General features: G+C 45.5%; 1 protein-coding gene across 1 annotated transcript; it reads right to left on the reverse strand.

Moving 5' to 3' along the window:
* Positions 1-8,020: 8,020 nt before the first annotated feature.
* On the reverse strand, positions 8,021-69,724 carry SERINC2 (serine incorporator 2). The gene is made up of 10 exons (XM_068265492.1): positions 69,591-69,724; positions 41,762-41,923; positions 38,899-39,077; positions 34,669-34,748; positions 32,453-32,590; positions 29,588-29,757; positions 20,733-20,823; positions 18,695-18,830; positions 15,186-15,392; positions 8,021-9,636 (listed from the first exon to the last, which is right to left on the reverse strand). The coding sequence occupies exons 1-10, from the start codon at positions 69,627-69,629 to the stop codon at positions 9,498-9,500; spliced, it is 1,341 nt and encodes a 446-aa protein (XP_068121593.1). The 5' UTR covers positions 69,630-69,724; the 3' UTR covers positions 8,021-9,497.
* Between the last annotated feature and the right edge of the window lie 63,936 nt (positions 69,725-133,660).

Raw genomic sequence — 133,660 nt, forward strand, 5'->3', positions numbered from 1 at the left:
CAGCACATGTAGCAGGACAGACACATGATACACACACACATGTAAATATAGAGTAATGCAGGAGAAATGCAATGAAATGGCTGGCTGTAGTCACACATGACATGCAGCTGCAGGCAGCATTGTGTATTATGGAGAGAAGGCTGCACATGACACACACTATGGAGAGGGCATCTTACCTGGAGAGCAGCAATCAGCACAGAAGCTGGCTGGCCAGGCAGTCACACGCAGCAGCAGCTAGCCGGACACACACCCTGCTGCCACTTATTACTGACAATAGAGCATCCTTCCAGCCTGCATCTCTCCTCTGTGGAGCAGAAAGAGATCATACCAAAACTAACAAGATATGGGGGGTGCACAGGAATCCACCTGACCACCCCGGACCCCTCAGACCTGCCACATGTGCCCTACGTCTGCTTACCTATTTAACACCATGTTCTCGCTGACCGACACGCCGCTGAGCAGTAATATTACTGCCAAATCTAGTTTCGCCTCCCCTCCATTCCCCCACAGGTTGGTTGCATCCGGTCTGCCCTTTTTTTCAAGTCGGCCTTCCAACCTATTCCAGGTTTGCTCAGTTCCCGGGCTGTACCAAGTGCAGTGCGCGGATGGCAGCGGCAGCAGTATATGACGGGGGGGCGGGAGCTGAGCGAAGTAGCGAACAGGTAGCTAGCTGCTGGCTGCACGCTGTAGGTGCTGGATGGCACCATGTCAGTCAGCAGCGCTGCAAGTACAAAGCGGGCACAGCTCAGCCATTCCTCCCATAACCACTGTGTGCAATCTGCTGCTCATTTATCACATCAGTGCAAAGCAGCAGCTCTGCATAGCAACATGTTATAAACCTGGGTTTCATGCATTCATTTATAGACCGTGTGTAAAAAATGGTCCCTTTTATTGCCCATTCGTGAAAAAAATAATTTCCCACTACAAAGATCAGTACTAGGGAGTAAAGTGAAAGCATAATTGAGACACTGTAATCGAAGCATAATGAGGAAGGGGGAAACTTCACCATTGCTCCTTTAAAGCCGCCATCAGAAATTTTGGGGCCCCTCACACATCATCAGGCCTGGGCCACACCTCCCTGGGCCCACCCACTGGTTGCTATGCCCACCCACTAGCCACCCCACCCCTGTGTCCGTGCGCAACTGCAAAAAATGAGCATGGCTCCGACACAGGTGGTGCCCCGGTATAGGTAGCCTGGTATAGTTGCCCCAGTATAGGTAGCCTGGTATGGGTGGTGCACCAGTATAGGTTGGCCAGGTACAGGTGCCCCCAGTATAGGTAGAAAGCTATAGGCGCCCCTGTATAAGTAGCCAAGTATAGGTGGTGCCCCAGTATAGGTAGCCAGGTACAGGTGGTGCCCTCAGAAAAGGTAGCCAAGTATAGGTGGTGCCCCAGTATAAGTATCCAGATATAGGTGGTGGCCCAGTATAGGTAGCTAGGTATAGGTGGTTCCAGCCCCAGTATAGGTAGCCAGGTAAAGGTGGTGCCCCAGTATAGGTATCTAGGTATAGGTGGTTCCAGCCCCAGCATAGGTAGCCAGGTATAGGTGGTGGCACAGTATAGGTAGCCTGTAGCCAGATATAGGTGGTGCACCAGCATAGAAAGTCTCCTGTAGCGGGATCACTTATCTACTCCCCACATTCAAGCGCTGATGTCACTTTTCTCTCAGTGCTGGAACGTGGTGTGCTGGTTAGTGAGCCACAGGCCCACAGCCAGCACATACTGCATCACTGCAGTGCCCCCCCCCCCCCGATGGCTGCCCTGCACCCCTTTACCTATGGAGTCAAAATGTTATGTGGCAAAACATTTTTTTACCCTTTTATCCATAAAAAAAAAAAAAAAAAGCTTGGCAACATTGCACCAGTCTGGAAGTGAACCTGTGTCCATCTTCATAGGGTAAAACATAAAACCTGGGGGGGGGGGGGGGGGGGAAGGCCTTATACTTATCTAATGACTGTGATATGGGTTTATCCACTGCTTTTAGGGTGGCACAGACCAAGCTCAGGTGCTGGGATGGCCTGTTCCTGGCCTCACTTCATTGCAGTTCGCACCTGCTGCTGCTCACAATCCTCTGATTTTTGCTAAGGTTGTGGTTATCCCTAATGCTGGGCATACACGGATGGATTCCTTCTTATCAATCAAGCCGCTGATGACTCGATTGATAATTTCCAATGTGTCCGATACCCCGCCGGATCGATTCTGCGCTCGATCCCCGCGGGCGGACAATAGGACAAAACCGAGCGGAAGATGAGAAGCGCCCGCGGAGACAAGCGGGAATCGATCCGGGCACACGCGAGGATGCTACATTCAAACACCGAGTGCAGATTATAAACATGCCAAGTGCAATGTGGAGGTGTCTACACAGGGTGCTGGACACAGAATAGCCTGACGGCCGCTTTCCACAAGGGCACCCCAGCTACACAGAATAGCCTGACAGCAACTTTCCACAAGGGCACCCCAGCTACACAGAATAGCCTGACGGCCGCTTTCCACAAGGGCACCCCAGCTACACAGAATAGCCTGACAGCAGCTTTCCACAAGGGCACCCCAGCTACACAGAATAGCCTGACAGCAACTTTCCACAAGGGCACCCCAGCTACACAGAATAGCCTGACGGCCGCTTTCCACAAGGGCACCCCAGCTACACAGAATAGCCTGACGGCCGCTTTCCACAAGGGCACCCCAGCTACACAGAATAGCCTGACGGCCGCTTTCCACAAGGGCACCCCAGCTACACAGAATAGCCTGACAGCAGCTTTCCACAAGGGCACCCCAGCTACACAGAATAGCCTGACGGCCGCTTTCCACAAGGGCACCCCAGCTACACAGAATAGCCTGACGGCCGCTTTCCACAAGGGCACCCCAGCTACACAGAATAGCCTGACGGCCGCTTTCCACAAGGGCACCCCAGCTACACAGAATAGCCTGACAGCAGCTTTCCACAAGGGCACCCCAGCTACACAGAATAGCCTGACGGCCGCTTTCCACAAGGGCACCCCAGCTACACAGAATAGCCTGACAGCAACTTTCCACAAGGGCACCCCAGCTACACAGAATAGCCTGACGGCCGCTTTCCACAAGGGCACCCCAGCTACACAGAATAGCCTGACGGCCGCTTTCCACAAGGGCACCCCAGCTACACAGAATAGCCTGACGGCCGCTTTCCACAAGGGCACCCCAGCTACACAGAATAGCCTGACAGCAGCTTTCCACAAGGGCACCCCAGCTACACAGAATAGCCTGACGGCCGCTTTCCACAAGGGCACCCCAGCTACACAGAATAGCCTGACAGCAACTTTCCACAAGGGCACCCCAGCTACACAGAATAGCCTGACGGCCGCTTTCCACAAGGGCACCCCAGCTACACAGAATAGCCTGACGGCCGCTTTCCACAAGGGCACCCCAGCTACACAGAATAGCCTGACGGCCGCTTTCCACAAGGGCACCCCAGCTACACAGAATAGCCTGACAGCAGCTTTCCACAAGGGCACCCCAGCTACACAGAATAGCCTGACGGCCGCTTTCCACAAGGGCACCCCAGCTACACAGAATAGCCTGACAGCAACTTTCCACAAGGGCACCCCAGCTACACAGAATAGCCTGACGGCCGCTTTCCACAAGGGCACCCCAGCTACACAGAATAGCCTGACAGCAACTTTCCACAAGGGCACCCCAGCTACACAGAATAGCCTGACGGCCGCTTTCCACAAGGGCACCCCAGCTACACAGAATAGCCTGACAGCAGCTTTCCACAAGGGCACCCCAGCTACACAGAATAGCCTGACGGCCGCTTTCCACAAGGGCACCCCAGCTACACAGAATAGCCTGACAGCAACTTTCCACAAGGGCACCCCAGCTACACAGAATAGCCTGACGGCCGCTTTCCACAAGGGCACCCCAGCTACACAGAATAGCCTGACAGCAACTTTCCACAAGGGCACCCCAGCTACACAGAATAGCCTGACGGCCGCTTTCCACAAGGGCACCCCAGCTACACAGAATAGCCTGACGGCCGCTTTCCACAAGGGCACCCCAGCTACACAGAATAGCCTGACAGCAGCTTTCCACAAGGGCACCCCAGCTACACAGAATAGCCTGACGGCCGCTTTCCACAAGGGCACCCCAGCTACACAGAATAGCCTGACGGCCGCTTTCCACAAGGGCACCCCAGCTTGAAACTTCCATCAGGCTATTCTGTGCCCAGCACCCACTGCCGACACATACATAGCAACGTGCACTTTAGCCTCATAACACCCACGCTTACTAGTAAATGGCAAAAAAAAGCTCCCCTGATGTAACAGTAAAATTGCCATGCGTTCCCTGCTCATGGCAATTTTACCACAGTATAGTGCATCAGGCCCCATATTCTGATGTGACAAAACTTTAAGCACCTTAAACTGTTTAAAATAAAGTCCACGGTAGCTGAATCATTGTTTCCACCATTCTCATATCCATGTAAATCTTCTTTGTGCATGGTATGCAATTTGTGTGGTTCACACAAGTGCATAGTACTGTGCATTCAATGTCACAGCCTTCCGTAAAGAACTATTGACACAGCACCACCAATGGATGAGAAGAAGTCATAGTTTGTGCATTTAATAAATACAGGGTGATCATCTTTATAATATTAATTTGCTGACAACATTCAAAAGCTGCTGCTAAATTGGTTATTCATACAGCCAAAAATGATATAGGAAAACTTGCATTGATGAGGTCTCAGAGTGTGTGTCCACAAATATACATATCTCACACACTCACACAGGGAGTCACTCACCAATGCATCAGCTCACTATCCTTGACGACTTGTACTTGTATCCCCAGTTCACCAGTCAGCTCCCCATTCAACATCTTTCTGTTAGCTCCTAGTCAAAATTTTCCAGTGACATATGGGTAGGTGGCAAGGCTACCAGTAGTTCTTTCTTCTCCTACACGGCCACCTGTATTTTCTGTAGTGGTTACTTACGTCCGATATTGTCCTTGCCTCTTATTCACGTTAACCTTGGTAGGTGGACTGGGGATAAAGGTAGCCATGCATGTAACAATTCTTATTCAATATACAAAACAATCAACTTTATTGGGGAAATCAACTTCAGTATGGTTGATCAAAAATTGATCAACTAGTGACCCACACACTACAAGCGATTCCTATGCGATTCACCTTCACGAATCGATCTCACTGATGTGTCTCCATGCTCTGAATGCAAAAATCGATTCACAGTCGATCGAATTATGTGTAAACAGTAGCAGATTCCTGTGCAATCAACCAATATCTTGCATCCTATTCGTTCAACTAAGCTGGTCCAATCGACATGAAATCAACCACTTTTCATCGTTAGGGAATTCGGGAACACACTCGATTCCCTCTCAGTTGTAGGGATGGCCAGGTCTTGGAGAACACATGGAAAAGCACATGATCAGTATGATCAGCTGATAGATTTGTAAGCCTCTAATTTGCTGTGATGACTTCCTGGTTTAACACATGATCATGACCAGCAAATCAGAGCCTTACAAATCTATCAGCTGATCATACTGATCATGTGCTTCTCCATGAGTTCTCCAAGACTGGGCCATCCCTACTCCATTCTCTTTTGATTCAATAAAATTATTGAATCGAATGGTTGATCGTACAGCAAAATTGGTAGATGTATGAGCACCTTTATAGAGTTCATCTACACAATCTGTTCAAAGTATTCAAAATCTCATACTACAATAAAGTGGTAAAATTGGCCAAACAACATTGGATATGTGTATGCACCTTAAGGCATATTAAAACGAGGTCAACTCCAAACTTGTACAGCTGCCACCGGAGCAGAAGCTGCAGATAAATCTCCCAGTGGAGACAATTACTAAAGTTGCCCCAGTGGAAGATTTGATCACAGGAATATGACTAAATTTAATTTATGTAGGATGATAATAAGGAAGGATTGTTAAAAGTGATAAATCACTTAAAAAACGAAGTAAAAACACATCAGCAAGGCTTTAAACAGCCTAATTGCAAAAGCAAGTTTCTTTGGCCTGCAGAATTGGATCACTAAACATCTCTATCATTTATAAATGACATAGCGCTTCAAAATACATGAAATCACAGAAGCTGCGGCTGTATAAAGACAAATTATTCTGGGTAAAAAAAAACAAAACAAAACAAAAAAAAAAAAAACTTTCCCTGATCATATTTTTATTAGATTTGAGTTTTGGTATACCGTAATTTGGTATTTTTAAAAAGGTCTGTAATGAATTTCACTGTAGAAACCAATTTTTCTTCACATTGGAAAGGACTGACCTTTCATCCTTTGGATAGCAAGGATTTCAGAAACGTGTCAATGCAGCCACCTGTTTCTCCTTCACTACTTAGAAAGCCCATCCGAGGAATGTGGCAATAGTATTTCTGTGCACTGAGTCGCCCCCTAGTGACATTAAGTAGTAATGCTTTCAATGACAACCCTAGTTGTAAAGTTGTTGTAAAGACGATTTGTCTGTATTATGATTATTATTATTGGTACTTATCCGTTAGCCGGGCGCATCCGGCAGGTGGCGACAAAACTCCACCAGAGTTACATCTTTCCCTACTATCCATGTCGGCCTGGAGGGGGAATAGTAATTAGCGCCACCTGCCGGATGTGCCCGGCTAACGGATAAGTACCTTATTATTATTATTATTATTATTATTATTATGTATCCCATCTTCGTTTCTTACTTTGTACAGCGCCACTGAATATGTTGACACTATAAATCAATAATAACACTGTAGTACAACAAAACCATACAACTATATGCTGGGATTCTAGATTTTTTTTTTATAGTGAACATTTATAAACATATGTGCCAATATACAGCCGTGCATTAGTCATACAAAACATAATTTGCAACTGTGCAGTCTGTCTTTTTTATTTATTTATTCTATAACTGACATTAAAAATACATGATATAAAAATATATTGTACAAAAGTTAGAAAGCAGGAGCTTGTCTCCCATTGCTAATAACAAATACAGCATTTAGAGAACTGTTGTAGGCAAGATAAAATGAGAAAGAAGTTAGAAACAGGCTGAATTCCATACCTACAGACAAAAACATATGGATGTGGAGCTTCACTTCAGATGCTAGATAAGTCATTTATGTGAATGTCCACTGGAAAGCAAGACTCATATTGCATTGCTTGAAGTAGTGGTGAAATGGGATAAAGCTTTAAAATAGTTGATAGCTAATATTTAGAAGTTTAGCACTCTTCAGTTACATACATACACATATTGATTTTTCCACTGATTCGATCACTTTGATCAAATCTGCAAATATCTATTGCCACTAACAAATCCAACCGATGTATTTTCATTGATTTAGGGCAGTAGGATTGGTTATATTGGGAATTTTCAGTACAAGTGGGTGGAGATGGATGGCTCCATACCGTTTCTCTGCATTGAGCGGTTCAATGCTTGCAGTTCAATCAATGCTTGATAGATTTCTGCTGAAATCTATGGAGACTTAGCGCTCAGTGTAGTGTAGAAATGAATCACGATCTGAATGGAGAAGGATTGATTGGCTTGGTACATCTGGCCATAATCAACCTGTGTATGCCTAGCTTAAAGAGACACTCATGCCAAAAAAAAAAAATGGAGTTTTACTCACCTGGGGCTTCTACCAGCCCCCTGCAGCAGTCCTGTGCTCTCACAGCCCCTCACTAATCCTCTGGTCCCCCTCTGCCAGCTAGTTTCGTTTTTGCCAACAGGCCCGTCAGGACTGGCCACGCGTAGCTTTTTCCGCATTCCCGACTGTAATTAGCGCTATTGCGGGCCGCAACGCGTACGAAAATACGCGTTGCCGCATTACGCACGCATATATATGCGGCAACGCGTATTTTTGTACGCATTGCGGCCCGCAATAGCGCTAATTGCAGTCGGAAATGCGGAAAAAGCTACGCGTGGCCAGTCCTGACGGGCCTGTCAGCAAAACGTAACTAGCTGGCAGAGGGGGACCAGAGGATTAGTGAGGGGCTGCGAGGGCACAGGACTGCTGCAGGGGGCTGGTAGAAGCCCCAGGTGAGTAAAACTTTTTTTTCCTGACATAAGGTTCACTTTAAGGACAATTAAATAGTAAAAAAAAAAATGAACAACTTCCTGCCTGCTTCTAAATCCTTATTTCACATTTTGTGTTCTCTATTCTCCTTTTACAAAGATAAGCACGACTCAAATAATTCTATAAGGCGTTTCCAGTAAGTGCTCTATTTCTTGTTTTAGTACATATCACTGCATGGGGATGGAAGTTGAAGACAAGTAGGGGGGGGAAGATGGGGGGGGGGTATGTCATGATTCCTATTACATAGGATTCTAGTAAAATTCCTGCATTACTTTACAAACATTACACAGATTTGGTTGCAAAAGTGTCCAAAAAATTTTGATTTGTACAGCCAGATTCTTCATTTCAGATTTCCACTTCATAAATGAGAAAAGCTGTCCGTTTGCCGTCAGAAATACAAGCAGTACTTGCTTCAGACTATTTTGTTCTTAGGACCAAGTGTGTATGTCTGAGACAGACACTGTTGTATGGAAACTTATGCACAAGGCATGTTTCTCAGCCCTGGGGATATATCAGATACTTCTGCCTCATGAAAGTAGACTGAATAACCTAGTGAAGGATCAGCACATGGGCTACAAAACTTAAACTAGTTACACATGTAACACTTTTGACCAACACAGTAATGAGCGATCGCTTTTACCATGTAAAAGCTAGGCTGCATAGAAATACCAAGGTTGTTTGTAAGTTGGTCATTCTTGATCCGTCATGATTCATCACCAGTGACTGACCTCTTACTTTTGTAGCTCCCACAGAGGGCACCTCCTGCTCGACTCCTCTCAATAGAACAGGACAAGCTGCTCAGCACAGAGTCAAACAGCAATCATTCTTAAATGATCACTTGAAACCATCACGAATGATAATTTCAGGCAGCAGAAATGTAGTGTGTATGTAGCTGTATTGAGCAACAGGAAGAACATGATGCTCAGAAGCCACCTTGTTCTCATGCAGGGCAAAGTGTATTTTAAACTCTGGATAAGACAGCTGAGTTCATAGGCAGGAGATGACAGGCACATATGAAACTGGGTAGTTACAGTATCTAGAGACTATAGGCAATGTCACATACCTCTTCCTAAGACTGACACGTAATGTTACTGTTGGAGCGATCAGTCTTGTTTTGTATAATCATTGATAAGCCTGCCAGTGGTTCTCTTTCCTCTGGGTATAGATAGTTTAGTCAAGGACACCATGCACATATGAGGTTGACTGGAAATTCTAAGAGCTGTCTGACCATGCCTGCATGCCGGACAACCCTGCCATGATTATGGCAGATCTGAGAACTAATCCACTGTAAGTGCATGGAGATGATGATGCATCTGTAGCCAGCAGCTTTGTGGTAATAAGCAACGTAGAAAACCGGGAGAAAAAAATAATACAGAGGACAAAACATACATGTAAAGGTAGGATGTGAAGCTTCAGATGCCTTTCCAAATTAGTTGAAGTCCCTATCTTTGAGAATCAAAGGGGCCACTAATGTCCACAAGTAGAGGAGAAGTCCAACCCAGCTGGAAGAAATCTTCACCCACACTGCAGACCAGGGGCTGGCCAGTGACAGATCTGAAGACCCTGGCCTGGGAAAGAAATTACAACAATCAAAACACATTACGCAGGATGTAATATTAAAATATATATATATATATATATAATGTGTCATAGTAGTGATTGCACTTCCTGCTGACCATGGTCTGTATCCTTCATGTGGAATGCATTATCACCAGGCCTGAATTTACATAACTGGAGCTTGTAGTAACAGATGTCCTGGCACCCTAGACTTCACCCACCATGAAACTACAACCCCCCACTGAACCGCACGCAAGTGTTCTGGCTAGCCCAGCTGTTACCTCCTCTACTTCCCTTGCATGTCATAAGTAGCTAGGTGCCCCTTAGTATTAGGTAGCCAGAGGTACCCTCAATAGTAAGTGGCTAGAGGTGCCCCCAAGTATTAGGTAGCTAGAGGAACCTCAGTATTAAGTAGCTAGTCGTGCACCCGACTGAAGGGAGATCTCAGTGGAATGCTGAGAGCAGGGTGAGGAACCTCTCATTTACGCTCTGCTCTGGACTCTGCATAGGGAAGGAGGAGGGAGGCAGTAGGGAGTGAGCCGCCTTTCCATCATCAGGTGCCTGTAGGCGGATGCCTACAGTGCCTTATGGTAAATCCGGCCCTGATCATCACTGCTAAGTTTCTCCGGTCTAGATCCTTTTTAGTTACTAAGGACCTTGTTCACAAAGCTCATTTAATAACTAACATGCCCTACACGTTTTAACTTCTCTCCCCTTCTTCTCATTTATATGGCAGTGACAAACAGAAGGTGTACAGTATTGTCGCCTTCTGTTTGGTTTTTCATTTTGTTCTCTTTTTGCGGAGTTTACACAATATCAATGCAGCTGCTTTTTGACAACAGTTGCAGCCATTTAAGTAGCGAGAAGTCTCTGGTTGCCATAACTGCTCTGCAATGATTACACCATCCTGAAGATTGAGAAGTCATCACCCAACAGTTTCTGCTGATTTTACTGCAGTGTAACTGCTTTGAGCGCTCTCATTTTATTTCCAGGACATCAGGGCTGTGGAGTTGGTAAAAACATCATCCGACTCCTCAGTTTATGAAACCACCATCTCAGACTCCAGGTTTCCAAAATTGCTCGGACTCCACAGCTCTGTAGGACATCACTGCACTTTTATTTTTGCGGTTTTATAAATCCTACAATATAGTCTATGTTGCAAAGGGGATTATCAAGCGCTTCGCCAAGATATAATAAATCAAGCTGCCAGAGGTAGATTCCAATCCAAAGTGGAACTTGCATAAACTGTATGTGTTGACCTCAGCGCTGTACTGTCACCCCAATCCTTCTCCTGAAGCCTGCAGACACCCAGTGCTCAACAAAGGTACACAGTGTCCACCACCTTCATGCTCTGCTAGTTTGCTGGGAGATGCTCATCGAGCGGCGATGAGAATCTCCCAGCAAACTAGCAGAGCATGAAGGTGGTGGACACTGTGTACCTTTGTTGAGCACTGGGTGTCTGCAGGCTTCAGGAGAAGGATTGGGGTGACAGTACAGCGCTGAGGTTTACACATACAATAAATCCTACAATAACTACTTTGAGCAGGGCACAATCCACAGTTTTTCCCCAAGTGATATTTTCCCACCTCATCAATAAAATGCCTTTTAAGCCATCAGCAAGCTAGAAAACAATTTTGACAGTACTCTTTCAATTGCAAAATGCTGAAAAGTTATTTTAAACAGAAGATGAACAATTATCTCTTAGGAGAAACAGTAAATATAATAAAGACCGTACACAAGACTGCCCCTTTGACAACATCGCTGGACCGAGGCTGTACAGAGGCATAGTGAGCCTGCAAGCTAACAACATTTTGTGTCGTAATAGGTGGGCGGAGCGTGCAGGTGTGATGTCACATGGCGGCCCAAGCGGGGAGAACAAAGCAGTCGGCAGTTGCTTGGCAGAATGATCCGCCTTGTGGATCACCGGACGGACAGCTGTTGGGTAACGGGGGCTGCTGTACACACGTCAGATTATCGCAGAGGTGGTCGTTATCGGCCACCTCAGCTGCCTTTAACCACTTAAGCCCTCAGGGTTGTTCATTTTTTGTATCTGAGCAACTTTCACCTCCCATTAATTCGCTAATAACTTTATCACTACTTATCAAAATGAAATTATCTATATCTTGTTTTTTCCGCCACCATTTAGACTTTCTTTGGAGGGTACATTTTGCTAAGAATTAATTTATTCTAAATCCATTTTAACAGTAAGATTAAGAAAGAAATGGAAAAAATTATTTCTCAGTTTTTGGCCATTATAGTTTTACATTAATACATGCTACTGTAATTAAAACCCATGTATTTTATTTGCCCATTTGTCCCGATTATTACACAGTTTAAATTATGTCCCTATAACAATTTATGGCGCCGATATTTTATTTGGAAATAAAGGTGCATTTTTTCAATTTGCGTCCATCACTATTTACAAGCCTACAATTTAAAAAATTATATTAACATACTCTCTTGACATGCATATTTAAAAAGTTCAGACCCTTAGGTAACTATTTATGTTTTGTTTTTTTTATTGTAAATTTTTTATTAAAAAATTTATTTGGGTGATTTTTGGTGTGGGAAGTTAACAGCTAATTTTTAATTTAAAAATTTAAAAAGTCCTGGAAGCGTAGGATCACGCTTCCAGGAACTAGATGGACGGGGAACTTTTTTTTTGCAGAAATAATGCGGGCTCTGTTAAGAGACCGTCGGTTTTTCTGCGGGGGACTTAGATCGGTGAATGGGAACTATAGTCCCATTCACTGATCCGCTAACGACGGAAGCGCGCACTGCACACTGACAGCAGCACAGCCTATCTGGACAAACATATTCATCCAGATAGGCTTAAGTGGTTAATCTAGTGCGTTTATGGGTCTTAAAGTGAACCTCCAGACTAAAAATCTACTCAGCAGCACTGAAAAGGCTTGGTGTTTCTTTAACAGTTTCACAGCATCAGAACTTTGTTTTTCTTAACTAAGCCTTATTTTTAGATGCACAAAAGCTAAGCTCCACCCCATCAAATAAAACTGCCCGGGCATTCTTCCCCTGATGCTGTGCAAAGCATGATGGGATTTCCTATGTTGTTATTCACATTGCCTAGCAACTGGGAGGAGTGATCAGGACACAGGACAGTTGGAACTGTGTTTCATGCTCCCTGTCACCTCCTTTCAACCAAAAAGATGTCTGCCCTCATAAAATCAAGCATTTGCCTGTTCAGGGTGGGTAAGAGATATTACCTACCTATTTTAATTAACATAACAAATGTAACTTTATGACAGTATGTTTGTTTAGGCTGAAGTTCCTCTTTAAAGGTGCGTACACACGCACTACTACAGGGAGTGCAGCATTATTAGGCAAGTTGTATTTTTGAGGAATAATTTTATTATTGAACAACAACCATGTTCTCAATGAACCCAAAAAACTCATTAATATCAAAGCTGAATATTTTTGAAAGTAGTTTTTAGTTTGTTTTTAGTTTTAGCTATTTTAGGGGGATACCTGTGTGTGCAGGTGACTATTACTGTGCATAATTATTAAGCAACTTAAAAAAACAAATATATACCCATTTCAATTACTTATTTTTACCAGTGAAACCAATATAACATCTCAACATTCACAAATATACATTTCTGACATTCAAAGACAAAACAAAAACAAATCAGTGACCGATATAGCCACCTTTCTTTGCAAGGACACTCAAAAGCCTGCCATCCATGGATTTGGTCAGTGTTTTGATCTGTTCACCATCAACATTGCGTGCAGCAGCAACCACAGCCTCCCAGACACTGTTCAGAGAGGTGTACTGTTTTCCCTCCTTGTAAATCTCACATTTTATGATGGACCACAGGTTCTCAATGGGGTTCAGATCTGGTGAACAAGGAGGCCATGTCATTAGTTTTTCTTCTTTTATACCCTTTCTTGCCAGCCACGTTGTGGAGTACTTGGACGTGTGTCCTGCATGAAAATCATGTTTTTCTTGAAGGATGCAGACTTCTTCCTGTACCACTGCTTGAAAAATGTGTCTTCCAGAAACTGGCAGTAGGACTGGGAGTTGAGCATGACTCCATCCTCAACCCGAAAAGGCCCCACAAGCTCATCTTTGAAGAAACCAGCCTAAACCAGTACTCCACCTCCACCTTGCTGGCGTCTGAGTCGGACTGGAGCTCTCTGCCCTTTACCAATCCAGCCACGGGACCATCCATCTGGCCCATCAAGACTCACTCTCATTTCATCAGTCCATAAAACCTTAGAAAAATCAGTCTTGAGATATTTTTTGGCCCAGTCTTGACGTTTCAGCTTGTGTGTCTTGTTCAGTGGTGGTCATCTTTCAGCCTTTCTTACGTTGGCCATGTCTCTGAGTATTGCACACCTTGTGCTTTTGGGCACTCCAGTGATGTTGCAACTCTGAAATATGGCCAAACTGGTGGCAAGTGGCATCTTGACAGCTGCACGCTTGACTTTTCTCAGTTCATGGGCAGTTATTTTGTGCCTTTGTTTTTCCACACGCTTCTTGCGACCCTGTTGACTATTTTGAATGAAACGCTTGATTGTTTGATGATCGCGCTTCAGAAGCTTTGCAATTTTAAGAGTGCTGCATCCCTCTGCAAGATATCTCACTATTTTTGACTTTTCTGAGCCTGTCAAGTCCTTCTTTTGACCCATTTTGCCAAAGGAAAGGAAGTTGCCTAATAATTATGCACACCTGATACAGGGTGTTGATGTCATTAGACCACACCCCTTCTCATCACAGAGATGCACATCACCTAATATGCTTAATTGGTAGTAGGCTTTCGAGCCTATACAGCTTGGAGTAAGACAACATGCATAAAAAGGATGATGTGGTCAAAATACTCATTTGCCTAATAATTCTGCACTCCCTGTATAGAGAACGTCAGACCCTCCCGCTGGACGGGCGTTCTCCCGACAGTAGTGCGTGTGGACAGTCTGTCTGCAGACTGATAAGGCGGTTTCTGAATGATCCGCTCAGCGGATCGTTCAAGGCTCATACACACGTCGCCAGGTGGATCCATCAAAACCAGCATTATCAGCTGAACGACCAACTGTACACACGCCGATTTTAAGACGGGTCATTTGGAAAAATCTGACATGTGTATGTACCTTCAGAAACAGCCTTATCAGTCTGTCTGACACGCACTTCTGTCGGCAGACCGCCCGCCCAGCGGGAGGGTCTGACGGACCCGTCGTTCTCTATAGTAGTGCGTGTGTACGCACCTTAAGGGCCATTGTTTCAGTGCCTGGAAAACAACAAAGATAAGGTTCTGTTTCTCCTTTTTCCACTTCATTTCTTCCCCTTCTCTTTTCAAAATGTTGTTTTGACTAAATTGCTCAGCGCTGTATATGACTATAAGTTAATTACAGGAGTTATTAGTATAATAGTGGACAAAATAAGTAACACATCTAACATGCTCATATCATTTACAAAGCAAAAAAAAACAAAAAACTTTAGGTCCTATACTGAAACGGTGTATTCTGTAGGATTTGTTAACTTTAAGTCTACAATAAAAATGTGAATGCCAAAAAATAAACCAAGTACATGGAAGGCAGTACTTACAGGTACCAGTTTGTAAGAGTCATCATGATGTAGAGGGAGGCCAGGAAAAGACAAAAATGGAAAAAGCTGTAGTTGTAGCAGACACCCTCCTCCTCATTATCATATGCTTTGTGCACCCCGTCCTCAGTACTGTGAACTCCCCCATCTCCAGCACTCTCTTCAGTTAGCATCATCCTGTTCACTTGCTGGTTACTGGAATTACGAACACTGCAAGTACAGCACAACAGCACAATCAAAGCACACTCATTGTACTATAACACAGGTACAAAACAATTGCTAGAAAGTAGACTTATTAAAATAAATAAAACAAGATTAATCCTAGGGCCTACACCAGTACAAAAAGCAACTACTGTGTTAAATGTCAGATCTCCTGGTGGGAAAAACAAAAACCATATTCAATCCCACTTTGGATAAAACATGTTTTATGTGACTTCAGACATGGCATGAGGGCAAAACAAGTGTAACAAAATACTGCTTCTTTCTTGTGCTGATCGGAGAACCTGTCAGATGACAAACCATACTGACTGAATGCAAGCCTCACAGGCTGTCTTGCAGGTCCCCTTAATATTTGGCTGCATCTTGGTACCCCTCAATCCCTGCTATACTGTTCTCCTAGGGCTCCATTCCGTTCCAACCTAGAGTCAGCCATACATCCATCATTCAACAATACATGTCTCAGTGGTATCTTTTCTGAGAGCATTAAAGGGAACCTGAAGTAAGAGGAATACAGAGGCTGCAATGTTTATTCCCTAACACAGTGCCTGTTGCCGGACTTCTATGCCGATCCTCTTCCCCTTTTTTAAGTCATGAGCATGCAGACTTCAACTCTGGTCTGACTCCACTGGCTGCATGCTTGTTGCAGGTGTATCACTCAAAAACAACTAAAGCCAAAAGCTCAGCATGACAGCCAGGCAACTAGTATTGATTATACGACAATGAAGACTCCACATTCCTCTCAGTTCAGGTTTCCTTTAAGGCTCTTGTATTGAACTGTGTAAAAGAAAAAAAAAAGTCATGCCAAGTCTCCAGAAGGGCATAATTATGGACAAAAAGTTGACTTCCATTTGCAAATTTCTAAAAATTCTCTGGATACATAACAGTATATTCATAGATAGAGATAGGTCATGGGATGCAAATAATTCTAGATTTGCATGCATATTTCATGCAAATCACATGCAGCTTGAAAATTGACTTCACTACCTGCTAAAACTGACTGGTCCAAAAGCAAGCTACATAGCCAGCATTAAATCTGCTTGCAAGCCAGAATTATTTCCCTGCCAGCCCACTAGAAGGTGAAAAGAAATGTATCTTGCGGAATTATGCCCGATAAAATCTTGGGGAATACACCCCTCCTCTCCCCCCCCCCCCCCCCCATTTGTGTCAGTTACTGGGTACTAAAAACAGATTTTAAACAATAAAATAATTTTTAAATTGGGGAAAAATATTAAGGATCATAGAAATTGGATATTTTACAGCTCTACCTGCTGGTTTGACTGGCAAGCTTTGTACAAGGAAGACCTGGTTTTCCTGCAGTTCTAGAACGCTCAATGGAGTACAATAAGACATGGCATTATTAAAGGGATACTGTAGGGGGGGGGGGGGGGGGGGGGTCGGGGGAAAATGAGTTGAAGTTACCCGGGGCTTCTAATGGTCCCCCGCAGGCATCCTGTGCCCGTGCAGCCACTGACCGATGCTCCAGCCCCGCCTCTAGTTCACTTCTGGAATTTCAGACTTTACAGTCTGAAAACCACTGCGCCTGCGTTGCCGTGTCCTCGCTTCCCCTGATGTCACCAGGAGCGCACGGTGCAGGCACAGACCATACTGGGTCTGCGCAGTACGCTCCTGGTGACATCAGCGGGAGAGGACACGGCAATGCAGGCGCAGTGGTTTTCAAACTTTAAAGTCTGAAATTCCAGAAGTGAACCAGAGGCGGGGCCAGAGCATTGGGGAGTGACTGCACGGGCACAGGACGTCTGTGGGGGACCATTAGAAGCCCCAGGTAACTTCAACTCATTTTCCCCCGACCCCCTACAGTATCCCTTTAAGTCTAGTGATTTTGCTCTTGTAATGTTATAGACCCAGTTACTGAAACAGTAAAAACCCTCACAAGGCATCACCAGGAGGAACACAAACAAAACCCCTGAAACAGTTCCTTTGTAATTCATGTGTTTCTAATTTAAATATAAATCATGCCTAGTTTTGTTATAAAAAATACACACAATAAGGTTACACTGTTGATATCCAAACATATAATTCTGTAGAGAAAATCCGATTATACTCTCCTACGCTTGCTTCAGCATGTAAACACAATGGCTTCACTACAAATACACGTACTGCACTTGCGCAAGAAGCTCCCGGTGACATGAGTGAGGATGCGTGGCCCGTGACGTTAAAGCCCCAAAACCGGAAGAGAGCTGCGGCGGGGGACCGGAGGATCGTTTTGTCCCGTCACAGGCACGTCTGCGGGGGAGGGGCGCTATAGAGTGTTTTGGGGGGGAGGGGTCGTTAGAAGCCATGGGTAAGTTACGGTAACTTTTTTTTTTTCTTTTTTGGCTGACCGTATTTCTTTAAAGGACAACTCTAACTTAGTAAATCAAAAAAGTTAAATACCTAAGAGGAGGGAAGGCTCTGGATCCCTTAGAGCCTTGCCATTGCAATTTCCCTTAGCATTCCCACATTCCACCACCAGGTCCCCGTTAAAATCTTTCGCCGGCTACATCTTTGGGTCTCCTCCATATTGCGAGTGCGGACTCGAACGTGGACAGTACGGAGCCGCTAGTCTTCAGAAGTAACCTTCTTTAACCGATAACCCCCAATGAATGCCTTTATGGTGCCTCTATGCACAGAGGGAGAGATTGCTTGCTTGGCAGTTGGAAAAGCCGTTATTTCCCACAATGCAACAAGGTTCACAGACAGAAAAACTGTCAGGACCAAGGTCATGACCTCACACTGTGGGAGGGGTTTTACCACAATATCAGCCATACAGACTGTCAGCTACTGAATGGATTGAAGTTCAATCCTTAAAGTTCCGCTTTATACTAATTAGCTACATTAAGGTTGATGAGCATCACATAAAGTAAATGTTTTTCAGTAACAATGTACTAGTGCTCTATGACTCTGCCAAGTGCTTAGGAGGTTATAGGTCAACTATATTGCAGAAAAATGTTCACTCAGGTGTTAAACACTGTGCTAAGATGCTGCCCCAGCATGTCTTTTAGAATTTAATCCGCCCACACACTACATTCACAGATAACACTGGCAACTGGTGAAATTAAACATAGCTTGCTTTTATGCCCCCTGGGTAAAACTGGAGTTAACACTCACTGACATCAGCCTACAATTAAAAGAATAGCCAGGTATTGACCTAATATAGCAAGCGGAGCTGGAGACAGCCAATGCTAATGTGTAGAATCTCATACAGTTTTCATTGAAAATTCGCCAAAAACTCTTCCAGAACAATACACTAGAAAAAACACACAATGGCAGCACTAAGCTTCTTGGTAAGTTACCTAATGAAGATGGTGCAGCATATGAAGATTACCAGTCCTACAATACTGGGTGCATCCCACCACTGTACTGGAGTTGAAGCCGAAACACTGGTTCCATTATTAACGATGGCAAGTAAAGTGGGATTGCAAGATTTGTCTGATGGAAAAAGAAAAGAAATTGAATGCAAGATTTACTGTCCATCAATGCATCATAGCAGATACTGTATGCTTGCCGCCCTCTTAAACTACATCACAATTTACTTTTTACTCAATACATTAATACAAGTAATTTAGTAATAAAAAAAACAAAACTAATAACAGTTCGCAAATTAGTAAAAAAGAAAAAAGTTGGTCAGAAATTACTGTATTTTTTGGACCACAAGACTCACTTTTTCTCCCTTAATGGGGGGGGGGGGGGGGGGGGGAGTCACGGCGTTTTATAGTCCAAATGGAGGGAGTTCCTGACTTGTGAACGCCTGCCAATGTGAACCTTAAACCCGCCGCAATGTCGGAGACTTCCTGTACTGTGCCCATGCAGAGGAGGACACATGGGGACAAATTGAGGACACAAAGGGGCATAGGGGAGAACACAAGGAGGACAGAGGCAGACACAGGATGACATAAGAGGGACAGAGGACGACACAGGGAGACACAAGAGGTACAAGGGGGCATGAGGTACAAAGAGGGCATAATCCACAAGTTGCCCCTTCACCATGGATGCATCAGGTTTAGTATATATTTTTTCCCCTGGTGTTTGTCCTCTAAACCTGGTGCGTCTTATGGGCAGAAGAGTCTTATAGTCCGAAAAATACGGTAGTTGTCTGTATAGTGAAATATGATTAATGACATTCATCCATTTACCAAATGGAGTATTCCTGCCCTGACTGTAATCAGAGCCTAGTAAAAAGGACCTTGCAGACCAAGTGTTAGACGTGCATGAAGTGTGTGATAATTATATTTCAGTGATACTCTTGGTTATTATTAATAAGATGTTGGTGTACCCGTGTTGTTGTGGAAAGTAATGGTTTTATTTAAACCTTGAGGGCCTTTTCACACTGGGGCAGTGCTTCAAATTGTCTGCTACCGCACTTCAGTGCAAACCTATGGGGTCATTCATATAACCTGTATCGCGGTGCGGTCCGCCTGACGTCCTCGATCTGTCGCTGGTCCAGAACTACGTTACCGTGCGGCTTCTGGGTGACTTGCGGTGATCTGCGTCAGCCCGGAAGTCATGTGGCAAAGTGAGGATTTTTACACATTTTCTAACGAGATATTGTGGCGCGCAAGAGTATTTTTACAATACGCTTCCATGTACTTCCGCATACACTGAATCAGGAAGTGACCGCAAGTGCGCGTCACTTCCTGCTTGGCCCAATGCCAGATGGGGAATACCGCGTAGTAATGTGGTATTCCCAGAAGGCCTGTTTTTGGCAGTGCGGTGCAGCTGCCACACCACATTGTGAAACTGGCATAAATCTTGGGGAAATCATAAATTATGAAAAAGAAAAAAAATTTTTTTTTTTAAAATGGACCTGTGTCTCCAGAACATTTAGGACACATTATTGAGCTACCTTGTTAAAATTAACCAGTTTGACTAGCACAATATAAGCCATATGGTTTAGGTGAGAAAAAAAAAGTAAGCAGTCAGGGTGGCGGTTGATACTTTTGTTTTGAGTAGATAAGACATTTGTCTCTAGATTGACCCCCATCACCTCCCAATCTGGCTTTTTTATAATGTGTGTATAGGGTGGATTTAGGGAGAAGATGGTTAGAACATAGCATGCTATTAACTTTACAGGAAAAGACACAGGAAATGCCATTGAGTTCAGTTTGGAATCAGCTACTGATAACTGAATCATGGGGAACTGCAGGGAAAGAGCACAATCAATCATGCAATATCTGACTATTATGCTAGTTTTGTTTTTCATGAAATTACCTGAGTTTTACATCGGGATAAGCTTAACATGGATGTAAACACTTCAATGAAAATATCTTCTATTTCCACGCAAATTTACGACAACGTGTTTCCATTCATAGAAGGTGTTGGTATTCTACTCACCTGGGACATTAGCCATTGCAGACCATGTGACAAAAAACGTATACAATGTAATAGCAGATGCTTGTAGCAGTCCTGAATGAGGCTGAGCATCCTGCGAAAAGAAAAACAAATTATGTTCTGGCAAAATCACCATGAATATTCCAAGATTTCATTATAATATGCTATAAACATGCTTCCATCTATATTTCCCAAAGTGTTGGACCAGCTCCAACTGGTGGGAATTGTGCTGACTGAGGGCTGGTGCACACCAAGCGTTTTTGGTAGCGTTTTCAAAACCGCTGCCGCCTGTGAAAACGCTTGGCTAATGTATCTCAATGGGCTGGTGCACACCGGCGGTTTGAGGTTTTTAGCAAACTGCAAACTTGTCTCCTGCAGCATTTTTGAGGTTTGCAGATGCGTTTCTGCCTCAATGTAAAGTATAGGAAAAACTCAAACCGCTCTAAAAACTCTACTGTAACAATATATGAAATCTGCTACACAAAAATGCTCCAAAAACGCTACGCATGTTTAGAAAATCTCTCTAAACATACCTAGAATCGCTCTGAAAATCTGCTTCAAAAGCCTCTTGCGTTGAGGATCTGCTAGAGGTTTCTGGTGTGCACTGGCCCTTAAAGAGGATCTGTATTTAACCTCTCTGGCATTATGATTATTTCCAGATTTATGCTGCATACACACTTGAGATAAAAGTCTTTGGAAAAGGCAAGATCACAGACCAATTTTACCCCATTCCATGTAGTATGAGAGCCATACTCTACACAGTCTATTCTATGGAGCTGCACTCCCTATCAGATAAAATCTTTGCAAGATGCTGCACACAAAGATGCCCGTACAGACTCAAAAGATCATTATCTGCAAAAGATCTCTTCCTGCAATAGATCCATTCCTGCAAAATGCATTCATAGTCTATGAGATCTGCAGATCCTCATACACACCTTGTTTAACAGACTTCATCTACATATCTGGCAATCATCTGCAGATCTGAAAATCCATCCTTGTGGATCTGATCTGCAGATGATCTGCAGATGATTGCCTGTTAAACAAGGTGTGTATGATGATCTGCAGATCTCATAGACTATGAATGCATTTTGCGGGAATGGATCTATTGCAGGAAGAGATCTTTTGCAGATAATGATCTTTTGAATGTGTACGGGCATCTTTGTGTGCAGCATCTTGCAAACATTGTATCTGATGGGGAGTGCAGCTCCATAGAATAGACTGTGTAGAGTATGGCTCTCATACTACATGGAATGGGGTATAATTGGTCTGTGATCTTGCCTTTTCCAAAGACTTTTATCTCAAGTGTGTATGCAGCATTAGAGTCTAAAAGCCGTGCAATTTTTTCACAAGCTTTTAGACCCTAAAGAAAAAAAAGAAAAAAAAAACCACAGAGAGATCTGCAGCAGCTCCTGCATATATCTCACTCAGGCACGGGATTACTGCTCTGAGCTGCGGATTTAGTTCCGAGCCTGACTCAGGATTACCGCTAAGGAGGTTTAAAGAAAAAAAAAAAACACTCTCAGGGGTAATTACCTAGCGAGGGGAAGCCTCTGAATCTTAACGAGGCTTCCCGCATCCTCCTCCGTCCCTCCATTGCTTTGCCGGGACCCCCCAAATCGCAGCGCGGTAAATATTTACCTACCGCTATCTTGTGCAGGCACACTAGCAGCTCTTCATTTGGTTTTTTTTTATATTACAGAGTCACTTCAAAGTATGGCATTGCAGGGCTCGGACCTTCTATGCAGGTAGGGAATTGTGCTCACTCCAGAGCCAGACGGCTATCAGTAACAAAGCAAACAGAGCATAGCAAAATGTAAGCCTCGTACACATGTCACCCAGTAGGGATTGAGATCTGATCTCTTGGTGACACTGCAATGCTGAGGCTGTACAGACACGTCACTAGCCTGCAGGCTAGGAATGTGTTCTATTTTGCAGGCGGAGGGCCAATGGAATAGCACAGGAATGACATCACGTGGGCGCTGGCCAAGTTTCATCTAGCGTGTATACGAAGTTTAGTTTAGGCTAGCATTAATTCCTTTAGTCATGAAGACAAACCATGTCCTGAATGGATCCTGCCAAAACAGGTGTTTGGTAAACAGTTATCTGTAGTACTATATACCGCACTTAGATACGGCAAAGATTTTGAAAGTGGTACGCAACTGAGTCAAGTTCAGAACAGACTGCATTAAAATAAAAAACGGTTAAGGCCTTTTTCCACTGCACAGCTGAATCGCAAATGGATAGTGATTTTTAAATTGTCACTCATATGAGAAGTATTTTCCACTATAGTGATTCAATTTGAAAATCGCAATCACTTTCTGGAGGGATTTTAAGAGTGATATTGCAATGCAAATGAAAAATCACAATCGCATAACAAAATTAATTAAAAATTTGCAATCGCTGGCGTTTGTGATTTGCGATTGCGATTGCGAGTGGAAAAGGGCCCTAATTGTAAATACATTCTTCACAGAAAGCTTTAAAAATTAAATGTTGCAGAAATAAAAGTGGACTGGCGAGTTAACACAACAGTTGATAAATGTATCTGGATCCCTACGTGGATTGTATTACAGTTATCTCAGACTTGCTGCATTCCAAACCCTAAAGGAGGACAACATCTGGAGAGCAGAGGTTATTTTTCATGAGCCAGAGCTTGGCAGCTGTACTCAGACCAGTACTGTGACTTACGGTATACAGCTACTTTAAAGCTTGCAGAGTCCAGGAGATCTACCAACACTTTGAATGTTGCAGAATCCTCCCCCCGCCCCGCATAGATTAGGGACCCTGTGCATGAATCATATGTACAACAGCTAAACACGCTTCCTCAGAAAGCCACACGCATTCTATATTACATTGATGCCCAAGATTCCCCTCATTATTATTATTAGTAGTAGTATTTATATAGCGCTGACATCTTACGCAGCGCTGTACAGTATATATATTGTCTTGTCCCTAACTGTCCCTCAAAGGAGCTCACAATCGAATCCCTACCATAGTCATATGCCTATATTGTGTAGTGAGTGTATTGTAGTTTTAGGGCCAATTTAGGGGGGAGCCAATTAACTGATCTGTATGTTTTTGGGGTGTGGGAGGAAACCGGAGTACCCGGAGGAAACCCACACTGACACGGGAAGAACATACAAACTCCTTGCAGATAGTGCCCTGGCTGGGCTTCGAACCGGGGACCCAGCGCTGCAAGGCGAGAGTGCTATCCACTACGCCACCGTGCTGCCCATTGACAATATTTGTATGGGCGCCTATAGCAGTGGCCAAACTTCATCCGCTAGCGGGTGCCTAAATGTCCTGTTTCCAGCCATACAGTTATGAAACATGTTGGGGCCAAGACTGCATTTTTCCATACACTTATACATACATATACATGGTGTCTGCTGCCAGCTGTCTTTCTGAGTTTACTGCCAGTACATTCATCTACACACACTTATTGAGCTTGACTTTGCAAGTAGGCACAAGTAGCCGATTTGGTTTCAGGACATTGCAATGCTTGCAATCCATGAACACCACCACTCAAATATATTATAAACAAGCCACATTTATATGCATGAAAGCCAGTTGCAGCTGTGGCATATGATATGATACAGTGCACTCTCTTCACTGTCCCTGGTGGTATCTTCATGTGAACACGAAGGGCCATTTACACTTCATGCATTGGTATGCATTACTATGCGTTTTTTCCATAGCAGTGGATTGTGAAAAAGATTTCAGTTAAAACACGTATAGTGTGAACTGTGCCATAGGAAAACATGGGCATTACTTTGAAAATCAGTTTTCTTTCAGTTATAACTAAGAGCAACTGATTAAGTGTAAAAGGGGCCTAAAGAGTTTGTCAGCTCATTTAGGCTCGGCATTATGTGTCAGATATTATATATGGATGGACTGCCATTTCTGAATGCACAGCGATTCTATATGGATTATTTTGTCTTGGTGCCTGAATGAAAAAAAAAAGTTGATGCAATACTTTTTGTCTGTCATATTGCTTTATGACAGCCATTGTAGAGGCAGCATGCTAATAGTGGCTAATGTTGACCAAAAACCTGGCTCTGAAGAGTTATTGCTCTGCTCTAATATGGATTAACCAGTATAGGTTAGATAGGCAGGTGCCCTCGGTATAAGTTAGATAGGTAGGTGCCCCAGTACACGTTAGCTAGGTGGGTGTCTCTAATATAGGTAGCCAGAATAGTAGCCCCCAGCATAGGTTAGATAGGTAGGTGCCCCCAGTATAGGTTATTTAGGTAGGTGTCTCCAATATAGGTAGCCAGTATAGTTGCCACCTGTATAGGCTAGCTAGGTAGGTAGGTGCCCCCAATACAAGTTAGATAAGTGCCCCCAGTATAGGTTAGATAGGTAGCTCCCCCCCCCCCCAGTATAGGTTAGATAGGTAGGTGCCCCCCAGTATAGGTTAGATTAGATAGCTGCTCCCCAGTATAGGTTAGATTAGGTAGGTAGCTGCCCCCCAGTGTAGGTTAGATAGGTAGCTGCCCCCCAGTGTAGGTTAGATAGGTAGCTGCCCCCCAGTGTAGGTTAGATAGGTAGCTGCCCCCCAGTGTAGGTTAGATTAGGTAGGTGCCCCCCAGTATAGGTTAGATAGGTAGCTGCCCCACAGTGTATGTTAGATAGGTAGCTGCCCCCCAGTGTAGGTTAATTAGGTAGGTGCCCCCCAGTATAGGTTAATTAGGTAGGTGCCCCCCAGTATAGGTTAGATAGGTAGCTGCCCCACAGTGTTGGTTAGATAGGTAGCTGCCCCCCCCCCCAGTGTAGGTTAGATTAGGTAGCTGCCCCCCAGTGTAGATTAGATAGATAGCTGCCCCCAGTGTAGGTTAGATTAGGTAGGTGCCCCCCAGTATAGGTTAGATAGGTAGCTGCCCCCCAGTATAGGTTAGATAGGTAGCTGCCCCCCAGTATAGGTTAGATTAGGTAGGTGCCCCCCCCCAGTATAGGTTAGATTAGGTAGCTGCCCCCCAGCGTAGGTTAGATTAGGTAGGTGCCCCCCAGCGTAGGGTAGATAGGTAGCTGTCCCCCATAATGGAGGGGGGAGCCGGAGCCGCGGGGCGGGCAGCCCGACCTCTCCCTCCCTCTCCTGGGCCTCCCTCCGTGCTCTCCCCTCAGACGCATACTTAGGCAGGAAGCGCCGCTGTTTACAACTCACCTCCCTGGCTCCAAGCGCTGCTCTCTCGCCGCTGGTCTTTTCCTCTCTGCCTACACGCTGATACACACGCTGCTTCCGGCAGGGGACATTCTACCAGCAACTACAGGGTACCGCAATGGGGAGCAATGTTGCTCCGGAATATGCAAACCTGTTTATGGAGTTCTTTGAAGAGAAATTTGTCTATACTCACCAACTGTACCTCAGTCAGGCTTTGTGCTGGCTGAGGTACATAGATGATATTTTCTTTATCTGGGCAGGTTCAGAATCCCAATTACTCACCTTCAGGGACGATCTAGATCATTGCTTCCCAACGATCTCTTTTAGCCTGGAGTACAGCACCAGTGAAGTACACTTCTTGGACGTAAGGGTCCAACTGGTGGATGGTAGAATTAAAACCGCCCCCTATCGGAAGCCGACTGATAAAAATACGTATCTCTCGGCAAAGAGTTATCACCCGGAGCGCCTTAAGAATGGACTTCCCTACAGCCAATTTCTACGTCTCAGACGCATTTCATCTACTGATGAGGCCTTCTTTAGGGAGGCAGGAGTAATGTTCAATCACTTTAAGGAAAGAGGTTATAAGACCAGTCTTCTCAATAGGGCCCTTTCACGTGTAGCTGCCAAGGATCAGAGTCAGCTACTAAGACATAGACCGACTAGATCGCGTGATCGAATTCCTGTGGTTCTGGACTTACTCTCCCTTATCTTTGCAGGCTCAAAGGATCATTCGCCAACATTGGCATATACTGAATACTCACCCAACTATGGCCCAAGTGTTTCAAGAGCAACCAATCTGCGCTTTTAGGCGCTCCAGGAGCATTCGTGACTCTCTGGTACATGCCAGGAGCACTAAAAATCCAACTACAAACACAGGTAATTGGCTTTCGAATCTGTCACGACCTAAAGGCATGTTTCCTTGCGGACATTGTGTCCAGTGTGGCTATGTTAGACGGGGTCCATCATTCCCCCATCCACAAACTGGTAAAGCCATACCGTTAGATGATTTTGCAAATTGCTCCTCAAAGAATGTGGTATACTGCTTAAGTTGCCCTTGTGGCAAAGTTTATGTGGGGCAGACCACAAGAGACATTCGAACTCGCATTAGCGAGCATCGAAGCAATATAAGATGTGTGAACCTAGATTCACCGGTTGCGAAACACTTCTTAGAGGCAGGTCACAGTGTATCCCAGTTGAGGTTTAGGGTGCTAGAATTGGTGAGCCCATTGTATAGGGGTGGGGACTTAGAGCTCAAGCTTCTACAACGCGAATTATTTTGGATTTATAAACTGAAAAGTAAAGTCCCCCTAGGGATGAACGAGGAGGTGAGCTTGGCCCCCTTTACCCGGTAGTTCATTCACTACGAACTTTTTTCTATCCCCGCCACTTTTTGATATGACCCACTTTATCTATTTTTTACAGTTATTCTCGCTAGATGCCGCTATGTCCTGAAGCCAAGTATAATAACTTTTGTGTATCACAGTGCCTGCGATTTTTGGGATCTAGGTTGGAGAATTCTCCATGGCACTCCGCTCTGTGCAGTGTGTTTTGATGCTGGGTGGCGGTCAATCTCTCTCCGTTGAGTGTGGATAGTTTCCACTATACTTCTTTCCCTGTCACATCATTAGTGGCCTTTGCCCCAGCTTCTTTCTATTTTTTCCACAGGTTGCTGTAATCAATTTATGGTTTTTAATATCTCCTTTTTATTTTGCTCTACAGATCCCTTGAGCCTCCTCTGCTGGACACCGATATCTGCCGACAAGCTGGACACCACTATACTCTGCAGCGTCACAGCCTATGTCTCACTGTCTTTCAATTTGTTCACATGCTCTGTTGCATAGCTGCAGTACCTGGCTCCACCATTGGGACAGGGGGCGCCTGCCGTCCATGCTGTGGCTGGCAAGGCTGGCTGCGCATGGCTGGCTGGGGCTAGTCCCAGTGTATTGGAGCCGGATGTGACGCTCTGGCGTCGCGGCAGGAAGCCGCGTGACGTCATCAGCGTCAATGGGCCGGCCCACGGTGTCCAGCGTGGGCTCAGGGAGCGTTCTAGGCCGCTATTTAACCGGCGGTTTCTCCTCTATACAGTACAGCATTACCTGGGGACTCTTCCTATACCCTTTGACAAAGAGATCGAAACAGCGCTGTCAGGGTAAATATGGACATTCCTTCTGATGATCACTGCAGGTTTATCTGAACGCTGACAGAAGCTCATAGCTCTACTAGTCAGTTCCACTAGTTAGATCAGATTCAGTGTTTGCTCCTTGCTCATGCTCTGTATGCGGTGTCCAGCTGCTGCTGGTTTAATGCAGTGATTGTATGTTCAATATGTAATTATCCACTGACTGTACTTGCCTCTGTTGTACAGCTGTGTACTATCATTGTACTATCATTGTAACCACTAATAGTGTATATTTTCTGGGCTGTGATCTGTTGTCCACAGCCCACTGTACTTTGTGACCAATCTGCTTTTTGGTAATTATATTATATAATACAAGATTCAAGCAAATCAACAGCTTGGTGTGCCGGTCATTTTTTGTATATTCTAGATGTTGTAGGACCTCAAACAGGTCTGGTTTAACGACTGTAGCACCCGTATGTTTATTGCTCATTACTGTGTTGGAAGGTGTGCATACCTATATCTATTTAATGTTGTTGAATAGATGTGGTACTCATGTGTACAGTATGCCATCGCACACCTTTACCACTATCTCAACCCAACTTGCAGTACAAGTGACCCTCAATACTTCAGTTGAGCTAAAGAGGTCCTTTAAAATTTTAGATCCATTATTTGTAAAGTTTTGAGATTAAAATAAAATAATGTATAAACAAACTCCATAAAGTACTTTTTAGCTAATCCACAAACCCAGGACACATAGTTTTGAATAGTTTGGGGAACATCATTTAAAACAAAAATGGAAGGACAAACAATACTGGAAATTGGTTTGTGTAAGGAAATGTTTGTAAGGTATTTATATGCAATTATGGAGCACTCTACACTATTTATATACTACATTTATACACTATTATAACCACATTATTGATATATTGTATGTGTGCCAATGGGCACTTATGATGTTACACCAAAATGTATTGGGTATTACTTGGTCAACCTCATAAATATGCAGGTTCTGTAATAATGATGAGAAACACAGATCTAGAATGACTGTAGATCAGGCATAAAGGATTCTACTGTGACCTGACTGGCTGCATGTTTGTGGCAGATGTGTGATAAAACTACTAAAACCCAAGGCCAACACGACAGCCAGGCAGGCAACTGATATTTTAATTTCAAAAGGAGGTCGGCAATGGGACCCTCCATATGCCACTTTTTTATGTACGATTTAGTTCCTCTTGGCAATAGCTCAGTATTTCACCACTGTGATAAGATACATATATGATCCTGCAATCAATAACCAGTCACAGTTCCTGTGGATGTAACAACAAGTATAGGGTTTAACCATGTTGGTTGGCTATCACTTGTAACTGTGCTAGGTGAAGTTAGTACCAGAAACAACACTTCATGCTTTAGTACTTTGTTCGATTTTGCTGCTAGGTGAGCTAAGACTTATGTATGGACACTGGGACTACTTTTGTATAAGGATTATAGTTAGCATATATGGACACTGGGAACACTTATGTATAAACAGTCTGTGTATGATTAGCATATACACTTTTTTGTTAATGAAGAGCAGCCTCTTACCTGAACCTTAGGAAGTATGGACACTATGGAAACAAGGATGCAGAAGATCAGGTTTAGACTGATGAACACTTTGTTATGGACACAGCCATCTGGTTTGGTGTAGTAAATGTACAGGAACACAATGGCAGTAATTGATCCCGCATACAGCAGCAGTGTGCACACCAAAAGAGCTAGTGACATGAAAAGTGCAGTCAGTATATTGTAAAACTACAGATGTTATTTACAGAAGTTGGGCTGTGTTCTACTATCACTATGTCAATGTATTAACTACCTGAAGACCACGTCACGCCAATGGGCATGACCGCGGTGGCAGCCCCAGGACCGCCTAATGCCAATTGGCGTAAAGTCCTGGGGCCGGCTACTGCAGGAGATCGTGCGCAGGCTGTGCACACATCTCCTGCTTGGGAGGCGGAGCTCCGCCCCGCCTTCAGTCTCCCAGCGGCGATCGGGAGGGAGGGATATGGAGGATGGCATAGCAGTTGCCTGGCTGTCCTGCTGATCCTCTGCCTCTACTACTTTTAGCCATAGACCCTGAACAAGGATGCAGCAGATAAAGTGTTTCTGACATTATTGTCAGATCTGAAATGATTAGCAACATGCTTTGTTTCTGGTGTGATTCAGACACTACTGCAGCCTAATAGATCAGCAGGGCTGCAAGGTAACTGGTATTGCTTAAAGAGTAACTGTCAGGCAAAAACAAGTAATTTTTATCTATGTTCCCCTGTGTTAAACAGTGTGGAAGGAAGCCAAATATCAATACTGAAGTAAAAAAACTCTCTTACTTTATTGTGGGCTGAATAGCAGCCTTCCGTATCTCCAGGCTGTTTAGGAGGCCGCATCAGGCTGAAAAGGCCGCAGTCAGCCTGCAAAGCAGTATGGGAAGGTCTTACTTCCTCTCTACTGCCCTCCCTGCACCACCCCTTCATTTCCCTATCCAGCCCTGCTGCAGCCTCATTGGCTGGTCCCTCTCTCCTTCCCTCCCCATCCAGACACCCCGAGTGACAGCTGCAGGCTGCCTGTGGCAACAATCCCCCCCCCCACCCCCCCACCCCCCCCCCGCGAAAGACACCCGCGATCGGCGCACGCCCCCCCAAACCCAGCGAGTGACACCCGCGATCGTCGGCACAAAGCCCTACCCCCCACGAGTGACACCCGCGATCGTCGGCACCCCCCCCCTTCACGAGTGACACCCGCGATCGTCGCCCCCCCACGAGTGACACCCGCGATGGTCGGCGCAACCCCAACCGCGAGTGACACCCGCGATCGGCGGCAACCCCCCCCCCCCCCCGCGAGTAACAACCGCAATCGTCGGCGCAATCTCCGCCCCCTCCCGCGAGTGACACCCGCGATCGTCGCCCCCCCCCCCCCCCCCCGCGGGTGACGCCCGCGATCGTCGGCGCATTAGCCACCCCCCCCCGCGAGTGACACCCGCGATCGTCGGCACCAACCAGGCGCCCCCCCCCGCGAGTGACACCCGCGATCGTCGGCACCAACCAGGCGCCCCCCCCCCGCAAGTGACACCGGCGATCGTCGGCAACCCCCCCGCGAGTGACACCCCCGATCGTCGGCGCATGCCCCCCCCCCCCGGGGCAGGTAACACCTGCGATCGTCGGCATTCCACCGCCCCCCCTCCCTCCCGCGAGTGACACCCGCTATCGTCGGCGCACATCCCAAACCCCCAACCCCCCCCCCCCCCCCCGTGAGTGACCCGTCGGCGCAACCCACCCAACCCCCCCCCCCCGCAAGTGACACCCGGTCAGCGCACAAACACCCCCCCCCCCCCCTGCGAGTGACACCGGCGATCGTCGGCGCACTCCGCCCCACGAGTGACACCCGCGATCGTTGGCATAACCGCCCCAACATCGCAATCGCTCGCAAAACGACCGAAATCGCAATCGGAAGCAAACCGACCGGCATCGCAATCACCCGCAAAACGACCGACCTCGCAATCGCCCGCAAAACGACCGACATCGCAATCGCCCGCAAAACGACCGACATCGCAATCACCTGCAAACCGACCGACATCGCAATCGCAAGCAAAACGACTGACTTTGCAACCGCAAGCAAAGGACCGACATCGCAAGCAAAACGACCGACATCGCAATCGCAAGCAAAACAACCGACATCGCAATCGCAAGCAAAACGACCGACATCGCAATCGCAAGCAAAACGACCGACATCGCAATCATCCACAACCCCCCGCGACTGACAACGCAATCGCTCGCACAGCTCCCCCCCACCCCAACTGACAGCGAGATCGCACACAACCCAGACATGATCGCTCCCCTCTGAGTGCCTAATACACACGATGCGTTTTCCCGCTCGATCCGCGGGTCGATTAGATTATTTCCAACATGCTCGATTCGGATTTCGATCGTTCCTGCCGTCGATTTGGCATAATTAACATGTTGGAAATAATCGAATCGATCACGATTGACCCGCGGATCGAGTGGGAAAACGCATCTTGTGTACCGAGCATAAGACTAGAGACTGGTAGGAGTGTCTGAGGGCTGGGACTTGGGAGGGCTAATGTATAATTAATCAGGAAGCAGGGTAAGGGAGGATATGACATCACAATTGGCTTCAGACAAGACAGACAAACATGGAACCTGCCATGAGCTGTCAGGAGCATCATTCTCTGCATATACTACATAAAAATTCTGTGAAATCGAAACGTGGACAGTGAAATGCATATGTAATTAAGTACAGCCAGTATTTAGCTACTGATATATGTGTTTTTTGTCTCTGAGACCCTATACCTAACAGCTCCTCTTTAAAAAGAAACAAATATGACAGCCTCCACATAGCTCTCACTACAGTTGTCGTTTAAGTGATAAAATACTGTTTCCTATTTTCTATCCTTACCTCCATACCAGCACTTTGTGTTGCCATCTTCAGCACGTAGAAGCCAGGACTGACTCCAGGAGTGGGCAAGATCAATAATGAGAATGAGCTGGACCAAGAGGAATAGGAAACCACCCACCAGACCAAAATAAAACCACACTGTAAGGGAGAGAGAGGAAAAATGTACATCAGGAGTATAAGAATGTATAAGAATGTCATGAATACGAAACTTGTAGACGGACAGTTGCTGCAAAACACTTGGCACAGGCAGTTTGGAGACGTCCTTCTCATGGAGGAACATTAAAGGGGAACTTCAGCCTAAACAAACATACTGTCATTAAGTTACATTAGTTATGTTAATTAGAATAGATAGGTGATATAATTTTTTACCCACCCTGTTTTAAAAGAACAGGCAAATGTTTGTGATTCATGGGGGCAGCCATCTTTTTGGTTGAAAGGAGGTGACAAGGAGCAGGAGACACAGTTCCAACTGTCCTGTGTCCTGATCACCCCTCCCAGCTGCACACGCTAGGCTTCAAATGTCAAATTCAAAATGTAAAGAAAAAAAAAATTTGCACCAAAACAGCAGAACGAGAGCAACAACATCAGAAATCCCATCATGCTTTGCACAGCATCAGGGGAAAAAAGCCCGGCAGTTTTTTCTGTGCAACTAAAAATGAGGCTTGTATAAGAGAAACAAAGTTCTGATGCTGTGAAACTGTTAAACAAACACCAAGCCTTTTCAGTGCTGCTGAGTGGATTTTTAGTCCGGAGGTTCACGTTAAAGCCTGACCACAGCTGCACTCAGCCCAATAGCAAAGCACATTACACTGTGCTTTGCTATTGGGCCATCAGCCTGCCTGTCAGACACTGGCAGGTGGGGGTTACAAATGCTGCCATTCAGCTGCATTAAAGTGCAGCCAGAAGGTGACCATGGCAAAAGATTGGCTGCTGAATTTCATGCTGAGCACCCACTTCAGCCATTTGTGTGAACGCTGCCTTACTAGGCATAATTACCGTAATGGTATCCAAACCCTGGGTTTTAAAAACACAGTACTACGCAACTTTACAGAGGCTTATGCTCGGAATACACAAGGCGTTTTTGCGGTCGATTTGCTGTTCAATCGGGTTTCAATTTGTTTTTCCGCTCTATTCCCTTATCTTTCCTTATCAATTTCCTTTCACTTCTATCAGAAATCGAGCGGCAAGACAATTGAAAGTAAGATCGGACATGTCGGAAATGATCTATCGAACCAACTATCTGCCTTAAAGAGTAACTGTCAGGCTGCAAAAGCTAATTTAAACCTCTATTCTCCTGTGTTAAACAGTTTAGAAGCAAGCCAAAAAGGCAATACTGAAGTTAAAAATCTCTCTTACTTTTGATGTGTGCTGACAGCAAGGCTCTGTATTCCCAAGCTCTTAAAAGGACGAGAGGCCGCATAACATACAGCAAAGTATTCTGGGGCCCTCCCCTCGGCTGCTAGTGAGAAGTTACAGGGTCAAGTTACAACAGCATGTAACTCAGTCCAGCGCACAGCACTGATAAATGTCCGAGCAGAGTACACTGCAGGAGTCCGCTATTGTTCCTAGCCACATGGCTAATATTCACTGCACAGTAGTGTTATTCAGTACGAGCTTTTCTGTGAGTGGAATCATCATGAAGCAGGCAAGACATGACGACACATTTGGCTTCATAGGAGACAGACAAACATGGAACCTGCCATGAGCTGTCAGAAGCATCAATCTCTGCATATACTATATAAAAATTCTGTGAAATCCAAACGTGGACAGTGAAATGCATATGTAATGTAAGTACAGCCAATATTTAGCTACTGATATATGTGTTTATTTTCTCTGAGACCTTATACCTAACAGCTCCTCTTTAAAAACGCATGGTGTATTCCCAGCATTAATGGCCCTTCACAGATGGACTCCTAAACTATACTGCTAGGAAGGGGATGACACAATGCCAATGTAAAATATGAATGACGCGATGTATACTAGGTGTAATCATTCTATGCTGAATGGATAATTGGATTAAATTGTCATTTTTGCATAATCCTCGTTCCTAAAGGCACATACACACACGCCGTATTTTTACAAACGACGGGTCCGTTAGACCCTCGTTCTGACGACAGTAGCATGTGAGTATAGGCTGTCGGCAGACTGATAAGACTGTTTTTGACGGATCCGTCGAGCCCAAATCAATAGAAAACAAAAAACTGAAAAAAAAATACCTGTGGTGAAGACTCCATGAGGGATAAAGAAAGCTCCAACCGTGATCCCCACTAAAATCAGGAACTTGAAAAACCAAAACCTGCAAGGATCAACAAGCCAAAAAAATTCACATTACTAATCACTTAACAGACAGTAATTTATCTACAAATTGACTAAACGCTTCAGAATAGAAATATAGTTACAATACAGCAGTGAAAGTCGGAAAAGTTATATGTACTCAAAAAACTTGTTTACATTATGCACACTCTGTATATCACACCACCTTAGCACATACAAACACTCCCAACTGCTGGCTACAGCCACCAGTGTATTGGTTTCAATTTCATGCAGCCAAATTGCAGTGTTAGTAAAACCACGCACGTGATCGTTTGACACGTGAAGTTTCCCTGCATCATCTGACCATGGCCACGTTCAGATGGGATACCACAGGGGAAGGGCAGCCTTTTCTATGCTTGTGCCGTGCATTAGGAAGCTCCTGTCAAGTGCACAGGGCAGCTGACAGGCAGTGGATTATCCACCTTCAGCCCTCAATGGAAAAAAATGTCCTTAAAGTGGGTTGTAAGATCAAAAATGCTGTTTAAGAAAAAAAAAAAAAGTTAGTGCCCCAAAAATATGTGTAAACGCCTTTTTTTCCTAAAATAGGTCCTTATATGTCCCCTAATTTTTTTCCTATTTTTTTTTTACTTGGTTTGGATGTCTTTACCTAACTGCATGAAGTCTGCAATGCTGGCGGGGTTGTGTGAATTTATTTTTTTTTAGCTACAGTAATAAGCTTATCTCAGCAAACTAATAACAGAAAGCTTCCCATTTCAGATAAGGACACTATGACCAGAAGGTGATATAAGCCTATTGTCTGGGTGATGTTTTCTGTGGGAGGGGCAGTAAGCTGTGACAGTAGGAAGGGAAAAACAACACTGAGCTACGTTGGGGAAAGAAAGAAAGAAAGAAAGAAAGAAAGAAAGAAAGAAAGAAAGAAAGAAAGAAAGAAAGAAAGGAAGAAAGACAACATTTTGTTTGGCCACTTTTACCACTTCCATGTGGTATGAGAACTTACGTACACAATATGTTTATAGTACTGTATTCAAAATCTGTTGGCTCTATACTACATAGAAGTGGTAAATTTGGCCAAGTAAAATTGGATGTGTATACACGGTGGCTGTTGTGTTACCTGTGACAGCGGTAATGCAATGGATCGGGACATGATTACCGCACGTTATGCTAGTGTTCCGTTGGGTACAGTGAAGCGTGCAGTCAATGAAAAGTGTGCTTCACCTCCACTGTTCGCACACGTGTCTACCAGCAACACACTGAATGCACCATACCACAACGCACCCCAGCACTGTGTATGTCGGCAAACGTGGTGAATTGCAGTGAGGTATGCCGCGTTACAAAGTGGCCGTTGTGGAGATATATTGAGGTGCTGATGATATTAAGGATAACAGGAACATATTCTTTCATTTTTTTCTGCCAGAAGGGAGCAGGTTACCTTGAGTTGCTTGGGGCAAGGAAATGGGTGATTGTCTTGACCATATGAGGTGCTTTGAGTCTGTATGCAGTTCCTCTGAGAGTGCTAATGGGATTATCTGCCTGGCTTTTGAACTCAGGAGACGGCCCATTGTCTCAATACACAAAGCAAGAGGACCAGAGCCTGGAGACTAACACAGGAATGTTTGAAATGTACATGACAGGCTATTAGAAATGGGTGAAGTCCTGTTGATACCATTTTTTACCTGTGGAAATTAAATCATTAGTGGAGGTGCAAAACTATACCCTGTAAATGACATCTAATAAAACGGAGACAGGAAAAAGCCTTAATCAAGTTTTCACCTGGAGTTAAAAGACTCACTTCACAATCTTTGATGTATAGACTTTTACCTGGAAATGGAACATGTCTGAGATTTAATTAAAACCTAGTTCCTCCCCTCCCCAAGGAAGTTGCAGCCTCCAGGCGTAGCTCAGAGTATAAAAAGCAGAGGCACATGCCTAGTGACCATCTGCTCTGGGAGTTAGCGCATAGCTAGAGTCGATCTCGACTTCCGGTCGAACAAGCGGCATGCTCCTGCCGACAACGTTGAGACCTTCAAGTTGGTAACGTTTTTTTTAATCCCCATTTTTATTTTATGCAAATATCCGTGTGTGTTATCTTTGTAACTTTTATCTTGTAACTATTTTTACTTTGTTTTTTGTAATCTTTTTGTATATATTAAGTTCTGCATTGTTCTATGTTTTTCTAGAATATTAAATTATTATTTAATAAGTTTGACTTCTGCCGTACTAAACTAACACTCATAGCCTAGAAGAGACTGAAGTGTAACCGTGTATAAGTTCATGCCTAATTGTACGCTTGAGCAACACTACCGTATGAAATTGTAATTGCATTGTGTGTGGGGGCGTTTGTCATACTTTGGCCTAAGCGCGCAGCTGACCCAACGTACGAACAACGCCAGTGCGAGTAGCGACAGCAGAGTGGCTAACAGTATCGTTCGGAACGACTGTTAGTGGGTCTTTGCTTCACGACAGTGTAAGATTGCAACTGTGTGTGTGGGTGGGTGCGTGGCGTTCCCGTATTTGGCCTAAGCGCAAAGCTGACCCAAATACGAAAACGCGGAGTGCGCGCTGAGGACTCGACAGCAGAGTGGAAGTGTCTAGCGAACCGCTAGTGGTGGCAGTGAGAGGTGTTCTGAGGGGTCCCAGCCTTGTTTTAGCTTGACTAAGGCTGCTTCCCCTCTCAATCTGGTCAAACCCGCAGTCGGGAACCGTATACGCAGGCGTGCCGCGGGCCGGTTCCTGACAGCCGTTACACCGCACTGCAATACACCACTGTGAACATGCCCTTAGGGTTGTGTTTACACGCAACTTCTCTTTTCTGGAATAAAAACTATGTGTCTGCAGACAACTATATGCACTGTACACATTTCAGCAAACAGTTTTCCCTGTTCCCTTTGCTAGCTCTTACCTCAAAGCAGGTGGTAATTTTATTTGCATGCATATATGAACAGACTCTGGGGATTCTGATATACTAGATGTGAATATACCCACCTGCACAAATATGTGGGCCAGATTTATCGAGTGTCTGAGACAAAATATTAGTAGGTTTTTAGAAATCTGTGCAGAACTGTCTCAGGCATCTTAAGAAATCATTAGATAGTGCAGATTCCTTCTAAAACTGTTGTAAAATAGGAGGAGCTAGTAAGGTCTCTCAGACAGTGCAGTGTGTGAGGGGAATTGCTGTTGCTGAGGTAACCAACACACTTGCTGTATTGATAGCAGCAGGCTCTGAGGAGGAATTCAGCAGGTGGGAGGGGCACATCACAAATCATGTCTAGCCTGCAATTCTACAGCTGTAGAACTGCTTTCAAGCACTACTTAATCTGCCCCAGTTTAGGGATGGATCTGCACTTCTCTTAACTGTAGTGCAGCTCTAGAAATCCACGCTAAACTGCCACTATTACTAGGATTTAAGAACGTTCTTATTGTCATGCAGAACTGTTCTCCCTGCTGGTTAGAACAGATTAAGAAGAAAAAAACTGTCGGTAATGCGTTGATAAATCTCCCCCACAGTGCAGAAGGAAAGGTGGATGTGAATTTGGAGATTTTCTATCCACTTAACAGTGCACTACTGACTATATGGTAACACAATGCAGCAGGTGTGTAAAATTAAAAACTTCATACTTTTTGCCCCATTCTACTGTTGAGGTAGCCTGGGTCACCTGGACAGGTCTGCTCATCAAAGTGAGGGCTAAAACCTGACAGAAGTTCTATGGGCCCTTTCATAAAACATAATTCACATGCGATTTGCAGTTTTGCAAATTCACCACACATCTAATGTAAGTCAATGGCATTGTATTTGCCTTGCGATATTATTCAATTTTTCTGCAGGAAAAAAAAAAGGCCTACATGTATGGTTTGTTTTTTTCTTCTTTCTTTTTCACCAAACATATGATTTGCATGCATTGCAAGTCAATAGATTGCAAGAAAACATGGCCAGAAATCACAGGGGTAAGTATAAAGGTTGCCTACACATACCCAGCCAAAAACTATTGATATATTGCATCTTAAAAATGCTATTTTACTTCCCCATTGTATTCAGTACTTCATAACATTTTAGATGGAGATAAGTGTTCTGCTAATAGACAGCCCTTACAAAACAGAAAAGTAGAGAAGGGTATGGAAATTAGCAGAGCAAACTTCAGATTACTGCATACACTATCTTTAGCATGTTCACTCACCCATTCTGTATGTATGCCCTCGGGTCCCGGCTACTGCGTACACAGATCATTATTATGACGAAGAGAAAGAAGAAGGCAGCCATAGCAAAACACATGCGGTACACAGCCTGGTGGCCAACAAGGATATCACAGTCTACATTGCCAGCAATGCTTGATGAAGTGGTGCAGAACCAAGGTAACTGAGGACAGAAAAGAAAACAGAACAGGCAAAATGAGATTGGTTATACAAATATCCATTTATATCTTGCGTCCTTCTCCATATACACTTTTTTCATGACTTGTACATCATACACTGTTTTTAGTCATTGAAATAGCCCTGACACTATTCCATAGCTCTTTACAGCAAAAGCTGCACTATTTCTAGGATTCCCTGCTCTGAAGGCTTGTAGATATCCCTACTGAAATCATACAAACATAGTAGAGCCACACAGACATGCATATTCAACTTTGTGAGCATTACTGGTGATGAGTGAACATTTCTGCTGTCATGCAGATCTCCACAATCCAGACAGGAAATTAATCCGAGCCAATTAAGGCTTCCAACTGTGGGTTCATTAACCATCTGTTAGTGAAAGGGAACCTAAACTGAGAAGGATATGCATTTTTTCTGTTTAAAATAATGCCAGTTGCCTGACTCTCCTGCTGATCCTGTGTCTCTAATACTTCTGGCCACAGACCCTCAACAAGCTTGCAGATCAGGTGCTCTGACTGAAGTCAGACTGGATTAGCTGCATGCTTGTTTCAGGTGTGTGATTCAGAGACAGCAGTTAGAGAGATCAGCAGGACTGCCATGCAACTGGTATTGTTTAAAATGAAAAATCCATATTCCTTTCAGTTTAGGTTCCCTTTAAAATGATCTGCACCTGCTGGCTTTGACTGCCTCAGGGCCTGTTCAAACTTAACCACTTCACCCCAAAGTTGTTTTTACCCTGACGGACAAGAGCGATTTTCACCTTTCAGTGTTTATCCCTTTCAATTGCCAATACCTTAATCACTACTAATCACAATTAAATGATCTATATCTTGTTTTTTTCACCACCAATTGGGCTTTTTGGGGTTGATATTTGTATCCAGTAATTATTTTATTTTCTATGCAGTTTAAAGGAAAAAACAAGGAAAAATGAAAAAAAAAACTACACTATTTCTCCAATTTCATACCCTATAATTTTAATATAAACACTGCTACTGCGCATAAAACCCACACATTTTATCTGCCTATTTGTTCTGGTTATCACAAGATTTTAATTATGTCCCCAGTACAAAGTATGGTGACAATATAGTACTTGGAAGCAAAAGGTGCATTTTTTTCTTTGGTGGGGTTTTTTTTTTCTTCACTATTTTCACTGCATGGGAGCGTGCACGTGCACAGAAGCAGCAGCACTGTCTGACTTATAAAAATGTCCTGGAGCCATTAAGAGGCTCTAGCAGGATGTCATTAAGTGGTTAAATAGCGCAAAACGCGCAGGTGATTTTACTGCAATTAGCACTTTAAGCACTGTACCGCGATTGCTCCAGAATCACGGAAAAATGCTGCAGGTAACGAGTTTTGCAATTGGTGCTAATTGCAAAATGTCCGTGATTGGCGCCGATCACGGCAGTGAAATCACTACCATAGGTTAGAATAGCACTAAAGCTTTAAAAAGCGCAATCGCTTTGGCAATTTGTGGGAATCGCCCGCTAACCGCCCTAGTGTGAATGGGCCCTCAACGTCAGTCAAACAGCATAGTCTGAGAACGGCACTCACAGTCATCGCTGCCACTGCAGGGCAATTACAGTTAGGTCCATAAATATTTGGACAAAGACAACTATTATGTAATTTTGGTTCTGAACATTACCACAATGAGTTTTAAATGAAACAACTCAGATGCAGTTGGCAGACTTTCAACTTTGATTCAGTGGGGTGAACAAAACTATTGGTTCAAGCCTAAAGTCTTATGGACAGGCCTTTATTGCAGAAGCTTTCAGTTGCTGTTTGTCGATCTTTCTGATCGAAGTTTAGTCTTCAACAAGTGAAATGCATGCTCAATTGGGTTAGGATCAGGTGACTGACTTGGCCATTCAAGAATTTTCCACTTCTTTGCATTAATAAACTCCTGGATTGCTCCTGGAAATTAGGGGGAAAAAAAAGGCACTGTCCATTCTCACTAGGCTAGTCACCCCATCCGCGTCGCCTGTTTCAATCGCCACCGTGACAGAATACGTTTGACATAATATGTTTCCCGCCACCCATCGCTGCCACTAGGTCCCTCCTACGAAGCCTGGTGGCCTGTATTAGAATGGGTATCTGCACTGGGCTACAAAAGACCAATGGGAATCCTCAGCAACAGAAAGAATTCTCATTGTTTCATGTTGGACCAATGAAAATTCTCCCTGTTGCTAGGGAGAATTGGCCTGCTGCAGCCTATGGAGAGCCCCAGGTTTCTTCTGGCCTCCAAGCTGAATAGATGAACTGAACAGCGGCAGCGGGACTGGTGATCGGTGATGCAGACGGGTGGACATTTCACAACGAGTCCCGGACACCAAGCGTTCGTATGAATTTTCCCTAAAGCACCACATGATGGCCAGGGAACTAGTACTGCTTATAAGGTAATGAAGATGGCAGCCTTTTTATTCTTCTCACCTCAGGTTCCCTATAAAAAAGTATGGGAAAGAAATGCAAGGAAATTATTTTTTTTTTGTCTTTTAATAAGCCTTTGCATGTACTGAATGTATCATTATACGAAGCCAAGTTCATGAAAACTTAGTGACCTGTAACCAAGTCAGTCAGCACTGTAGTCCTATTTTCCCAGCTCTGAATTAAACTGTTGCCATGGAAATAGCTCATTTTCTGAGTTACTTGAGGTCAATTCCAAGTAAAACATACCTTTTTCAATCCATCTTGCACCCCAGGTATGATCATAATACAAGCCACCAAAGTGCCAAGGAGAAGGAAGATCGAGAATGTCAGGCGAGTTATAGTTGAATTCTTCGTCGAGGGACAACATCCACAAAGGAGGCATGGTGCTGTGCCACACAGACAGGAAGCCTGCAAAGTTGAAGAAAGAGGTGATTAGAAGAGTATGCCGCTCTTGCCGACCAAGTCTGTAATAATGGATAAGAAATCGGAAGTGTGCTGGATGATAAGCGCAGATATAAAACTACAGTGAACTATAATATAACAAAGTAAACCAAAGCAATCACAGGTCATAAATTCAATGTTCTTCCCAGGCTCTTTTAACTGGGTGCTCCACCCAGCTGCCATCGGCTCACCTCCTCCTATGCGGTAAGCAGAGTTGTGCAGAGATGCACTGTCCCATCATGCCCCACCCGGCTACTTTTTCATGCCACCCAGCTCATAAAATTATTCTGTGGACAACACTTTATTGGTGCGTTTGGAACTGGGAAAGGAACACACAACTTACAACCAAACAAGGGGTTCAGTTCACAAAACATCTCATGAAATCTCTCTCCTCACCTTATCCTGAGAGTAACTTCATCACTTTCCCATAAAAATAAAAAATGAAAAAAAAAAAACACCTCAAAATAAGCTGTTCTTGATTAACTTAACTTCAGTATCACTTTTCTCAGTTTTATAATTTTTTGCTTGGTGGGTTCTTAGGAGGTCAGGGAAAACAGCTAAGATGAGATAAATCATGAGAAAAGCGTTGCGAGTCATCCCCAGGTCTAGAGGGACAGCCATGTGCTATGGGATCTTTCCTATAAGGATACAAAACAGTACCTTATTTACAAGCATGTCCTACTCTAAAAGATACATACACATGTACCATTAGGCTAGGTTCACACTACAGTGTTAAGAGCCATGGATGGTGACAGCGCATACTACCCCGTCACAGTCAGTGGAACACCCAGGGAACAAACTGTTCAGACATGTCACAATAGCATTGCTATTATGACATCTGTCCAGTATCCAAAAAAGTTGTGCATAAAGTGAGTTTGTACTCCATCACTGCAATGGACATCGGACAGAGCAGACATGTCGGCACATGCTTGATCAGATCCTGTGTATAACATAAGGATACATCAACATGCCCACTCTCTGAATCTGGCCATTTTCACAGGGAAGGCTGAAAGTGGTGAATTCACTACCTGACAGCTGCTTCTATGCATGAACTAGGAACTTGCTAGAACTCGGTATGAGCCCATTAAAGGGACCCTGAGCAGACGCATTACAAGCAAATCTGCACTTACCTGGGGCTTCCTACCACACCCCATAGCCATATTCAGTTATCAGTAGCTGATTCCAAACTGAACTCACTGGCATCTAATGTTTTTCCTCCTGTAAAGTTAACAGCATGCTATGTTCTACCCCTCTCCTCCCTGAATCCACCCTGCACACACATTCCAAAAAAGGCCAGATGGGGAGGTGATGGGGGTCAAACAGGAGACAAACGGGAAGAGGTCTTGTCTACTTGAAAGACAGTATCAACTGCCACCCAGACTGCTTTCCTCTTCCTCACCTAATCCATTCTGTGCATTGCTCAGGGTCCCTTTAAAGTGAACCTAAACGGAAAAGGATTTGGATTTTTCCTTTTAAAATAATACCAGTTGCCTGACTCTCCTGCTGATCCTGTGTCTCTAATACTTATAGCCACCGCCCCCTGAACAAGCATGCAGATCAGGTGCTCTGACTGAAGTCAGGCTGGATTAGTTGCATACTTGTTTCAGGTGTGTGACTGAGCCACTACTGCAGCTAAAGAGATCAGCAGGGCTGCCAGGCAACTGGTATGGTTTAAAAGGAAACATCCATATCCCTCTCAGTTTAGGTTCCCTTTCAAGAGTCATCTAACTGTAAATTTGGGTGCAGGACTCACCAGATAAAGTATTGGGCACTGGGGCCACATTGTATCAGGTGAGTCTCACGCCAAAATGTACAGTTATAGATGACTTTTTAATAGGAACCTATGGCAACACCCAGGAGGAGGGGTCTTTAGGGTTAGGAATGGGGGGTTAAGGTTAGTAACCCACCTAGGGTTAGTCGGGGGAAGGGGAAGGTTAGCCACCCACTAGGAGTTTTAGTGTCCTCCTGGGGGGAGCGAAACAGTTAGGCAGGGGTCACACTTGTCGGCTTTCGTGCGCGTTTTCTGCACAGAAAAACTGTTTTCAACTGAGAACTCATGTTAATCAATGAGATAGGTCACACTTGAATGTAGATTTCACGTGCAGAAAAAAAACTGAAATCTTGCGCAATTTGTCAGTTTTCTCTATAAATTACATAAGCTGTTGTAAGGTAGAGGTCACACTTGTCTTTCAGTTTTCTGAAAAGTGTAGAAACTGAAAAACAAGTGTGACCCCTGCCTTAGTGTTAGACATCAGGCGGGAGGGTTTTGTTTGAAAATAACAAAACAAACAAACAAACAAACACAGAACATTTATATCGCGCTTTTCTCCTGGCGGACTCAAAGCGCCAGAGCTGCAGCCACTAGGACGCGCTCTATAGGCAGTAGCAGTGTTATGGAGACTTGCCAAAGGTCTCCTACTGAAAAGGTGCTGGCTTACTGAACAGGCAGAGCCGAGATTCGAACCCAGGTCTCCTGTGTCAGAGGCAGAGGCCTCAACCATTACTCCATTCAGCCACTATAGGGCTAGGTTAGAACATAAAATATCAATACTTTACTATAATGGATAATAGAATATTGGTAAATTACTGATATTCTATTACCGTTCTTTTCACCCATTTTTTACTGCTGCTAGGTAACAACTACATGTCAAGCAATGGCATGTGTGGTGTTACAAAACCTGCCATTTGCCTGCATTCTAATATCACGCAAATGGTGCTCGCAACCAGCAGCCAGGAGACCAACCTGCCTGAAAAAAAGTGTGCAGTGTGTCTGTCTCCCATGTAAAGGAGGTCTTATTGTGAACTCACTCTTATGGCCCATACTCACGAGCAACTTTTTGGTGCTGTTGCTAGCACATGGGAGCGTGTGCGCGACAGTTCGGCGACAGCTCGTCGCTCGTCCCAGGTACAGCGACAGCTCGTCCCAGGTACACACGCGGCAGAGGGATTAGTGCAGCGACGGAAGCTGTCGCCGACGCCCCCCCCCCCCCCCGCCAAAAGCGCTGTGGATCTTCTATTATGTTGCTGTCGCTAGTCCGCATACTCACGCGGACTAGCGACAGTTGCAGCGGCCGCGCCAATCGCCTGGCGACATCAGTGACGAGCGACGGTTCAGGGTGCGCGCCCGTGCAATGCCTCATACTCACGGGCGACCTGTCGCCGCAACACGTGCGCGCCACGTGTTGCGGCGACAATTGTAGCCCGTGAGTATGGGCCATTAGCGTTGCCCTATTTCATGGGCCATTACTAAGCCCTATTTCATACAGCCTTATCAATCCCTGCCATGTACTGATGAGGTCCAAAAGTCCGAAACAGGCTGTCTACATGTGGGTTTGATATGGCTGCGTAAAACTTAAAGCTATAGGCTTGCTATAAACCAGCGGTTCTGGATGCTTGCTTGGCTTAACAAGGGCGGAAAGGGATAATTTGCATATTTAGTAGGTGTGCATTGTGGGTAACCACAAATGTTCATTTATAACTGAATTATTGCAAATTTCCTTCTGTTTTAAGAAGGCAATTACACCAAGCTTTGCTTTTTTAGTAGGAGGGCTTTTTGGTTCCTTTCATCCCCCTATACATTCCTAGTAGTTTGGGTCACCCTGAGCTGCTTGGTTACTCTGTTGTACTCGACCAAGCCCCATTTCATACAGCCTTATCAATCCCTGCCATGTACTGATGAGGACCAAAAGTCCGAAACAGGCTGTCTACATGTGGGTTTGATATGGCTGTGTAAAACTTAAAGCTATAGGCTTGCTATAAACCAGCGGTTCTGGATGCTTGCTTGGCTTAACAAGGGTGGAAAGGGATAATTTGCATATTTAGTAGGTGTGCATTGTGGGTAACCACAAATGTTCATTTATAACTGAATTATTGCAAATTTCCTTCTGTTTTAAGAAGGCAATTACACCAAGCTATCAGAATGGAGCTCAACGCTGCAAATGGAACAAGCCGTATACAGACACATCACTCTACTAAAGCAGAGCAACTCATACTGTTGCTATGAGGAGTGACAATAGCACATCCCATGATAAAGCGTCTGCACTCTGCAGTGGGGGGGTGGGGTAAGGAGGGGGGACAAAAGTGCTTGGGAGTTGCTTGGTCAAAATAGTCACATTGAGAGACAGAACAAGGAACTATTAATTTGAAACCAGAAGTTGTCAAGAATTCCAGGATGTCCAAGCCTCTGCAAGGTAATTAGTAATGAACCACAAGACGGTACAGACAATATAATTAGCTTGTCTATGCAAGGATACGGAAGTAAATACGGTTAAGGAATTCCTTAAGATGTGGTTTCTGTCATCAGGTTTCTTCTTAAGCAGCGAATACTTTTGGTTAAAATCAATGAATCATCCAGCCACGCACTACTAATTAAGATGTATCTGGGTGAGGTAAGCAAATGTTTTGCCCTTTTGAAAACCACCATTGCAACAATACTGATTTTCAAGGAATGCTGAAAGACAGGTCCGAAACTGCTCCAACTGGAGTGCTGGGTTTTAGGAGGGGAAAATAAAAAAAAAAATCAAAATAGCTGAGTATTCTCATGGGGAGTCACAACCTCAATGGACCACTCAAACCACCGCCAAGGTGGAAATCAATTGGTCCATTTTCAAGTTCCATGAATTTGCTAATAAAATTTGCATAAATATGCATTAGATCAATTATTTGCAGCTCATCAACCATCCCTACTAGTGACAACTACTCATCGGATTTATTCTTTTAGCAGAGAGGTTATCATACATAAAATATTCCTGTGTACCAATATGCAGTCTCAATTAGATACAGTATGGGGTCAATTCATAAAAGGCTGTGCAGGGAAAAAATCTTGTCGGGAAAATACCGCATTCGGTATTTTAGACTTTTGTGTGCCAATTCATAAAAATCTTTACAGTTGCGATAGAAATGCGTTATTTTCCTAAACTAACCTGGCGGTAACATGAGAAGCTGCCTGAGGGCTGGTGCACACCAGAGAGGTTCTGGAGCGTTTTTTAAAACGCTTGCAGGAGGAAAACCGCTTGGCTAATGAAAGTGAATGGGATGGTGCACACCAGAGCGGTTCGTTTTTTCCACAAACGCAAACTCAGGGGCTGCAGCATTTTTTTGATTTCTAAGGCATCTCTGTCTCAATGTTAAAGTCTAGAAAAGTGGAAAACAGCTCTGAAAAACGCTAGATCTGAGCGGTTATCCAGGCGTTTTTGTTACAGAAGCTGTTCAGTAACAGCTTTACTGTAACAATATTTGTAATCTGCTACACAGAAACACTCCAAAAACCTCTAGGTATGTTTAGAAAACCTCTCTAAACAAGCCTAGAATCGCTCTGAAATCTGCTTCAAAAACCTCTAGCGGTTTGCGGATCTGCTAGAGGTTTTTGGTGTGCACTGGGCCAGAGTTATTACATTTCTCCGTGTAGAGACATTACAATAAAAGAGGCATCCACAACTTTCCTCTAGATGTGCATTTTTGTTATACTGCCTCTGCTTGCGCTGAATCTGTCTATTAGTCTTACTAAACAATCTATTTAATTGCCACAGCTTAGAAGAACTTCAAGAAATGTTACACATGCAGGCTTTCTGCTGTGAAATCTATTTGAAAACAGGTACCCAAGAGGTTAAAAAACACACAGCCTGGGGTATTCCGGGAAGCCTTGTTTGTTCCGCTCTCGCTGCTACTACCTGGGAGATCTGTCCCCATTAAGGCCTAGTGCACACCGAGCGGTTTTTGGAGCGATCCGCCGGCCGCATCCGCCTGGAAAAACGCTTGGCTAATGTATTGCAATGGGATGGTGCACACCGGCGGTTTGAGGTTTTTGCCAAGCCGCAAACGCGCCTCCTGCTGCGCGTTTGCGGATTTCGGAAGCGTTTCGTCCTCAATGTAAAGTATAGGAAACACGCAAACCGCTCTGAAAAACGCTACTTCAGAGCGGTTTGCCAGGCATTTTTGTTACAGAAGCTGTTCAGTAACAGCTTTTACTGTAACAATATGTGTAATCTGCTACACAAAAACGCACCCAAAACCGCTAGGTATGTTTAGAAAACCTCTCTAAACATACCTAGAATCGTTTTGAAATCAGCTCCCAAAACCGCTAGCGTATTGCGGATCTGCTAGCGGTTTTGGTGTGCACTGGGCCTAACTTTGCTGTTATCGCTCCCATATCAACTCTTCAAAGCAGAAGGTAATGGCACGGAGAATACCACCTGCTCTAATCTTTATGAATTGACATTTAATGACATGTATTGAGGTATTCACCGCATAAGGCGGTAATTTACCTCACTGCTCAGGAATTAACAGCTTTTATGAATTGACATTTTGCTAGGTGTTCAGTAAAGTCAGCTGTTTTCAGCATTACCGCATGTGGGAATGCTTTATGAATTGACCCCTATGTGTATCTGACATTGAAAATATGGGACTGCTTTATTGCAGCAGCAAAAGTAACAGTTTTTTGATTGGTTTATTACATAGCTTTTGTGTACCAAGCACTGCTATTCATGTACATACACGTTATTACTATTATTATAATATCTTATTAATATAACAGTTACATTTAAAGAGTAACTGTCAGGCTGCAGAAGCTAATTTAAACCTCTATTCTCCTGTGTTAAACAGTTTAGAAGGAAGCTCAAAAGCCATTAGTGAAGATAAACATTTCAGTTACCTTTGATGTGTGCTTATCTTAAGTCTGTTATAGACCCATAAAGACGCAAGCCGCAGCTAAACTGCAAAGCATTCTGGGGCCCTCCCCTCGGCTGCTAATGAGAGGGTACAGGAGCTTCTAATCAGTCCAGCGTGATAACACTGATAAATCTCGGGCAGACTACACTGCAGGAGTCAGCTATTGTTCCTAGCCACATGGCTCATTAATATTCACTGCACACCATGTTGTTCAAGAACTAGCTTATCTGTGATCAGAAGCAGGCAGGACATGACGACACATTTGGCTTCACAAACATGGAGCCTGCCATGAGCTGTCAGGAGCATCTATCTCTGCATATACTATATACAAATTCTGTGAAATCCAAACGTGGACAGTGAAATGCATATGTAATGTAAGTACAGCCAATCTTTAGCTACTGATATATGTGTTTATTTTCTCTGAGACCCAATACCTAACAGCTCCTCTTTAAAGTCATTGGGATTTGGCATAAAAAAAAAAAGCCAGATACTTACCAAAGGTGAGGGAAGGCTCTGGGTCCTAATGCTACTTCCTTCGGTCTCTGCTGCTTAATGGGAACCTTAACTGAGAGGGATATGGATGTTTCCTTTTAAACAATACCAGTTGCCTGGCATCCTGCTGATCTCTTTGGCTGCATTAGTGGCCGTCCAAATCACAACCCTGAAACAAGCATGCAGCCAATCTAGTCTGATTTCAGTCAGAGCACTGATCTGCATGCTTGTTGAGGGGCTGTGGCTATAAGTATTAGAGACACGGGATCAGCAGGAGAGTCAGGGAACTGGTATTATTTTAAAAGGAAAAATCCATATCCTCAGTTTAGGTTCCTTTTAAGGGAGGCTTGGGAAGTCTTCGGGAGCCCGAGTGCTCCCAAAGACAGGCCGCTCCAGAGACCCTCTCCCGCGCATGCGCAGTATGGAGCAGCCTGTCTTTGGGAGGACTCTGCTCCGAGGGAAGGCTCATTAGGATCCAGAGCCTTCCTTCTCCTTAGGCAAGTATCTGGCTTTTTTTGTATTATTATTGATAATTCCCAGTAACTTTAAATTTATAAGGGTCAGTACATTTATTTATTTATAAAAACTTTTTTTTTCTTTTCTCGTGATCACATAAAAAAAGCAAATCTACAAAAGTACAATGTATAAAACAGAGTATGATCAATAAAGAGCAACTGAGTCTAGCACATCATATTTATATAGCCCCGACATATTACGCAGCTCTGTAGAGAGTATATAGTCTTGTTACTAACTGTCCCTCGGAGGAGCTCACAATCTAGTCCCTACCATAGTCACATGTTTATGTATGCATCGTGTAGTGTAGGTATCATAGTCTAGGGCCAATTTAGGGGAAGCCAATTAACTTATCTGTATGTTTTTGGGATGTGGGAAGAAATCAGAGTGCCTGGAGAAAACCCACACATACACGGGGAGAACATACAAACTCCTTGCAGATGATGACCTGGCTGGGATTCGAACCGGGGACCCAGCGCTGCAAGGCGAGAGTGCTATCCACTACGCCACCGTGCTGCCCATAAAGCAAATGTCATCAAAACACATTACAGAAGGAAAACAGGTTAATAGGTTTAATAAGTAAAAATAGTGCACTTTAGTCCAATAGGGCCAATACGGTCAAATATACAACAAACCTAAAAATGAGGAAACCTGAGGCCCCTAAGAGGTGTGGAGTGACGTCCATACTGACCATGGATCCAAAATAAGGTCAAACCTGGGACCAGATTACCTGAAATTTTTTCCAGGAGATAGAGATTTTCCGTATGAGAGCTGACATGGATGGCGTAACTGATCCCCAAGTTTTGGCCAAGAGGGCCTTGGCAGCAGATGTGACCAGATGGATCAGGGAATCGCCGAACGATCGTTTCCCGGATCCATCTGGCCACATCTGTAATAGTCATTTGCGGTGGTGGAAATGAACGATCATGTAAGCGGTTGTTTACACACTAGCTGCAAACATATGAAAGTCAATGGGGATAGGAACGATCCTCAACGACTTAAAGGAAACCTGTAATGTGCCCCCCCAAAAAAGGGGGGAGAGGACGCAAATGAGGATGGGTGCGGCCAGGGCGACTTGCAATAACGAAACTACAGAGCCAGGCTCTAGCTGACAGGGTGAGTCAGCTTCCTGGTCAGGAGCTTTTTGTTCCCAAAAGCAGATGCCACCTAAATATCGCTTTAAAATTCCTAAGTATTGGAAGCTTTGGCAGTGAAATGCCCTTTATGTTATATACTTTCAATCAACATGATTGTTATATGCAAATTAGAGGAGTCGTAGTCTGTGGAATTATAAACTGATAAGTCGGAGTTCGGCGGATTTTGGTATTGACTCCACAGCCCTGCTAACTGTGTGCTTTACAAATTATTATATATTCCCCTCAATTAGGCCGATTTATCAAAACCAATGCAGTGGAAATTGGCGCAAAACTAGTGCAGATGACCAAAATGAATGATTCTGACCAGTCACTCTGAGGAATTGCTCCATATTTGCACTGGGTTTGATAATGCAGCCCCAATTTCTGATATAAAGGAAAGGAGGAAGTGACAGTACAGGTTTCATGGTCGCACATCAAATTCCTAAAATTAAGGTTTTAATACTCTGGATGAATTACATTGCTTTAATGGAAGGTAATCGATGGGGGTAAACATTTGAGGGCACAGACAGAGTTTTAAGGCTAAAGATGAATCATTTTTCTTCTCCATACTTTTGCCTGTAAGGTGAAGTCATGATGCAAAAGAAAACAAAAACAAAAAAAAAGAAGAAGTGTATCTGTTCTACTCCTACTTCAGTGCACTGCTCTTCTAAAAACTACAATTTTCAGTTACTTTTCTTCCCCACCCATCATCAGGTTTCCTGTTGAAAACAGGGCTCATGTTCAGAATAGAAGTTTGTTGCAATGCCAACTATGAAGAGACTGATGCTTCTCTTATAGAAACCGGTCTGCAGCTTGGTGCCAGAAACATGGCAACAAAGGAGTCTGTAACTGGCTGGGCACAAGCACATGCAAACAAAGGAGTCTGTAACTGGCTGGGCACAAGCACATGCAAACAAAGGAGTCTGTAACTGGCTGGGCACAAGCACATGCAAACAAAGGAGTTTATAACTGGCTGGGCACAAGCATATGCTAACAATCTTATACCTGCCATAGTCTAGGGTAATTTTTAGGGAGAAACCAATTAACATATACAGTATATGATTTGGCAATGTGGGAGTAAACCCAAGTGCCTGGAAGAAACGAACCCAGGAAGACTTGGGGAGAAAATACAAACTTAGTGCAGATAGTGTCCTGGCTAGGGCCCTAGCACTACCAGGCGAGTGCTATCCATTACGCCACCATGCTGTCCGGTATTAGCAGCACATAGGCAAAGTATCTGTTTAAAAAATTGTACCTTGAAATTAAAATACCGTAGGTCTGTACGGAGAGCCACTGGAGATGAGCTAGATATGCTAGGCTGTAAACTTACAAACTGTATGCTGACTCCTTCAATAAAGCAAACCGTGGGTTATTCTGGAAAAAAGACCCAATCCAAATGTTTGGACAATCTTTTCCGAAGGAGTGAATTCACTGAAAAATAATTAAGGGTAAATGGTTTTATAAATAATTAGCGCTACGGAAATTAGAATATGTTGGCGCTTTATAATCAATAATAAATAGAAGAAATATTCAGATAAAGTGGCTACATAATGACTTGCATAACCAGTGCAAGATTGCTTTTCTGTCATCTTATTTCACAAGAATTTGCTGTTTATTAACCAAGGTAGTTATTAAACAATTCTCATTGCGCAGCACTTTCATTACAGTTTCACCACAGAAATGCAAATCAAACTGTGTACGTCTAGCATATCCGCACACTGAACAAACATAGCTGATTCCACAGAGTACTTAAGTATTTAAAGGAGAAGTACTGCAAAAAAAAAAAAATAGTAAAATTGAAAATGCATGCATATAAAATATAGACTTCTCCCAGAGTAAAATGCTTTAGAAATCACTTGTTTCTGTCGCTGTCAAAGTACATTGTGAAAATCTGACAGGTTTTGGACTAGCCAATCTCCTCTTGGGGGATTCTCAATTCTCAACAGTTGCTCAGCCCAGCTGCCAAAATAGTGTGTACATGAGTGGAGAGGCTGGCCAGCATCTATATATCTCATTTTGCAGGGAGGCCTTTTGTAAAGAATAAAGGAAATACTGGGAATCTCCCATGAGGAGATGGAACTAGTCTGGAATCTTTTCACTGCCTACTGTAAGTGACGACAACATAGGAAAAAATAAAAAGTAATTGAGGCTAAGTTCACAGTAAAGTCGCGCGTTAAACCAGCATTTAACGCAGAATAACTCACTGCAATGAAAAATCAATGCCCTGTTCACAGTGCACACGTTGCGTTGGTGTCTAACGCTGCACGTTAAGTAAAAGTACTGCATGCAGTGCGTTATACACGTTATTAGCTGCGTTGGACTGTTTGCACATGCTCAGTAATGACTTGGAAACATACTTTTCATTGCCTGTATTTTTTACTGTATCTGCTGTATACGACGGTAACGCTGCGTTGCCACTTTGTGGGCGCGTTGCGTTGTAAGCTTGCGGTGCGACTTTAACGTGGCATCAAAACGCAACGTCCCACTGTGAATCTAGCCTTATACTTTGGGAGAAATTTACATTTTTATATGTACGCATTTTAAATGTTACAATTTTTTTTGCAACAGTGGTCCTTTCTCAAGCAACAAAAACAACAGATTAACATTACAAGACGCCACAGTTATTAAGTTATTTTACTACTAAAATCATCCTCCCCCCCTCCCCAAAGTGGTGTACGCAGTGGAACGAAAATCATACATGATTCCAACCATTTTTTTTACAAATAAATAACAGCAGTGGGGTGTGCATAATTATTCGGCCCCCTTTGATCTGAGTGCAGTCAGTTGCCCATAGACATTGCCTGATGAGTGCTAATGACTAAATAGAGTGCACCTGTGTGTAATCTAATGTCAGTACAAATACAGCTGCTCTGTGAGGGCCTCAGAGGTTGTCTAATGGCCCATACTCACGGACTACAATTGTCGCCGCACCACGCGGTGCGCGCGTGTTGCGGCGACAGGTCGCCCATGAGTATGAGGCGCAACACGGGCGCGCACCCCGAACCGTCGCTGCTGTCGCCAGGCGATTGCCGCGGTCAATCGCCCGGTGACAGTTGCCGCCGCAACTGTCGCTAGTCCGCGTGAGTATGCGGACTAGCGACAGCAACATAATAGAAAATCCACGGCGGTTCCGGCTAGGGGTAGGAACGTCGGCGACAGCTTCCGTCGCTTCAGTAATCCCTCTTCTGCGTGTGTACGCGGAGGGACCTGGCGACGAGCTGTCGCCGAACCTGTCGCGCACACGCTCCCGTGTGCTGGCGACAGGACAAAAAGTAGCCCGTCAGTATGGGCCATTAGAGAATATTGGGAGCAACAACACACAAGACAGGTCCGGGATCAAGTTATTGAGAAATTTAAAGCAGGCTTAGTCTACAAAAAGATTTCCAAAGCCTTGAACATCCCACGGAACACTGTTCAAGCAATCATTCAGAAATGGAAGGAGTATGGCACAACTGTAAACCTACCAAGACAAGGCCATCCACCTAAACTCACAGGCCGAACAAGGAGAGCGCTGATCATAAATGCATTTAAGAGGCCCATGGTGACTCTGGACGAGCTGCAGAGATCTACAGCTCAGGTGGGAGACTCTGTCCATAGGAAAAATATTAGTCATGCACTGTACAAAGTTGGCCTTTATGGAAGAGTGGCAAGAAGAAAGGCATTGTTAGCAGAAAGCATAAGAAGTCCGGTTTGCAGTTTGCCACAAGCCATGTGGAGGACACAGCAAACATGTGGAAGAAAGTGCTCTGGTCAGATGAGACCAAAATGGAACTTTTTGGCCAAAATGCAAAACGCTATATGTCGCGGAAAAATAACACTGCACATCACTCTGAACACACCATCCCCACTGTCAAATATGGTGGTGGCAGCATCATGCTTGGAGGTGCATCTCTTCAGCAGGAACAGGGAAGCTGGTCAGAGTTGATGGGAAGATGGATGGAGCCAAATACAGGGCAAACTTGGAAGAAAACCTCTTGGAGACTGCAAAAGACTTGAGAATGGGGCGGAGGTTCACCTACCAGCAGGACAATGACCCTAAACATAAAGCCAGGGCAACAATGGAATGGTTTAAAACAAAACATATCTGTGTGTTAGAATGGCCCAGTCAAAGTCCAGACCTAAATCCAATCGAGAATCTGTGGCAAGATCTGAAAACTGCTGTTCACAAACGCTGTCCATCTAATCTGACTGAGTTGGAGCGGTTTTGCAAAGAAGAATGGGCAATGATTTCAGTTTCTAGATGTGCAAAGCTGGTAGAGACATACTAAAAGACTGGCAGCTGTAATTGCAGCAAAAGGTGGTTCTACAAAGTATTGACTCAGGGGGCCGAATAATTACGCACACCCCACTTTGCAGTTATTTATTTGTAAAAAATGTTTAGAATGATATATGATTTTCGATCCACTTCTCACGTGTACACCACTTTGTATTGGTCTTTCACGTGGAATGCCAATAAAATTGATGCATGTTTGTGGCAGTAATGTGACAAAATGTGGAAAACTTCAAGGGGGCCGAATACTTTTGCAACCCACTGTATGATAATTAAAATGTGCCTTAATTAGCAATACACTTTTTTTTTCTGGCACCTTGTAGTTCTGTTTCCTGTTGAGAGGACAGGACAATATTAATGGACAGAAAGTGGTCCATGCTCCTCCCCCTAAACTATCATCACCCACATGAGAAAATCGGAAAGGAGCTGGGAAAGTGCAAAATCCAGCTTTGTCCTGTCAGCACAGATCCTTTGATCTCTACCACCTCCTGCACCTGGGAGAAGGAATCTTTGTCACCAGCACTACAGCTAAAGGTGGCCATACACTCGTCGATTTGCCATCAGATTCGACCAACAGATAGATTCCTCTCTGATCGAATCTGATCAGAGAGGGATCGTATGGCTACCTTTACAGCAAACAGATTGTGGCTCAATTTCAGCCTGAAACCGATCACAATCTGTGGAGCTGCTGCTGCCCCCCCCCCCCCCCTCCCCTCCCCTGCATACATTACCTGTTCCGGCCGGCGTGAGTCCCCTGGTCACCACGGTCTTCTCCGTTCCGGGCTCCAAACCGTTCCTGCAGCTACTGAACTTCCTGTCCAGGGGAAGTTTAAACATTAGAGGGCGCTCTACTGTTTAAACTTCCTGCCGGGACAGGAAGTTCTGTGTAGCCGCAGCCCTGGAGCGGAAAGAAGACAGCGGTGACTGTGGGGACTCGCGCCGGCCGGAACAGGTAATGTATACCCGCTGTATTGCGTCGGTAGTCGGGCATTCGAACGCCGATATCGACGCACTCCCGACCCGCCGGCTATCGAGAAAAATCTTCCGCACGGACGGATCGACGGGAACGATCGATTTCGGACAGAAAATGATCGTTCTGTCAGCAGTGTGTGCGGCGATTTCACAGCAGATTCGATCACTGTGATCGAATCGGCCGTGTATCGGCGGGAAAATCGTTAGGTGTATGGGCCCCTTTAGAAGAGTTTCACAAAGATAAGAATCTACTGTAGTTGCTGTGCTGGCCACTAAAGAGGCCCATACACCTAACGATTTTCCCGTGATCGAATCGGCTGTGAAATCGCCGCGCACACCGCTGACAGAACGATCGATAGCAGCGTTCCGCCGACAGACGCAATACAGCGGGTATACATTACCTGTTCCGGCCGGTGTGAGTCCCCGCTGTCTTCTTTCCGTGCTGGGTTCCGGACTGGCTGCAGCTACACAGAACTTCCTGTCCCAGCAGGAAGTTTAAACAGTAGAGCGCCCTCTACTGTTTAAACTTCCCCTGGACAGGAAGTTCAGTAGCTGCAGGAACGCTCTGGAGCCCGGAGCGGAGAAGACGACAGCGGTGACAGGGGACTCGCGCCGGCCGGAACAGGTAATGTATGCGGGGGCAGCTCCACAGATTGTGATCGGTTTCAGGCTGAAATCGATTCACAATCTGTTTGCAGTAAAGGTGGCCATACGATCCCTCTCTGATCAGATTCGATCAGAGAGGGATCTGTCTGTTGGTCGAATCTGATGGCAAATCGACCAGTGTATGGCCACCTTAGGAAGGTGCTACACAATGAAAGCTGCTCCCTAGCTGAGAAATACCCACTCTGCTACCAACTCCATGCTTGCTGGTGGACTCTCTCAATCCCCTGACATTTCCAAAGCTAGTTTCTCAGAAACGGGTGCATGAAATATCATGGATGTCCGAGTTATGACATAGTCCCCTATTGGGCTTTAGAAGCAATGAAAAATCTGAGAAGGTGAAATAGGGTTTTCAGTCCTTTGGGCCAGATTCACTTTTTCTCTAGAGTTTTCTCCGTGGTTATATTTTCACATCCTTTACATAAAATGCCTTTTAAGCAACCAGCAAGCAGGAAAATACTTTTAATAAATTTGATAGTACTGTTTCACCTACTTTTTAGCACGTTTTCAATTGCAGAGTGCTGAAAAGTTATTTTAAACAGAAAATGAAAAAAATGATATATTATAGAAGAAAACTCAGGAGAAAAAGTGAATTGGATTGGGCCTTTTATCTCTAAACTATGTTTGTGTTGAAGCCTTAAAGGAACTCAGAGCTGAAAAAATAAAAAGATTTTATACATACCTGAGGCATCCTCCAGCCCCATCCGCTCCGATCGCTCCCATGCCGTCACTGATGTCAGTCGGCTCCAGTCTACGCAGGAGAAGTGCGCCCTATACGTATCTCTCAAGCAGCTGCTGTAGAGATACGCAAACAGCGCACTTCTCATGTTAAACTGGCTCCGACTGACGGAAGTGCGGGGACCCACTTCCCGAAGCTGCGGGCAGCGGAGGACGGCGGCGTGGGAGCGATCAGAGCGGATGGGGCTGGAGGAAGCCTCAGGTATGTATAAAATCTTTAAAATTTTTCAGCTCTGGCACACTTTAAAATTTTAGAATGATTCTCATTTTTCCTATGTGGTGCCTGGAGTCGGTGGTTTCATAAACTGGTGGGGAGTTGGAAGTTGGATGATGTTTGTACCAAATTCACTGCCCTAGTAAGTATTAGACTAAGGAGTCTGAGTCATTTTGGGTACCTGGAGTCAGAGGTTTTATAAACTGAGGAGCCAGATGATTTTTATACCGACTCCACAGCCCTGATTTCCAGCAGCAGGGGGACACAGCGATTTGGTGGTAAGTGGCCTCAGTTCACTAAGCAGTTTAGACTAGTCTACAGATGGTTTTTAGTCTACTGATGGTTTGGTGTAATGCTTTAGACCTGGTCTAACATACAGTAATTACACAATTCACAAAGGCAAACAAGGAGTAACCACGCCCACTTTTTCTGACAGAGATTAGACCAGCTGATTTCTGTCGGTAAAGTAATTCTGTGAGGTATTTTAGATGGGAGGATGGAACCTTTTGAATTAATTATGCAGGAGTTTTATTGTATGCAGAGGAGAGCTCATCGGAGGAGTAGGATGTCAGTCATAGCTACTTGTTTGTGAATTGCATCTTTTGATCATTTCCCCTGTTTTACCCACCTAATTACCAAATGGTTTACACCAGGTCTAAAAACAGGTCTAAAACATTTGGTATTCGTGAATTCCCCTTCGATGCAACTGACCAAACCAATCAGTAGACTAGTCTAAACTGCTTAGGGAATTGAGGCCAATATGTTGGTTCCAGAGTCAGCTAAAACAACAGGGGGAAAAAATTATTATAATAATTCAGGAACACGGAGTTCCCGCAAACAACGGTACAGGCGCTGCCCATTCACTTGAACAAGTGTCGTGGCTGGCGGCAAACATCCCGCAAACGCTTGTGTGAACCAGCCCTTATTAAACTGCTGCTACTATAACTTCACCACTTTATGCTGCCATATCATTATTTGAAGAAAAAAAAAAGTATTAGTAAATCAACCCACTATCTGATCATACTCTATTGTTTTGAAAGACAATATCTAATTAACTTTTGCACAACTGTCTCAATAAGCTAGACTGATGAATACATTAAGTGGATTATCTGTTTTTATTAAAGTTTTTCAGATAATACAAACACAAAACATATATAGAACATTGTATATTACAGGTAACTCCTCCCCCCCCCCCCCCCCCCACACACACACACAGTCTTCCCAACTTCCCTTCGGATCAGTCCATCCCCACCCACCCATCAGCTCATCTAGAAGAAATCCAACATGTCTCCAAGTAGCATAAGGGCCTAACCGATTGGTCAAATATCAATATCAAAAGCTTTCAACCATTTCCTCCATACCTTGTAGAATTTTTTTAATAGAACCACGGTTTTGATATACATTTTTATAGATAAGTAAATCAGAGTTAATAGCAGACCTGAATTCCATAATAGAAGGTGCTTCTGGCTTCTTCCACGCAAGGGCAATTGCCCTCCTAGCGTAAAATAGTAAGAGTTTTGCCAGGAACTGCTTTTTATCCCCAAGAGTAGTATCCCCAAAATGATTAAGTAGCATGGCAGTAGCTGTAAATGGAACCTGTGGGCCAATTATCTCTGCTATTATGTCATGTACCTGTGACCAGAATGTTTTAATCCCCCCACATTCCCAGAAAATATGGAAAAATACCGCCCCCTCTGCTTTGCATCTCCAGCATGTATTATCAACATCAAGTCCCATCCGATATAATCTCTGAGGGGTATAATACACCCTATATAGGTATTTTAGTGCACTCAGTTTGGGTTTGGCTGCAATCGGAACTTTGAGGAAGTCTGCAACTATTCCTTCCCAGTCTTTAGATGACAGGTCCGGAAAATCTATATTCCACGCTGCAAGAGTTCTGTTAGGAACTTGAGGCGGATGTGAAATAAATATATCATACGATAGGGATACGATTCCGGTAAGGCCAGAATGCATCAGTAGATTTTCCATTTCACTAGAGTGCAAAGATAAAGGTGTAGGATGGAATTGTGTCTCAAACGCATGCCGTAGCTGCAAATACCTAAAAAACATGGAATTGGGAGAGAGAGAATTGAGCTTTCAGTAAATTAAATGACAGGAGTCCTTGCTCGCCCGTAATATCTTTTAGTTTGAAGATACCTTTAGTTGCCCATACAGAGGGGTCAGGGATTGTGATAAATTCTTTTAGGCTCACATTGTTCCATAAGGGAGTGTGCGGGGACCATTGATTATCTTTTAGGAGAAAAATTTTGAGCTAGTTCCCAGACCCGGGCTGTGGTTTTCATTGGGGTTGTCAGGGAGGGAATGGCCTTATGTCCTCAATATGGGAGGGCAGATAGTGCCATGTAGGATCCAATAAGGGTGGCTTCTAGTACTGTCACTGGATTATATGTAGATTGTTGAAACCACCAGTAAACTGTATGAACCACTGTTGCCCAATAGTACAACTTGAAGTTCGGTAAGGCCAGTCCCCCCCCCCCCCCCCCCCCGTTCAACAGGTAGCTGGAGGCTAGACGGAGCAATTCGTGGTGCCGATGAGGCCCAAAGAAAGAAATTAGCTTGTTAATAGCAGAAAAGAAGCAGAAGCAGGTGTGTTACGAAACACATAGAAAGCGTGGTAATATACACATTTTAATCAAGTTAGCTCTACCTATTAGTGATAGAGGCAGTGTACTCCAAGCACGAGTTTTAATCTGATGCTGCAACGGCAGCACATTGAGACCATAGTACGAAGTCACCTGCGAGGTTATTTCAATTCCAAGATAGGCGAGTTGTGTGACTACCTGTAGTGGTGAGGCAATGGTGGAATGTTCAGGCAAAGGATCCAGGGGTAAAAGTAGTGATTTAGTCCAGTTGATCTGTAGGCCTGAAAATCGTCCAAAAGTAGAGATAAGCTCAAGTGCCGATGACAGAGAGTCATAGGGATCTGCTAAATAAAGTAATAAATCATCGGCGTACAGTGACACCTTTTCTTCTATATTAGATAGACGTAAGCCCACTATACTATGGTTAGACCAAAGGGACACTGCCAGGGGTTCCACCGCAAGTGCAAAGAGGACAGGTGAAAGTGGGCACCCCTGGCGCGTCCCTCGGTGTAAGTTAAAGAATGAAAAGATTCTACCCCCCCCCCCCCCCCCGTCCTAACTCGTGCCTGTGGGTTATAGTACAGGGCTTGAACATATTTAATAACGTTTTCCCCAAATCTGAATTTAGCAAATTGCTCTGTAAATGTAATGAAACAGAACCACTGTGCTGCTAATTTGTCAATGGTTGACATACTGACATTACTACACAGCAGAAAACCACTACATGTGAGACACGTCATTGTATTTTGGTATGCAAATGCACTGATTATAATGGCTTCATTACCTACATTTGTCAACCTATCTTCTATAAGTTATGATACTTCGTTCATTAGATGTACGTGTTATATGTACAGTAGTCATTATGTTCTGCTGCAAAAATTGTCCAATAAAGAATTGGAAAAAAAAAAAAAACAAAAAAAAAAAACAATTTGGACTTACCTAGGGTTTCTTCCAGCCCCCAACAGCTGCGAGGTCCTCCGGCATCCTCTTCTTCCCTCTCCTGGTCCCCCTAGCGCCTCCAGTAATTGGCGACTTCGGATGAAGTCACCACCGCTGCGCACCTGTCGCTGTAAGCCTCATGCAAATGCGCGGTTCTCTAAAGACTGAACCACACAGGAGGCTTACAGCGACCAGCACGATGATGCGACAGGGGTGCGCATTTGCGACTTTAACTAAAGTCGCCGATTACCGGAGCCACCAGCGGGACCAAGAGAAGGAAGAAGAGGATGCTGGAGCACCTCATTGGCTGGAGGAAGCCCCAACTTCTATTTTATTTATCACTCAGGGTCCCTTTAGGCTACTTACACACCAAGACGTTGCATTTTAGGGGACGTTATGGTCGCATAACGTGCCCCTAACGCAACGCCTGGTGCTATTAGATGTGGACGTCAGAGTGAGACGCGTTGTGCAGCTCACTCTGGCGTCCGTGATGCCGTGATGCGTACTCTTGGACGCATGCGGCATCACGTGGTCCTGCCTAGGGTTGCCGCGATATACCGGTATATCACGGTTTCAATGTGCACGGTAATCATACCATTCACATTCACGAAATACCGTTTTTTCCCACTTCCGCTGCGCTCTTTGTTCGCTGACAAGTGTCCGGCTGTCTCTGCACACGAGCTCTCATCTCGCACTTCCCGGCAAGTGGACTCATTGGCTCAGCGCATGGTAAGAGGCGTGACCATAGCGCTAGCCGGCAACTGCAGAGGCTCATGGCTGTGTGTGAGAGCTGTGTAGAGACGTGATGTGCAGAATCACTGACTGGCTGAGTAGGAATGTTAGTTTGCATGGAATTCAGTGCTTGAAGCGGGGACTGGGGACGGAGCAGTGCGGCAGGCTGTGATTGATAGCACAGTGAAAAAACATGTACTGGAGTCGTACATGGAGCTGACAGCGGGACGGAGCAGTGTGGTGAGCTGTGATTTATAGCATAGTGGAGGGTCGCATGCAGGTCATGGTGAGGGATGAAATACTGTCTGTGGAGTCGGCTGCAGTGTAAACTGCAGACATAGGGCTTGATTCACAAAAGAGTGCTGTTAGCACGGCCGTTTTCGCACGAATTTTCGCATTGCGCGCGGTCGCGAATTTTCGCACGAAACGATAATGTTTTCGTGCGCAAACGCGGTTCTTACCGCGAAATCGATATCGTTTTCGCGCAAAAATTCACATTTGCGTGCGAAAACGTTATCGTTTCGCGTGAAAATTCGCGATCACGCGCGATGCGAAAATTCGCACGAAACCGGCCGTGCTAACAGTTAGCACTCTTTTGTGAATCAAGCCCTATGTGGTGAGAGCCAGTGGAAGCACTTAGCTCTCTTTATTGTTCTTTATGTGTGCTTGTGAGGGGAGAGTCCTGTGTCTCTACATATATAGAGGGGTTTTTTTTTCTCTCCTACCATAGTCTGAGATTCCCATGTCCACCAGTATCTCCCCATCAGCATCACACAGTGTGAGACCCCCCTCCATATAACCCAAAAGGAAGATGCTCCCTTGTCCAATAGCCAGTGTTTACCCCCAGTCCACTAGCATCACACAGTGTGAGACATCTAGTATGAACCCCTTACCCACATCAACAGCACCCAGGGGGAGATCTCCCTCCCCACCTGATAGCTTTCAGCGGCACTACTTTCCCATCCAGCAGCACTCAGCGCAATGTTCTCCCATACCCAGTTTACCGAAACACCCCACATGACACACAGAACTGCACCCTGTATGTACTTAAATTGCCCTCTCATCTGACTGAGCACAGCAGAACACATAATTTGATCTCTCCTGTGTCATTAGTGACCTGACTGACGGAAGGAGAACAGATTTCTGCACCCTGCATGTATTTAAAGAGAACCCGAGGCGGCATTTTCAAATCTTAAGACACACAGACTTGTCCTGTATGCCCGTGTCATTGTGCTGCAGCCGATCCCCCAACCGCGCTCTGCTATACCCCCAGCAAAATACCACCAGGCTAGCGACAGTCTGCTTGTCACTAGCCTTCTATTTACCTGCGGCTTCTACAATCCATCAACAGGCTCCCCCCGCCGCTAGCTTCCTCCCGGAGTGGCAGGCGGCTGCAGCACAAGGACACAGAGACATGTCGTTGTACACAGGACATGCCTGTGTGTCCTATTAACCTCCTTGCCGGTTATCTAAGCTCAGCTCGGGGTAACCTGCGTAGGAGGATTTCTCAGGCCCCGCTGGGCCGATTTTCACAATTTTTTTTTTTACTGCACGCAGCTAGCACTTTGCTAGCTGCGTGCTGTTTCCGATCGCCGCCGCTCGCCGCTACCCGCCGCGCTGAGGGGTGGATCGGGATTCCCTCTGACGTCCCGAACGTCGGTGACGTCATTCCGCCCGGTCGCCATGGCGACCGGGGAAGCCCAGCAGAAAATCCCGTTCTGAACGGAATTTCCTGCTTACTCTGATCGCCTTCGGCGATCAGAGTGGATAGGGGGATGCCGCTTGTTTTTTGACGGTTATCATACCGTGAATTTTCTAGCCGTAGCAACCCTAGTCCTGCCAGCCAATCGCCGCACAGAGCGGCGCTCCAGGAAGTAAACACTGCATGTCACACCGTGCAGTGAATATTAATTAGCCATGTGGCTGGCCAAGGAGGAGGGGGGGGGGGGGGAGACTTCCTCCTCCAACACTACTGAGCATGTGCGCACAGTCTAACGCATAACGCCATAGCATGCAGCACATTCAACTGACGTCCTGCGTTACAATGTAACGCAATGTGGGCACTGTGAACAGCCCATTGATTTTTCATTACTGTGCGGTGGGCTGCGTTACAGGCTGCACTAACGTGCGCCTGTAACGTCTCACTGTGAAAGCAGCCTTAATGTACGTTAAGACATTTTTGCTGCTTTGTAATTTTGCGTTTCAATGTCCCACTGTGAACCTAGCCTTAAAAATCAGATTAACGCCATGCTAAATTTCATTTCAATGTACCTACAACATTTTCAGCTCATTCCTGATCTCCATATGCCCTGTGTCCTTTCCCTGAATCACTGGTTTACATAGCACCATCATCTTCCATGGGGATGTACAGAGTAAAACAAACAGTGTTCTTCCCAGGCTCTTTTAGCTGGGTGCTCCACCCGGCTAGTTTTGGAGAGCACCCGGCTGCCTTCGGCTCACCTACTGCTATGCTGTAAGCAGAGTTGCTCACAGAAGCACCGGCCCTGCATTCTCTCATCTCACCCCACTCGGCTATTTTTTCATGCCATCCGGCTACTATTTCATGCCACCCAGCTGGAAAAAATTTCTAGAGAGAACACTGAAACATGGGTACATAATAATGGTGTACACAAAATAACAGACATTGGTAGAAAATATAGAAATGCTAGACTTAATATATAAGTTATAGTGACCGTTGTATATTATTATCTGCCAAAGCAAATTTCTACATTCTGTTTTCTATTGTAAGATTATTATTACCAACAGATGTGACAGATAGTTGAATAAATTAGTTGCATAACGTACTTCACATTGTACAAGAGATAACTAGACGTGATGTAAAATTAAAATGTGCCCTCCTTCCACCTCCTTCTATAGTCACGGTATTTTTCGCCACACAAGACGCTCCAGAATATAAGACGCACCCAGGTTTAGAGGGAAAAAAACAGGGAAAAAAATATAAACTAAACCTGGTGCGTCCATATTTCAGGAGTGTCTTGTACACAGGGCCGGCCTTAGGTTTCACAGCGCCCTGAGCGTAACCAAACTTTGGCGCCCCCCCCCCCATTCATCCTCTTCACGTGTGAGCGCGCCACACACATACACTAATGGGGGGGCTTAGTAGTGCGTAGGTAGAAAGGTAGGTGCCCCCAGTACAGGTTAGATAGGTAGGTACCTGCAATATAGGTTAGATAGGTAGATGCTCCCAGTATAGATTAGTTAGGTAGCTGCCCCCAGTATAGATTAGTTAGGCAGCTGCCCCCAGTATAGGTTAGATAGGTAGGTGCCCCCAGTATAGATTAGATAGGTAGCTGCCCCCCAGTATAGGTTAGATAGGTAGCTGCCCCCCAGTATAGGTTAGATAGGTAGCTGCCCCCCAGTATAGGTTAGATAGGTAGCTGCCCCCCAGTATAGGTTAGATAGGTAGCTGCCCCCCAGTATAGGTTAGATAGGTAGCTGCCCCCCAGTATAGGTTAGATAGGTAGGTGCCCCCAGTATAGGTTAGATAGGTAGGTGCCCCCAGTATAGGTTAGATAGGTAGGTGCCCCCAGTATAGGTTAGATAGGTAGGTGCCCCCAGTATAGGTTAGATAGGTAGGTGCCCCCAGTATAGGTTAGATAGGTAGCTGCCCCCCAGTATAGGTTAGATAGGTAGCTGCCCCCCAGTATAGGTTAGATAGGTAGCTGCCCCCCAGTATAGGTTAGATAGGTAGCTGCCCCCCAGTATAGGTTAGATAGGTAGCTGCCCCCCAGTATAGGTTAGATAGGTAGCTCCCCCCAGTATAGGTTAGATAGGTAGCTGCCCCCAGTATAGGTTAGATAGGTAGCTGCCCCCAGTATAGGTTAGATAGGTAGCTGCCCCCAGTATAGGTTAGATAGGTAGGTGCCCCCCAGTATAGGTAGGTGTCCCCAGTATTGGCTAGATAGGTAGCCGCCCCCAGTATAGGTTAGATAGGTAGCTGCCCCCCAGTATAGGTTAGATTAGGTAGGTATCCCCCAGGATAGGTGAGATAGGTAGCTTCCCCCCAGTATAGGTTAGATTAGGTAGCTGCCCCCCAGTATAGGTTAGATTAGGTAGGTGCCCCCCAGGATAGGTTAGATAGGTAGCTGCCCCCCAGTATAGGTTAGATTAGGTAGGTGCCCCCCAGGATATGTTAGATAGGTAGCCGACCCCCAGTATAGGTTAGATAGGTAGCTGCCCCCCAGTATAGGTTAGATAGGTAGCTGCCCCCCAGTATAGGTTAGATAGGTAGCTGCCCCCCAGTATAGGTTAGATAGGTAGCTGCCCCCCAGTATAGGTTAGATTAGGTAGGTGCCCCCCAGTATAGGTTAGATTGGTAGCTGCCCCCCAGTATAGGTTAGATAGGTAGCTGCCCCCCCAGGATAGGTTAGATAGGTAGCTGCCCCCCCCAGTATAAGGTAGGTAGGTAGGTAGGTGCCCGCCCCCCCTCATAGTGGAGGGGGGAGCCGCAGCGCGGGGAGGGCAGCCCGACCTCTCCCTCCCTTCCTCTCCCAGGGCTGCCCTCCGTGCTCCCCCCCTCAGACTGCAGCAGAGATAACTCACCTCCCTCGTTCCGATCGCCGGCGCCTCTCACTTGCAGTTGCCGCTGGTCTACTCTCTTCTACATAGTTACTGATGCACACTAAACTTCCTGCTTAACAGGAAGTTTAGTGCTTAACAGGAAGTTTAGTGTGCATCAGTAACTATGTAGAAGAGAGTAGACCAGCGGCAACTGCAAGTGAGAGGCGCCGGCGATCGGAACGAGGGAGGTGAGTTATCTCTGCTGCAGTCTGAGGGGGGGAGCACGGAGGGCAGCCCTGGGAGAGGAAGGGAGGGAGAGGTCGGGCTGCCCTCCCCGCGCTGCGGCTCCCCCCTCCATCACGGCGCACGGACATGTTTGTCCCCTTCACCCCCAGCAGCGGCACCAGGGGGCGGAGCGGGAGCAATCTTTAATAAAACATTCGGCCAGGGGACAGGAGCGCCCCCTGGAAGCCGGCACCCTGAGCGATCGCACCGGTCGCTCAGGTCAAAGGCCGGCCCTGCTTGTACATGACCTCCCCCAAGTGTCCTCCTGTCACCCCCATGCGTTTCGCTGTGGTTGTCGTTGCCCACCCCCCCCCCCCTGCCCCGCTTGCCTCTGCCCCCTTCCTCTGTGTAGCAGCAGCCTACTTCCTCCATCATACCCGCAGCGACTGAAGACATTCGGCTTCTCTGTGCGGCTTCTAATGACGCATCATTGATGACTAGAGATGTCGCGAATGGTTCGCCGGCGAACGGTTCCAGGCGAACTTCGGTGGTTCGCGTTCGCCTACCAAAGGCGAACTTTCCCGTAAGTTCGATTCGCCCCATAATGCTCTATTGAGCAAAACTTTGACCCTCTACATCACAGTCAGCAGACACATTGTTGCCAAACACACTGCTCTCAATGCTGGCGCCCCCCCTCCCTCCTCCAAGCAAGGTCCTTATACCATTTGACTCACTTGTCTGCCTACACTAATTAGTTAAGGGACAGCTGCTACACACTCTGCTAGGGTGATTTTAATTAGCCTCTTGTGGGCTCCTCCACCCCCCTCCCCTCTACTTATTCCCTCCTCCCTCCTACTGGAGGGAGGAGGGTCTCATCTGCCAGGGAATTACAGTATTTCAAAAACCAGCTTACATACCGTGACGGGGATTTGAACCCAGGTCTCAGTGTATGGTAGGTAACTAACATATCCATTATACCACCAACACTACTAGCTGAAAGGAGCTGTAACTAGCCTAGCATGCACCATTTATGCTCAATGCAAGAGAAAAATTAGACAAGACAAATAACATTTATATCACACTTTTCTCCTGGCAGACTCAAAGCACCAGAGCTGCAGCCACTAGGGCACACTCTAGGCAGTAGCAGTGTTAGGAAGACTTGCCTAAGGTCTCCTACTGAATAGGTGCTGGCTTACAGAACAGACAAAGCTGAGATTTGAACTCTGGTCTCCTGTGTCAGAGGCAGAGCCCTTAACCATTACACCTTTCGCTGGCACTAGAGGAAGCCACACAGAGAAGCCAGATGTCTTCAATCGCCGTAGCCATGATGGAGGAGGTAAGCCACTGCTCATACAGGGGGGAAAGGAATAGAGACAAGCGGGGCGAGAAAGCCACAGCAGGACACAGGCAGGGAATCCCCGATGATGGTGGGTCGGCGGTTTGCATCGGCCGGCGTTTGTAAGTTAGGGATTCCCTGCCTTTGCCGTATAAGACGCAGGTACTTTTTCTCTCCATTTTTTTTTTTTAGAGAAAAGGTGTGTCTTATACGACGGAAAGTACGGTACCTAAATCAGTTAATGTTGAACTGGCACATTCAGCTCCCACTAAACTGTCCATACACACATCGATATCTATAACGCAACAAGCAACATCAATCATAATTTCGATTGATTTGCAGAAAAAAATACTCAAAATTACAATCAGACAGTAGATTGCAATTGATCAGAGACAGAGGTAGATCGATGGCCCATAGCGTTGCACTGTATCAAACAAAGCAGCACTGCAGTTCGATGGTGAAAACTATTAAAAATCTGTGTGCAGCGTATGGGGAATCAATCCCTCTCTGGGGAATTGGTTGCATGTAACAATCTGACATGCTGCAAGATGTCAGGCCATCGTGATCGATCGGGTGGGTGCGCAGGTGTTGCAGTGAGCAATATTGGGACGAATGAAAAAACCCGTCGCTGTTCCCCCGGATAGCACGTGGCACGTGTGACGCTATACGCCGGTGCCGTGTATAGCGCTAATGGAGGAGCGGGTTTCTGAAGAAGGATGAATACCACTTAGTGGGTGACATAGGATAGGTAATGTATAAATGCGCACACGGGGGCACATTTATACACTAGGGACCAGAGGGGAGGTGATGGACTTGGCCGATTCCCAAAAAGATTTCATGCTGAATCAATCGGGAATCGACCTGCAGTGTATGGGTGGCCGACAGATCTGTCTCTTGGTCAAATCTGCCCATCATCGCTAGATTTATGCCCACCTTTAGTTTCTGTAGCTCAAAAACTGGGTAAAAGCAAAATTGAATCCAGTTGCTCCAGATAACACATTACTAATTTACATTCACCGACTTAAAAATAACACAACTAAGTTGAAACAAGATTTACAAGTCCAACCTCTCTCAAGTCAGCAGTTTTTTGATGAAAAAAAAAAAAAAAAGGGAAAATAAAAATTTCGCAGAGGGAGATATTACCAAATAACAAACACCCTCTTTATAAAACATTGAAAATGATACTTTAATTATCCCACAAATAATAAAATAATAAAGTAAAAAAAAAGTAAATGATCTTACAAAATAATCACCACCAAAACCTGGAAAACTGCAGATTAGTGAGAGCGTTTTGGTATTGACAATGTTTATCAGTAACCTGATGCCCATAAAGGAGTCAGTATACAAGTACTTTTTTTTACTCAAACAAAAGTAATAAACTTCAGATTCTCGATATTGGATAAAAACTGTTTTCCTTGATCTGTTTACAGAAGGATACATTAGAGAAGAGACTATGGAAAATACATGGGATATATTAAGTGTAGCACAGACTTGTTGCTACCGTCTTGATTTACTTGGGGATACAGATACGCCAGTTTAGTTGATACAAACTTAGCCCCGTAGTACAAAGAAAGGCTGAACTAGCAGAGAAGAATGAGGCTTAGCAGTACTCACACAGCTCAGCAAGGAACACACACCCAGGCAGGCACCCATGTTTGGAGAAAACAGCACAGCCACAGTCTGAGCAGCAATCGGAGCCTTGTGAGAGGCGAGCTACAAATTCTCGCTCCTCCCCCCTCCAGCAGGCTCACCTTACACAGAGGGAACCGCTCTGCTCTCTCTGCAGCAGTTTCCGGAAACTTTGGGTTGCTCCTAACTGTTCCCTCTGATTGGCTCTCATCTTTTCCCAGTGTAGTCAGTGCAAGTGTACACGAATCCTCTGCATGGGTCTCAGTTGTCTCTCTTTGGGCTCTATTCTCAAAGAGCCAAAAGTACCGCAAAATTTTAGCGCTAAATTCCCGCCAGCGGTAAACTCCGCATTTTTTCAGCATTCACTAACATTTTCCGCATGTTTTCCGCATGCGGGAAAAAAGATGCGGAAACAGGCATTATTCATGCGGGAATCATGCGGTAAAAAGGTCGCATGAAAAAGTGTTTAAAAAAAAAAAGTTAAAGTCCACCAAGCACAGCCCTTAAGCCTCCACACTTCATTAAAGTCAATGGGATGCGGAATATATCACCTACTACTTGTAGGTGATAAAAATTCGGTAATTAACGAAGAAATGATGCGCCTGAACATCTTTGAGAATTGATCTTTTATTGCGGAAAATACCGACTTTTGTGGAAATTTTACCGCATGAATCCCGCACTTTTATCACACTTTTTCCGCATGCGGAAAAAACATGCGGAACATTTTGAGAATCCCAACTTGCCGGTATTTTGGGTGCAAACTTCCCGCATGTACTTTACCGCATGCGGGAAGTCTTTGAGAATAGAGCCCTTTCTAGTCCTTGTGTTTGCACTAAAATCTTTCTGTCCATCTTTTACTTACATCCTCTGAAGCCTTGTACAATATATGAGCAGAAGTATCTTCAGCCAAGACGATTACTTCAGGCCATTAGGCAGGAAGCAAGCATTCTAATGGTACGTACACACAATACAATTTTTGGACGTATTTACTGTCAGATCGACTATTTCCAACAGGTCCGATCTGATTTCCAATCGATTTTCCTTAAAGGGAACCTTAACTGAAGGGGGGGGGGGGGGGGTAAAGAGTTTCCGCAACACGTACAACAATACGCGTTGCCGCATATCTACGCATGCGGAATGCGGCAACGCGTATTTTTTTATGCGTTGCGGTCCGCAACAGCGCTAATTGCAGTAAGGAATGCGTCCAATAATACGCATGGCGGCCGGCCTACTGGTGAGTCGTCAAAAAAGAAATTAAGTGACAGCGGGGGACCAGAGGATTCCAGAGCGGTTCCGAGGGCACAGGACTGCTGCAGGGGGCTGGTAATAGCCCCAGGTAATCGAAACGCTTTAACCCCGTTCAGTTAAGGTTCCCTTTAAGCTGGATCTACACGGCACGAGGTGTCTTTTCAATCGAGCCGCTAATGCGGCTCGATTGATAAGATCCGACAGGTCCGATCTCGTCGCGGCCGATTCCCCGCTCGTTCCTAGTGAGCAAACAATAGCGGGGAGTCGAGCGAAACGACGCGGACGAGCGGGGACGCGGCTGGTACGCGCGGGATTCGAGCCGCCGGATCGCTCCGTGTAGACCCGGCTTTTGAAGTGAATGGAAAATCGATCGGAAATCAGATTGGATCTGTTGGAAATAGTCAATCATAATAATTTAATTTATAATTTGACATTTATAATTTATGATCTGACAGTAAATATGTTCAAAAATTGTATTGGGTGTACCTAGCATTACAGCTACTTAACCACTTGCCGACCGCCTACTGCATATTGGCGGCGGCAAAGTGGCAGCCCCAGGACCACGTAACGCAGAATGGCGTCGGGTCCTGGGGCACTGTTTTGCCGGGGATCGCGCGCTGGAATGCGCACGCATCCGCCGGCAATAGGCTCCGCCCACCCGCGACGTCAACCTGCCGGCCAATCGGAAGCGCCGGCCGGTTGTTAACCCGACGATCGCCGCATAGGAAGCGTATAATGCGCTTTGTAATGTTTACAAAGTGTATTATACAGGCTGCCTCCTGCTCTGGTGGTCCCAGTGTCCGAGGGACCACCAGGGCAGGCTGCAGCCACCCTAGTCTGCACCCAAACACTCTGATCTGCCCCCCCCATGCCCCCTTATCGCCCACAGCACCCCTCAGACCCCCCCTCCCACCCCCCAGACCACTGTTTGCACCCAATCGCCCCCCTAATCACCCATCAATCACTCTCTGTCACTATCTGTCAATGCTATTTTTTTTTAGTCCCTAAACTGCCCCCTGGGGACTCCTGATCACCCCTCAGATTCTCCCCAGACCCCCCCCCCCCGTGTACTGTATGCATCTATCTCCCCTGATCACCTGTCAATCACCTGTCAATTACCCATCTATCACCCCCTGTCACTGCCACCCATCAATCAGCCCCTAACCTGCCCCTTGCGGGCCATCTGATCACCCACCCACACCATTAGATCGCCTGCAGACCCGACGTCAGATCACCTCCCAAGTGCACTGTTTACATCTGTTCTCTCCTCTAAACACCCACTAATTACCCATCAATCACCCCCTATCACCACCTGTCACTGTTACCCATCAGATTAGACCCTTATCTGCCCCTTGCGGGCACCCAATCACCCGCCCACACGCTCAGATTTCCCTCAGATTCCCCCTTATCAATTCGCCAGTGCCTTATTTACATCTGTTCTTCCCTGTAATAACCCACTGATCACCTGTCAATCACCTATCAATCACCCCCCCGTCACTGCCACCCATCAATCACCCCCTGTCACTGCCACCCATCAATCAGCCCCTAACCTGCCCCTTGCAGGCAATCTGATCACCCACCCACACCATTAGATCGCCTGCAGACCCGACTAATTACCCATCAATCACCCCCTGTCACCACCTGTCACTGTTGCCCATCAGATTAGACCCTAATCTGCCCCTAGGGCACCCAATCACACCCTCAGAACGCCCTCAGACCCCAGCCCTGATCACCTCGCCAGTGCATTGCTTGCATCTATTCCCCCCACTAATCACATCTTGAGACACCCATCAATCACCTCCTGTCACCACCTGTCACCCCCTAACACACCTACCCATCAAATCAGGCCCTAATTTGCCCCGTGTGGGCTCCTGATCACTCGGTCAAACCCTCAGATCCCCCTCAGACCCCCTTCCGATCATCTCCCCAGTGCATTGATTGCATCTATTTTCCCCTCTAACCACCCCCTGAGACACCCATCAATCACCTCCTGTCACCCCCCTAGCACTCCTATCCATCAGATCAGGCCCAATACAACCTGTCATGTAAGAGGCCACCCTGCTTATGACCGGTTCCACAAAATTCGCCCCCTCATAGACCACCTGCCATCAAAATTTGCAGATGCTTATACCCCTGAACAGTCATTTTGAGACATTTGGTTTCCAGACTACTCACGGTTTTGGGCCCGTAAAATGCCAGGGCAGTATAGGAACTCCACAAGTGACCCCTTTTTAGAAAAAAGACACCCCAAGGTATTCTGTTAGGTGTATGAAGCATTCATAGAAGATTTTATTTTTTGTCAAAAGTTTGCGGAAATTGATTTTTATTGTCTTTTCACAAAGTTTCATTTTTCACTAACTTGTGACAAAAAATAAGATCTTCTATGAACTCACCATACACCTAACGGAATACCTTGGGGTGTCTTCTTTCTAAAATGGGGTCACTTGTGGCGTTCCTATACTGCCCTGGCATTTTAGGGGCCCTAAACCGTGAGGAGTAGTCGAAAAAACAAATGCCTCAAAATGACCTGTGAATAGGACGTTGGGCCCCTTAGCGCACCTAGGCTGCAAAAAAGTGTCACACATGTCATATCGCCGTACTCAGGAGAAGTAGTATAATGTGTTTTGGGGTGTATTTTTACACATGCCCATGCTGGGTGGGAGAAATCTCTCTGTAAATGGACAATTCTGTGTAAAAAAAAATCTAATATATGTCATTTACAGAGATATTTCTCCCACCCAGCATGGGTATATGTAAAAATACACCACAAAACACATTATACTATTTCTTCTGAGCACGGCAGTACCACATGTGTGGCACTTTTTTGCAGCCTAACTGCGCTAAAAGGCCCAAAGTCCAATGAGTACCTTTAGGATTTCACAGGTTATTTTGCGACATTTGGGTTCAAGACTACTCCTCACGGTTTAGGGCCCCTAAAATGCCAGGGCAGTATAGGAACCCCACAAGTGACCCCATTTTAGAAAGAAGACACCCCAAAGTATTCTGTTAGGTGTATGACGAGTTCATAGAAGATTTTATTTTTTGTCACAAGTTAGCGGAAATTGATTTGTATTGGGTTTTTTTTCACAAAGTGTCAATTTCCGCTAACTTGTGACAAAAAATAAAATCTTCTATGAACTCACCATACTCCTAACGAAATACCTTGGGGTGTCTTCTTTCTAAAATGGGGTCATTTGTGGGGTTCCTATACTGCCCTGGCATTTTAGGGGCCCTAAACCGTGAGGAGTAGTCTTGAAACCAAATGTCGCAAAATGACCTGTGAAATCCTAAAGGTACTCATTGGACTTTGAGCCCCTTAGCGCAGTTAGGGTGCAAAAAAGTGCCACACATGTGGTATCGCCGTACTCAGGAGAAGTAGTATAATGTGTTTTGGGGTGTATTTTTACACATACCCATGCTGAGTGGGAGAAATATCTCTGTAAATGGACAATTGTGTGTAAAAAAATAAAAAAATTGTCATTTACAGAGATATTTCTCCCACCCAGCATGGGTTTGTGTAAAAATACACCACAAAACACATTATACTACTTCTCCTGAGTACGGCAATACCACATGTGTGGCACTTTTTTGCAGCCTAACTGCGCTAAGGGGCCCTAAGTCCAATGAGCACCTTTAGGCTTTACAGGGGTGCTTAGAATTTAGCACCCGCCAAAATGCCAGGACAGTAAACACACCCCACAAATGACCCCATTTTGGAAAGTAGACACTTCAAGGTATTCAGAGAGGAGCATGGTGAGTCCATGGCAGATTTCATTTTTTTTGTCGCAAGTTAGAAGAAATGGAAACTTTTTTTTTCCTTTTTTTTTTTGTCACAAAGTGTCATTTCCCACTAACTTGTGACAAAAAATAAAATCTTCTATGAACTCACCATGCCTCTCAGTGAATACTTTGGGATGTCTTCTTTCCAAAATGGGGTCATTTGGGGGGTATTTATACTATCCTGGAATTTTAGCACCTCATGAAACATGACAGGTGCTCAGAAAAGTCAGAGATGCTTCAAAATAAGAAAATTCACTTTTTTCACCATAGTTTGTAAACGCTATAACTTTTACCCAAACCAATAAATATACACTGAATGTTTTTTTTTTATCAAAGACATGTAGCAGAATAACTTTCGCGCTCAAATGTATAGGAAATTTTACTTTATTTGAAAAATGTTAGCACAGAAAGTAAAAAAAGTCATTTTTTTTGTCAAAATTCATGTCTTTTTTGATGAATATAATAAAAAGTAAAAATCGCAGCAGCAATCAAATAGCACCAAAAGAAAGCTGTATTAGTGACAAGAAAAGGAGGTAAAATTCATTTAGATGGTAGGTTGTATGACCGAGCAATAAACCGTTAAAGCGGCAGTGGTCTGAATGGACAAAAAGGCTCTGGTCCTTAAGGGGTTTTATGACTGCAGTCCTTAAGTGGTTAAAGAGACTCTGTAACAAATTTTTCAGCCTTAGTTCTTCTATCCTATGAGTTCCTATGCCTGTTCTAATGTGCTCTGGCTTACTGCAGCCTTTCCTAATTGCACTGTCTCTGTAATAAATCTTATCTTCTTTCCTCTGTCGCGTCTGTCGGGCTAAGGCTTGAATGTGTGGAATGTGCAGGGCTGCTTGTGATTGGATAGAAGCGATACACACCCTCTGCAGGCCTCCTGCACACTCTGTATGACTCACACACTCTGTTTATGTGAGCCTATTACAAGCTGGTTAGTTTGTTTGTAAACACTGCCTAAAACTGTTAATTACAAGCCAGGATTGCAGCAGAGAGTGGCAGAAACAGCACAGAGGGGCACAGGAGAAAATAAGGAATAGAATGGTATGCTTTTTAGTGTAAGAATATTAGAGTACAGATTCTCTTTAAAGTGATCCCAGGATGAAGCTCTGGATCAAATTCAGAGCCATACCTTGAAAGAGCTAATTTGAAGCCCCCCGTTGTTGAGCACGGCCCCTCCATATCAGGGCCGCGCAACTCTTCTTTCTGAAGCATGGCCGCGCTATAGCCGTGCGAGCCCACCCGCACGTGCACAGTAGCACGGAGCCCATGGCTCCGGCTTACTGCACATGTGCGGGCAGGCTGGGTCAGCTATCGCGCAGCCACGCTGGATGAAGAAGAGCTGCGCGGCCACGATATAATTAGCAGCAATGTGTTCAACAAGCGGGGACAACACAGCAGAGAGGGAAGCCTCAATAGGATTCTGAGGCTTCCCTCTCTTTAGGTAAATATCTAATTTTGTACCCCAGCTTCGGCTCGGGTAGACTTTAACGTTAGATACTTACCTATGTAGAGGAAAGACTGGTTACCATGGAGCCTTCCCAATTCTCTCTCCATTTCACCGCTGTTTGAATTTACACCCCCAGCTGTGTCTTTGGGTTTCCTCGGGAGGCTTTGGAAGTACTTGCACCCCCTAGTGCTTTGGAAGACAGGTGCATACATGCTGTGCATGTGCAAGCATGGAAACGTCTTAGGAAAGTAATTGGTGGCGCAAGTACTTTCGAAGCCTGTATGAGGTTTCTTGAAAAGATATTCCACCTAACAGGCCAAATACATTTAACAGGGGGCGGCACAGGAAAAACAGGAAGGAACAAGGCCAGGAAAGTCTTAACCACCCTGGCGTTCTATTGATTGTGCCAGGGTGGCTGCGCAGCACTATTTTTTTTATTTTTTTTGTTAAATCATGTAGCTAGCCTAGCGCTAGCTACATGATAGCCGCTGAGCAGCGGCATCCCCCTGCCCCTTCCGATCGCCTCGGGCGATCAGAGCAAACAGGAAATTCCGTTCAGAACGGGATTTCCTGTTTGGCTTCCCCGTCACCATGGCAACGATCGTGATGACGTCACCGATGTCATCGGCGTCGTGACGTTAGAGGGAGTCCCGATCCACCCCTCAGCGCTGCATGGCACTGATTGGCCAGGCTGCGCAGGGGTCTCGGCGGGGGCTTCCTGTTACGCGTCGGGTAGCGTAACAGGAATTTGTGAAAATCGGCCCAGCAGGGCCTGAGAAATCCACCGCGGCAGTAATGGACGAGCGGAGCTCGTCATTACCGCGGTTAATGGATCCAGAGCCTTTCCTCTACATAGGTAAATTTCTAACCTGAAGCGAGTTTCCTCACTTCAAGTTTACTTTACACTGACCATACACTATTCAATTATCATTTCATTTTGTTTTCAGTCGACATTACGATCATATTAACGGCTAAAATTAGTCAAAAGATAGATCCTCAATGTTAGTTTTTAGCCTGTTGTACAATAATTGAAAACTAAAAATCCAGTGATAATTGAATAGTGTATGGCCAGATCTAGTGTTGGCAATTTAATTTTATGTCACCTTAATTGCTCTTTCACACATGTCATCCCTTCTTCGCTATCCACTAGGTAGCTTTGCCTCAGGTCATGCATACTGTGACACAAGTGAACACACATTATATATGAAGTTTAACCACTTAAGGACTGCAGTCTTAAAACAGACACTTTTTTCATTCAGACCTTTGCAGCTTTAATGGTTTATTGCTCGGTCATACAACCTACCACCTAAATGAATTTTACCTCCTTTTATTTTCACTAATGCAGCTTTCTTTTGGTGATATTTGATTGCTGCTGTGTTTTTTTAGTTTTTATTATAATCCTCAAAAAAGACATGACTTTTGTCAAAAAAAAGATTTTTTTAACTTTCTGTGCTGACATTTTTCAAATAAAGTAACATTTCTATATACATTTTTGTCCACATTTATTGTGCTACATGTCTTTGATAAAACAAAAAAAATCCAATAAGTGTATATTTATTGGTTTGGGTAAAAGTTATAGCGTTTACAAACTATGGTGCAAAAAGTGAATTTTCCCATTTTGAAGCATCTCTGACTTTTCTGAGCACCTGTCATGTTTCATGAGGTGCTAGAATTCCAGGATAGTATAAATACCCCCCAAATGACCCCATTTTGGAAAGAAGACATCCCAAAGTATTCACTAAGAGGCATGGTGAGTTCATAGAAGATTTTATTTTTTGTCACAAGTTAGCAGAAAACAACACTTTGTGACAAAAAAAAAAAAGTTTCTATTTCCGCTAACTTGTGACAAAAAAAATGAAATCTGCCACGGACTCACCATGCCCCTCTCTGAATACTTTGGGGGGTCTACTTTCCAAAATGGGATCATTTGTGGGGTGTGTTTACTGTCCTGGATTTTGGGGGTGCTAAATTGTAAGCACCCCTGTAAACCCTAAAGGTGCTCATATGACTTTGGGCCCCTTAGCACACCTAGGCTGCAAAAAAGTGTCACATGTGGTGTCGCCGTACTCAGGAGAAGTAGTATAATGTGTTTTGGGGTGTATTTTTACACATACCCATGCAGGGTGGGAGAAATATCTCTGTAAATGACAATTTTTTGATTTTTTTACACACAAATGTTTATTTACAGAGATATTTCTCCCACCTAGCATGGGTATGTGTAAAAATACACCCCAAAACACATTATACTACTTCTCCTGAGTACAGCGATACCATATGTGTGACACTTTTTTGCAGCCTAGATGCGCTAAGGCGCCCAAAGTCCTATGAGTACCTTTAGGATTTCACAGGTCATTTTGAGGCATTTGATTTCCAGACTATTCCTCACGGTGTAGGGCCCCTAAAATGCCAGGGCAGTTTAGGAACCCCACAAGTGACCCCATTTTAGAAGGACAACACCCCAAGGTATTCTGTTAGGAGTATGGTGAGTTCATAGAAGATTTTATTTTTTGTCACAAGTTAGCGGAAATTGATTTTTATTGGTTTTTTTTTCACAAAGTGTCATTTTTCACTAACTTGTGACAAAAAATAAAATCTTCTATGAATTCACCATAAACCAATGACTGTTCAGGGGTATAAGCATCTGCAAATTTTGATGACAGGTGGTCTATGAGGGGCCGAATTAAGTGGAACCGGTCTTAAGCAGGGTGGCCTCTTAAATGAAAGGTTGTATTGGCACTGAAGTGCAGGAAGCGGAGGATGTTCTCAAATCGTGACCTGGACATGGCAGCAGAGAACATGGGCATGTGATGTATTGGGTGCGTAGACCAATAAGACCGCAATACATTCTTTTTGACTAGACCCATGTTAAGGAGAAGCCCCCAAAAAATGTTACGTTCGGAAACTTGGAGTGGTTTCCACCAAAAAGGCTGGGCATGGTAGCTTCTTGGATTGGCGGTTGTGTATTGTGTGGCATAACGATTGGTCTCAGCCACAATTAAGTCGTAGAGACCAGCAGTGATCAGAAAAAAAAAATTCTGTCACTGCAGTGGGGCGGGTGAGAGTTTGGCCGGGTGATCAGAAGCCCGCAGGGGGCAGATTAGGACCTGATCTGATGGATAGGAGTGCTAGGGGGTGACAGGTGGTGATTGATGGGTGTCTCAGGGGGCGATTAGAGGGTAGAATAGATGCAATCAATGCACTGGGGAGGTGATCGGAAGGGGGTTTGAGGGAGATCTGAGGGTTTGACCGAGTGATCAGGAGCCCACACGAGGCAAATTAGGGCCTGATCTGATGGGTAGGTGTGCTAGGGGGTGACAGGTGGTGATTGATGGGTGTCTCAGGGTGTGATTAGAGGGGGGAATAGATGCAAGTAATGCACTGGGGAGGTGATCACGGGGGGATCTGAGGGCAATCTGAGGGTGTGGGCAGGTAATTGGGTACCCGCAAGGCTCAGATTAGGGTCTGATCTGATGGGTAGCAGTGACAGGGGGTGATTGATGGGTGATCAGTGGGTGATTAGAGGGGAGAACAGCTGTAAATAATGCACTGGGGAGGTGATCGGGGGGGGGGGGAGGGGGGCTGAAGGTGATCTGAGGGTGTGGGCGGGTGTTTGGGTGCCCGCAAGGGGCAGATTAGGGTCTGATCTGATGGGAAGCAGTGACAGGTGGTGACGGGGTGATTGATAGGTGATCAGGGTGTGATTAGAGGGGAGAATAGATGCAAGCAATGCACTGGCGTGGTGATCGGGGGGGGGGGGGGGGGTCTGAGGGCGATCTGAGGGTGTGGGCGGATGATTGGGTGCCCGCAAGGGGCAGATAAGGGGCTGATCTGATGGGTATGATGGGTAGCAGTGACAGGTGGTGACAGGGGGTGATTGATGGGTGATCAGTGGGTGATTAGAGGGGAGAACAGATGTACATAATGCACTGGGGAGGTGATCAGGGGGGGTCTGAGGGCGATCTGAGGGTGTGGGCGGGTGTTTGTGTGCCAGCAAGGGGCAGATTATGGTCTGATCTGATGGGAAGCAGTGACAGGTGGTGACGGGGTGATTGATAGGTGATCAGGGTGTGATTAGAGGGGAGAATAGATGCAAGCAATGCACTGGCGAGGTGATCGGGGGGGGGGGGGGGTCTGAGGGCGATCTGAGGGTGTGGGCGGGTGATTGGGTGCCCGCAAGGGGCAGGTAAGGGGCTGATCTGATGGGTATGATGGGTAGCAGTGACAGGTGGTGACAGGGGGTGATTGATGGGTGATTGATGGGTGATCAGTGGGTGATTAGAGGGGAGATCAGATGTACATAATGCACTGGGGAGGTGATCAGGGGGGGTCTGAGGGCGATCTGAGGGTGTGGGCGGGTGTTTGTGTGCCAGCAAGGGGCAGATTATGGTCTGATCTGATGGGTAGCAGTGACAGGTGGTGACAGGGGGTGACAGGGCGATCTGAGGGTGTGGGCGGGTGATCAGGTGCCCGCAAGGGGCAGGTTAGGGTCTGATCTGATGGGTGACAGGTGGTGACAGGGGGTGATTGATGGGTGATTGACAGGTGATCAGTTGGTGATTACAGGGGAGAATAGATGTATACAGTACACAGTGGGGGGGGGGGGTGGGGAGGATCTGAGGGTGTGGGGGTAATCAGGAGCCCCCAGAGGGCAGTTTAGGACCTAATCTAAAATATAGTGTTGACAGATAGTGACAGGGGGTGATTGATGTGTGATTAGGGGAGTGATTGGGTGTAAACAGTGGTCTGAGGGGGTGATCAGGTGGGGTCTGAGGGGTGCTGTGGGCGATCAGGGGACAGGATCAGTGTGCTTGTGTGTTTACTAGGGGGGCTGCCTCCTGCCCTGGTGGTCCCTTAATCACTGGGACCACCAGGGCAGGAGACAGCCTGTGTAATACACTTCTTATACATTACAAAGTGTATTATACACTTTGTATGCGGCTATCGCAGGGTTAACAACCCGCCGGCGCTTCTAAATAGCCGGCGGGTTGAAGTCGCGGGTGGGCGAAGCCTAATGCCGGCAAATTTTCTATACAATTTGATCGTAAAAATTGCATCGAAATATTGCATTTGGTGAAAAAATTGTACCATTAATGGGCACCTCACTTATGAGGACCAACCACTCCGAGAGAGCTGTGTGCATGCAGGATTAGTATGGTGTTCTGGATGTGTGTCCAATGCTGGGAATACACGATGCGACTACTTGTTATCAATCAAGCCGCTGATGGCTCGATTGATAATATCCGACAGGTCTGATCACGCGGCAAGTTGATACCGCGCTCGATCCCTGCGGGCGGACAATAGCGGGGAATCGAGTGTAAGATAAGGAAGCGCCAGCGGGGACGAGCGGGAATCGATCCGGGAGGCTGCGGGGGCGTGTGGGGGCATGCCGGGAGTCGATCCGGCAGCTAATTGAGCCGCCGGTCGAGCCGTGTATTCCCAGCATTGGTCTACAGGCATAATGTAACGCACACTCTGCACGTTAATGAATGCAAATTATATTCATAGCATAGATAATTGTTATGTAGAGTGCGTGTTTTCATGCACGTTATCTAGAAACACACTGTGGAAAGTGCATTAGGATAATTTGGTCCATTACAATGCAGAGATGTAACCATGCCTGTACAATTCTGTGGGAAGTGTGTGGGCATGTAGCAACATGCGTAATGTGAACTCACTTTTTGGGACAAAAAGGGATCATTTGCATGTTTATCAGTGTTGGGTCATGGGAGATGTTTCTTGCTCACATAAAGTTAAATAATTGCAAAATCCTTCTGTTTTAACCACTTTATGCAAAGCACACATTTTAAAATGATAGTTTTGCTTGGAGGGACGATTGGAATACACCCGGGGGCGAACATACACGTGAACCCACACGTACAAATGTAGGCGCGCACACGGCTGCTTTCTGCCGCCAATGGGCTGGCGTTAATTGGTTAAAAGACAAATTTATAATTTGCAAGAATAATTTGACCTAGATGGATTGTCTTTTCGTCAATAAGATGTTAATTGCCAATATTCACTTGAATGTACATTTCATAGAACTGTCAGCTGAACAGAAAATGAATGTCGGTTTTTGTGGAAATGGTCAGAGAATACTATGTGGAGGCTCAGTGACAAAGGTATCTGGTTAGTGTTTTGCCAGGGTGTGTTAGTACTGGAACACCGGGACAGCTCACTCTATCACCTGAGCAGCTGAGTCACTGAGAAGTGAGAAACCAGTCAAACCAGTTAAGGCAAAGTCAGAAGCTAATTGTAACTTTTAACTAATAACCCTATTGGATATTCAAATCAGATTCATAAACATACAACCCCGATGTCAAGTGACGTGTGTGTCATGTGATGGAAATTGCTGTTTCAATGTTTAAAGAAACATATTTCAAGTGTCAGTCACCATAGTACATTACACAGGAAAATAAAAGGAAACTTTGTTAATGGTTATATTGGGTGTGGAAAGACTTAATTGCAACATGAATTAAAGCAGAGCTAAACCTTGTACTTGTACTTGTACCTTGTGTGTGTTTCTCAACATTATTGCAGCATGTACCCCTTTATTAATGACTGTGTTGGCCAAATACCCCCTGTTGTGAGTAACATCTCAAGTACCCCTTGACACATACATATTGCTCAGGAATAGAGATGGGCCGAACAGTTCGCCGGCGAACGGTTCAAGGCAAACTTTGGGTGGTTCGCCTTCGCCGGCGAAGGCGAACTTTCCCGGAAGTTCGGTTCGCCCCATAATGCTCTATGAGGGTCAACTTTGACCCTCTGCATCACAGTCAGCAGGCGCATTGTAGCCAATCCGGCTATACTAAGCCCTGCCCCCCCCCCCCTTATATAAGGCAGGCTCCGGCGGCCATTAGCCTCACTCGTGTGCCTGCTAGAGACAGAATAGGGACAGCCACTGCAGACTTGTTCTCCTAGGGACAGATTAGTCAGGCTCTTGCCTTCTTAGCTTGCTTAGCTGAATCTTATTGCAATAATAGCGCCCCAGAAAAGCTCTTTTCAGAGCTCATCCTGCTCGTATGATCAATTTTTTTTTCTGTGTTTGAAACTGACAACTGTTTTTTAGACAGCATTGCTAATTCATACTGTGTGTCCCACTGCCAGCAGCAGCACATTCAGTGACTACCTGTGTGTGTGAGACACTTGTGTTTTTTAGACAGCATTGCTAATTCATACTGTGTGTCCCACTGCCAGCAGCAGCAGCACATTCAGTGACTACTACCTGTGTGTGTGAGACACTTGTGTTTTTTAGACAGCATTGCTAATTCATACTGTGTGTCCCACTGCCAGCAGCAGCAGCACATTCAGTGACTACTACCTGTGTGTGTGAAACACTTGTGTTGCTTAGACAGCATTGCTAATTCATAATGTGTGTGTCCCACTGCCAGCAGCCCACCAGCATTCAGCAGCACATTCAGTGACACCTGTGTGTGTGACAGGGAGCTGCACATTGTACTACCTACCCAGTACTGCATTTACCTACTACTAGTACCTGTTGTGTTTAGTTAACCCACCTCATCACTGCATACACCTACGTTTGTGTTGAGTGAACCCACCTCGCTGCACATAACTACCTTTTGTGTTGAGTGAACTTGCCTCACTGCATATCTACCTTTTCTGTAGAGTGAACTCACCTCACTGCATATAACTACCTTTGTGTTCAGTGAACTCACCTCACTGCATATAACTACCTTTGTGTTCAGTAAACTCAGCTGACTGCATCTAACTACCTGTTGTGTTCAGTGAACTCACCCCACTGCATATATAACTACCTTTGGGTTGAGTGAACTCACCTCACTGTATATCTACCTTTTCTGTTGAGTGAACTCACCTCACTGCATATAACTACTTTTGTGTTGAGTGAACTCAGCTGACTGCATCTAACTACCTGTTGTGTTCAGTGAACTCACCTCACTGCATATATAACTACCTTTGGGTTGAGTGAACTCACCTCACTGCACATAGCTACCTTTTGTGTTCAGCGAACTCACCTCACTGCATATATAACTACCTTTGGGTTGAGTGAACTCACCTCAATGCACATAGCTACCTGTTGTGTTCAGTGAACTCACCTCACTGCATATATAACTACCTTTGGGTTGAGTGAACTCACCTCACTGCATATCTACCTTTTCTGTTGAGTGAACTCACCTCACTGCATATAACTACGTTTGTGTTGAGTGAACTCAGCTGGCTGCATCTAACTACCTGTTGTGTTCAGTGAACTGTGAACTCACCCCACTGCAAATATAACTACCTTTGGGTTGAGTGAACTCACCTCACTGCACATAGCTACCTTTTGTGTTCAGTGAACTCACCTCACTGCATATATAACTACCTTTGGGTTGAGTGAACTCACCTCAATGCACATAGCTACCTGTTGTGTTCAGTGAACTCACCTCACTGCATATATAACTACCTTTGGGTTGAGTGAACTCACCTCACTGCATATCTACCTTTTCTGTAGAGTGAACTCACCTCACTGCATATAACTACCTTTGTGTTCAGTGAACTCACCTCACTGCATATAACTACCTTTGTGTTCAGTAAACTCAGCTGACTGCATCTAACTACCTGTTGTGTTCAGTGAACTCACCCCACTGCATATATAACTACCTTTGGGTTGAGTGAACTCACCTCACTGTATATCTACCTTTTCTGTTGAGTGAACTCACCTCACTGCATATAACTACTTTTGTGTTGAGTGAACTCAGCTGACTGCATCTAACTACCTGTTGTGTTCAGTGAACTCACCTCACTGCATATATAACTACCTTTGGGTTGAGTGAACTCACCTCACTGCACATAGCTACCTTTTGTGTTCAGCGAACTCACCTCACTGCATATATAACTACCTTTGGGTTGAGTGAACTCACCTCAATGCACATAGCTACCTGTTGTGTTCAGTGAACTCACCTCACTGCATATATAACTACCTTTGGGTTGAGTGAACTCACCTCACTGCATATCTACCTTTTCTGTTGAGTGAACTCACCTCACTGCATATAACTACGTTTGTGTTGAGTGAACTCAGCTGGCTGCATCTAACTACCTGTTGTGTTCAGTGAACTGTGAACTCACCCCACTGCAAATATAACTACCTTTGGGTTGAGTGAACTCACCTCACTGCACATAGCTACCTTTTGTGTTCAGTGAACTCACCTCACTGCATATATAACTACCTTTGGGTTGAGTGAACTCACCTCAATGCACATAGCTACCTGTTGTGTTCAGTGAACTCACCTCACTGCATATATAACTACCTTTGGGTTGAGTGAACTCACCTCACTGCATATCTACCTTTTCTGTTGAGTGAACTCACCTCACTGCATATAACTACGTTTGTGTTGAGTGAACTCAGCTGGCTGCATCTAACTACCTGTTGTGTTCAGTGAACTCACCCCACTGCATATATAACTACCTTTGGGTTGAGTGAACTCACCTCACTGCACATAGCTACCTTTTGTGTTCAGTGAACTCACCTCACTGCATATATAACTACCTTTGGGTTGAGTGAACTCACCTCACTGCATATCTACCTTTTCTGTTGAGTGAACTCACCTCACTGCATATAACTACATTTGTGTTGAGTGAACTCAGCTGACTGCATCTAACTACCTGTTGTGTTCAGTGAACTCACCTCACTGCATATATAACTACCTTTAGGTTGAGTGAACTCACCTCACTGCACATAGCTACCTGTTGTGTTCAGTGAACTCACCTTACTGCATATATAACTACGTTTGTGTTGAGTGAACTCAGCTGACTGCATCTAACTACCTGTTGTGTTCAGTGAACTCACCCCACTGCATATATAACTACCTTTGGGTTGAGTGAACTCACCTCACTGCACATAGCTACCTTTTGTGTTCAGTAAACTCACCTCACTGCATATATAACTACCTTTGGGTTGAGGGAACTCACCGCACTGCATATCTACCTTTGCTGTTGAGTGAACTCACCTCACTGCATATAACTATGTTTGTGTTGAGTGAACTCAGCTGACTGCATCTAACTACCTGTTGTGTTCAGTGAACTCACCCCACTGCATATATAACTACCTTTGGGTTGAGTAAACTCACCTCACTGCATATATAGCTACCTTTTGGGTTGAGTGAACACACCCCACTGCATATATAACTACCTTTGGGTTGAGTGAACTCACCTCACTGCACATAGCTACCTGTTGTGTTCAGAGAACTCACTTTACTGCATATATAACTACGTTTGTGTTGAGTGAACTCAGCTGACTGCATCTAACTACCTGTTGTGTTCAGTGAACTCACCTCACTGCATATATAACTACCTTTAGGTTGAGTGAACTCACCTCACTGCATATATAACTACCTTTGTGTTGAGTGAACTCAGCTGACTGCATCTAACTACCTGTTGTGTTCAGTGAACTCACCTCACTGCACATAGCTACCTTTTGTGTTCAGTGAACTCACCTCACTGCATATATAACTACCTTTGGGTTGAGTGAACTCACCTCACTGCATATCTACCTTTTCTGTTGAGTGAACTCACCTCACTGCATATACCTAGCTTCCCCCCCGAGATGGACAAACCAGGTAGATGAAGAGGTAGAGGTAGACCCAGAGGAAGGCCACCTGGCACTGGCAGGTCTGTGCGAGGTGGTGTTGCTGTGATTTCGTGCGGACCTGGACCAAAGTACAGTGCTCAGAAGAAGGCACGTGCCATCACTTCCCAAAATTGTGAGGACGTGCTTGAGTATTTAACACAGAAGACCTCATCTCCCGCAGCCAGTGCTACCAGCGCTAGTACAAGCACCACATCCGCTGCATTTGACACTTCGCAGGAGTTATTTGGTGGTGGTGGTGGTGGTGAAATCACTGATTCACAGCCACTACTGCAACAACAAGAAGAAGGCGCAGGTACACCACCTCATACGTCTGAGTTAGGTGGCGATAGTATGGACGTAATGTGTAAGGAGGGGCATGATGAACCACCTGAAGTTGGTGAAGTTGTGGAGTTGTCTGAGGAAAGCGAAGCTGGGCAGGAGGATTATGATGACGATTATACGGATGCCACGTATGTTCCCAATAGAGGAGATGACCAGGGGGACAGTTCAGAGGGGGAGCCAGAGAGGAGTAGGAGGAGACAACTCCATGATAGAAGCAGAGGGAGCTGGGGGCAGTGTCCGGCGCCATGTATCGCCAGCTATGGCCAGCCAGCCAACATCTTAGCTTGCTTAGCTGAATCTTATTGCAATAATAGCGCCCCAGAAAAGCTCTTTTCAGAGCTCATCCTGCTCGTATGATCAATTTTTTTTTCTGTGTTTGAAACTGACACTTGTGTTTTTTAGACAGCATTGCTAATTCATACTGTGTGTCCCACTGCCAGCAGCAGCACATTCAGTGACTACCTGTGTGTTTGAGACACTTGTGTTTTTTAGACAGCATTGCTAATTCATACTGTGTGTCCCACCGCCAGCAGCAGCAGCACCAGTGGCGTAGCTAAGGAGCTGTGGGCCCCGATGCAAGTTTTACAATGGGGCCCCTCATGCACTCTATACATAGCAATTGAAACGGCGCACTAAAAGCTGCCAATGGCAACTACAATGTCAGAGGTGCAAGAAGGGGATGGGGAATAGTTTGTTAATGATTACCACTATTCAAAGTATATATATAAATGATTATTATGAGCACAGGACCAATATAGAGCTAATACTGTAGTTGAGGGAGGGCCATTCGGGGCCCCTCTGGCCCAAGGGCCCCGATGCGGTCGCTACCGCTGCACCCCCTATTGCTACGCCCCTGAGCAGCACATTCAGTGACTACTACCTGTGTGTGTGAGACACTTGTGTTTTTTAGACAGCATTGCTAATTCATACTGTGTGTCCCACTGCCAGCAGCAGCAGCACATTCAGTGACTACTACCTGTGTGTGTGAAACACTTGTGTTGCTTAGACAGCATTGCTAGCTCATAATGTGTGTGTCCCACTGCCAGCAGCCCACCAGCATTCAGCAGCACATTCAGTGACACCTGTGTGTGTGACAGGGAGCTGCACATTGTACTACCTACCCAGTACTGCATTTACCTACTACTAGTACCTGTTGTGTTTAGTTAACCCACCTCATCACTGCATACACCTACGTTTGTGTTGAGTGAACCCACCTCACTGCACATAACTACCTTTTGTGTTGAGTGAACTTGCCTCACTGCATATCTACCTTTTCTGTAGAGTGAACTCACCTCACTGCATATAACTACCTTTGTGTTGAGTGAACTCAGCTGACTGCATCTAACTACCTGTTGTGTTCAGTGAACTCACCTCACTGCATATATAACTACCTTTGGGTTGAGTGAACTCACCTCACTGCACATAGCTACCTTTTGTGTTCAGCGAACTCACCTCACTGCATATATAACTACCTTTGGGTTGAGTGAACTCACCTCAATGCACATAGCTACCTGTTGTGTTCAGTGAACTCACCTCACTGCATATATAACTACCTTTGGGTTGAGTGAACTCACCTCACTGCATATCTACCTTTTGTGTTGAGTGAACTCACCTCACTGCATATAACTACGTTTGTGTTGAGTGAACTCAGCTGGCTGCATCTAACTACCTGTTGTGTTCAGTGAACTCACCTCACTGCATATATAACTACCTTTGGGTTGAGTGAACTCACCTCACTGCACATAGCTACCTGTTGTGTTCAGTGAACTCACCTTACTGCATATATAACTACCTTTGGGTTGAGTGAACTCACCTCACTGCACATAGCTACCTGTTGTGTTCAGTGAACTCACCTTACTGCATATATAACTACGTTTGTGTTGAGTGAACTCAGCTGGCTGCATCTAACTACCTGTTGTGTTCAGTGAACTCACCCCACTGCATATATAACTACCTTTGGGTTGAGTGAACTCATCTCACTGCACATAGCTACCTTTTATGTTCAGTGAACTCACCTCACTGCATATATAACTACCTTTGGGTTGAGTGAACTCACCTCACTGCATATCTACCTTTTCTGTTGAGTGAACTCACCTCACTGCATATATAACTACCTTTGGGTTGAGTGAACTAACCTCACTGCACATAGCTACCTGTTGTGTTCAGTGAACTCACCTTACTGCATATATAACTACGTTTGTGTTGAGTGAACTCAGCTGACTGCATCTAACTACCTGTTGTGTTCAGTGAACTCACCTCACTGCATATATAACTACCTTTGGGTTGAGTGAACTCACCTCACTGCACATAGCTACCTGTTGTGTTCAGTGAACTCACCTTACTGCATATATAACTACGTTTGTGTTGAGTGAACTCAGCTGACTGCATCTAACTACCTGTTGTGTTCAGTGAACTCACCCCACTGCATATATAACTACCTTTGGGTTGAGTGAACTCACCTCATTGCACATAGCTACCTTTTGTGTTCAGTGAACTCACCTCACTGCATATATAACTACCTTTGGGTTGAGTGAACTCACCTCACTGCACATAGCTACCTTTTGTGTTCAGTATACTCACCTCACTGCATATATAACTACCTTTGGGTTGAGTGAACTCACCGCACTGCATATCTACCTTTGCTGTTGAGTGAACTCACCTCACTGCATATAACTAGGTTTGTGTTGAGTGAACTCAGCTGACTGCATCTAACTACCTGTTGTGTTCAGTGAACTCACCCCACTGCATATATAACTACCTTTGGGTTGAGTAAACTCACCTCACTGCATATATAGCTACCTTTTGGGTTGAGTGAACACACCTCACTGCATATATAACTACCTTTGGGTTGAGTGAACTCACCTCACTGCATATATAACTACCTTTGGGTTGAGTGAACTCACCTCACTGCATATCTACCTTTTCTGTTGAGTGAACTCACCTCACTGCATATATAACTACCTTTGGGTTGAGTGAACTAACCTCACTGCACATAGCTACCTGTTGTGTTCAGTGAACTCACCTTACTGCATATATAACTACGTTTGTGTTGAGTGAACTCAGCTGACTGCATCTAACTACCTGTTGTGTTCAGTGAACTCACCTCACTGCATATATAACTACCTTTGGGTTGAGTGAACTCACCTCACTGCATATCTACCTTTTCTGTTGAGTGAACTCACCTCACTGCATATAACTACATTTGTGTTGAGTGAACTCAGCTGACTGCATCTAACTACCTGTTGTGTTCAGTGAACTCACCTCACTGCATATATAACTACCTTTGGGTTGAGTGAACTCACCTCACTGCACATAGCTACCTGTTGTGTTCAGTGAACTCACCTTACTGCATATATAACTACGTTTGTGTTGAGTGAACTCAGCTGACTGCATCTAACTACCTGTTGTGTTCAGTGAACTCACCCCACTGCATATATAACTACCTTTGGGTTGAGTGAACTCACCTCATTGCACATAGCTACCTTTTGTGTTCAGTGAACTCACCTCACTGCATATATAACTACCTTTGGGTTGAGTGAACTCACCTCACTGCACATAGCTACCTTTTGTGTTCAGTATACTCACCTCACTGCATATATAACTACCTTTGGGTTGAGTGAACTCACCGCACTGCATATCTACCTTTGCTGTTGAGTGAACTCACCTCACTGTATATAACTATGTTTGTGTTGAGTGAACTCAGCTGACTGCATCTAACTACCTGTTGTGTTCAGTGAACTCACCCCACTGCATATATAACTACCTTTGGGTTGAGTAAACTCACCTCACTGCATATATAGCTACCTTTTGGGTTGAGTGAACACACCTCACTGCATATATAACTACCTTTGGGTTGAGTGAACTCACCTCACTGCACATAGCTACCTGTTGTGTTCAGTGAACTCACCTTACTGCATATATAACTACGTTTGTGTTGAGTGAACTCAGCTGACTGCATCTAACTACCTGTTGTGTTCAGTGAACTCACCCCACTGCATATATAACTACCTTTGGGTTGAGTAAACTCACCTCACTGCATATATAGCTACCTTTTGGGTTGAGTGAACACACCTCACTGCATATATAACTACCTTTGGGTTGAGTGAACTCACCTCACTGCACATAGCTACCTGTTGTGTTCAGTGAACTCACCTTACTGCATATATAACTACGTTTGTGTTGAGTGAACTCAGCTGACTGCATCTAACTACCTGTTGTGTTCAGTGAACTCACCTCACTGCATATATAACTACCTTTGGGTTGAGTGAACTCACCTCACTGCATATATAACTACCTTTGTGTTGAGTGAACTCAGCTGACTGCATCTAACTACCTGTTGTGTTCAGTGAACTCACCTCACTGCACATAGCTACCTTTTGTGTTCAGTGAACTCACCTCACTGCATATATAACTACCTTTGGGTTGAGTGAACTCACCTCACTGCATATACCTAGCTTCCCCCCGAGATGGACAAAATGGGCAAACCAGGTAGAGGAAGAGGTAGAGGTAGACCCAGAGGAAGGCCACCTGGCACTGGCAGGTCTGTGCGAGGTGGTGTTGCTGTGATTTCGTGCGGACCTGGACCAAAGTACAGTGCTCAGAAGAAGGCACGTGCCATCACTTCCCAAAATTGTGAGGACGTGCTTGAGTATTTAACACAGAAGACCTCATCTCCCGCAGCCAGTGCTACCAGCGCTAGTACAAGCACCACATCCGCTGCATTTGACACTTCGCAGGAGTTATTTGGTGGTGGTGGTGGTGGTGAAATCACTGATTCACAGCCACTACTGCAACAACAAGAAGAAGGCGCAGGTACACCACCTCATACGTCTGAGTTAGGTGGCGATAGTATGGACGTAATGTGTAAGGAGGGGCATGATGAACCACCTGAAGTTGGTGAAGTTGTGGAGTTGTCTGAGGAAAGCGAAGCTGGGCAGGAGGATTATGATGACGATTATACGGATGCCACTTATGTTCCCAATAGAGGAGATGACCAGGGGGACAGTTCAGAGGGGGAGCCAGAGAGGAGTAGGAGGAGACAACTCCATGATAGAAGCAGAGGGAGCTGGGGGCAGTGTCCGGCGCCATGTATCGCCAGCTATGGCCAGCCAGCCAACATGCCCTTCAACGTCAGCTGCTGATGCCACCGTAGCGCCATCACCCCAGGTGTGTGTCTCAGATCGGAGCAAAGCCATCTGTTGTCTCTGCCAGCAAATATTGAGCCGTGGAAAGGCCAACTCTCACGTAGGGACAAGTGCCTTATGAAGGCACCTGGAGAGAAGGCACAAACAGCTATGGGAAGAACACCTGAGGAAAAGCAGCACCCCTCAAAAGACAAGCCACCCTCCTTATCCTCTTCCTCCTTCAGGTGCATCGTTTTCATCCGCTTTCTCCCTTGAACCTTCACAGCCACCCTCCTTCACACCGCCTCTGCCCTTGAGCGGTTCCGGCTCCTCTGCCCACAGCAGTAGCCAGGTGTCCGTGAAGGAAGTCTTTGAGCGGAAGAAGCCAATTTCGGCCAGTCACCCTCTTGCCCGGCGTCTGACAGCTGGTGTGGCGGAACTATTAGCTCGCCAGCTATTACCATACAAGCTGGTGGAGTCAGAGGCTTTCCGTAAATTTGTGACCATTGGGACACCGCAGTGGAAGATACCAGGCCGCACTTATTTTTCACGAAAGGCCATACCCAAACTGTACCGTGCAGTTCAGAGGCAAGTGGTGTCATCTATTGCGAAGAGCGTTGGGTCAAGGGTCCACCTGACCACGGATGCCTGGTCTGCCAAGCACGGGCAGGGCCGCTACATTACGTACACAGCCCATTGGGTCAACCTGGTGACCGATGGCAGCAAGCAGGGAGTACGTGGCTGTTCAGCGGACCGACTTGTCACACCTCCATGGCTTGCAGGCAGGCCTCCTGCCACCTCCTCTCCTTCTCCTCCTGCTACATCCTCTTCGCTGTCAACCTCCTCCTCCTCAGCTGAGTGTCAGTTGAACTCTAGCGGTGCTGCCATCTCCTCTTCCTCTCCAGCTACACAGCCCCATCTCCCCAGAGCCTACGCTGCATGCCAGGTACGACGGTGTTACGCAATTTTAGACATGTCTTGCCTCAAAGCGGAGAGTCACACTGGAGCAGCTCTCCTGGCTGCCCTTAACAAACCGCAAAATGCTAGCAGATTTTGAAACGCTTTTTGTTATTTTTCTATGGCGTTTTGCTAGCGTTTTGCGGATTGCTGCAGCGGATTTCAGTATAGTAGATTTCATATATTGTTACAGTAAAGCTGTTACTTAACAGCTTCTGTAACAAAAACGCCGGCAAAACCACTCTGAACAGGCGTTTTTCAGAGCGGTTTGCGTTTTTCCTATACTTAACATTGAGGCAGAAACGCACCCGCAATCCAAAAAATGCCTCACCCCGGCATTTTTCGTTTCTGCAAAACGCCTCCTGCTCTGGTGTGCACCACTCCATTGAGATACATTGACCAAGCGGATCCGCAGCCGCAAGCGGCTGCAGAAACGCTGAAAAAGCCGCTCGGTGTGCACCAGCCCTTAATGATGCTTTACAATGCATTTAAGGGTGATGTGACAGTACAACGCAATAAAGGTACCACTGGCAGCATTCCTCCTCCTCCTCACCAGTCCATGCAGGCAAGGACAGGACGCTCCAGCGATCTCGGGGTGATGTCGGACATGCGGACATTCTTTAGTCCAACGCCTCGCAGTAGCCCTTCGGGATCCACCCTCCACCAATGCCTGGACCGGCAGGTAGCCGACTACCTGGCCTTAAGTGTGGATGTACACACTGCGACTGCGAGCAGCGACGATGAACCCTTGCTCTCCCAGTTGCGCATGCTTGACCTGTGGCCAGAGCTGTCCTAATTTGCCATACAACTTCTCTCTTGCCCTGCCGCAAGCGTCCTGTCAGAAAGGACCTTCAGTGCAGCTGGAGGCATTGTCACTGAGAAGAGAAGTCGCCTAAGTCATGACAGTGTTCAGTACCTGACCTTTATCAAAATGAATGAGGCATGGATCCCTGAGGGCTATTGCACGACCGAAGACTAAGTCAGTCCCCACACACAGCATCTCTGCCTGCAGGCCGCTTGACTGCCTTCTCCGCCACCACCACCAAGGTCCAGGACTTTAGGCGGATTCCAGAATTCTTAAGGCCGCTGCTAGCAGCGGCCGCTATACTAATTTTTCTAGGGCGTGCACATGCCTGCCTAATTTTTCTGGCTGAACTGCAGGCGGCTGCAACAAAAAAACAAAAGGCATGTACATGTGCCCACCCCCCTTCATGATCATTACCTTGCTGCGGTGAAGGGGCTTGAGTATCACAATGAAGCAATGACCGCCAGCTATATGAGTGTCTCGGATGGGGGTGGCACACCAAAGATAATAAGGTTGTTGTTTCATTGTGGTCAGACCAAATTTAATCAACTGGACAGTCACTGTTCTGTCATTCAGCTACATCAGCCGGGCGACCATATGGGCTGAAAAGCCACCATCACCTGCACTCTCGTCATGGTGCGCACCAGTCCAGCACGCCCGTCACTACACAAACGGCTGTTTGCAGTCACTGCATACCTTTTACTGCATCTGTGACTGCACATTATACCTGGCAGTCAGTGCATAACTTGCACTTGAATGGATACAGTTTTAAACAATTGAAAAATACAACCATCTACAGTTTCAAACAATTTAAAAATACAATAATCTACATTTTAAAACAATTTAAAAATACAACCATCTACATTTTAAAACAATTTAAAAATACAACCATCTACAGTTTCAAACAATTGAAAAAAAAAGGCAAAAAACTTGCCCTCCGTAAAACATTCTTGGCAAATGCTTTCAACTTGGTTTGTCTTCCGCTGGGTCAAGGGTCCATCTGATCACAGATGCCTGGTCTGCAAAGCACGGTCTGGGCAGCTACAGCATGGGTCTCAGCAGGCTCCCACTTCGGGCCGGAATCCAACCTTCATTCCCCACCCATTACCCGTGGTGACAATGTCAGACTTGTCCGCCTCCATATGATTCTCGTGAAAGGAATGTGGTGTCATCTTTGCCCACCATAACTGGTTCTCATTAAAGGAATAAAAGTACATTCATTTCAAATACAGCAAGCCCTCGATAGTCCTCCTGTATTGTTATTTTTGGTCACTACCTCGGGGCGGGCATGCCTGCCTGCTGCCCTCCTTGCCTGGATGTGTGGTGGGAGCCGTTTGTTAGGCTACAACTCCGGACCGGAATCACACCAGGAAGGGTTCCCCCGCCATTAGCCATGGTCAGTGGTCACGATGGCAGACTTGACCTCCATAACAGATTCTCGCCGGAGACCAACCTAGTGAATCGCAGTGAAGGCACCATCAGACTTGCCCTCCATAACGGATTCCCGTTAAAGGATTTAAAGTTGATTCATTACAATTAGGGCCTCAAAAGGTCCTCCTGAGTCCTGTATTGTTATTTTTGGTCACTACCTCGGGGCGGGCGTGCATGCCTGCCTGCTGCCCTCCTTGCCTGGATGTGTGGTGGTAGCTGTTTCTCAGGCTCCAACTCCGGAACGCAATACAACCATCTACATTTTCAAACAATTTAAAAATACAACCATCTACATTTTCAAACAATTTAAAAATACAACCATCTACATTTTCAAACAATTTAAAAATACAACCATCTACATTTTCAAACATTTTAAAAATACAACCATCTACAGTTTCAAACAATTGAAAAAAAGGCAGAAAACTTGCCCTCCGTAAAAAACATTCTTGGCAAATGCTTTCGACTTGGTTTGTCTTCCGCTGGGTCAAGGGTCCATCTGATCACAAATGCCTGGTCTGCAAAGCACGGTCTGGGCAGCTACAGCATGGGTCTCAGCAGGCTCCCACTTCGGGCCGGAATCCAACCTTCATTCCCCGCCCATTACCCGTGGTGACAAACAATGGCAGACTTGCCCTCCATAACGGATTCCCGTTAAAGGATTTAAAGTTGATTGTAGTTGAGTCCTGTATTGTTATTTTTGGTCACTACCTCGGGGCGGGCGTGCATGCCTGCCTGCTGCCCTCCTTGCCTGTGTAGTAGTAGCCGTTGCTCAGGCTCCACACCGGATTCCATCCCTCATTCCCCGGCCATTACCCGGGGTCACAAATGGCAGACTTGCCCGCCTCCATATGATTCTCGTGAAAGGAATGTGGTGTCATCTTTGCCCGCCATAACTGGTTCTCGTTAAAGGATTTAAAGTACATTCATTTCAAATACAGCAAGCCCTCGATAGTCCTCCTGTATTATTTTTGGTCACTACCTCGGGGCGGGCGTGCATGCCTGCCTGCTGCCCTCCTTGCCTGTGTAGTGGTAGCCGTTGCTCAGGCTCCACACTGGATTCCATACCTCATTCCCCGGCCATTACCCGGGGTCACAAATGGCAGACTTGCCCGCCTCCGTATGATTCTCGTGAAAGGAATGTGGTGCCATCTTTGCCCGCCATAACTGGTTCTCGTTAAAGGATTTAAAGTACATTCATTTCAAATACAGCAAGCCCTCGATAGTCCTCCTGTATTGTTATTTTTGGTCACTACCTCGGGGCGGGCGTGCATGCCTTCCTGCTGCCCTCCTTGCCTGTGTAGTGGTAGCCGTTGCTCAGGCTCCACACCGGATTCCATCCCTCATTCCCCGGCCATTACCCGGGGTCACAAATGGCAGACTTGCCCGCCTCCATATGATTCTCGTGAAAGGAATGTGATGTCATCTTTGCCCGCCATAACTGGTTCTCGTTAAAGGATTTAAAGTACATTCATTTCAAATACAGCAAGCCCTCGATAGTCCTCCTGTATTGTTATTTTTGGTCACTACCTCGGGGCGGGCGTGCATGCCTGACTGCTGCCCTCCTTGGATGTGTAGTGGTAGCCGTTGCTCAGGCTCCACACCGGATTCCATCCCTCATTCCCAGGCCATTACCCGGGGTCACAATGCCAGACTTGCCCGCCTCCATAGGATTCTCATTGTAGCGGTACTGAACAAGTACACAGCAAGTAGAAAATGTAATTTAAAAACAAAACGTAAGCTTTTTAACAATGCCATGGAAAGTTGAGAAGGCAGTCACACATTACCTGACATCACTGAGTGAGGAAGAGCAATCTCGCCATGTTGCGCAGTAGTCCAGCATGGCCGTTACTACACAAACAGCTGGTAACTTGCGGTGCGTTACACAGTTAGTTTGGTGCGTCAGTGTGAAGCAGTACTCTAATTACACTACCTGATTGATGTATACACATGCAAGATGTTTTAAAGCACGTTAGGCCTGCAATTTAGCATTCTATGTGATTTCTTCACATCCAGATTTTTCGCCGGGACTTTTGGCGTTTATCCCACTCCGCCATGCCCCCCTCCAGGTGTTAGACCCCTTGAAACATCTTTTCCATCACTTTTGGGGCCAGCATAATTTTTTCTATTTTCAAAGTTCGCCTCCCCATTGTCTATTGTCTATTGTCAAGTCTATTGCGGTTTGCGAACTTTTCCGCGAACCAAACCTTCCGCGGAAGTTTGCGAACCCGGTTCGCAAACCTAAAATCGGAGGTTCGGCCCATCACTACTCAGGAATACTTCATAATTGTATATAAATGGTTTTCTGATGCTTTTAATCAAATATAAATACTTGATCAGGTTATTTTATATATATAGTTTATCTTTTTTTTTTTTTTCACTTTTTTAAAAACATTTTTTTCTAAAAATGTAATATAAAAGGCTGACTATGACAAGTTCAAGTACTCCCTGAGCCCAATTAAAGTACCTCCTGGCGTACACGTACCGTGTGTTGAGAACCTAGATATCGGATAATCTTTAGGACAGGGGTCAGAAACCTTTTTGGCTGAGAGCCATAAATGCCACATATTTTAAAATGTATTTGCCTGAGAGCCATACAATATTTTTCAAACTGGGACAGTGCGCATGCGCAGCAGAGGGCTCACGTCACTGTTGCCATGGTGATGTGTATACAGTTTATCTGCTGGGCAGCGGACAAGTCAGACACGTCTTCAGCTTCTCTTGGGTTTCAGCAACATCAGCTATTTCCCTGAGAGCCAGACAGGAGAAATACCAACTAACAGCTTGTACAATTAGCTAGCTGACTTGGGGGTTGATTCCTATTGTAGGACTAGATCCCCGCACATTGGCCCGATAGGCTGCCTGTCAAGTGACAGGCAGCCTATCGGGCCAATCAAAGTGTGGAGATCTCGTCCAACAAAGTCACTGGAGCTGACAGGGCCCAGAGTGGGATAATTGGAGCAGCCATTAGTTTTGGGGTAGCGTGAGTAATGCTACAGCAAAATTTTACTTGCGCTGCCACACTAAGCTGCGCTGCTTGAGCAGTGTAGCTTAGTGAATCAACCCCTACTGATTTGTATGTGAGCCAGATGTAGCCATCAAAAGAGCCACATCTGGCTCCCGAACCATAGGTTCCCTACCCCTGCCTTAGGAGATGATGGTTTCACACCTGCTCAGCCAAGAACCTACAGTGTGAACAGCTGCCCTATGATGTCCATTGGTGATTCACCATGACAGACCCCTAAATGATAAGCAGCGAATGGGTTGCATTGCTTTTTGTTCCTCATGCTGTGTGAGGCTGCTTGCTCACCGCCTGCCCTCTCCTCCTATCATCATAGAAAAGCACATGCTGCTTGGCTGTAGCTGAGTACTGCATTTGTATAGTGCTAATTTCCAAAACAGTCATGCTAACAATTAAGGAATGTTATGGCAAAAAAAATTGAGTGCATGTACGCTCCTCTACACTCCCAATACATAGTATTTTTTAAAATCTAATATCCTGTTTTAACCATTTCTCCACTAAGGATTTTTCCCCTTAAAACCAGAGCAATTTTCACATTTCACGCTTCTCCTATTCATTCGCCAATAACTTTATCACTACTTATTACAGCTAAATGATCTATACATTTTTGTTTCACCAAAATTATGCTTTCTTTAAGTGATTCTTTTTGCTAAAAATTATTTTATTTTATATGCATTTAAAAGGGAAGAATAAGGGAGAAGGGCGGGGAGCGGCGTGATGACGTAGAAGCGCTGGTGCCTGCTCCGGACAGAGGTCGCTGCTAGCTAAGTCCTAAGAGAGCCCTCCCAGAGAATCGAGCACTGACTGCCGGCTTGGCGTCCTTGCGGTGGCTGCGTGGGCATGACGAGCCGTAACAGAAAGAAGGGAAACACGGAAGAAAATCTTAATACCTCTCAACGTTCGGCTAAAGAGTATTTTACCCCAGCGCCTGTCCCAGAAAAGATGGCAGAGAAGCCATCCACTTCGGTAACCCCTGCAGCTTCTCCGGCGACTAAGAAGCAGGGTAACCTAGAGCAGTGTTTCTCAACATTTTATTGGTATGTACCCCTTTTAAAACCCTGTACTCACCAAGTACCCCCTAGCATAGTAAACATTATCACAAGTACCCCTTGACAAATATATATGTAATCGTAGTGCATGATAATTGGCTGTTAACAATTTCCAAGCATTTGTTATTGCTTTTAAATAGCTAAAACATTAATTTGGTGTTCTTCAAATAAGATTTTTCATTTTCTAAAACTCTAAATTTGTTATTATTGGTTATGTATATCAAGCCCAAGTACCCCCTGCAACCATCAGAAGTACCCCCTGGGGTACGCGTACCATGCGTTGAGAACCTAGGACCTAGAGGACATCTGGTGGCATTTGAAAAGCCTGCTGACCAAACAGGATCTGGAGGGACAAATGGAGAAAATCCTCGCAGCTACTAAGGCAGAGGTGGAAAATCTGCAAGCTACAATCCAAGCAACTAACATCAGAGTTGATCAGCTGGAAGCTAGCGTGGCAGACATGCAGGCCAAGCTGAAGGAGCTCAGAGAGGAGAAAGACAAGCAAACAGCGTATTGTGGTTCCCTAAGACATCAAATAGAGGACCTTCAAAACAGATCAAGGCGGAAAAATATCCGCATACGTGGACTGCCTGAGTCAGTTAAAGCGGAGGACCTGCTACAGACTGTGGCAGTGGTCTTTAACAAAATCCTGGGTAGACCTGAGGAACAGCTACTTAAAATAGAGCGGTGTCACTGAGCTCTCAGGATAGACCCTCCTAGAAACATAGTGTGTCGATTGCATCATTATCCAATAAAAGAGGCGATAATGGAAGCGGCCAGACGGCAGGAAGAAATTATATGGGACTCCCACCAGCTGCAGCTCTATCAAGATCTCACACCAAGCACGCTTATGCAGAGGAGAGCACTATGGCCGTTACTACAAGCATTGCAAAAAGAAAAAATCTTATATCGATGGGGGTACCCATTCAGTCTTATCGTAAAGAAAAATCAGAGATCATTTGTGGTTCGGCAACCAAAGGTCCTATTCGATTTGTACAGGTTCCTGGATATGACGCCAATTGAGATACCAGAATGGGACCCAGACTCAGACTGGACTGACCGATGGCGTCAAGGTCGTAAGTGACAGCTTACAAAATGCCTGAGCTTTTGATATGTCCTGGTCCCCTTTTTAATGCTGGGCGTTGAGACATAAACCCCCCCCCCCCCCCCCCCCCCGTGACTTTTAATAATGGAGGGAGAGAGAGGGGGAAGAGAAAGTGGAGATTGTTTTTTTTTTCTTTTTTTCTCTTCCTTGAAGAGTGTACCATGTGATTGCACAGAGTTAAAATATGATGTATTGTTCTAATGTTGAAATCACTGAGGTGGAACTTAGATTGAGTAGAATGAGATGGTATATATTAGCATATAGTGAGATTAATAACAGTATAGAATCTTTTCGTACTGATTAGTAGAGGGGTTGAGGTAATAATCCTAACACTGAAGGGTTGAGAATGGGAAGGGGGAGGGAGAGATGATATACAATAATTAGAAAAACAGGATGGGATACGAGGTTTCCTCCGTTCACTGGATGAAAAGATAAAGGTACACAAGGATAGACCGGGAAACCGGTCAATTTAAGAGGTAGTTAAAATTGAGGATAACACAAGTGTGTAAAATGAAAAAGCACTAAAATGACACTGTTTGGGTGTATTTATGATTATGAATGTATGTGTGTATATGAATATGTTTACGTAATATATATATAAAGTTAATTATTTATTTATAGATTTATTTAATTATCTATGTATATTCTTGGGGAATTTAATGTAAGGGGTTAACACTATTCATGAAGGGCCGCGCATGGATTTGAGATATTAGACATATATAGACTCTCGTTATTTATGAAACGCATAGTGTAATGATCAACTCTCCCCCTCTCCTATGTGCGGGCCCTTAGAGGGACCCGATTATAAACTTATGACTAGAATTAGGACGCCGACTCTCGCTGTTGGGGGTTGCACTTATTACAATGTGCTTGGAGCATGGCCGGAAAATGGCTGGGGAGCACCCGGTGATGCTTATGGGGGACAGGAAATGGCCACTATAGTGAGCTCCTGCTGCTGGTGGGGGCCCTTTTTTACCGGCGATCGCTAGCGTCGGTGTGGAGTGCTGATGATCGCGACTTAGCAAAAGGTTTTTTTTTTTTTGTGTGTGTTTGCGACGGGGTCGCGCCAATCGATGCACAACAGTGCAACCATCAAAGAGTAAGGAATGAATCACTGCAGTGGAAATCACCTAATGTGATTCCTTTATGTTTGAGCAGGCAGCGGCGACTATGAAGTCAAGGTGTGGTCGGCGAATTGGCGATCGCTTTGGTGGAGGGGGGGCCCCAGTGGTGATTAGAGGAGGTGTTTTTGGTAATTGGTGTCTGCAAGGTGACCCCTAAGATACAGCGAGACCTGGTGTAGAGGGGTGAAATAAAAAGGGATGTGGGATGGGGTATGAGGTGGCTGTGCGCCGAAGGATCGGAGGCTGACTTGACCGGGGGACGGGTTGGTTTCTAGTTAAAGTTGACTGTACTCTGTACGCTCATCTGTCCCTGGGATGACTCTGCCCGTACACTACGGAGCGCGCCTGATATCGTGCAGCGTGCATACTTTAAATCTCGCAGCGCGCGCGGTGGATCGAGTGACCGGTTTCTACCCTGGGACGGGTCGCTCGGTTGGTCGGGCGTGCATTTAGAATCACCGGTATCCATCAGATCCGGTTAGAATAATCGGGTCGGATGAATGAAAGTGTGGCTGGGCGATGGGTATATGGCTGCCAGGACAGAGAGCAGCCCCCGACACTTGGGTCAGTGATGTTTCGACGCGGCCTCGGGTGAGCGCGCACACTGCGGAGATGAGGGGAGGGTATAGAAGGATTAACAGGGAAACGATGGGATGCCCCTGGTATCTAGATGGCACCTCTAGGTATGGCTTGGGACCATATGGGATCTAGGGGTAGGAGGGTCAGTATTGAGGTCTTTCTTTCTCTTTTTTTCCCGTGGTCTGGGTGCTTGCCCTATGTCGCGCTTATCCCTCTTCTCCTCTGGAGGGGGTATATGATTAGTAGAGGGAAATGGCCACTGTGATGAAGAGATATAAGAAGAATGTAGGCGTGTATATTGGATATATGTGTCTGGTGGCTTTAGGGGGTGAGGAGGGGGGGAACTTTTCCTCCCCCTCCTCACCCCTTCTTCCCCCCCCCCCCTTTTTTTTTTCCTTTCCCCTTTTTCTTCTCTTTTTTAGTATAGAGATAATTTAGGGGGGGAAATATGCATCCATCAACTCCCCCACTTGGCTCCCAGGGACAATAGCACAATAGCCGTGAGATTGGAGTAAGAGGAGGCTGGTTAAGTGTTATACGGGGGGAGATCTCAGCACAGCAGAGTTATTAGGAGGGACCGGGAGAACGGGATATAAGACCTTAGAAAGGGGAGTGGGATAGAATAACATGTTTTGATGTGCTAAAAGTTGAGAGCACTCAGTGGTGGGTGGGCTGGATGCATGGCAGTATCAGAAATGTGGGAGGGAGGCTTGGCTTGGGACACAGGAGAGTATGATTGTTGAGGACCTTGGTGGGGAGCCGGGGCAGATCTCCACGTCTTAACGGCACCTCGTCCTTCAAGGCAAATTGCCAAGGAATGGGAGGGGGAGGAGGACTTTTAGGGGAGTGGAGGTTAATATACCCATCCCCTTTTGGTTTTGCTATAATCCTCCTTCTTATTCCCTTCTGTTTTTTACAGAGGGGAGTGGGTATCCCCCTTAGGAGCGTTTTGGCTCATAGATACCTTTTCAGGTGTCTACTTGTGACATTTTCTCACAAAGGATTTAGAAACAGGGTCATGAGTCTATTTATGACCAGGTTTTTAGAACAAAATTTTTTGTTGTTGTTGTTTTTGTTGTCTTTCTTTCTTTTTTTTTCTTTTTTGTTTGTTGACGGGTGTAGGAGGAATAGTGGTCCCCCTGGGATGGGAGGGTGGGTAACCAGAGGGAATGTCTACGAACCACCTTAACTTTGTGTCCCTAAATGCTCGTGGACTGAATAACCTGGAGAAAATATCGGCCCTTTTACAAGAAATATATAAATCACATGTTCACGTGGCCTTTATCCAAGAAACACATTTTAAAGGACAGGTACACCCTAAACTTACAAATAGAAAATACCCACATGCTAATTATAGTAATGCATTGGATGTTAAAAAAAAGAGGTGTAGCGATAGTTTTTTCCAATAAAGTAACAATAAAGGATCTTAGCTCATATAGCGATCCAGAGGGTAGGTACCTCTTAGTAAAGGGAACTTTTAACTCACAAAAGCTCACCTTGGGGACATTTTATGCCCTGAATACGGGTCAGTTATGTTTTTTCGAACAGTTCCTAAGAGTGGTAGACGCTTTTGTTGAAGGAGCACTTATTTTAGGAGGAGACCTAAATTTTACACTTGACCCCTCCCTCGACTCTTCTACGGGGAAATCAGCACTTACATATAGGATGATTAAGAGGGCCAAGGGCCTATTACAGAAAAGACAGCTGGTGGATTTCTGGCGCCTTCAACATCCCCAAGACAGGGATTACACATACTTCCCCCCCCTCATGGATCATACTCTCGCATTGATCTTTTCTTCGTATCACACAACTTGTTATCCGAACACCTGAGCTCTGAAATAGGGGTGTCAACACTTTCAGATCATGCCCCAGTGTATTTGAGGTTGACAACGGGGGAGAAATTTTGTAAACAGTTACATTGGAGATTGAACACCTCATTATTGCAGAACAAGGAGATAAAAGGTAGAATAATAAATAATATACAAAACTATTTTCAAACAAATAATACACAAGATATATCGCCTATGACTTTGTGGGAAGCACATAAATGTGTGATTAGGGGAATGCTTATACAGGAAGGAAGTAGACTTAAGAGAGAAAGAGAAAGAACAAGAGAAACATTACTGAAGGACATTGAGCGACTTGAGAAACAGCACAAAAAGTCTCTGGCAGAAAAAGTGTTGGGTGAGCTGATAGTAGAGAGGGAAAAACTTAAGACACTATTATTTTCAAGGGCAAAACACGCTAATCAGAGATGTCAGAGGACATTTTATGAACATGGGGATAAGGGGGGAAGGTTATTGGCTAGAGCGCTTAGAGCCAAACAGCTGTCTAATTATGTTCCCTATATTAATGATACCCAGTCAAAAAAACATTATGGAAATGAGTCATTGGCACGGGTATTTAGAGATTTCTATGCAGGATTGTATGGGCTTCTAGCACGGACATTTAATAAAGGGGAGGTATTGGACTATGTGAGAGCCTCTGGGATGCCAGTAATATCAATGGAAGATAGAGAGAAGCTGGAAGAACCCATAAATGTGGAAGAAATTAAACAGGCCATTGCTCAGGCCCCAACGGGAAAAGCTCCTGGCCCGGATGGGTTTAGTATTGAATACTACAGGCAGTGTGGCCTGGAATTAATATCGCCAATAGTGGAGGCCTTGAATTCAGTAACGGAGAGGGGGGACAGTCGGTGCCTATTTGGTAGAGATATACTGGAATCGCATATTGCAGTGATAGCTAAAAAGGGCAAGGACAAGGACCCAGCCTTATGTACCAGCTATAGGCTTATATCACTATTGAATGTTGATCTTAAGATATATGCGCATATTCTGGCAAGGCGACTCTCAAGATTGCTCCCAGAACTGGTACATCCCGACCAAGTCGGTTTTATACCACAAAGAGAAGCTAGGGACAATATGATCAGAGCCCTGTTGCTCACTCAGTATGCTAGGGCCGCCGCATCCCCTGTCATGTGCCTCTCGACTGATGCTGAGAAGGCATTTGACAGGGTGGATTAGAACTTCATCAAGGCGGTCCTACAGCATATTGGATTAGGAGAGCAAATGCAATCAAGGATACTAGCATTATATACTGTTCCCACCGCCAGAATTAAAGTCAACGGGGTCTTATCGGACCCTCTGCGGATAACGAATGGCACGCGACAGGGCTGTCCCCTCTCTCCGTTGATTTTTGCATTGACGCTGGAACCCTTCTTAACCTCCTTGGCGGTTAATTTTTTCTGCAAAAATTGCAGAATTCCATTTTTTTTTAATTTTTTTTTTTAATGTTTCATGTAAAGCTACCAGAGTGGTAGCTACATGAAACACCACTAGAGGGCGCATGTGGCCCTCTAGTCCGATCGTCGCCGGCATCTATAGCAAACAGGGGAACGCGTATATAACGCGTTCCCCTGTTTGGCTTCTCCTGTCGCCATGGCGACGATCGGGATGACGTCATGGACGTCAGCCGACGTCCTGACGTCAGGCACACCCGATCCAGCCCATAGCGCTGCCCGGAACTCATTGATCCGGGCAGCGCAGGGCTCTGGCGGGGGGGCCCTCTTCAGCCGCTGCGTGCGGCGATCAAGCTGTGCGCGCGGCTAGCAAAGTGCTGGCTGCGCGCACAGCAATTTATAGAATGAAAATCGCCCCACCAGGGGCTGAGATCTCCCCCTGCGCGGCATAGCCCGAGCTCAGCTCGGGCTTACCGCCAGGGAGGTTAAGATATATTCGAAGTAACCCGGACATTAAGGGAATTAGAGTAGGGAAAACAACGCATAAGGTAGCCGCATATGCGGACAACCTTTTATTTTTTCTCAGTGGACCAAGGATAACATTGCCATGTCTCCTAGAAGAATTTCGAAAGTATGGAGCTATGTCCAATTTTAAGATCAATTGGGAGAAATGTGAAGCCTTAGGAGTTGCAATGGCTCAAGGGGATATAGAGGATATTTAAACCTGCTTCCCCATTAAATGGGTGTCATCAGCTTTAACATATTTAGGGATTAGAATATCAATTGATAAGCATGAACTCTTCAGGCTCAACTATAAAAATCTTAGCTTGGAGATAGCAAAAGATCTGGGGCGATGGAATAGGCCAGAGTTTTCGTGGTTTGGGAGAATCAATATTCTTAAAATGAACGTCCTACCAAGACTATTGTATGTGTTTCAGACACTTCCTATCCCAGTAGTCATTTTTTAATGGGGTAAGAAGGGAGTTCACAAAATTCATCTGGCTTTCCAAACCTCCCCAGATTAAATTTAAGTTAATGACCCAACATAAGCTGCAAGGGGGAATGGCAGTCCCAGATCTTGGCAAGTATTATGTGGCAGTGGTGCTTAATAGAATTATAGATTGGCATAGAAACCAATCACAAAAATTGTGGGTGGAACTTGAGCAGAACTTGGTGGATGTCCCCCTGACTGGCATATCATGGATAGGTAGAAAGTATCAGGTGGACCATCCAGCGGGGTACCTACTGAACAATACAATGAGTTGGTTTCAGAAGTACCGTGATAGGGCTGCCTTAACAACTAAACCTTCCCCATTTTTCCCTATCTTAGATAATCCAGATTTCAAACTAGGGTGCCAGAAGAATGCCTACCTGCAGTGGAGAACTCAGATACCCTTACAAGCTAGAACCCTAGTAAAAGAGGGAAATTGGAGATCTATCTCGGAGATCTCGGAGATACTCCAAGCGGGAGAATTAGACCAGTGGAGTCTCATCCAGTTCAGATCTCTCCTTTCCTCAAAAGGCACAAAAATAGAGTTCTCCAGAGGAAATACTCCTTTCGAAGATCTGTGCCATGGAAAATTAAAAGCCCTCTTTCTAAAATATATAATATGCTAAATACAGAGCCCGATCAAACAATGGCACTTAGAAACAAGTGGGAGAGAGATTTGCAGAGAAAATTTACGGATCAACAATGGAAGAAAATATTGATTCTCACACATAAGTCATCTATTTCTACTAGAATCCAAGAGGCAGGATATAAACTATTAACAAGGTGGTATTATACACCGGATAGATTAGGAAAGATATTTCCGGGGACGGACACAAGGTGCTGGAGGTGCCAGAAAGATAAGGGTACTCTGATACATATATTCTGGGAATGCCAGAATATTAGAAAGTTTTGGAATGAAATCAAAAAATATACAGAGATAATGATAGGAGGAGAACTCCCAGAGGACCCAGGCTTCTATCTTTTGCATGCCAACTGCTGGGGTATTAAGACATATAGAAAGTCCCTAACAAAACATTTGATAAATGCTGCAAGAATACTTATAAGCAGACATTGGAAATCTCACCAGGCTCCAACAGTAGGGGAGTGGTTTAGGGAAATAGAACACATTAACCGAATGGAATAGCTTATACAGGAGAAAAGAGGGGGAGAACAGCAGCTGGCAGGTACATGGGAAGGTTGGGTTCAGTTTTCTGAATCAGAGGACTATAAGCCTATATTGGGACAGAACTAAATAGAGGACGGTCCAGAGCATTATACGGGACACAGGAAGGTGATAAAGCAAATATGATTACCGATAGGCCAATGGGGATGCCCGTCCCACCCACCTAGTAGGGACCAATGGTGTAGTTTTTTTCTCTCCTTTTTCACTACTTTGGTGATTGGTCTGGAAGTGTGTGTGGGGGGAGGGGGGGGGGGAGGATACCATATGTGGATATATCATAGGCTCTTATTGCCTAGCTGGAAATAGAGGGGCCTTTTTGTTACACTAGAAATTTAAATATTAGAATATGAAATGTAATAAGCACTGAAGAGTAATGAATGGACTTAGAATGGGAGATGGGGTAGCCCTACTCCCTAATGGAATGAGATAATAAGTATTATGTCACTGTTAACATGTTAATTATGATGTGTTCTGGACATATGGTATTTGTTGGAAATGTCTTAATTAATTTTTGTAAAAAATCTTTGTGATAAATAAAGAATCTATAAAAAAAAATAGGGAAGAATAAGAATAACAAATAAAAAAAAATATAATTTCTTACTTTCAGCGATTATAGTTTTTAAATAAAATGTGGTACAATAGATAAAACCCACACATTTTATTTGACCATTTGTTCCAGTTATTATAACATTTAAGTTATGTCCCTAGTACAATGTATGGCGACAATATTTTATTTGGAAATACAGGAGTTTTTTTCCGTTTTGTGTCTCTTTATGCTATTTAACCACTTCAGCCCTCAGTCGTTTCTTACTTTATGCATCCGAGCAATGTTCACCTCCCATTCATTGGCCTATAACTTTATCACTACTTATCACAATGAACTGATCTACATCTTGTTTTTTTCCGCCACCAATTAGGCTTTCTTTGGGTGGTACATTTTGCTAAGAGCTACCTTACTGTAAATGCACTTTAACAGTAAGAATAAGAAAAAAATGGAAAAAAAATCATTATTTCTCAGTTTTCGGCCATTATAGTTTTAAAATAATACATGCCTCCATAATTAAAACCCACGTATTGTATTTGCCCATTTGTCCCGGTTATTACACCATTTAAATTATGTCCCTATCACAATGTATGGCGCCAATATTTTATTTGGAAATAAAAGTGCATTTTTTCCGTCTCGCATCCATCACTATTCACAAGCTTATAATTAAAAAAAATAGAAATATTTCATCTTTACATAGATATTTAAAAAGTTTAGACCCTTAGGTAAATATTTATGTGTTGGTTTTTTTATTGTAATGTTTTTTGCTTTTTTTATTTTTAAACATTTTATTTGGGTATTTTTGGGAGGGTGGGATGTAAATTGTAATTTCTTTAATGTAAATATATGTTTATTTATTTATTTATTTTTTTATGTAGATGCAGTTTTACTTTTTGGCCACAAGATGGCAACCTTAGGTTTGTTTACATGACGTCACTCTAAGCGTAACAGGGACGTAGGGGGGCGTAGGAGGCAGAAAAAGCGAGGCTTCCGAGAGAAGCTGTCACTTTTTCTGCAGGGGAGAGGAATCAGTGACCGGGCACCATGGCCCGATTCATTGATTCCTGGGCTAATGATCCATGGCCGGAAGCGCGCGTGCTTGCGAGCAGCCGAGCAGTTTTGATTTCTCTACCTGCATTTGGTTGCTTGGTTTTGTTTGCATTTGCAATGAAAGTCATTGCTATTTAAAATCACTCTGCAGTTCAGTGTAGCCCAGGATGTTGTCATGAATCCACCTAGGGCTTGCTGCAGTTGAACTGCCGCCAGACAGCTGTGGATTTCTTACATGCATGTGGTTGCATAATCTAGCATGCATTTGTAATGATAATCCTGTCCATTCACAGGCAGCTTGCAGCCTTCAATCAGTGTAGCACAGGATTGCATGATTACCATTCAGCTGCGTGGGAATTTGCATGTCTGTTCCCATTGGCTGATATCCAAAGAAAAACCTGCCTCTCATTCCAGACCTCGCCCGACATAGCGTACAGCTTGCCTGAGTTGTTGCTGGGTCCATTATGTGAAAGTTGTATTATTGTATTGCATTATCTTGCCTGGCCTGCCTGGACATTCACTGCACCCGTGGGGGTACAGTGAGGTCTTTATCTTCCTGTTAGTGGGGAACTGCCTTCACCACGTTGGTGACTGGTAGTATTCCTGCTTGCTCTGTTCCTGTGGACGGCGGTTGCTATTAGTTACGCTCCTACTTGTTTGTCTTGTCTGTGTCAGTGTGGACGTTGCTTTGCTGGGCAAACAATCCTCCTGTCTGTCTGTTACTGCTAGTCCTGTTCCTGTGGAAGTAACTATAGGCTGCAGTTGCTATTAGTTACGCTCTGTCTTGTTTGTCTTGTCCAAGTCAGTGTGGATGCTTGCTATCGCTGGGGTAGCGATTAGATTGGCAAGCATTCAGTCTCTCTGTCTATTGTCTGTTTTCTTACTCAGTCAGAGCCTCAGGACTGTGGTCGCCCTGAGCAACCAGTGCATCTTGTTTGCTGGCAAGCATTCCATTTGTCTGTCTGTTGTCTGTCTTGTTACTCATTGTGCTGGCATCAGAGGCTCAGGGCTAAGGTCGCCCTGAGCAACCATTGTGTCTTGTTTATTTGTGGCGGTTATCAGAAGCTCAGAGCTGCGGTTGCTCTCAGCAATCTTACTCCCTTGTCCATAACTCCTGGGGTGATCTGTGTAAACTCTTCCACTATCTAATATCACCCAGCTGCATTGTCTTGTTTGTTCTGGTGGTTCTCTGGCTTTCTTGCCCTCAGCTGCTATACCTTGCACCTCCAAGGCCTGGGTGTAACCGAAGTCGGGCAGGTGTTGTTTCCTCACCTCCCGTTCAAGCAGGGACGCGCCACATAGGGTGAAGAAGGTGGTGATAGATTGGGGCATAGCGCTGAAAGAAAGCAGGAGATCTGCCAGGCATTACAATAATATTAAAGAGAAAGCTAAAGTCAACAATGAAAGCCTAAAACACTGAAGATAATTTCATACAATAATGCAGAAGCTTGAGGAAAAATAAGAGCCAACAACCCTGGTGCCACGGTAGCTCCAAAGATCTGTGTTTTTTCTACACATAGGACAGACTATGCTAATAATGAAAAGCACTCAGCAGTATACTATACAGGCTATATTCATATAATGTTATTTCAAGAGGATCATATTAAGCAGAAGGAGATGGCATTAGACATGGCACAGATGCTCTCATTTATAAAAAACAAAACAAAAACAAAGACAATCATCTACCTCCCATGTGGTACTGCTAGCTCACTCCTCTCCCCAAAGCTGCTCCAACCTGTCTTCTTGTTTCAATAGGGCATTCTGTGGGTGTCAACAGGAGCCATCTGCTGGTGTTTGTTCAGTATTGCACATATTTCTTGCATGTTTCCTTATGTCACTGAAAGAACCTAATGTCCTTACTCTGTCAGGGCTCAAACCCACTAGCAGCCTTTTCTAAGCACTAGTTATTTGAAAAAGCTCTTGCTAATGCAATGCTATGGGGGATTTTTATAAAATCACATCGCTCCAGTGGGATCACACCCACAGCATTACATTAGCAAGAGCTTTTCAAATCACAAAGCGCTCAGAAAAGCGCTCCTAGTGGGTTTCAGGCCTCAGAGCTTGAACAAAGAGGCACCCCCATCATCTTTTGCATTGGACCCCAATGCCTCCCCATCTTATCACGAGTCCTTTTCACCTTGTCTGTGTTCACCACTCACCCATCCCATCCACTTGTGTTTAACCGCACTACATGCATTATTCTTTCTTTTCTTTCAACTCTTCTGCCAGCGGGACCCCCAAAACTACAGGTCCCCTTCACTCCACCCCATGCCTCAGCACCACCATGCCAAAACTCGACCCCCCTGGCTGTAAGTGAGACAGATGTGGCGCGCCACCTGTCTAAACTAAATGCCAGAAAAGCCTCAGGTCCGGATGGGGTGTCGCCGGCCTGCCTGAAAGCATGCGCACAGCAGCTTGCTCCCATCCTTTCCTCCATCCTCAACAAGTCTCTTCAGAGTGGCAAAGTACCAACATGCCTCAAGAGGTCCACCATCATTCCTGTCCCCAAAAAACAGGGTGCCTCAGACCTCAACAACTTCAGGCCTGTTGCACTCACATCGGTCATAATGAAAACTTTTGAGAAAGCAGTCCTGCCCCTCCTCAAACACAAAACTGAAGCCCAGCTAGACCCGTATCAATTTGCCTATAGGGCAAATAGGTCAACAGACGATGCCATTAACATCTGCCTGGAACTCGTCAACAATCACCTTGACAAACCAAATTCATATGCCAGGGTCCTCCTCCTCGACTTCAGCTCGGCGTTTAATACCATTAGCCCCCATATAATACAAGAGAATCTGGCTGAGCTCGGGGTCCACCCCACCCTTCAACTGTGGATCAAAGACTTCCTGACTAACAGATCACAGGTAGTCAAGCTGGGCTCCACCTCCTCGCAACCAAGGATCACCAACACAGGGGCCCCACAAGGCTGCGTCTTGTCACCATACCTGTTCTCCCTGTACACGAACAACTGCAGATCCTCAGCAAATTCTGTCAAGGTAATAAAATTTGCAGATGACACCACCATAGTCGGCCTGATCTCCAACAATGACGAACAGGAATACCGCCAGCAGGTTGACAGGATCTGCCACTGGTGCAGGGAGAACAAGCTGGTCCTCAACAATGAAAAAAACGTTGAGACTATCATCGACTTTAGGAAGCACGCCCCCACCCCGCCTCCACTGCATACTGGAGGGATGGTGGTGGAAAGAGTGCCCGGTGTACGCCTCCTGGGCACCACCATCTCCAATACCCTGAAGTGGAAGGAAAACACTGTCTCCACCCAGAGGAAGGCCCAGCAAAGGCTTTACTTCCTCCGCCAACTGAGGAAGTTCGTCATGTCCCCAAAACTCCTGAGGAGCTTCTATACCGCAACCATTGAATCTGTCCTCTGCTCCTCCATCCTTGTCTGGTATGCTGGCTCCACCGATAGCGACAGACGCAAACTACAGAGGGTCATCAGGTCAGCGGAAAGGATCATTGGAAACCAACTCCCTGCCCTGGACTCCCTCTATAAGGCCACACTACGCTCCAGAGCACTGAAGATTGCAAACGATCCCTCCCACCCTGGCCACCAGTTTTTCAGTCAGCTCCCTGTGGGGCGGAGGTATCGGAGGTTTTGGTCCATCGCGACAAAGACCACGAGACACAAAAACAGCTTCTTCCCCTCAGCGGTAAATTTGCTGAACGCGATAAACTCTGCTCATGCCCTCCCCTGTTAGGCTGCCCCTGCTCCTCCACGCTGACTTTAGGCATGTAACTCACCTGGTCAGGGAAACTACGGCCTACGGTTATGTTTATGTGATGAAGTGATGGGAATGGTGGTTTATGGTTATGTTTATGTGGCTTATGGTTATGTCTATGCGATGAAATATTGTCTACTATGATCTATGTCCTGATGTATCTTATGTTTCTATGCATACGCCCTGTATCTGTTGTGCCAAGCCCAATTCCGGGCACGACCCAGTCGTGCTTGGCTAAATAAAAGCGATTCTGATTCTGATTTTCTACTGGTGCTAATCTATGTGTATGTGTAAATATCATAAGTGTATATATGGTTTTATTTATAATAGTTATTGTTTTTGGTGTGGATTGTTTTGTACTGGTGACTGCTGGAAGGAAGATAGGATTTCACATTAGGCTGTGTCTAACCTAAGGCAAACACTCATCTTGCCAGACTACCAGATACATTCTTTATTCAGCATAGTGGTCTATATGGACCCCTGGGTAGCTTTGCTGCCCCATGAGATATCGAAAATAAATCCCAGAGGATACTGGCAAACTTTTTTTTTTTTTATGGCTGCAAGCATTGTTTAGGTGTGTTTCAGCATTACGGCCTGGCTTAGCTGGTTCATTTTGAATTACATTCATTAACATTAAGGGGAGGTTCATGAAAATAGGGAACCTTTGATCAAATATAGAAATAACTACTAGCGTTAATAATTTAAAGGAATATGTATTTCCTTTTAGACAATGCAAACTGCCTGGCTGTCCTGCAGTTTTAAAGGGGCTACTTTCTTTAAAAAAAAAAAAAAAAGTAAGACTTTAGATGGTTTCTAGTCCTAATGGGACCATGCAAGTCCTGGAGTTTTGAATTGAAATTCTGCCCTTCAGTTTTGTAAAGGTGCCAGCAGTTTGAGTGATAAGTGAGGATTTGTTTCCTATGCAAACAGACAGTGAGATTCTAATCATGATCATGTGGCACAATGAAACTGAATAGGTATAAGTGATCTCTACAGGAAAATAGGTCACTCCCAATAGTTTAAAGCCCAATCTACACGATACGATTCTTTGTACGATTCGATTACGATTCTATTTACGATTCGATTAAATCCGACATGTCCAATCAGGATTCGATTAGATTCAGTTCGGTTTGCAATTGCAAAACAATGGTAAATCGAATCAAATCCCGATCGGACATGTCGGATTTAATTGAATCGTAAATAGAATCGTAATCGAATCGTGCAAAGAATCGTATCATGTAGATTGGACTTAACTCTTTACAACCTGTGTGTAAAGGACAGAGATGTCCCAGTACTACAATCTCCTGCAGTGGGAACATTGAATAAGCATCCTTTCTTTTCATTGATTTGCATCCCTAACCAGTTAGAATGACTGACCATGTGCCCACTATAGCCAGTTAGAACGGCAAAGTCATGGATCAGGCAAGCATGTGAACCCTTCGTGCCACTCAGTTAGATGACAAGGGCTGAAAACAGCTGACATAATTAGAACTAGTCTGTGGTGCCAAATTGATGACTTGAGAATAGTGGTGCACAGGCAAAGGGTCTGGATTGGTAGCAGTTATAATAATCAAGTAGAATGGCCAGTCAGAAAAAAAAAGGAATGTGAGGCAAATACAGGGCTATCAAATTCTAGTTTGTTGATGACATGTTGTCAAGGCATATTATTTACTCATACATAATTCTACATAATATATATTAGAAAAAACCTTTATTACAAATTCTCAATAAAAACACAAAAGCAAACAGTTTTTAATACTTTCGGAACCAGAAGGCTCTGGGCCCTAAGTACCAGAATCAATAGAGATGTCCCAACGCTGCAACCCAGTATTTGAAGCACCAGGGAGTCAACCAGTTAGCAACCTCATCCACCTTAGAGTAACTTCAACACAGAAAAAGAAAAAAGACTGGGTCTCTACCAGTGTCAAGTGCTTGAAAAAGACCATTCAGCTCGAAACGTTGTGCTTTGCACTGTGACACTTCCAATAAACCGGACAGGTGGCCTTAAATCCAGGTAGAGACCCAGTCTTTTTTCTTTTTCTGCCCTTAACCACTTGAGGACCAAGGGCTTTACCCCCCTTAAGGACCAGGCACTTTTTTTCCATTCAGACCACTGCAGCTTTCACGGTTTATTGCTCGCTCATACAACCTACCACCTAAATTAATCTTGTCACTAATAAAGCTTTCTTTTGGTGCGATTTGATTGCTGCTGCGATTTTTACTTTTTATTATATTCATCAAAAAAGACATGAATTTTGTCAAAAAAATGATTTTTTAACTTTCTGTGCTGACATTTTTCAAATAAAGTAAAATTTCTGTATACATGCAGCACGAAAAATGTGGACAAACATGTTTTTGATTAAAAAACCCATTCAGCCTATATTTATTGGTTTGGGTAAAAGTTATAGCGTTTACAAACTATGGTGCAAAAAGTGAATTTTCCCATTTTCCAGCATCTCTGCCTTTTCTGACCACCTGACATGTTTCATGAGGGGCTAGAATTCCAGGATAGTATAAATACCCCCCAAATGACCCCATTTTGGAAAGAAGACATCCCAAAGTATTCACTGAGAGGTATAGTGAGTTCATAGAAGATATAATTTTTTGTCACAAGTAAGCGGAAAATGACACTTTGTGACAAAAAAAAGGTTTCCATTTCTTCTAACTTGCGACAAAAAAAAATGAAATCTGCCACGGACTCACTATGCTCCTCTCTGAATACCTTGAAGTGTCTACTTTCCAAAATGGGGTCATTTGTGGGGTGTGTTTACTGTCCTGACATTTTGGGGGGTGCTAAATTGTAAGCACCCCTGTAAAGCCTAAAGGTGCTCATTGGACTTTGGGCCCCTTAGCGCAGTTAGGCTGCAAAAAAGTGCCACACATGTGGTATTGCCGTACTCAGGAGAAGTAGTATAATGTGTTTTGGGGTGTATTTTTACACATACCCATGCTGGGTGGGAGAAATGTCTCTGTAAATGACAATTGTTTGATTTTTTTTTTACACACAATTGTCCATTTACAGAGAGATTTCTCCCACTCAGCATGGGTATGTGTAAAAATACACCCCAAAACACATTATACTACTTCTCCTGAGTACGGTGATACCACATGTGTGGCACTTTTTTGCACCCTAACTGGGCTAAGGGGCCCAAAGTCCAATGAGTACCTTTAAGATTTCACAGGTCATTTTTGTTTCAAGACTACTCCTCACGGTTCAAGTGTCATTTTCCGCTAATTTGTGACAAAAAATAAAATCTTCTATGAACTCACCATACTCCTAACGGAATACCTTTGGGTGTATTCTTTCTAGAATGGGGTCATTTGTGGGGTTCCTATACTGCCCTGGCATTTTAGGGGCCCTAAACCGTGAGGAGTAGTCTTGAAACCAAATGTCGCAAAATGACCTGTGAAATCCTAAAGGTACTCATTGGACTTTGGGCCCCTTAGTGCACTTGGGGTGTAAAAAAGTGCCACACATGTGGTACCGCCGTACTCAAGAGAAGTAGTATAATGTGTTTCGGGGTGTATTTTTACACATACCCATGCTGGGTGGCAGAAATATCTCTGTAAATGACAATTGTTTGATTTTTTTTTTACACACAATTGTCCATTTACAGAGAGATTTCTCCCACCCAGCACTGGCGTTGTGACGGGGGTGCGGGGGGTGCGACCCGCACCAGGTGGGGTGACCCCAGCCGCCCTAGAAGGGGTGCGCTGCATGGAGGGGAGAGACACAGCCGCGGGGAGGGCAGCCCGACCTCTCCCTCCCTCTCCCAGGGCTGCCCTCCGTGCTCCCCCCTCCAGAATTCATAGAGCAATGCGCAGGGGAGCCGGTGTACTAAAGGACTCACCTCTCTGCGTTCCCATCGCCGCTCAGTCGCCGCTGGTCTTCTCCTCTCCTCATACGCTGTTACACACACTGCTTCCGGCTATGCGACATAGGGTGGCTGCAGCCTGCCCTGGTGGTCCCTCGGACACTGGGACTACCAGGGCAGGAGGCAACCTGTATAAACATTACAAAGTGTATTATAAACTTTGTATGCGGCGATCCGGGTGCTAGTAACCCGCAGGCGCTTCCGAACGGCCGGCGGGTTACAGCGCGAGATGGGCGGAGCCAGTCCCCGGCGGCCGAACGCGCCGCCCATGCCCCTACAAGGTCCGTTGCCATTTGTCAATATGGCGGTCCTTGCGGGGTCCACTTCCCGGCCGCCAATTGTCTATACGGTGGTCGGGAAGTGGTTAAGTACCAGAGCCATTCTTTTCCTATTGTGCCTTGTGATTACTGTGATTGGTTTACAGTAAACTTAGGGTCAGGAGCCAATGAGATGCGGAAGCTTTGCTGTCACTGAGACAGGAGAGCAAACGGGTGCAGCGTCAGAACAGTGGCACGAACGCCACAAGTGCACAACGGTGAATAGTTGGAATCTACGTTTTGTTAAAGCCACACTGCCACCAGCAGGACATAGATTTCAACTACGCTGGTCTGTGTAATGGATTGCGGAGACACCGCCGCGTGGTCTGACAGCGAGGCGGCTGGTTCCGCGTTCAGACCGGCGGTTTCTCCGCAGCACCATGCGTCTGGTTTGTCTGAGCCTAGTAGTGCACACAGATGGAGAGCTACTAACAGGCAGGCCCTTTATGCCAATAGGAGAGGGATCAGCTGATCAGGACGATCAGCTGATCCCAGCGCAGTAGGTGATTGGCTGAATGGGACTGGGCGGCGCTGAGGAGCGCTCTGCTATATATACATCTCGCCTGTCAGTTGCTGGTTGTCTGTCGTTGCGAATGCTTATTTGTTAGCACTCAGACCATAGTCAGATCTCATAGTGTGTTAGAACCAGGTGGACCTGGGAATTCACACTTAGCCAGATTACTGTGTTATCACTGTGTTATACTTTAGACTAGTTCCAGGGTGTTGAGACCACGGACCTCACACCCAAGCTTAGGGATACTGTGTTATTACTGTGTTATACTTTAGATCAGTTCCAGGGTGTTGAGACCACGGACCTCACACCCAAGATTAGGGATACTGTGTCATTGCTGTGTTATTCTTTAGACCAGTTCCTGGGTTTTGAGACCACGGACCTCACACTCTAGACTAGGCCTCTGCTTGATATCTGTTATGACCTATTGCTCTCTTGAATTTTCTCCTGCTCTCTGATTCGGTACCTACGCATATCTTACCTGTTGCCAACCCTGCCTGTCCCTGGTTACCGAATCAGCCTTCTGTCTCTGTACCTTATCTGCTCGTGTGTTGCCGACCCGGCCTGGCCGACCCTTCTACCTGTGACACCCCCCCGGTGGGGTGTCCAGTAGCTGCAGGGACTCCCTGTCCCTCAGAGGGACCTCTCTGCAATCCAGTCAGGGACTCTATCTCATAGGAGTCCTTTGACAGCAGTAGAGTCTGATTCCCAGCAGTCCAGGGAATCACTGGCTCTCGGGTTTCTCCAACCCTGACTAGGAGATACTCGTTATACGGTCTAAGGTCACCTGCTCCTCAGGTGGTCCAGGCTCATATACTGTTGCACCAAACACTTACACTTTATCAGGTGTCCAGAGGTTAGTTATACTTGTATTATTGGTGATTCTGCAGATCATCAATAATCAGGTATATATCTGTATTCTTGGTGATACTGCAGATCACCTATAATCAGATTCTCTCTGTGTGCTGACACCGATCGTTACAGTCTGGAAGTGGTTAAACTGTACCCAAACTGACACGATATATCATGAGATCACAAACATGTATAAGCAAAATCTTAAAGAGAACCCGAGGTGGGTTTGAAGAATATTATCTGCATACAGAGGCTGGATCTGCCTATACAGCCAAGCCTCTGTTGCTATCCCAAACCCCCCTAAGGTCCCCCTGCACTCTGCAATCCCTCATAAATCACAGCCACGCTGCTGACAAACAGCTTGTCAGAGCTGGCTGTGTTTATCTCTAAAGTGTCAGTCTGCTGCTCTCCCCGCCTCCTGCAGAACTCCAGTCCCCGCCTGCATCCCTTCCCTCCCTGCTGATTGGAGGGAAGGGACGGGGGCAGGGACCGGAGCTATGCAGGAGGCGGGGGAGCAGCTGAGAGTGACACTACAGATGTAAACACAGCCTCACAGCACGGCTGTGATTTATGAGGGATTGCAGAGTGCAGGGGGACCTTAGTGGGGTTTGGGATAGCAACAGAGGCTGGGCTGTATAGGCAGATCCAGCCTCTGTATGCAGATAACATTCTTTAAACACACCTCGGGTTCTCTTTAAGCTTAATTAGAAGTAGGCTGAGTTCTTTTTTTTCTCACTGAAAGAGTTGAAGCAAATATGAAGTGAAAATAAACTTAATTGAGATAACTGATAAAATGTGCATTAATATTAATAAATAGATCTCTTCTGGCATCTCAGATTCTGATTTTTATTTGTTTCAGTGAAAGAGCCGCATTTCTAAAATAGCAGCCATGTAAGTTTGATGTACAATATGGTTCATTTAACTGCAAGGCAAAAGAAATAGCCTTTGAGTTTTTCAGCACTAAGATATTATCAGCAGTGTTTGCTCAATGAAACAGACGTGCTTTGGCTTCTATTTCAGGAGAGCTGCCAGTGCATTCTATTGTGTTTGACTGCTTGCAGTGAAAAAATAAATACATTAAAAATTCCCAGGCAGTTTATTTGTGAATGGTGATTTTACGCGTTAATTGGCAAAAAATCGCCAGAGCAAAACACTAGCAAAAGCGCTAGTGTTTTGCGATTTGCAAGTGTGAATGAGCCCTAAGTGCAGAGAATAGATTAAAAAAATGTTAATAGTTCAAGAGCTTTAAAACATTATATCATCATCTGAGACAATTAGAGACAAACTAGACTTTCGTTGGGCTGTATTTTTTTCACAAGAATATTTTTGTTTACTATGCAGTTTAAAGAGAAAAAGAACAAAATGTTTAAATGCTATTTCTCAGTTTTCACCCATTATAGTTTTAAAATAAAAAGTGCTACTGTAAATAAAACCCACACATTTTACTGTATTAGGCTATTTATTCCATTTATCACAAAAGGTCCAATATGAACTTTTTGTAATAGCTTTCCCAGGTGATTTAGTGGTCCTCCTCTTATTTATAGCTTTTCCTGGGGTCATGTGGAGTTTCCCCTGGTGTCTAGTGGTCCCCTTCCCCTTCATATATTTTTCCCTGGTGGTCTAGTGGTCTCCCGTTCCCCATTAAGGCATTCTAAAAGTTATTTTAAACAGAAGATGAAAAATTATCTCCTAGGAGAAAACTCGGGTGAAAAGGTGAATTGCATATGGCCCAGGCTGTTAATTAACTGCATGTGAAAATAACTACAGAGGAGGTAACTTTAAGGCGCACACACACGCCATACCGCCGCAAACGACTAGTCCGTCAGGCCCTCCCACTGGGCATCCGGATGTTAAGCTGACAGTAGCATGTGTGTACGCGCTGTCGGATCGTTCAGAAACAGCCTTATCAGTATGGCGACAGCACGTACACACGTGTTACTGTTGGCTGAACGTCGGCCCAGAAGGAGGGTCTGACGGACCCGTCGTTTGCGGTGGTATTGCGTGTGTACGCGCCTTAAGGACTGAAGTGATAAGATAACTCTCTCACTGAGAAAACCTTACACCTTAATAAGGCAAGATCGATGTGTGGAGGTAAGTTTTCTCTTGCCTTATTATCTCCAGCATGATCTTAGTGAATTGAGGCCAATGTTGTGGAAACATGCAGATAAGGACTGGGTTATACAAAACAAAACAAAAAGTTCCAAATTTTGATTATCTCATGAAGCACTGTGAAATACATGATAACAAATGAAAAAGAAAAAGTGTACAAATTTGACAAAAGTAGGCTGCCCACCAAACCCCACAGACGGGGCCAGGGGTGCCTCTAGTCATTTTGTCACTCCAGGCGAGAAAACCTGTGGCGCCCCCCCAAGCCCCTCCCCCCAGGAAAATAGTCATAATGCAGCATCGTTTCACCAGAAAATAATCATAATGCGGCAGTGTTTCATCAGAAAATAATAGTAATTATCGTAATTCAGAATCGTAATTCACCAGAAAATAATCGTAATGTGGCAGTGGTTCACTAGAAAATACACTTATTGCAGCAGCAGTTCACCAGAAAATAATCGTAATGTGGAAGCGTTTCACCAGAAAATACACGTAATCCGAGCAGAGTAGAGAGGGAGAGGCAGCATAAGATGTAAGAGGGGGGTAGAGGAACAGAGAGGGGGAGGGATAGACAGCATAAGATGGAAGAGGGTGCAGAGAAACAGAGGGGAGAGGGAGAGACAGCATAAGATGGAAGAGAGTGCAGAGGAACAGAGAGGGGTAGAGACAGCATAAGATGGAAGAGGGGGCAGAGGAACAGAGAGGGGAGAGGGAGAGACAGCACAGCACAAAAGCACAAGTTTACAGCTTTACCAGCCTACAGCCTAACCAGCTTTCAAAGAAAACTCTAGTATCAAAAGAGCAGGGCACATTCTAGCAGTTATAACAGTACTGGGAGTCTGCACACAGGACAGGAAGTGTTCTTAGCAGCCTGCCTGCATACCTTCTCTTCTGCCTGTGCATGCAGCTTATCATCTCTGGACTCTGGAGCAGAAACTTCCCTTCTCCCGGGCTGTGTTGCTGTCTTGTGCGGGGGCGGGGCTCCAACACGGACACATCACATTCTTCTCTCTGTGACTGCATCTGTCCCCTGGCTGTCTCGCTCCAGTGTCTGTGTGCAGCCAGTGACACAGGTGGGGGGTCAGACTGTCGGGGGCATAAGCTGGCTGGCCGCTGGCTCCTGGTTTGATTGGCGTGGGGCGGAGTTAAAGGCTGGGCCACACGAGGTAAACACTTTACCTGTGTGGCTACTGAGAAGAAGGGGCACGGCTTTAAAGAAGGAGCCTGGCAGAGAAGAGCAGTATTGATTGCTCTATTGGCTGGGGAGAAGTGGAGGTGGAGGCACTGCTGAGCACATGGTAGCGTGCCGAGCACCGGGGACTGAGTCGGAAGGTAATATAATATAAAAAAAAATAAAAACATGGTCACGGTAGCAGCGGTGGGGGAATGCGCCTCACCACCTCATGGCGCCCCACCACCTCATGGCGCCCCAGGCAACCGCCTATACTTGCCTGGTGGGTGAGACGCCCCTGGACGGGGCGAGGAGTGCATTAATTAGAGATGGGGAAAAGACCCCATAGCAGAACGCTGGAGCTTCAATGATCCACAGCGGAAATGGAAGCACCTGTCCATAAGACAACTTTAAGTCAAACACTCCACAGAATGTACTATCCTCTTCAAAGTGACTAGAAGATGAGGAACCTATGCATGTCTAACCTAATGGAAAAATATGGATTACCAGTTTCAGCACTTGTTTCTGTTAGGCCCCGTTCACACTTGCGGTTTAGTAAAAACCGCACCGGATGTCCGGACCGCACCGGAGCCGGATCGGACCTGATCCGTACAGTTCCGGTCCGGATCCGGTCCGTTTGCATCCGTTTTCCGTGCGGTATGAACACGGTTGCGGTCCGGATCCGGATTCTTAAAGAGATAACAACCTGTATAAATACCTGGGGTTCTGGGAGGTCAGCAGAAGCTCTGGGGTCATTGTTGGAGACAGCTGGACGTGTGGAGACCATCCTTGGATACAGAGACAGCAGTTGGGACCATGGATCCAGTCATTTTTTACTCTTATTACCTGGGAATTCTCTCCTTCCTGTTGTTTACCTACTACTATGTGGGGAGAAGGCGTGCTCCTCGCAGGAGATGGTGGGTGCACCCTCTACTAGCCAGGAGGCAGAGGAAGGGAGAGTTCCAGGCCCTCTACCGGGACCTCAGACGACACCCACAGAAGTTCTACAGCTACACTCGGATGTCTATTCCCTTGTAAGTATAGGCCTAAATACACCAACCCCCACCATCCCTAAACACCCCACCCTCACCCCCACAACACCTCATCCCTGTATACCTAGCTAAACACACCACCCTGACCCCCACACCCCTGTATACCTAGCTATACACTACACCCCCACCCTCCACAACACTCCCAAACCTCTGTAAACACACCTCCCCCATCCTCCACCCAACACCTTGTCCCACAACATACTTTACAGCTTCTTCCTTTCCATCTCCTGACAGGTTTGATACCCTTTTGGAGATGGTGAAGGATGACCTAAGGAAGAAGGATACCACGTTCAGGAGAGCAGTCACACCACAAGAACAACTACTCATCACACTGAGGTATGTAAAAACAAATTTTTTTATTGAAAAAACAACAACTTTCCAACATGGAAACATTCTTCCAACATGGAAGACAAAACTTAAATAACATATCTATGGTATAGCCCGGTCAGTGTTGAGGAACACCAACCACCAACTTTGTGCGGGAAGAGTTGCAGGGCATAGCTGCCCAAGTGTCTTTCGGGGACACCAGTCCCTAAAATTAAAGTGCTTCTAAAACCTAACCACTGGCACAGGACCCTCTGAGCCATGGATGAAGGACACAGGTCAGTGAAAAGGCTAGCCCTCTCACCGACCAGTCAAGGTGTCCTTCACCCATGGTTCCAAGGGTCTTGTGCAAGTGGTTAGGAACAAGAACAAAGTGAGGAGCAAGAGGAACCGATGGCAGAGGTGCAGGACTACAGGTGCAGTGCAACAGGCACAAGGTTGTAACCCAGGTAGTGTCTTTCGGGGACACCAGGCCCTAAAATTGAAGTGCTTTCAAAAACCTAACCACTGGCACAGGACCCTCTGAGCCATGGATGAAGGGCACAGGTCAGTGAAAAGGCTAGCCCTCTCACCGACCAGTCAAGGTGTCCTTCACCCATGGTTCCAAGGGTCTTGTGCAAGTGGTTAGGAACAAGAACAAAGTGAGGAGCAAGAGGAACCGATGGCAGAGGTGCAGGACTACAGGTGCAGTGCAACAGGCACAAGGTTGTGACCCAGGTAGTGTCTTTCGGGGACACCAGGCCCTAAAATTGAAGTGCTTTCAAAAACCTAACCACTGGCACAGGACCCTCTGAGCCATGGATGAAGGGCACAGGTCAGTGAAAAGGCTAGCCCTCTCACCGACCAGTCAAGGTGTCCTTCACCCATGGTTCCAAGGGTCTTGTGCAAGTGGTTAGGAACAAGAACAAAGTGAGGAGCAAGAGGAACCGATGGCAGAGGTGCAGGACTACAGGTGCAGTGCAACAGGCACAAGGTTGTGACCCAGGTAGTGTCTTTCGGGGACACCAGGCCCTAAAATTGAAGTGCTTTCAAAAACCTAACCACTGGCACAGGACCCTCTGAGCCATGGATGAAGGGCACAGGTCAGTGAAAAGGCTAGCCCTCTCACCGACCAGTCAAGGTGTCCTTCACCCATGGTTCCAAGGGTCTTGTGCAAGTGGTTAGGAACAACAACAAAGTGAGGAGCAAGAGGAACCGATGGCAGAGGTGCAGGACTACAGGTGCAGTGCAACAGGCACAAGGTTGTGACCCAGGTAGTGTCTTTCGGGGACACCAGGCCCTAAAATTGAAGTGCTTTCAAAAACCTAACCACTGGCACAGGACCCTCTGAGCCATGGATGAAGGGCACAGGTCAGTGAAAAGGCTAGCCCTCTCACCGACCAGTCAAGGTGTCCTTCACCCATGGTTCCAAGGGTCTTGTGCAAGTGGTTAGGAACAAGAACAAAGTGAGGATCAAGAGGAACCGATGGCAGAGGTGCAGGACTACAGGTGCAGTGCAACAGGCACAAGGTTGTGACCCAGGTAGTGTCTTTCGGGGACACCAGGCCCTAAAATTGAAGTGCTTTCAAAAACCTAACCACTGGCACAGGACCCTCTGAGCCATGGATGAAGGGCACAGGTCAGTGAAAAGGCTAGCCCTCTCACCGACCAGTCAAGGTGTCCTTCACCCATGGTTCCAAGGGTCTTGTGCAAGTGGTTAGGAACAAGAACAAAGTGAGGATCAAGAGGAACCGATGGCAGAGGTGCAGGACTACAGGTGCAGTGCAACAGGCACAAGGTTGTGACCCAGGTAGTGTCTTTCGGGGACACCAGGCCCTAAAATTGAAGTGCTTTCAAAAACCTAACCACTGGCACAGGACCCTCTGAGCCATGGATGAAGGGCACAGGTCAGTGAAAAGGCTAGCCCTCTCACCGACCAGTCAAGGTGTCCTTCACCCATGGTTCCAAGGGTCTTGTGCAAGTGGTTAGGAACAACAACAAAGTAAGGAACAAGAGGAACCGATGGCAGAGGTGCAGGACTACAGGTAGTGTCTTTCGGGGACACCAGGCCCTAAATTAGTGCTTCTAAAACCTAACCACTGGCACAGGACCCTCTGAGCCATGGATGAAGGACACAGGTCAGTGAAAAGGCTAGCCCTCTCACCGACCAGTCAAGGTGTCCTTCATCCATGGTTCCAAGGGTCTTGTGCAAGTGGTTAGGAAAAACAACAAAGTAAGGAACAAGAGGAATTAAAGGCACAGGTGCAGGACTACAGGTGCAGTGCAACAGGCACAAGGTTGTGACCCAGGTAGTGTCTTTCGGGGACACCAGGCCCTAAAGTTCAAGTCCAACAAAAACAAAAGTTCCCTGACATGGTCATCTGAACACCTCTGAACCTTGGTTGAAGGAGATGGGGCAGGGAAAAGGTTGGGCTAAAAAGCCCTGGGATGGTATCCTTCCTCCGAGGATCGGAGGTATTCAGAGGAGCATGTCCAGGAACAATATGACTGTTTTTTTCAAATTGGATCGGCACCACTACTAGAAAAGGTGGGAGTTGCTGCCTGGAAATCTGGACTCTCTTGGGTGCTGGTCGTGGATGAGCTGGACCCTGACAGCGGTGGCCCATATTGACTGCCTCTGTAGCCGGTGTACATCTGTGATGAAGATTGCCAGGGGGGCACCGCTGTAGGTTGTGGGGGTCTAAAAATTGGTGGTTGCAACAATGGCGTGTCCATGTGTTGTTTGATCGCGTCCAGCAAAGTGGAATGGCACGCCATCATGTTTTGGGAAGGCACCTTTTCCAAATATGGTAGTAGAGACATCACAGTGTGAAAACACGGGTGTGCCTGCAATTTCAGCAGTTCCTTGCTTTGTTGATGCATTTGCTGCATCATGTTCTGCAGCTGGCCCACCGACTGATGATGCTGCGCACGCAGTTGGTCGATTTCTCCTCTGTGCATCTCATGCATCATTTTAAGCTCGTCCCTGTAGTGCCCATGTACAGCTTCGAGCTCACATTGCAGTGAAGTGATGTGGGACTTGTACTGCTCCATGATATGGCCCCTGTCCTCATCTTGCAACTGCCGGGATATGAGAGTTTGATGGCTCTGCAGAATACCGAGAAGTCCGGAGACAGCCCCGGACATCTCGGACTCTGTCTCTCTCCTTGTTGGGGGGAGGGTACCTCGACGCCTCACTGGTGGGGTGGTCCTCACTGGTGGGGTGGCAGCATCTTCCCGTCCTCTGGCCTGCGTCGGGGTTGTCCTGTGCGCTTGTTGTGCTGCAGTCTCTCTGTGCTCTCTTTGTTCTTGGTCCCCTGGAGCTTCCATACCGGTCGATTGTGGAGGTGCAGCTTCTGCCACACTCGGTCCTGCAACCTCAACATCCAAGCTCTCTTCTCCCAAGTCATCCTCAGAGCAGAGAGCTTGGATAGCGAAGGACTCCCTCCTCCTACTCCTCTCCTCGGGGCAATATGTGACATCGGCGACCTCATCATCCAACACGCTCTCCTCACTGCTGAAGCGTGCCTCCTGGGTCGGTTCCTCTTGCTCCAAATTGTCTTCAGTCCTGTAGATAAAAACAATATTTATTGGTGTGCCAAACAGCATGTGGCGTCAATTCACAGAGCTAGCAAACACTAATCAAACACTTTATCAACCGTTTCTACCAAACGTTTGATAAAGCTTTTGAGAAAAGTTCGCTAAAGCCATGGGAATTGAGGCCAGTTCAATACATGGCCGAAGTCATGGTAGTTGTCTGCTAAAATCAGTTCTCAGTTCCTGCCCACAGTAGTGGTACTTACAGTCTAGGTTCCAAGCTTGCATTTATGAAAGATAATTGCTTGGCAAATTGGTAGTCTTTTTGTCGCTTTCCCCCGCCACTGCCACTTCGTTCGGCAAGTTTTTTCTTCCATAGAAATTTTACGTATGCATCACGTATATTGCGCCACCTTGTCTTGAACCTTTCTCCTGTAACGACATGAAAAATTGATTTTGATTATTTCTCTTGTAGGTACATGGCAACTGGACAAACATATACATCGCTACATGTGACATTTCGTATTGGGAAGAGCACGGTGGCAGGCATCGTCTTGAGGACATCGAGGATCCTTTGGGCGCGACTGAGGGCCAGATACATGCCAGTGCCAGACACCAAGAAATGGAAGGAGATCGCCCAGGGCTTCTGGACCGAGTGCAAGTTTCCTAATTGTGTTGGCGCACTGGATGGGAAACACATCCGGATTCAGAAACCCGTTGGGAGTGGCAGCCATTATTTCAACTATAAAAAATACTTTAGCATTGTTCTGATGGCAGTGGCAGATGCGGACTACAAGTTTGTGTACGTGGATGTGGGGTCGTACGGTAGTTCCAATGACTCTGGAATTTTCCAGCGTACGACCCTTTGCCGGCTGATGGAGGAAGGCAGACTGCGTCTCCCCCGTGACAGACCCTGGCCTGGGACAAGGGCACCGGCCTACCCCTATGTGTTTGTGGGGGACGAGGCCTTCGCCCTGTCCGACCATGTAATGCGTCCGTACCCAGACAGGGGACTTGATGCCAGCCAGCGACACTTCAATGCTCGGTTGAGCCGTGCAAGGAGAATGGTGGAGTGCACATTTGGGATCCTGGTGTCAAAGTGGAGGGTGTTCCACACGCCCATGCTGCTGAAAAAGGCAAACGCAGTTGTCGTGGTGAAGGCAGCATGCATCCTCCACAACTTTGTGCGGCAGGAGGAAAGAGAGACTCCGGAACCCCCGAATGTGCTTCCACTAATGCCCCTGCGGAGGTATGCAACCAGGCCAAGGGTAGTGTCACTGCGGAACAGGGACCGACTGAGACTTTATTTTAACACACCACCAGGACGAGGGTGAATGTTTGGTTTTTAAAAAAAAAATTTGAAATGTGTTTATTTTGTAGTTTCAAGTTTTTAAGTGATTAAATGTGTTAATTTTTTACAATCGATGTTTAATAATTGGTCATTGTGTATGTTTTATGTGCACAGGTGGGATACATCACAGGTGGGGTACAGGTGGGTGGGATACATCACAGGTGGGGTACAGGTGGGTGTGATACATCACAGGTGGGTGGGATACATCACAGGTGGGGTACAGGTGGGTGGGATACATCACAGGTGGGTGGGATACATCACAGGTGGGGTACAGGTGGGTGGGATACATCACAGGTGGGTGGGATACATCACAGGTGGGTGGGATACATCACAGGTGGGGTACAGGTGGGTGGGATACATCACAGGTGGGGGGGATACATCACAGGTGGGGTACAGGTGGGTGGGATACATCACAGGTGGGTGAGATACATCACAGGTGGGTGGGATACATCACAGGTGGGTGGGATACATCACAGGTGGGGTACAGGTGGGTGGGATACATCACAGGTGGGGTACAGGTGGGTGGGATACATCACAGGTGGGGTACAGGTGGGTGGGGAACAGGTGGGTGGGCCACGGGTGGATGGGCAACACGTGGGTGACACAAATCCATAGCAAAAGTGGAATACATCACAAGCTAACCACAAGCCCCCCCAAAAACTTCTAGTCAACATACCCTCTGTGGCTTGCTGTTTCTTGCTCAAGTGCTCAAAGTCCTCCACATACAGCTTGGCAATTTTTTTCCACAGGCCTCTGCATTTTTTTATGTTGCTGTGGTCCGCATCCCCCTTGTCCCACAGGGCTGGTACCTGCTGCACCTGTAGGATGAGGTCTTCTGCTGTGTAGGGCCTCACCCCCTCGTTATCAGATCCATCATGCAACATGTTGCTGCCAAAGAGCTCCAGCATGAAGTCACTGCTGCTCCACTCTGTGAACGCTGGGCCCATGTGGTCCCCATCCAAAATGGCCACCATACCATAGAGAAAGCATAGGAAGTGGGGTAGAACGTCCGGTTTTTATAGCCAGTGTGTTGTGCGCTCTCCGGTTCTCATTGGTTTCTATTGGCCGGATGCAACAGTCCGGCTCCGGTCCGGATACGTCAGCCGGAGGGGCCGGACCAAAAAATAGCGCATGTTGGAACGGACGCCGGAGTCCGGATCCGGTCCGGCCCGGAAGAAACGGACGCATGTGAACGGTCGCATAGACTTTCATTGCTATGCCGTGCGTCCGTTTCGTCCGGTCCGCATGCGGTCCGGCTCCGGCACGGCGATTCCGGATAGCAACCGCTAATGTGAACCGGGCCTTAAGCAGATCTCTGCAGAAGTTCCATTAGAGGAAGTAACCTTCCTACTCCTGATATCAGTAACACTAGAAACACAGAAACTGAACCAAGGTGTGTAAAGAGAATGAGAAGACTTGCTGTATGGACTAAGGACTATGCGATGTAATTAAACTTATTGTACCGTTTCCTGTTTTATCATCCTGTAGATGTTTGCTATTTGTTATAGTGCTAGTTGCGTTTTTCCACAGGTAAAAACAATTTTTTAGGTTAAAAGCGATCTTCTTGCCTCCAGCCTGTAGGTGTCACTGTTACATTATCTACACTACTGTGTATAAGGATTTCTTCAAGTCCTGCTAATATTCATTTTATCATGCTTGTGCTAAGGACTAAATCTTGTCTAATAAATCACTTCTTATTACCCAGATTCCTGATGAGGACACAACAATATCATTATTGTTTATTTCTGCCTGTGTGGTCTGGAGGGGCACTAGACTCCATTGCTCAGATCTCATTTAGTTGTTTTTGATGCACTCTGAGGTACAGATAACTGTACTCAGTTGCCAAAACTTTGCACGGTGCATTTACAATAATTGTGTACAATTGGTTTCAATAGAAACATCAACAAAACTGCATATAAAATTCCCCCATTCTTGTTAAAGCGGACCTGAACTCAGAACTTCCTCTCTGCTCTAAAAGATGCAAAACATCATAATAACCTTTAAATAAAAAAAACATTTCTTTGTTGCAGCTGATACAAATCCTAAATTAAATCTTTGTTTCTACTTCCTGATTCATGGAAGCAGACATATTGTAAACATCCTGTGATTTTAAATGAGCGTATCTGCCATGGCAGTGAGGTGACATAGGGGATAGATCAAATTACAACTTGGACACAAATGAGGGGTAATTAGACAGGCTAAACTCTATAAGTACATACAGGGTGCATTTCTCTATTTCTTTTTGTCCTGTGCAAGAGTTCAGATCCACTTGAAATGCAGTGCACTGCATGCAAACCAAAGGTTAAACCATGTGCCCAGGCCCCCATGTTAATAGTGGCTATGAACAGAAATGTGGGAGCCAAAGGTGCCTGATGAACAGTGGGCAACAGGGTCGTGGGAGTGTCAGTTAGGAAATATGCATTGGAGGGGGGTTGGGTTAGGCATCGATGGGGTGGTCGGTTAGGGTTAGGCATTGGTTAGAGGGTTCAGTAAGGTTTAGGCATCAGTAGAGGGAGGGCAATTATTTGTAGTTTCTCTGTATCATTGCATGTAGACTTTAACGTAACTTATTAAAAAAACTGAATATATTACATAGACCTCGCAGTGGGCCTGATGCACTAACTTGCGGTAATATTGCCGTGCCTGTCTGTGCACAGCAATATTACCACAAGTTAGTACCCTTACTTCTGGCAGTGTGTAAAGCAAGTTACGCTTTTAGCCTGACCAGCAGTACTCAAGTAGCACGATCGTTGCTTAGTAACGCTCGATAGTAACGTACATTAACATAGCAATAGTCTCGCTACTCAAGTACTGCGGGCCTGCGCTAATAGAGTAACTCGCGGCACTTGATTCCAGAAGCAGGGGTAATATTGCTGTGAGCTGTCTGTGCAAAGCAATATTAGTGCACTTTTTCTCTGTATTATAATTTTCTCATTACTGCAATTGTTTCTCAAAAGTACTAGCACCTATTATAAAAAGGCCTAATTTTTATTATTTTTATAATTTGTATGTTAGAGTACTGGTCACACAGAGTATTGGCCCATATTTGCATAACATTATTTTCGGGCCATCGATGTTGGCCCAGAAAGGCACAAATCAGAACCTGTTGCCACAAATTTGGAAGCATGAACTTTGTTCATATTTCCAGGGCGGGTTCTAGACTCTTTGCCGCCTGAGGCAAACTTGTGAGGATGCCGCCATCCCCCCACCATAGATAGTAACAGTGCCCCCAGTACAGGTAGCCTGGAGTGGGTAGCAGTGCTCGCTACTCGCCCTTCATGGCTGCTACGCCCTCCAGCTCAGCGGTCCTCCCCCCACAGCCAGGCCTCAACCCGTCTCATGGGCGTCCCGGGGCTGCATATTTCCTGGAATTCAAACGTAATTCTCACAAATTTGTGTAAACAGTTTCTTCATTTAAATTTTGTGTTCTAACATAACTAAGAGTACACCTGAAGTGTTACTCAGTTAATGAATATGTTGCACCCCCCTCCCAATCGCACAGCATCTGACAATTTGCACCGCACTTTAAAGCCACAGCGTGACAAAAAAGACATGCACATAATGGCGCAGCGTTTCATAAAAAAAATGCACGTGATGAGGCAGTGTTTCACCAGAAAATGCATGTAAATGTGCCTGTGTTTGACCTGAAAATGCACTTAATGAGGTAGCATTTCACCAGAAAATGCACGTAATGAGAAAGAGTTTCACCAGAACATGCACATAATGGCACAATGTTTCACAAGGAAATTCACGTAATGGTTCAGCTTTTCACCAGAAAATGCACATAATGAGCAGGGTTTCACCAGAAAATGCACATAATGAGGCAGTGTTTCAATAGAAAATGCATGTAGGGAGACGGCGTTTCACCAGAAAATGCACGTAACATGGCAGCGGTTCACTAGAACATGCACTTAGGGCCTATTTCCACTACATGCAGATTGGATGTAGAATGGATGCAGAAAAACTGAGTCCAATGAATGCCTATGGGCCTGTTTCCAAGAAACACGATTTTTTCTGATGCAGATTTTTCCATAGGCATTCATTAGAGTCAGTTTTTCTGAATTCAATCTGCGTGTAGTGGAAACAGGCCCTTAATGAGGCAGCATTTCACCAAAAAATAGACAGAATGTAATGATCTGCTCTGCTGTCTGCACAGGCAGACAGCTTTTTGACCATTTTTTAGGTCTGAATGCTGCAGGTCTCTGGAAAAGAGACCTGTCTTCACTCTGGGAGTTGCAGAGCTGCTGTTCTGGTGAGGAATTTGCATCCACTTGTCATGCAAATTGCTTAGCTGCTTCCTTTGATGGCTTGCAGTATAAATACCATTTGCTCCCAGAATTCCCTGCTGGTCATGAAGGTTTGTTCCTGCTAACTTGCCTGGAGTCTCAGCCTTCTGCTCGTTATAAGCTATTATTGCTAGCTTAGAGTAGTTACCCTTTGGGAGTGCTCCTTGCATTCCTAGTTAGTGCAGTTAGGTTTGTGTCTTAATTGCACTGCCTATTCTGTCTTGTCTTGTCCTTGCGATTGCACCCTCGCCAGCGGTTGGCGGTAGTGAATCGTTTTGTCTTTCCGTTGCGATTATTCTGTCACCAGCGGCAGCTGACAGAAAAATCGCTCTGTCTGTTTGGATCGCACTCGCCCTAGCGTTAGAGGCGGTGGATCTCTCTGTATTCTGTCTTGAAGTTTAACCTCAGCTGCGGCTGCTGCTGGTTACTCCTTCTGTCTGTCTTGTTATGCGGATCGCACTCGCTCTTGCGGAAGAGCAGTGGATCCTTTCTCACTTGTTCCTATTGTCTGTCTGTCGGTCTGGAGTAAACGCTTGCTGTTGCCTGAGGTAAGGCAACCGATTAGCAAGAGTTTGTTATTTGTTTGTGGTTTCTGTGTTCTTTTGTTAGTCAGGGTTGGCGTGGTTTTGTCTCTGTTGCGCTTCTCGTGCGGAGACCGCGCCATTAACGTGTTTTGTCGCTATTGCGCTTGCGTGTGGCGACCGCGTTTAGCGAGTGTGTTTGTTATTTTCCTTGGCGTTTTGTTCATTATTGTTTGCTGTGTCTTTCTTCTACACCTATGCTCTGTCTTTACTCAGTCTTGTGTCGCTATTCGCAATCGCCGTTCTTGCGATTGCTTTCCCACTCGGTCTTCGCTGTTCTGTGTTCACCGTCGCTAGGTGGTGACTAGATTGGTGGACATACATACACTCTGTCCCTGTGCTAGCTCTCTCTCACACTAGGGGCTATCTTGCCCTGTATTGCTTCCCCTAGTACAATTCCTATCTGGCATCTGTGGCAGTGCAGAGGGTTTATTCCTCTGCACTCCACAGCTCCATCTGCCGGTGGGAATTCTCCTCTACAGTTGCCTTGCACCAAAGCTAGGTTCTGTTATTCAGGCGTTTGTGGAGGATTTCTGCAGTGGCAGCGCACATCCTGTGCGCTGACCACGGAGATATTCCACAATCGTTACACAGAATGGTGCAGTGTTTCACCAGAAAATGCACATACTGAGTGTAACGGTCTTGTGTCGTAGCTCAGATGTCTGATTATGTGGTGATCTGCAGAATCACCAATAATGCAGACGCTATACCTGATTATGTGTGATCTGCAGAATCACCAATAATACCAGTATAGCAGACAAAGA

Source organism: Hyperolius riggenbachi, chromosome 2 (genome assembly GCF_040937935.1).
Source record: "Hyperolius riggenbachi isolate aHypRig1 chromosome 2, aHypRig1.pri, whole genome shotgun sequence".
Classification (NCBI taxonomy): Eukaryota; Metazoa; Chordata; class Amphibia; order Anura; family Hyperoliidae; genus Hyperolius; species Hyperolius riggenbachi.

Coding starts and splice junctions, on each gene's coding strand:
- SERINC2 (XM_068265492.1), bottom strand. CDS start 69,629: ATGGGTGCCTGCCTGGGTGTGTGTTCCTTGCTGAGCTGT. Junction 15,393..18,694: donor TGCTGCACCATCTTCATTAG/GTAACTTACCAA, acceptor CTGTACTTGCAG/TGTTCGTAATTCCAGTAACC. Junction 9,637..15,185: donor ACTCTTACAAACTGGTACCT/GTAAGTACTGCC, acceptor TTTCTTTCCCAG/GCCAGGGTCTTCAGATCTGT.